A 125,435-nucleotide genomic window follows, 5' to 3' on the forward strand; every position below is an offset into this window, starting at 1 on the left:
GGTCATCGTATGTTTGTATAATCTGTATTGAGTGCTTGTGCAGTGACCTAGTACTTAGGTTAAAAAAAAATAATGATCCTGAATTATGTGGAGTTGGATTATACAATTTCAAACATTTATTTGTTTATTCTGACATGAAGTTTGTCATATTCCAACAAAATTTACAACTGCTCCAGTGCAGAGGAAATATTACAGAAACAGAGTTGTGCTGTACAATCCCATCAATGTGTATCTTATCTTTAAATTAACTATGAAACTTTGATTCAAATCGTGCTTTTTGAAAAGCATTGATCTGTACTGTTAAGATATGTGCCCAAATACCAATTAAAGAAAAGTGGGGTAATTTAGCTCAATGACAAGTAAAAATATCTCTTAGCTTGTACATTCAATGTATTGGGTTCTTTATCTAGCCCCCCACCAAATAAAAACATACTATTTTATGAATTGAGTTTATTAATTAAATATTCCTTAAACACAAGCTTTACAGAAATTTAATAATGGAGGGAGGAAAAAAATTCAATACGTAAAATTTAGTTTAGTGGCTTCCAGAATATTCTCTCTCCCCCCCCCCCCTCTCTCTTACTCCTTTGAAACAGATGGATGTCGAGGCATAAATATATGCAGGAGAAAGGGTATGCCCCATTAATGGGATTTCTGGCTGGCTGCCTAGAGAGATTTTGCAAAACCTATTCTACAAGGTAAAATGCCTCCTCTGGAGGAAGCGGTATGCTCACCAAGAGCGAGCTCCCCCCACCTCACCCCCGCGCCCAGTAATAAATTAACTTTATACTGCATGCTTTATTGCTCTGCCTTGTGTTATGGAAAGCTTCTTTTCATTGTCTCTGCCTTTATGCTGGCTTGCGCTTGCTTCTTTTCTTTAAAGATCTTAGTCTTTGCTCTTACCTCCTCTCTTTACCCCATTTTTTGTTCCTAGAGTAACAATGCCAGGGCACATCCCTTTTTTTGTTATTGTTCTAACACAGTTACTATCAAGTAAAATATTCCTTTCCCTTTTGGATCTTCACAGTTTATATTGGTCGTTTCACTGTGCCATCGCTGGAACCTTTGATTCTTTGAAGCTAATGACCCCAAATACCTACTGCTTCTGAGGATGGGGGCTGCCTTTCTTCCCTTCCCCCTCCTGCAGAAACTGAGACAATCCCCTCTGCACGCCTAGGGCAAAGATTTAGTGCTGTCAAGAGCACAGAGCAGCCCTGCATGCAAGCCTGACAAGGGCGGGCACTCAGCCAAGCTCTGTGCGCTGCAATCCTGCCACTACACCTTCCTAGGCTTGCTCTATATTTGAAGAGGTTGGTGCTAAATTAATTTTCAGGGGACAGAAAGGGAGGGGGAAAGGAGTGTGTTCGAGCACTGAAAACTGCAGCAGACTCGCCCTCTGCTGGTTAAATATATGAATTATCGCAGCCAAAACCAACGGGTACGGACGGAAGAGACAATCCTTTTTAATACAGATAAACAGTGACGGAAACTGTTTTTGTTTGTTTGTTTGTTTGTTTGGCTGGTTTTTGTCTGTTTAGTTACCGTCTTCAGCTCTACCTGAGATTTAATTATAGTCTTATTCTAAACCCTAGCCCCAAGTAATATGCTATCCTGAGTATGTTCATTTACTCTTAAGTCCCATTATTCTAAATCGCTAATCAAAATCTCCCCCAACAAGCTTTTTGTCTAACTGGTCGCTAGGCAACCGGAAAAATAACACACAAGCCAGCCGTTACGTATAGAACACACCTCAGGTGTCTCCTCCTAAGGCAGTAATTTCACGTGAACAAAAAGACAGCTGCTGTTTGTGTTTTCAGGATTAATTAGTTGGAAAATGAGAAAAAGCGGTCCGTTCCCATAATGGTTTCTAGAAACCTGACAGACTGCTTTCTACAAAATGAAGCCCTGGCTGCCATAACTCACAGAGCTTTGCCCCGCCTTTGCAGTCTTACGTGTCTTTCTGGAATAAACCAACACACGGAGGCTAGGTAATGAAATGTATGCCCGCAGCAAGACAGTATTTATAAAACGCTTATATCCCATTGAGACATGCGTGCATGGAGAAGAAAACCAAACCACTAGATATTGCAGTGTATGGTATCAGTTAATGTCAGCTGATCCATCTGTCGGTCTGAATGTTTCAAGTCAAGCGGTTCTTTCCCCCCCTCTACATCTGGCATTGTAAATTGGTCTATCACGCGGCATTTGGAATCGGTTAGGATTGGCCGGTTCCTTTGTCAGGTGAAAATCTCCGCAGCGAGTCATGGGACTCAACTGGGCGGTGTCGCTGTCCGCATCTGGGGTGCTGAACTCTAGGCGTGGCCATGGAGATTTTCTTTTCGTGACAGCTTCCGGTAGGGCGGTGTCGGGGGCGTGTTCTTAAAAAGCGGTTCCATCTGCCACCTGGTGTTTGATTTGGAAAGTGCTGGAAGATGAGGAAAAGCGAGTTAGGAAGTTCAAAAATTATTTTAAGATTACTTTAAAACTCTGAAAACACAAATTGGAGGGGTTTTAGTCCCCAGTAGTCAGTCTTTTGGAGATCTCTTACGTTTTAGAGCCATCTAGTGAATAGTACAATGTAATTTTTTAAAAGAATGATCTCTCACCACCAACCTAAAAAACAACCTGCAAGTATGTTTAAATAAATGTTGCCATACATTTCCTTAACACATCTTGTTATAAAATATGTATTTAAAAGTATCCTCATAGTAATTTAAAAATATGTGCTAAATGCTAAGAAAACTATCTTGATGGTTAAATACGTTAAAAGAAACTTAGCTGAGTGTTCTTCACTGAAGTCAATTTTAGAAAAATTAAAATAGTAATTATATTTGAAAAGTGGTAAAAAGTAATAGATATTCTGGGAGGAAAATGTCATCTCTGAAAGTTAGTTATATTCTTATTTTTGAAATCTGTGTATTTTATACTATCCTACACAAAAGTCAGTGTGAATGGGTGTGTGTGCGCGCACACACACACACACACACCCTCAGGTGAGTGAGGAAACCTCAGGTTGCTTTGTACATAGAGATTACTTAATATGCAGCAATGCACATAAAGGGGCTCTATCTCTTAGAGAGCATTAAGTCAGAATTCCAACTGACAATCAAATATCTATGTCTCTCATGGTAACCTCTTCTTCCAAATTACTTTGGTATTACTCTTTCCATCTTTTCAAACAGTGGCTATTATCTGTATGGTCAGATGTATGGGTTACAGTGTAAAGATAAGTCCTAGAAAACTGAGATCAAAATGAATATCAATTTCAAACAAATTTATCACTCACAAAGTAAAAATTAGACTCATCTAGGCATACTTATCTTTGTCAGCTAACACAGTTATTATTTTATATTATCACAGAGGTTTTACAACTAAGCTTTAATAAAGTTATCAGTTCTGTTTCAAGGGTAAAACACATTTTACTTTCACAAATATTAAGCTTAATCAAAACTCACACACTGAACTTAGAATTAATTGCATTGTCCTCAATTAAAAAGTTTGTTGGAGTATTTTAAGGAAAAGAACTGTTGTTTTAGTCTTTATTTGGGAAAACTGGGAGGTTTCCAAACACAGCTTTCTTGGAAAGCCAGTATAGTTTGTACTAATAGGAAGGCAACACATGAAAAAAGACACCAAAGCCATTGAGTTAAAATCAAGGTGTAATGGAAATCTTCTCTATTAATGGCATTGGTCTATATTACAGCTTCTTATATTACTATGGGGTAAGGAAACATTATATTCACAGGCACATGTGACACAATAAGAGGCATTGTCATATAAAGCAACAGATGGGAGACCAAGGGCAGCTGCAGTAAGTCTGGCTCCCAAAAATATGTCCACAAAATATGCAGCTCCTGCCACAATGGGAAAGATATCCCCCACAAAACATTAAATACATGAAAGAAGACAAAAGAACAATAGAATTCTAATATAGTAGTGAAGTTTAAAACTGCAGGTGTGACCTCAATATTGTTAAGTTCATCTGTTCCTTAAATAGATTTTTAAAAAAGTTTTAAACAGTAATCTATAATCAAAAATCAAAGGGTGTCCTAGACATTAATGTTTATTTAAATTAGCATGATAGCAAATATTATTAAATACTAAAATGGACACAACAACAGAAACAACACATGGGAGAAAAGTCTCCAGTATTGAAGTCAATTTTTTAAAGGTGTTAAAAATAATGACAAAATTCTCAAAACTTTTAGGAACATTTGAATCTATGGTTCTGAGGTATATAAGTGAAAATAAGTTAATACATTTTCCTTAAATATTAGAATAAATTTAACTCTGAACTAATTTCATAAGCAGGGAATAGTGTTTTGCAGAACATATTAAGAGTAGAACAGTGTTTACCTGGTGCTGGAGCTCAGAAAACACCCTAAAGTATGCTACATGCTGGATACTTCAAACTGAAGGAGGAGATTGGAAAACCTTAGGTATACAACCTCTCTGACTTTCCCCTTCCTTTCAGTCTCTACCCTTTTTATTCCTCCAACCAAGTTACAGAAATGAGAATTCTGCTCTCTGAAGTGGGTCATAGAGTCTAGGAATTTCCTTCCCTAGAGCACATGATAAAATCTACATGTATTATTACAGGCTTTCAGTATAAGAAGAAGCCAAAAGAAAACCCTATGTCCTACTAGCAAACAGGGCATAAAGCCTTCATTTAATAAGTGTCAACCTTAGCCTCAGAAGGAGTAACTACTACACAGGCAAAGGAAAATCTGGACAAGGCTTGCTGGGTTCATCTTTTTCTGTTATTACCATTAGATAATATCTTTTTTTTGTCCAGTCACATTTCCAGACATCTGTCCTCTCTCAATAAGCCAAAGCATTAAAAAAATTCCCCTGATCTTGGGACTTGATTTCCGATGGATTCCACGTCATATACATTTGGGGGTGAAAGAATTTGTTAAATTTTCACTTTTTAACCTGTTCTTTGCTATAAGGAGTGTCAGCTATCACCTTATGATAGATGAGGAAAGATGTTGTGCCTTCCTGACCTTAAGTCAATGGCACAAATTACTATGTTTTTCTGTTATACTTAAGGGCTCTTTTTTTTTTTCAAAAATAGCATTGTCTTACTTTGGGGTTATGACTGCTGTAATGAAACACCACCAAAGCAACTTGAGGAGGAAAAATGATTATTTGAATTACATTTTCACATAGTAGTACATCACTGAAGGAAGAAGTCAAGACAGGATCTCAAGCAGGGCTGAAGGCTGGTGACAGGAGGTGATGACAGAGGAATACTGCTTACTGGCTTGCTTTTTATGCTTTCTCAGCTCGTTTTCTTACAGCACTCAGGACCACTAGCTCAAGGTCAGCACTACCAACAATGTGCTGGTCCCTCCTCCATCAATTAGTAATTAAGAAATGTCTCACAGGTTTGCCTACAGTATAACCTTTTGAAGGACACACACACACACACACACACACACACACACACAAATACAGGTGGGAGGGGTCCAAATTTTGTGGAGCACAGTTGGGTCCCCACAGAAATGGGTGCACAGTCCCCAAAGGCTAATGCCACATGCCTGGCTGGTGGGCAGCTCTTGAACTTCCTAGGGCATAGAACTAGCTTGAGACTGCTAGTTCTATGAGATTGCTAGCGAGACCCACCACTGTCTGTGGGTTCTAGGACTGAGCAGACACCACAGTTGGTATCACAAGCAGATCTGATTTCAGGTCACCCAAAAAAGCCATGGAGAGAGCTCCTGGGTTCCTAAGCAGCCACTGCGCACCCATGTGACTCCACATGCCTGGCTATCTGACAATGCTTGAACACCCTAGGTAGGGCACAGAGCTAGTTAGAGAATGAAAAATCCCCAGTGTCTGTGAGTTATGGCACCTAGAAGACACCACAGTAGGAAACACTAGTGGATCTGACTTCAGTTCATCCAGAAAATCCACAGAAAGTTCTGAGGTACAAGGAGGCACTGGGCATACACTCCAACCAGAGACACCACATTGGGAAGAGGTCAGTGTAAGAACATGAGCAACAATCCCCAGGGCCATTTGATACCACCAGAAACTGGCAGGCCACCACCATCACAAGCCCTGGAGATACTATGCTGACACACAAGAGAAGGAATTCAAATCTGAGGTTATGAAAATGATAGAGGCCTTAATGGAGGAAAATAAATCCCTAACGCTAGAATTGAAATATGCAAAGAAAGAATTGAACAAATCACTTGAAGAAACTACATTCAAAGAGGAGAAAGAAATGAATAAAAGGTTTTAAGACCTAAAAATGGAGAGCCAAGCTATGAAGAAACCACAATCTGAGGCAATTTAGGAAACCTGAGAGAAGAGAACAGGATTTACAGACACAAGCATGACCAACAGAAGTCAAGAGATGGAACAAAGAATATCAGAAGATATGACTAAAGAAATGGATACAGCAGTGAGAGAAAATGTTAAATGTTAAAAAGCTCCTGATACAGAATATTCAAGAAACCCAGGACACTATGAAAAGACCAAAGCTAAGGATCATAGGGATAGAAGAAAAAAGAAGACTCCCAACTGCAAGGATCAGAAAATATTTCAATAAAATCATAGAAGAAACTTCCCTAACCTAAAGAAAGAAACATCCATAAATATACAAGAAGTCTACAGAACTCCAAATAGAAAGGACCAGAAAAGAAAATCCTCCTGCCGCATAATAATTGAAACACTAAACACATACAAAAAAGGAAGAATATTAAAAACTGCAAGAAAAAAAAAGACCAAGTCACACATAAAGGCAAACCTACCAGAATTATATCTGACTTCTCAACAGAGACTATGAAAACCAGAAGGGCCTGTACAGAAGCCATGCAGACACTAAGAGACCACAGACGCCAACTCAGACTACTATACCCTGCAAAGCTTTCAATCACCACAGATGGATAAAACAAGATACTCCATGACAAAACCAAGTTCAAACAGTACCTAACCACAAATCCAGCTCTACAGAAGATACTAGAAGGAAAACTCCAACCCAAGGAAGACAACAACTTTATACAGGAAACAAAGGAAATGAATAACCCCACATCCACAAAAACAAAAGAAAGGAAGCACACACGCGCGCGCGCACACACACACACACACACACACACACACACACACTCTACCACTATCAACATCATAATTAAAGGAACCATTAACCACTAGTCATTAATACCACTCAACATGAATGGCCTCAACAACCCAATGAAGAGACATAGGCTAACAGAATGGATGTGAAAACATGACCCATCAATCTGCTGCATACAAGAAACACACTTCAGCAATAAAGATAAACATTGCCTTAGAGTAAAGGGCTGGAAAAAGGTATTCCAAAAAAAACAGACCAAAGAAACAAGCCCAAGTAGCCATTCTAGTATCTAATAAAATAGTCTTTCAACCAAAACTAATCAAAAGAGATGGGGAAGGACACTCCATACTCATCAAAGGAAAATTACACCAAGATTAAGTCTCAGTTCTGAACATCTATGCCCCATATATAGGAGCACCAACAGCATAAAAGAAACATTACTAAAGCTGAAATATCACATTGAACCCCACACTTTAGTAGTGGGACACTTCAACACCCCACTCTTACCAATAGATGGATCATGACAGTGAAAACTAAATGGATAAACAATGAAACTACTAAACATTATGAATCAAATGGACCTAACTGATATATACAAAACTTTTCACCCAAACATGAAAGAATTCACCATCTTCTCAGCACCTCATGGAACCTTCTCCAAAATTGACCATATACTTTGTCACACAGCAAATCCCACAGATACAAAAAGTTTGAAATAATTCCTTGCATCCAATCAGACCACCATGGATTAAAGCTGGATCTCAATAACAACAAAGACAACAGAAAGCCTACAAACTCATGGAAACTGAACAACCCCCTAAACAATGATATCTGGGTAAGGAATGAAATAAAAAAGAAATAAAACATTTTCTAAAATTCAATGAATCCGAAGGCAAAGCATATCCAAACTTATGGGACACAATGAAAGCAGTGCTAAGAGGAAAATTCATAGCACTAATTGCCTTTATAGAGAAATTGGAGAGATCTCCCATTTCCAACTTAACAAAAAACCTGAAAGCTCTAAAACAAAAAGAAGCAGACACACCAAAGAGGAGTAGATGGTTGGAAATCATCAAACTCAGGGCTGAAATCAACAAAATAGAAACAGAACAATTCAAAGAATCAACAAAACCAAGAGCTGTTTTTTGTTTGTTTGTTTTTTAGAAAATCAACAAGATAGAAAAATCCTTAGCCAAACTAACTAAAAGGCAAAAAGAGTTATCAACTCAACAAAATCAGAAATGAAAAGAAAGATATAACAACAGAAAATGAGGAAATCTAAAGAATCATTAGGTCATACTTCAAAAGTGTATATGCCACAAAATTAAAAAAACCTAAACAAAATGGACAATTTTCTTGATAGATACCATCTACCAAAATTGAATCAAGATCAGGCAAACAAATTAAATAGGCCTATATCTCCTAAAGAAATTGAGGCAGTCATCAAAAGTCTCCCAACTCCCCCCAAAAGCAAGCCTGATGGATTCAGTGAAAAATTCTACCAGACCTTCAAAGATGAGCTAATACCAATTTTCTTCACATTATTCCACAAAATAGAAACAGAAGGAACATTACTAAACTCATTCTATGAGGCCACAATCACCTTGATACCTAAAGGACAGAAAGAGTCTACAAAGAAAGAGAATTTCAGACCAATTTCTCTTATGAGCATTGATGCAAAAATACTCAATAAAATGCTCAAAAGCCCAATCTAAGAATACATCAAAAATATCATTTACCATAACCAAGTAGGCTTCATACCAGGCATGCAGGGATTGTTCAATATATGAAAATCCATCAACGTAATTCATCATATAAGTAAACCAAAAGGAAAAAAACCACATGATCATCTCCTTAGATTCTGGAAAAGCATTTGACAAAATCAAATGCCTATTCGTGTTTAATGTCTTGAAGAGAGCAGGAATACAAGGCACATACCTCAACAGAATAAAGGCAATACACAGCAAGCCTGTAGCCAACATCAAACTAAATAGAGAGAAACTTAAATTAATTCCATTGAAATCAGGGACAAGGCAAGGCTGTCCACTCTCTCCATATCTCTTCAATATAGTACTTGAAGTTCTAGCTAGAATGATAAGACAACTAAAGGAGATCAAGTGGATGCAAATATGAAAGGAAGAAGTCAAAATATCACTATTTGCAGATGACATAATAGTATGCACAAATGACCCTAAAAATTGCAGCTGATAAACACCTTCAGCAAAGTGGCTGGACAGAAAATTAACTAAAAAAATCAGTAGCCCTGCTGTATAGAAATGACAAATGGGCTGAGAAAGAAATTAAGGGAACTATACTCTTCACAATAGCCCAAATGATATAAAGTATCTTGATGTACAATCAAGCAAGTGAAAGACTTATATGAAAAAAACTTCAAATCTCTAAATAAAGAAATAGAAGAAGATATCAGAAGATTGAAAGACCTCCCATATTCATGGATCAAGAGAATCAACATAGTAAAAATGTCTATCTTACCCAAGGCAATTTATAGATTCAATGCAATTCCCATCAAAATTCTAAGACAATTCTTTATAGGCCTTGAAAGTTTAATTCTCAACTTCATATGGGAAAACAAAAAACCCAGAATAGCTAAAAACAATCCTATACAATAAAAGATCTTCTGGAAGAATCTCCATCCCAATCTCAAGCTGTACTATAGGGCAACAGTAATAAAAAAAAAAAGGCTTGGTATTGTCATGGAAATAGGCTGGTTGACCAGTGAAACAAAATAGAAGACTCAGAAGTAAACCCACACATCTATGGGCATTTGATTTTTGACAAAGAAGCCAAATCCATATAATGGAAAAACGACAGCATCTTCAAAAAAATGGTGCTGGTCTAACTGGATGACTACATGTAGAAAAATGCAAATAGATTGATATTTATCACCATGCACAAAACTAAAGTCCAAGTGGATTAAAGATCTCAACTTAAAACCAGACACCTTACTTTGTTAGAAGAAAAAATGGGGAAGAGCCTTGAACTCATTGGCACAGGAGATAACTTCCTGAATAGAACACCAATGGCTCAGGCTCTAAGATCAATAATTAATAAATGGGACCTCACGAAACTGAAAAGCTTCTGCATGGCAAAGAAAACAGTCAAGAGAACAAAAACACAGCCTACAGACTGGGAAAAGATCTTTATCAACCATACATCTGAAAAAGGGCTAATATCCAAAATATATAAATAAATAAGGAAATTAAACACCACCAAGCCAAATATCCCAATTAAAAATGGGTACTGAGCTAAACAGAAAATTCTCAATAGAGGAATATTGAATGGCTGAGAAACAGCTGAAGAAATGTTCAACATCCCTAGTCATCAGGGAAATGCAAATCAAAACAGCTCTGAGATTCCATCTTACACCTATAGGAATGGCTAAAATAAAAATTCAAGTGACAGCACATGCTGGAGAGGGTGTGGAGAAAGGGGAAACACTTCTCTGTTGATGGTAGAAGTGCAAACTTTTACAACCACTTTGGAAATCAATCTGGTGCTATCTCAGGAAACAGGGAATAAGCCTACCTCAAGATCCATCCATACCCCTCCTGAGCATATAGCCTAAAGATGGTCCACCATACAACAGGAATATCTGCTCAACTATGTTCATAGTATCCTTGTTTGTAATATCCAGAATCTTGAAAAAACCTAGATGTCCCTCCACTAAAGAACGGATAAAGAAACTATGGTTCATTTACACAATGGAATACCATTCAGCTACCCAAAACAAAGAAATCTTGAAATTTGCAGGCAAATAGATGGAACTAGAGACAATTATCCTGAGTGACATAACTCAAACCTAGAAAGACACACATGGCATATACTCTCATAAGCAGATGTTAGCCACTTAATTTAGGATAACCTCATTACAGTACAGAGACTGATGCACCAACCAAGGTCTATGTAGGATGTAGACCTAGATCATCTGCTCAAATGTAGTAGATAGACAGCACAGTCTTCTTGTGGGTCCCACAATATGGGGAGTAGAGACTACTTCTGGCAAGGACTCAGGTCTCCTACTGTTGATCACTTTCCTCTTGGCAGGATAGTCTTGCCAGGCCACAGAGGAAGAGGTTACAGGTAGTACAGATGGCACTGGATAGGGCTCCCCTTTCTAACACCTAGGGGAGGGAGGGAAAGGGGATGAGGGAAGGTTGGGATCAGGAGGTGATGAGGGAGAGGCCTACAATCAGGATGTAAAGAATCCAAACTACAGAACAAGCAGGTACATGGGAATAGCTCTGAGACTGGCTGAGATATGAATGTCTATGCATAGACAAGTCTTCCTGTTGGTCTCAGATTCCCTGTGACTTATTATTAGATGCCTTTCTTTGTATGGCATGAATGAATATTTGCAGATGTCTTACTTCTGCTCATACAAAAAGCAAAGAACCAGTCTTAACTGTTCTGTGCATCCTGCACACCTCATACAATTATAATTTTAGAACTGTGTAATGCTTGTGAGAAATTATGTTTTCAGAACAAAAGAACTGGGCACTAATGCTAGATCAGACCTGACAGGATTTGTTCCTCTCAGCATGCTAGATGCTGACATTTTGCATCCTTCATGTTCCAGCCCCAGGTGCCTCAGTTGCTGTTACCCATCAGAACAGGACATCTTCCAGGACAGTGTTGTAGAAAATGTCTGATCCCAATTGGTCCAGCATTTCAGACTGTCCCACACAGGACTCCTATTAAGCCTGGAATCCCTCAACATTTAGAAACTGGACCACAAATGCCATCCCTTGTTTGCTTAAAAATTTTCCAAATTTTATATGGGCCCCTTCAAAGGTATTATTTGCTCTAAATCAGCCTGAAGAAACCTTAAGAGAATGTGTCCCATTTTCTCTAAGGGGAGGATGGGTAGGTTTCTTTTTGCTCTCTTGGGCCACAGATGCTTTTTTTCATTGGTAGTTGGTTATAAGTTATTCTTGGTCTTCTACAGAAACAAAACTAGGTTGGACTCAGGGATGTCTCTCTTTTCCTTTATCTTTCTTTCATAGGTAAGAAGATAGGAGCTGTAAAGAAAGAAAGGGGGATATAGAAATATAGAGGAATGTTAGAACAAAAGGTAGATTATTGAACCTACTCCTCAACTCAAGGCCTTAATTGTTACTCACAAATAAGGTTATTTTTGATTAACTGGCATAGAATTTTGTATATTTATGCAAAATAAGTGTAGTTTGATACATTGGTATAGAATTCAAATCTAAGATTGTTCATGACACACACATTCTAATCAAATAGACCTAACAGATATCTACAGAACATTTCACCCAGACACAAAAGAATATACTTTTTTCTCGGCACCTCACAGAATGATCTCCAAAACTGACAATACAGTCAGTCACAAAGCAAGCCTCAACAGATGTTACAAAATTTAAATACCCTTTATATCTTTTCAGACAACCATGCATTTAAGCTGAACTTCAACAATAACAGAAACAACATAAAGCCTACAAACTCATGGAAACTGAACAGTGTTCTACACAGTGACCACTGTGTTACAGAAGAAATAAAGAAATTAAAGACTATGTAGAATTCAATGAAAATGAAGGCACCATATACCCAGGCTTATGGGGCACAATGAAAGTGGTGCTAAGAGGAAAGCTTATAACACTAAGTTTCTTCATAACGCAATTAGAGAAATCTTATACTAGCAATTTAAAAGCATACCTGAAAGCTCTAGAATAAAAAGAAGCAAACACACCAGAGAGGAATAGACAGCATGAAATAATCAAACTTGGGGCTGAAATCAATAAATTAGAAACAAAGAGAACAATGAAAAAATCAACAAAACCAAGAGCTGGTTTGTAGACATAATGTTACTGGAAACCATAGAAAGATTCAAATGCTGATTTCTGTGTCCCCCATCTTGTTGCAAACCTTCCTCTGAGAATCTCCTGTCTAAACTTTGCTCCCCAATTGTTTCCTGATATGTTAATAAAACAGCTTAACAGCCAATTACTGAACACAGGAGAGAAGAGGGCTGGACATCTTGTCATCCAGGAGAAGAGAAAAAGAGGAATGGAAGTTGAGATTCAGCCACATCAGAGGTCTAAGACACATGAGGAAAAAGCATCTGGAGCAGAGAATACCATAAAAATACAAGTTTCTCAGAGATTTATGCTAGGAGGAAGCCAGATTAGCTTAGAGGGTTAAAATGGACTTATATTTCTTAGTTGTTGGACTGTGAAGATTATTAAACAAAAAATATTATAGTGCAGTCTCAATAATTTGAGTGCTAGCCAGATTAAGAGAGAAACGGCAACACATTTTAAAAACTACCACTAATATTGGTTCTTTGAGAAAATCAGCATGATAGACAAACCCTAAGCCAAACTAACCAAAAGGCAGAGAGGCACTATCCAAATTATCAAAATCATAAATGAAAAGAGGGACATAACAACAGACAGAGGAAATCCTAAGACTCTTTAGGTCTTATTTCAAAAGCCTATACTCCACAAAATTGGAAAATGTACATAAAATGGATGATTTTCTTGACAGATACCACTTACCAAAGTTAAATTAAGATAAGGTAAACAATTTAAATAACCCTCTAACCCCCAAGGAAATAGTAGTCATTAATAGTGTCCCAACATAAAAATCCCAGGGTTTAATGAAAAATTCTACCAGACTTTCAAAGAAAAGGTAATACCAATACTCCTCAAACTAGTCCACAAAATAGAAACAGAAAGAACAATGCAAAACTCATTCTATGAGGCTACAATAACCCTGATACCTAACCTACACAAAGACTCAACAAAAATGGAACTCCAAACCAATTTCCCTTATGAACATTGATGCAAAAATACTCAGTAAAGCATTCTCAAACTAAGTCAAATAACATCATCCACCATAATCAAGTAGTCTTCGTTCCAGGAATGCAGGGATGGTTTAATATATGAACATTCATCAATGTAATCTGCCATGTAAATAAAACAGAAAGAAAAAATAACCTGAACAACCATTAGATGCTGAAAAGGCCACTGGCAAAATCCAACACCCCTTCTTGTTAAAAGTCTTAGAGAGATTAGGGGTACAAAGCACATGCCTAAACACAATAAAGGCAATATACAACAAAACAATAGCTGACATCAGATTGCATGAAGGGAAACTTAAAGTAATTCCACTAAAACCAGGGACAAGACAAGGCTGCCCCACTCTCTCCATATTTATTCAATATAGTACTTGAAGTTCTAGATAGAACAGTAAGACAACTAAAGGAGATCAAGGGTATACAAATCAGAAAGAATGAAGTCAAAGTATTTCTATTTGAAGATGATATGATAGTATACATAAGTGACCCCCAAATTTTACTAGAGAACTCCTACAGCTGATAAACACCTTCAGAAAAGTGGATGAATAAAAAATTAACTTAAAAAAATCAGTATCCCTACTTTATACAAATGATGAATGGGATGAGAAAGAAACTAGGGAAACAACACCCTTTATAATTGCCACAAACAATATAAAATTTCCTGGTGTAACTATAACCAAGCAAATGAAAGACCTATATGACAAGATCTTCAAGTCTTTGAAGAAAGAAATTGAAGAAGATATCAGAAGATGGAAAGATCTCCCATGTTCATGGACTGGTAGGATTAAGATAGTAAAAATGGCCATCTTACCAAAAGTAATACAGAAATTCAATACAGTTTCTATCAAAGTTCCAACACAATTCTTTACAGATGTTGAAAGAGAAACTCTCAACTTCATATAGAAAAACAAAAAAACCCAGGATTGCTAAAAGAAACCTGTACAATAAAGGAACTTCTGGAGGGATCACCATGCCTGATTTAAAGTTATACTATAAATCAATAGTAATACTACTCACATGACATAAAATTAGCTTGATCAATGGAATTGAACTCAGGACACAGAAGCAAACCCATACACCTATGGAGACTTGATTTTTGACAAAGAAGCCCAAACTATACAGTGGAAGAAAGAAGGCATCTTCAACAAATGGTGCTGGGCTGACTTGATGTCTGTATGTAGAAGAGTCCAAATAGATTCACATGTATCACTCTGCACACAACTCAAGTCCCAGTGGATCAAAGGCACCAACATAAAACAGAACAAACTAAATCTAATAGAAGATAAAGTGAAGAATAGTTTTGAGTGCATTGGTACAGGAGACAAGTTCCTGAACAGAACACCAACAGCTTAAGCAGTGTAGGAATATTTTTAAACAACTATTTTATTTTGGGTTCCTTATATCTCTTTCTCCCCTTGTCAGCCCAATCCCTTCAAACACCTCAACATCAGGTAGGGGGAAAGGTTATTGGGGATAGGGGTGTAGTTTTCCTTAGCCACTTCCTGCTGTTTAGGTTTGATGTATTCCTTGGGGCAAGTCCAATCCTCATTTCAGGATATCTCCAATTTCTTCTCATCAAACTGCATCAAGAGCAACCAGAATCAGTAGGGGGTAAGCACCAGCAGCCTTCTTCTTTCTTGGGGCCCCCAGTCTCTCTCTGGGTCTGGCTTTTATCTTTACAGAGACCACACCCTCACATGAGGTAGGTCACAGCTGTCAAAGATCATGTACCTTCTTAGGAGGCAAGTATCAGCTGTGGACAAACTGTATCAGCCCTCATATCCCACACCTGGGATTACAACAAAAACATGTTTACATATAGTCCAAAACTTCCACAACAAAGCAGTAAGATCAACAATCAATAAATGGGAGCTCATGAAACTGAAAAGCTTCTGTAGGACAAATTGCAGCCTACAGGATGAGAAAAGATCTTCACCAACCCTGCATCCAACAGAAAGCTGATATCCAAGAACTCAAGAAATTAAACACCAACAAACCAATAACCCAATTAAAAGATGTGGTACAGAAGTAAACAGTGAATTCTTGATGGAGGATTCTTTAGTGGCTGAAAACACTTAAAGAAAGGTTCAGTGTCCTTAGTCATCAGAGGCATGCAAATCAAAACAACGCTGAGATTCCATCTTACACAATCAGAATGGTTAAGATCAAAAACTCAAGTGACAGAACATGCTTCCCAAGGATATGGAGAAAGGGGAGCACTCCTCCATTGTAAACTTTACAACTGCTGTAGAAATCAATCTGGAAACTGGGAAGAGATCTACCTCAAGACCCAGCTATACCATTCCTGGGCATATACCAAAAGATGTTCCATTATACCATAAGGACACTTGCTCAATCATGTTCATTGCAGCTTTATTTGTAATAGCCAGAAACTGGAAACGACCTAGACATCCCTCAACTGAAGAAAGGATAAAGAAAATGTAGTACATTGACTTAGCATTTGTTCCTCTTTTGACAAGTGCTGCTGCCTATGTGCTAGCTCCCAAGACATGGATGACCTTTTATCTTGGAATCAGTTGTGCTCAGTTCTACCAAGGTCCTGGAGCCTGTTACGTTTCTTACTGATTATGTGGACATGAGACAAATCATGGCTTCATCTGGGGGAGAGGGAGTTATATCGCCTCCTTAGCACTAGCATTTTTTTTTAACAGAATCTACTCTCTGTTTTCTGGGCAGTTAAGCAATCAGGGTCCTACAGTGAGAGCTGGGAACCAAAGGATTATTGGTTCAGCCATGGCCATAAGTAGAGTTGTTAACCAGGGGGACCAGGAGAACAAAGACGGGTACCAATTGTTAGAATCATTTTTGTGTTTTGTTGTTATCTTTATTCAAGAAAAGGTTTCTCTGTGTCTGTCTAGCTGGCCTGGAACTCACTCTGTATACCAGGCTGGCCTCAAATTCAGAGATCTGCCTCTGCCACCCGAAGGCATGTGCTACCATTACCTAGCCAATTGTTAGAATCTTGACATCATCTTTTCCTTTTTAAAATGTTATCTCTGACCATGGCTGAACTTTCTCTAATTATCCCTTCTTGTTGGCATAGAGGCAACAAGCTTCTCCAAGTGTCATACAAAGACTTCCTTGTTTTATAAAGAGGAGGTCAAATTCCCTTTGATTTTGAAGAAAAACTGTGACTATGGAGTCTAATTGAGCTTTCAGATGGGAAACAACTTTTCAGATGGCCTAGGTCTATGTCTACCTAAACACTGAGTTCTGAAAAGTTTTTTTAAAGCTTTAAAAAAATTTATTCTTTGTAAAATTCAAGTCATGTACACCAATCCCTCTCATCTCTCCATCCCTTTGTATCTGCCCTATGCCCTTGCAACCTATGCCACAAAAGCAAATAAAAATAAATTTTAAAAATCTCATTGTGGAAGCTGCAGTATGTCACAGCATCTCACATGTCACACAGTATTAACTTTTGTTCAAACATTTTTACTTGCAAGTGCAAGTAAAATGCAATGCAAATGCAGTGAGTTATCGGTTTGATTCAAGGCTTCAGGTTTCCGCTACACCATCAATATTGGATCTTCACTGGGACTCCTCTCAGATATCACATTGCTGCCATGAATCGTGGAGATCCTGCAGCCTCTTCACGCACTCCGGCAGTTCATAGATAAAGTAGATGTTGGGGTAAGCCAACACAGAGCCCTGGATCTGGGCCTTGGTTGTAGCTGAGTTGGTTAGTCAGCCAGTTCTCCTGTGCCCACATCACCAGGGCCAGCTCTTAAGCACTGCCCCAGCTCACTCACCCAATGCTACAGCCAGCAAGGGAAAGTGTCAGCTCTGCTGTGTTCTTCCCTTCAGCTCCTCACATGGTGTTCCTGCTGCCTGGGCAGCACAGGGAGAAATGCTTCAGTCAGTAAGGGGTGGGGCCATCTGTGGGAAGCCCTTGGACATCAACATGATCAAAGTGGCAGCCCAGACCGAAGATGTTTTCATGGCCTTGGTGGTAACATAGGCCAAACACATTGACTCAGACCCTTGCTGCTGCATGACCATAGACCCAGACATAGCCCTCAGTGGCAGTATAAGCTCAGGCAGCAGGCCAGGCTATTCATACCATGCTGTTTCTCACCACTCTCTTGTCTCCAGTTCCACCTCTCTTCACAGTGCTCAAACCATTCGGCTTCTCTTTCCCTCCCATCTCTCCACCACATACTTGTACATTGTAGTGGTTCCCACTAGGTATCTTCTCCCTCCCTGCACGACATCTTAAAATCGTTATCCCCCATAACTAAGGTTGAAGTTCCAATTGTAGTGGAACTTGCGACCTCTGCTCTCACCAACAAGGGAATGAGAGCGGGTGGCTTACAGGGCCCAGGGAAGCCCATAATCTAGACTTAGGTTGGCCTTGACCTTTTAAAAAAATTCTAGATGAACATCTGTGATATAGCATACAGTTGGACACAAAGGATTTGGTCTCCTCCAGTACAAACAATTCATAAGATACTTGGTGGTTAAGTCATTAGTGAGAGCAAGTCAGGTAGTCTCTGGGGCCCATAAATACAAACAGATGCCATTCCTGGGGATAACCTGCTATGCAGAATACAGGAATCTACATGGGGGACTTTCTATGAGGTATCTTGGTAACATTAAGCAGGCATCCTTCTCTTGGAGGTCTCCCAGGGTGAGCTTAGGTTGGTCCCATTTATCAACTTAAGAACTGGAAGTGGTGCTTATTGTTTCATTAGTTTCAATCCACAATTAATATGTGCCTTGGGGCCCAGGCATATCCAGCAGTCCTGACCTGTGTCTGATTAAGAATGCTTAAGGAACTGATACACTCTTTCTAGCATCCTGAACACTGATGGGATGGCTACTGTCACCTCCTTGACCTTCATCCTCAAAATTGCTGATGAAATTCCTTGGAGATTTAGGGCTTACCACTTTAGGGTGTTAGTATTCTGGGGGAGATAAAATGGGACAGTTTGGGCTGATGGACCAGATGAACCTAGGTGCAGATTTCTTTTGGATAATGTCTTAGGGCTACTATTGCTGTGATGAAACACCATGACCAAAGTAAGTTGGGGAGAAAAGTTTATTTGCCGTATCATTCTTCATTGTCGTTTTAAAAGAAAATCTCAAATGTTCTATTTTACCAGTAAAGACTCAGGAGCCAGATGCTGAGATAAAAACCTGCTAGCTCAGCAAGGCAGAGCAAGCACCCATCTGACCTTCCTACTCAGCTCACATCCTGATGGAAAAGGCCCAAAAGGTTCACTAGCTCTGCTGACAGGCCAGGATGAAAAGGCCAAAAAATCCAAGACCAAAGGCTTGCTAACCCAAAATATTCAAAGGCCAAGGAGCTGAGGAGCTCAAGAGCTAGAGCTAAATGTCCCTTCTACTTCTACACATTGCCCTAAATACTGTTCAACTCAAAGTCCCTCCAATTCTTCAATCCCTGTCAGCTGGTTTCTTGCTCCACCTCTTGACCTAGGTTAACTTTATTAAATCCTGTGTACAGAAGCTCTTGGATTAAACGTGTGTGTTAGGGATCAACCACACCAAGCAAAGACAGGTTTTCACAGTTCATAATCTCAGGGATCACAAATGGATCAAATATCCCGCAACAGTTCATCACTAAAGGAAGTCAGGACAGGAACTCAAACAGGACAGGAACCTAGAGGTAGGAACTGATGCAGAGGCCCTGGAGGGATAGTGTTTACTGGCTTGCTTTTCATGGCTTGCTCAGCCTTCTTACTTATATAACCTAAGGCTATCTACCCAGGGGTGGAAACCACATAAAATGCCTCTTCTGACAATTAATCACTAATTATAGGTCTGTCTATAGCCTGACCTTATATGGGTATTTTCTCAGTTGAGGATCCCTCCTCCCCAGTAACTCCAGCTTGCCTTGGTCTGGACCACTGATGACCTTACTCCCCAGATCCTACCACTTAAAAAAAAATAACCCTTGGCAGCCTACAAGTCCCTAACATTTATGGATATGGAAATGCATTGCTTGTGACCACAGGTAACTTGTGAAATATATAATGGATAGTTTTTTGTCAACTTGACACAATATAAAATTATTTGAGGAGGGAACCTTAATTAAGAAATTTTTTTCATCAGATCATAAATTTGGGTCTGTAGAAGGTGAAAAGATTCTGAGAAGAGTTAGGGGAAAGGAAAACCTGATAGAAAAAAGTGAAACTCTGATAGAGAAAAAAGTATATTTGTACTTATAGGAACAGAAAATGACATTTTGAACAGAATACCAATAGCACAGGCATTAAAGACCAGTAATTGTCATTAATAGTGTCAGGGGTTGGCTCTCTCCCATGAGGTGGGTCTGAGGTTGGGCCAGGTATTAGCTGCACATTCCCTTAATCTCTGTTCTGTCTTTATCCCTGCACATCTTGTAGGCAGAGTAAATTTCTTTTGTGGGTGGGTTGATTTTTCCATTCCCTCCACTAGGAATCCTTGTCTAGTTAGAGGGTGGCCTCTTTAGTCTCCATGACCCCTGCTACTAGGTAGAGAGCTCACCCTGTCGTAGGTCTCCAGCTTGTCTCAGAGATGCTCTAGCCCATGGTTTCTCTTCCTTCTGAAAGTCTTCTGTCCTTCTGCTCCTCCTTTCCCCATATTTGATCTCCACCCTTGTTTCTCTCTCTATTCCTAAGTCTAGCTAGCTGTATTCTGAGTGGCTCCACCCAGCTGCAGATCAAAACAGATGCTGAGACTCACAGCCAAACATTGGGTGGAGCAGAGGGAGTTGTGTGGATGAGAAAGGGGAAGGAGAGAAAGGCCCAGAAGGGACAGGAGATCCACAAGAAGACTAACAGAGCCAACTAACGTTGGCCCAGTGGAGTCTGCAGAGACTGAAGCACCAACCAAGGACCATGCACAGACTGGACCTAAACCTCCTGCACAGATGTAGCTGATGGGCAGTGTAGATTCAATATAATTCTTATCAAAATTCCAATCCTACTAAATTACATAAACAGAAATTTTTATTTTCAAGTTTTATGTGGAAGAACAGAAGACCCAGAATAGCCAAAGCAATCTTGATCAGAGAAAACAATGCTGGAGGTAATATAATGTTTGACTTCCTCGTGCTACAAAGTCACAGCAGATCAATGGGAGAGGATGGAAAACCCAGAAATAACGACACAACGACAGTCCCTTGAAGAAAAGACAGCTTCTCGAAATGATGCAGAAAAACTGGGTAAACACATGTAGAAGAGTGAAGCCAGACTCCTATCACTCACTCTGTATAAAACCAAATTCAAACTGGATCATAGACCTGAATGTAAGAGCTAAAATGATGAAACTGCTAGAAAAAAAATAAGCAAAACATGTAAAAATACAGGAATTTCAAATAGCAGTGGAAATAGTTCTCAGGAGTTGACAAATGAGATCGAATGATGCTACATTAAAAATTGCTCACAGTGACTGAAGATACAGCCTATAGAAATAGAGAAAATCTTTGCCAGTTATATACCTGTATTAGTCAGGGTTTGCTAAAGGAAGAGAACTGATAGGCCTAATCTATTTATATTAAAAGGGGTTTACTAGAGTGGCTTACACACTGTAGTCCAGCTAGCCCAACAGTCTGAAAATTAACTGAGACATCCAGCCTGTGGAGTCAACAGTATAATGACTCATGACTGTAATCTCAGTAGTCAAGAGTCTGAGAAGGATCGTGACGAGTTTGAGGCCAGACTGAGTCATAGAGTGAGACCCTGTTTCAAGACAATAGCAGCACATATAGCCGGTGTTAGACTGACATGGTGGTTCCCACCTGCAACCACAGCACTCCAGAGGTAGATTCAGGAGGTGCGCAGTAAACAAAGAAATGAGTTGTGTTATTATAAGTAACAGAAATAAAATGGGTAAATTTTATTAATTTTAGTTTATTGTGGTATCTATCATACATGTAAAAACTGTTGGGTCATATGTAATTTAAATACTTACAAATACCCTTTAGGTCACATCAATAAAATAATTCAGTGATATGTTGAAGCTAAGATTCTTAGAAGTAAACATTATCCTGAACTTGGGTAAATATTGCCTTTAGCACTTATTATTTTTGTTATATACATAACTGTTCCTAGACAATGCAGTGATTGGTTTTATATGCTGGACTAGTTAGTGTTTGTCACCTTGACACAAGCTGGAGTCATCTGGGAAGAGGGATCCCCAACTGAGAAAATGCCTCCATCAAACTGAGAAAATGCCTCCATCAGACTGGCCTGTAGGTAAGTCCATGGGAGAATTGTACTTATTACTAACTGATATGGGAGGAGGCCCCAGCCCACATGTTTTTGATTCGCTCTATGGGAATTAAGGGTTTTCTCTGAAGACACACATTGACTAATTCTACATTTTTCATTTTTGATTATTCAGGATTTAAATTCACAATATATAAAACTACTACAGTCAATAGGAAAATGGAAAGATAACTGAACAAAAACTCCTCTTCCCCAAAGATACCGAGATGACTAGAAATATATTAATCTATAGTCAAGGAAAACAGCGTGACTCCATGGGAGAGTGCTTTTTTTTTGGCATAGGCAAAGTCCCAGAACTGCAAAAAATGAGGCTAATAACCAGAGAAACAAACTTAAGCAGTGAGATATGAACACATACACTTAAACAGTATGATAAAAATTTAGAAGACTAATAATGCAAAGTACTAGAGTTTGAGCACAGTTTGTTCATTCTAAAAATAATGATGATATTTAACCCATATTATGGGATATTATAGGGTAGGAGGAGGCTGAGACTTTTCTTTTTCTTTCTTTCTTTTTTTTGTTTTTGTTTTTGTTTTTCGAGACAGGGTTTTCCTGTGTAGCCTTAGCTGTCCTGGACTCACTTTGTAGACCAGGCTCAGGCTGAGGCTTTTAAGAAGTTCTTTATGTGATAATAGATTATCTCAAAAGTAGATCTACTATAAAGTTCAGGTCTCTTTTATGTGGTGCCTTTCTCACCATATAATCCCCCTAATTGCCAAGGACAGCAGGAAGGCAATACCTTGAATGGATCCTTAATCTTGGACTGGAGTCATGTGACAAAATAAAGCTATTTTTAAAATAAATCACTTCATTATATTGTGTTATTAGCAACAGACAAATATATATATTATATAATGGATATAATTTGAACAACTAGTGGTTACACTGTTGATGACCATAGAAATTTAGCATATATTGATAAATCTTCTTAGCAGTTTGTCATTATAATGTAAAACTAAAAAAAACATGCATTATGACATGTGTCATTTTTGGTAGACACTCTGTCCACCAGATCTGTATCCATACACACAACATGACATGCATAGTTATGCAACAAATTTTAATTGAAAATATAATAAAATGAGCAATTGAATATTGTTAAAAAGTAGTCCTTGACAACTAGGAGCTGGGTTAATATGGATAAGTCATGGTGTTTTCCTGTTGAGCAAAAACAATTTCACAGAACACTTAGACAAGGCAGTCTGTGATGGTGATGGTTCAGGGGAAAGAGTGCAATACAATAAGTCTACACAGAGACAAAAAGAACATTAATCAATATATTCATAAAATGACTAAATGCCTCTCTAGACCGCAAATATTAGCAATGGTGGCTTACTTGCCAATGACAGCATTAGCCTCACTTCTTACATTCCACATAAAATTATTAATTTATTCATTATATAATTAACCTCACTTATGACAGCATCCAATCCAGATCAAAGTCCTACTTGAAATCTCTCCTAAATTGCCCAACACAAAGCTACATATCATGTGTCCTTTATAATAATTTCATACTCACATTCCCCCATGTTTCCAAGGTTGTGCAGTTTTCACTGTTGCAATAAGTTAGTAAACGCAAATTCATTTAGCAACAGCAGGGTTTCTGTTGCCACCAACAGTATGAGATTTCTATAAAATGATAATGGAAATGAGTAAGCATTAACATTCTGATTAATAGTAAAGAAAGTAGAGTCAGAGGACTGCCTAGTATATACTTTATAGTTTTAAGGAGAGGGCATAGGATTTAGGGGTGTACATTTGCATCAGGTGTTAAGGTACCCAATAAAGATGGAAGGGACTGTTAATGATGCCAAGATATCAACATTTTGTATATATTTTTTATTTTTTTAGACAGGCTTTGATGTACTCCAGTATGACCTTGAAATCATTATGTACAGCAGCCAATGGAGGCTTTGTAGTCCTGATCCTCTTGCCCCTACCTCCCAGGAGCTAGAATTACAGTCATGCTCCACCATGCTCAGCTGAATATTTTGTATGCTTTCTGCTGGCGTTCACTTTGTCACCACTAAGAAATATATCCTGAGCTTCTCTTAAACGACATCGATTGTAGTATAGATTCTAGGTTTTGTTTTCTATTTATTATTTTATTTTATTAATTTATTCTTATTACATCTCAGTGGTTATCCCATCCTTTGTATCCTCCCATTCCTCCTCCCTCCCATTTTCCCCTTACTCCCCTCCCCTATGACTGTGACTGAGGGGGACTTTGTCCCCCTTTATATGCTCATAGGGTGTCAAGTCTCTTCTTGGTAGCCTGCTATCCTCCCTCTGAGTGCCACCAGTTCTCCCCATCCAGGGGACATGGTCAAATATATTATTATTAATTGTTTTTTAGATTCTAGGTTTTAAAATGCTAAGCACAAATGGAAAAGTGAATGCTTATGAGAGTCATTAGAAAGCATGTTTAATTTTATATTTCACCATTTCAAAGCTTTTTGTCTTTCTGATTGTTTGTTTGCAGCACTGGGGATTGAACCTGGGGCCTTGTGCATGCTAGGCAAGGCTGTACCACTGAACTCCAACCCTAGAGCTCAGGACTTCAGTCTCATCTGTCTAAAACATTGTAGGAGGATCAGAGGTCATCTCCCTGTTTTGAAATCTAACGTTCTAAGTCAATCTTTGCTTGTTTTGTCCATCATATGAGTCAGGAAACAGAGCAATATGTTGACTAGGTGCATAGATTTTGGGTCAGGCAAAACTACAGTGTATAACAGATATTTCTGTTTTACCAGGTAGGGCAACTGGAGGTATGACAAAATCCTGCCAGTTTCCTTATCTTTAAAGAGAGAAAATTGCCTATCTCATGGGCAAGACTACGTTGGATAATGCACACAAATCACTTACTGCAATGTCAGTTCATAGAACCCATGCCTGTGCAATATTATTGCCTGACCAATAATTATAAGAGACAAGAAGTCGGGTGCTTCCTCTGGACCAAGTACTGGATTTGTGCAAACAAAGACGTGTGTTCCTACAGGACCGCGGGTTCCTGGAGAATATCTGCCTGCTTGCTCACTTTTTCCCATTATTATCTCTCCTTCTGTCCTACCACCTGCCCTTTCCATCTCATTCGCCCTACATATTTCATTTGGGCTTCAGAGGACAGTGTGGGATCCGTTCTCCTTTTTCCTTGGTCTCTAGGTGGACTGTGGAAATGCAGCTTTAATTCCCGCTGTTTGTTCATTGCTGCAGTGGCTTCAGCCAAAAGGTAGTGACCTCAGCATGAGCACATACCCGCACTGGCTTCTCAATTCCCAAGGACTTTTTTCTTGAAAGGGAATTACCAAGGAGTCTACGGTTGCTGTAGCAACAAACTGCCAACCTCTGCTTAACTCTCAGGAATGAGCACATACCTATTAATATGTTCAATGGCCTGGGGAATTAAGTTTCCCAGCGCAGATTTTCTTTCAAGCGCAAAACAGCTTACCTGGCTAGAGGAGCCAGCCTTTGGTGGCGCTGAGATTAGAGGCTAGTAATAGAAGCTGGTGTTTGTGAAACCTGTTGGCAAAAGCGCCAGCCAGCATACCCCCCCACAGAGCTGGCGGCAGCTGAGGGGAGTGCACTGGTGAGGCATCATGGGAGCTGCGCCCAGAAAGCCTTTGCAGAACAGGCAGGTGAGCTCTCTTCTCCTTCTCTGGTGTGTGTCTGTGGGAGGTGCAGCCACCATCCGCTATTCAGTGGCGGAGGAGATGGAGAGCGGCTCCTTTGTGGCTAACGTGGCTAAGGACCTGGGGCTAGAGCTGGGGAAGCTGGCAGAGCGTGGGGCGAGGCTGGTTGCTGAGGGCAACAAGTTGCATTTCCGGCTCCACCGCAAGACAGGAGATTTGTTCGTCAAAGAGAAACTAGATCGCGAGGCGCTCTGTGGCAAAGCTGACCCATGCGTGCTGCACTTTGAAATTGTTCTGGCAGAGCCGCTTCAGTCCTTCCGTGTGGAAGTCAGGGTATTTGATATCAATGACAATGCCCCAGTTTTTCTGAACAAGGAGCCTCTTTTAAAGATTCCAGAGAGCACCCCTTTGGGCTCACGCTTTCCACTGCAAAGCGCCCAAGATCTGGATGTGGGACTTAATGGTCTCCAAAACTACACCCTAAGTGCAAACGCCTATTTCCATCTGCACACCCGCTTCCGAAGCCATGGTCCTAAATATGCGGAACTTGTACTAGATAATCCCCTGGATAGAGAGGCTCAGCCTGAAGTCAACTTGACCATTACAGCGGTGGATGGAGGGTCCCCTCCCAAGTCTGGCACAGCCAACATTCGAGTGGTGGTCCTGGATGTCAATGACCATGTGCCCCAGTTCTCTCGCTTGGTGTACCGAGCTCAGGTGCCAGAGAACAGCGACAATGGCTCTTTGGTGGTAGTGGTGACTGCCACGGACCTGGATGAGGGCACTAACAAGCAGATAACTTACTCTTTAGCTGAAAATCCAGAAGCTGTTCTCCGGACGTTTCTTGTAGACCCCCAAACTGGAGAGGTTCGACTCCGCGGGCCACTAGATTTTGAAACGATAGAAACATATGACATTGACATTCAAGCTACAGATGGAGGAGGCCTCTCTGCCCACAGCAAAGTCTTGGTGGAAGTGGTGGACATAAATGATAATCCTCCGGAAGTGACAATCTCTTCGGTGTCCAGCCCTCTTCCTGAGGACTCTCCTCTCCAGACTGTAGTGGCCCTCTTCACTGTTCGAGACCGGGATGTACGAGTTGGAGGAAAAATCACCTGCTTCCTCAGAGAAGAGGAAGACTTGCCCTTTGTAGTCAAACACACATTCAGGAATTCCTACTCACTGGTCACTGACAGAAGCTTGGATAGGGAGGATGTCTCCCACTATAATATCACCCTCATTGCCATGGACACGGGACCACCCAACCTGTCCACAGAGACTGTGATTGAAGTGTTAATATCTGACATAAACGACAACCCTCCAGTCTTTCAGGAGGATTCCTACCTCTTGACTGTTCGTGAAAACAACAGCCCTGCAGTTTTTATTGGCAAAGTCCATGCTGAGGATCTAGATTTGGGTGAGAACGCCCAAGTGACATATTCCCTGCTGCCTCCAAAGAGCGGAGATCTGTCAGTCTTTGCTTACATATCCATAAATTCAGACAATGGAAAGCTCTATGCACTAAGAACCATGGATTATGAGGCCATTCAAGATTTTCAGTTTGTGGTAAAGGCAACTGATGGGGGTTTTCTGTCACTGAGTAGCCACGTTACTGTCAGAGTGGTTGTCCTGGATGATAATGACAATCGCCCAATGATTTTGTACCCACTGCAGAATGGCACTTTGCCCTGCAATGACCTGGTGCCCAGGTCTGCAGAGGCAGGTTACCTGGTGACCAAAGTGGTGGCTGTTGATGGTGACTCGGGACAGAATTCTTGGCTTTCATACCATCTTCTTAAAGCCACTGACCTTGGGTTATTTTCTGTTCAAAGACAAAATGGGGAAATACGTACATTGAGGCAGATATCTGAGAGAGACCCTATGATGCAGAGACTGGTCATTCTTGTCCAGGATCATGGACAACCAGCTCTCTCCACTACTGCCTCACTCAACATCCTGCTGGTAGATGGCTTTTCGGAGCCTTACTTGCAGTTCCAGGATCCATCCAAGCATTCAAAAAAGGTAAATCCAACCACAAAGTATTTGGTCATTTCTCTGGCTGTGCTTTCTTTCCTTTTTCTTCTGTCTGTCGCTGTGATCTTTATTATACACCTCTACCAGAAGATTAAACACAGAGATAAATTCACAATTCAAGAGCACTTCTATGATGACTGTAATTTTCCTAACAATTTGGTGCAAGGAAGAGGCAATGGTTCCTTATCCCAGCCTTGTCCATATGAAATGTGCTCAGCCACTGGGACCAGTAACAGTGAGTTCCGTTTCCTTAAGCGATTTATGCCCAATTTCCCATTCCCCCATGGCAACGGAGAGGTGAAAGCAGAGGATGACTCTAGTTTGCCTCCAGATTCTAATAGAAATCGGTCTCGGGGTTCAGAGAGCCATTCCCGGATAGGTGATGACTATATGTAACCCTGGCTAGCATCCCTCACGAGAGAAGAGAAACGTGGTGATAGAATCCATCTTCAAAGAACGACCATCTGACTGAAACAGTAGACTGCAACTCTGATGTAAATAGTAGCGCCTAGTTTGCTGAAAATAGGAAACTCAGACTGGGTCTTAGCTTAGTATAAAAGAAATATCTGGATCCCTAGATTACATATGCCGTTGAAGTTAAAGAAATGTTACTGTCTGTAAATTGTGCTTTTCCCTCTCTTGTGTGCTAAGCAAGAAATGAATGAACCATTTTCATGTTTCTCATGGCAGCACACTGGTCCTGGCCTGAGAAATACATAATTACATAGAGAAAGCTGGTTATTTTACCTTTAAATCATTTTCCAATAGAAAGTCATTCATGCGCAGAGAATAGCTCTTGGTTCTGATTAAGAATTGGGTTTGCCTGAGAGTGATGGTGCATTCCTCTAATTCCAGCACTTAGGAGGTAGAGTCAGGTCGATCTCTGTGAGTTCTAGGACAGCCAGGACTACATAATGAAACCCCGTCTCCAAAGGAAAAAAGGAAAGCAGGGCTATAGTTTATTATTCAGAAATTTTTGTATCTTGTACCTGACTAATGGAGATCATCTCTGAATCAACTTGTACACCATAAATTCTAATCATGAAAATGACCAGTGAAAGTGGTGATTCTTACTCATGGTGACAAAAAAGATGAGGATTAAAATAAGAAAAAGATTTAATTTATTTCTATATATAAGAGCAGATATAAAGCTAGAGTTCAGTAAAGATCTATTCTCTGGAAGTGTTAGATATAGCTTCTTTGGGGTCTTAGGCAAATCTCAACTCTCTTTCATAAGTAGATATCCTTGCTTTATCAAAGAGTAGTTTTTGAATATAGGGAGTGAAGGTGGGGTTAGGCCATACATAGAAGGCTTCTGTTGTAGTTAATTAGCTATAGAATACTTACTTTAAATCATTGTGTGTTAAATGCTTTAGGAGTTCTATGCTTTTAAACTATTCTGTGGTTTGTAGAGCAACTGTAAAATAAGGCACCAAAAGAAAGAAGTTAAACGGCCCTAACAGAAAGATACACTTTCCAGTAGTTCTTGATTTGGTGGCAAGCATCCCCACCGGTCTCCCTGAGTGTTCTGAACAAGCACTGTAGCACCATAAATGTTGGAAAGGGTCTATTTTTAATAAATCATCATAAAATGAATTGGAAAACAGGTTAGATCACCTTTAAAACCATTTTAACCCTCAAAAGTCTTTCTAAGTACTCTTATTCTGAAGCCAAAGAAAAACTGACTCTGAAGCATTATTGTAGTTTGTAGACACTAATGATATTACTAATTGTATCATAAAAGTCAGTTTGCTTTAATGAGGTGTAGTTATGTGACCTCCCATTCTAACACATATGTATTAATTTAGACTCACTGAAGTATGCCTAAGTTCCTTTTATACGAGAAACAAAATATTTGTTGGGGGTTTTGTTTGTCTTTGGAGACAGAGTTTCTCTGTATAGCTCTAGATGTTCAGGACTCACTATGTAGACCAGGCTTTCCCCAAACTCACAGATCCACATACCCCAGCCTCAGAAATAGGATTAAAAGTGTGCACCACCAAGCCCTGATGAGGAAAAACATTTGTATCTGGAATTGTAAGAGTAGAGGAATATTTCTCAAAATACTTCTTAATAAGCCATATCCTATTTACTGATATAATCTTCATTCTTAGATTTGTGACTGAAAGTTAGTGATACCATCTGGGTGCTATTTGGTGGGCAGAAATATACTAAACCTTAATGGTACTTTTAAAATGCTTGAGGTAGAGTTGTTATGATTTCTGGGCACCTTTAATATATTATTTAATATTTTGAGGACAGATGAAGCTTTTCATGTAAGGGATGGACTGTATGGACAATGTTCAGCTATCTTATCAGAGCCTAGGTTCCTATTTCTCCAGCAGTCTGTCATTTACCAGAAACCAGCTGACCCTGCCGTGGTTCGGCATTTAGACACCTGTTATGGTTTATTGTGGGGGATGGTCATTCTAGGACCCCCGAGCTACTCCTTTCTGGCTCTAAACTAGCTTTTCCAGTAAGACTACTGGTAAGATATGATTAAAGGCCAGCTGCCTCCGAGCAGCAGTTATGGGAACTTTTTCCTGACTAACCAGATCTTTCACAACTTCCCTTTCTCTCTGGAATTTCTCTCTCTTCTGCAATTATAGCAGCTGTAAAGGTAGACACCTGCTGGAGCATTCCAGAGTTAGGTATCCATAGCAACCCTTGCTTATGCAAATACCCATGCCACTGTGCCTATAAAAACTCTGTGAAATTTTTCAATAAACGGGGTTTGATCAGAATCCAGACTTGCCCCCATTTCTTTGTGTCTTGTGTTCTGTCCCTATAGAGGAGAATTCTCCTCCTGAGCATTAGTTGAACCCCGGCAGGCCGGGTCAAATACAACTAATGAATTATTTTATTAATACTCAATATTTTTCATGAGTTGAGTTATAATACTGTTCATTTCTTGCACAAATCAGAAGATTGTTCAGTATAGTTCCCAATGCTGTTCACATTTATATAAACATGTGAGCAGACACAATACAAAGTAGACCTAGATTTGTCAACTTTGTTCTGCATTAAATGAAATAAAACTTTTTATTCTATATCATGATTATTTCACAAGGTAAATGATAGTTTACTATAAAATGATAAAACAATCTCATAAAAGAAACTATTTTTTGAGTTAAAATATGGCTTAATGAAGAATTTATAAATACTTTTTGATAATGCTTTACACACCATCATAAAATAAAGAACTATTAGTTTGGACCATAAGAAGTCTGGGATTGTTTGGAATTGAGTGACTGGTCCTCCTCAGATAATCTCCCCCTTTTAAAGACTAATGTCCATTAATTGCTCAAATTAACGGGACTTTGTTATATCTCTGCATGTATGTAATGTACTTGGATCATCTTCACTACTCTGTGTTACCCTTTGTCACCCCTCCTCCCCACTTTTCCTTCCACAATCCTATTTATACTCATGTCCTTCCCACCAAATTCCACATGTAAGAGAAAACACATGATAACTCATCTTTGTGGGGCTAGTTTTTTTTATTTAATATGATGGTCCAGTTCTATCTACTTTACTACAAATGACATATTTTTTCCCTCTTGTTGGCTGAATAAAGTTTCACTGTAGATTTATGCCAAATTTTCTTTATCTAATTCATCCTTTGATAGGTATTTAAGGTAATGTTATAAATTGGCTATTGGAAATAGTGAAACAGTAGATGGGTTTGCAGATACTTATTTCCTTATTTATGCTTCATGCCAATGAAAATGTTACTGACTTCTGGTTTAAGACCTGCAGGATTAAATGATGATCTACTCCTTTATTTATTTATTTATTTTTATTTTTTTTCATTTTTTTATTAATTTATTCTTGTTACATCTCAATGTTTATCCCATCCCTTGTATCCTCCCATTCCCCCCCTCCCCCATTTTCCCATTATTCCCCTCCCCTATGACTGTTCCTGAGGGGGATTACGTCCCCCTATATATTCTCATAGGGTATCAAGTCTCTTCTTGGCTACTTGCTGTCCTTCCTCTGAGTGCCACCAGGTCTCCCCCTCCAGGGGACATGGTCAAATGTGAGGCCCAGAGTACGTGAGAAAGTCGTATCACACTCTCCACTCAACTGTGGAGAACATTCTGACCATTGGCTAGATCTGGGAAGGGGTTTAAAGTTTACCTCCTGTATTGTCCTTGGCTGGTGCATTAGTTTGAGCGGGACCCCTGGGCCCAAATCTGCCTATCATAATGTTCTACTTGTAGATTTCTAGGACCCTCTGTATCCTTTTATTTTGCTATTCTCCCATGCGTCTCTCGTTTAGAGTCCCAATAGGATGCCTTCCCCTCTGTCCCAGTTTCCTGGTAAGTGAAGGCTTTGGTGGGACATGCCCCTTGGGCTAGTATGCAGATATAAGTGAGTATATACCATTTGATTCTTTCTGCTTCTGGGTTAACTCACTCATTATGATCATTTCTAGCTCAATCCATTTATCCACAAATTTCGGGAATTCCTTGTTTTTAATAGCTGAGTAGTATTCCATAGTGTATATGTACCACAGTTTCTTTATCCACTCTTCTACTGAGGGACACTTAGGCTGTTTCCATGTTCTGGCTATTATGAATAAGGCTGCTATGAACATGGTTGAGCAAATTTTCTTGTTGTGTGCTGGAGCATCTTCTGGGTATATTCCAAGGAGTGGAATAGCTGGGTCTTGAGGAAGCCCTATTCCCATTTTTCTGAGATAGCACCAGATAGATTTCCAAAGTGGCTGTACTAGTTTGCATTCCTACCAGCAATGAAGGAGTGTTCCTCTCTCCCCACATCCTCGCCAGCATGTGGTGTTGCTTGAGTTTTTGATCTTAGCCATTCTGATGGGTGTAAGATGGAATCTCAGAGTTGTTTTGATTTGCATTTCCCTGATGACTAAGGAGGTTGAGCATTTCTTTAAGTGTTTCTCAGCCATTTGATACTCCTCTGTTGAGAATTCTCTGTTTAGTTCCCAGCCCCATTTCTCAATTGGGTTATTTGGTTTGGTGGTGTTTAATTTCTTGAGTTCTTTATATATTTTGGACATTAGACCTTTGTCAGATGTAGGGTTGGTGAAGATTTTTTCCCAGTCTGTAGGCTGTCGCTTTGTTCTCTTGACAGTGTCTCCTGCCTTACAGAAGCTTCTCAGCCTCATGAGGTCCCATTTATTAATGGTTGACATTAAGGCCTGGGCCGTTGGTGTTCTGTTCAGGAAGTTGTCTCCTGTGCCAATATGTTCCAGGCTCTTTCCCACTTTTTCTTCTAAGTGGCTTAGTGTCTCTGGTTTTATGTTGAGGTCTTTAATCCACTTGGATTTGAGTTTTGTGCAAGGTGACAAATATGGGTCCAGTTTCATTTTTTACACATAGACCTCCAGTTAGACCAGCACCTTCAACTTCTCATGAGAATGCCAGCTGTACGTGGCAAATTAAAATCTAAGAATCTTTCTTTATCAACTCACGTTGTAAGCTATCTATATTTGGACAGAACTTTGTACAACAATTGAGATTAAGTCTAAGTCTCCATCAGAAAGTAAGATAGACAATGTAACTAATTAAAACACTTCCTCTTTACAAACTATTGAGTAATATCAGAAACACTCACATGTATTTTAGCTATAACTCAAAAACTTCAAAGAGTATCATGTGTAAAAAGGCCATGATACATACTTTAGAAACCGAGATTGTCTAGCTGGTGTAGGCCAACTGCTTCTTTTACCTCTTTAATTTAGCATCTATAAATTACACATATAATGGAAGCTTTAAGTCACAGAAAAAAAAATCTCACACAGCATCCCATGCTGTATTTTGTGTCTTTATGTGTCTTTTGTCCCTAATACATGTGGTGGCTCCTTAGATTTGCCTTGTCTTTCAAATCTTGACAGTTTTGAAGGGTTCCAGTTAGGAAGAATCCTCTTCACTTGATATTGTTTTTACTTCTTATGATTAGATTGAGGTTATGCATCATTTGGGAAGAATGCCACAGAAATGGTGCTGTGCACTCTCTAGGGAATTGGGGTATCAGCAAGCACATGATGTAAACATCATAACAGTTGCCATAGTACTTTTACTGTTAGAATACAAGCCCAAAAAATTACTACATTTGTTACTATGCAATGTGCAGAGTTCAGTTGTGTCAAGGAGATGCTGATTTTTATCATGTTAACAAATCTCCATTTAAAACTATTCTTCTTTTCCTTTGTAACTAATACTTAGAGGAGGATAGTTTGGAATTATACACATGTCATACTTCAGCTTCAACTAACTTTAGTGTCCCATGCTGGGTATTTGCAGAGGCAATGTCATGGTATTCCAGTAGCCATTACTTTCTGTTTCTCCAATTCTTTTTGTTCTTGATAAGAAATACTTGTAACTTCTACATAATTATTTTGTTATGGATACTTACTTTAATAACTCATGATAAAATGACATCATTATTTATTTTGTTGTTTAGCAAACCAGTTCAGGTTAACAATGGAATTACTCACATAGAACATTTTTTTTGACAAAAATTAGTATTTTTAACCCTACATATTTGATTCTCTTAATCAAGCATTAATTTCTTTTATGTTGTAAAGACTTATTTGTGAAGAGCAGTTTAACTATAAAGGAAACTACATGGATATTACTTAAAGTTTTAATTATAGGTGTAAAAATAGATATCAAACATAAAAGCTCATATTGTATTATGCATATGTATTTACATATTTATATGCTATATAATATAGATATAAATTGAAATAGATGTATATGCTGGAATGAAATATATACATATATATATATATACACATATATGAATTGGTCAATCTGGTTTTGTGTAATGTTTTTAAAAATAAATAAATAAATAAACTACTTCTTTATGTCTATGTGGGTTTTTTGTTTTTGTTTTTTTCTGTAAGAATGAAATTTGTCTCACTCCTAGACACAACCTTAACTGCATATAACTTTCCATATAAATATTTTTTGTAGAATTCAATATCTTTAAAGCATGTGACTAACTCGTATACTCTTCAATCAAAGGTTTGATTTAATCTCCCAGTCTGTGTATTGCTTTCTAAAAACACCATACAGATATTAGTTATGTTGATATAACATTGAAATAATGTTAAGAAGTGACAAAACAAACATTCCCTTGTCAAGAGGGTAAACATATGCTTCGGCCACATGCTTAGAATGAAATATTAAAAATGTAACGAAGATTCAAGATGGTAGACAGTGATGAAACCCTTGGGTTTCTGAGCTTTAGGGTAGGAAGCTGGCATCAGCTGCTATTAAGATGGTTGCTATTTAAATCAAATGTTCTTTGTGAAAGGTGGAGAATAAAAGTTGTAGTCACCGCTTAGGGTCACAATCTAGAGTGCATCTACCATTGTGATAGGAAGTTGAAAAATGACTGCTAAAAGACTTCTGAAGCTACTCATTAGCATGTTGCATTTACAGACTAGAAAACAAAGACATGGCACTCTGAGGCCAGCAAGCTCAACAAAACCATCTGTACCACTTGCAGTTGAGCAGAAGTCTCAATTATTACTGTAAGACCTAATTCTTGGCCATATCTAGGTAGCCTAAGATATAAATAGAAGTAAGAAGAATAAGGAAAAAATATAGGCTTTCAAAGTATCCTTTAAAGTAAGATAGTTTAATGCAGAGATGAATAAATAGTATTTTGAAACAAAAATTCAGAATAAAATAAAATATATGGGTAAAATACAACAAGTAAAACTTTTCGAAGTGAAACATATTCATTGTAATAAAACTTTAGCACATGTCATACAATTAGGCTGAGACTTACTGAAAAAAAAATTAGTAAAGTGGTACTAACTGAGAAGCTCAACACCACCACAGAACAAGGTAAATTTTGTGGAGGAATAGTCAAAGGATATTACAGATATCTGTTGTTATGTAAAAAGCTACCTAAAAACTTAACACCACAAAATAGCCATTATATTACAGCCATAAACTCAGTATAGGCAAAACAGAAGTTCTATAAACAGGAAATGTAGTAAACAACCGAGGAAAGTTAATATCAAATCTGGCTCTTGTCAATGTGGCAAGTTAGTGTGGGTTATGCAGATTCCTGACTTTGATATTAGTCCAAAAGAACCATGTATGGAACATTATACAACCTATGAAATAATAGCAAACCCCTAAGAAAATCCCAGGAAAGCTGAAGGCTACCTCAGACTGGCATCCCAAGGCTTGGTGGTGGCTGCTGTCTTGGAAGGAGAATTAAAAACAAACTACCTGCCTTTGCTTTTGGACAACGAATATCTGTGTTATGGAAACAAGCGACAAGAGTTTACATTGCAGGTAAAGATATACATTAAATAATTGCTGACTGACCAGACTTGGGTGCTTGTTCCCACTCTTACTTCTCTCAAACTCTACAGCTGGTAGGTTGCAATTTACAGTAAGCCTTCATATGGTGTCTTCCTTGGAAAAGATATATGGGAATTGAAGTCCAAACCAGAAGAGGTGGTGTGTGTGTGTGTGTGTGTGTGTGTGTGTGTGTGTGTGTGTGTGTGTGTTGTGTACATGTACATATCTTCAATAGCCAGAGGAGAGCATTGGATATACTCTATGACTTTCTGCCTTATTCCCTCGAGACGGGGTCTTTCTCTGAACACAGAGCTAGGCTGGCTGCCAGCAAGGTTTGGTGACCCTCTTGTCCCCATCCCTCACAGCACTGAGGTTACAGGAGCACATAGCCATAGCCAGCATTTACCTGCGTGCTCAGATCCAAACTCAGGTCCTCATGTTTGCTTATCAAGTGCTTTTACCTACTGAACTGTTTCTCCAGCCCAAAGAATTTCTTGTTGAAGGAGTTATGAGGAACAATTAACTGGGGTTCTCTTGTACTTGGTTACATCTTTCCATGTTAAAACATATCCCTTTCCCACTTATCAATCATATCTAAACTCCAAAGACAGGTGTCTCTTCCCTATGTGTATTTATCAGAAGGAAGAGCTGATAAAACGGACTCACTGTAACATTAGAAAGTGTGCCTACATAAAAACAATATAATTCTTTTTTGAAGTATCGTAATTCTTGACTGAACAAAGAATAATGAACCTAAGGAAAAAATAAGTTACATAAAATATAAATAGCATATGTGTTTAAGTGGAATATTAGCCTTTTCTTTTTTTAGTAGTTGTGAGGGGTTTTGTTTGTTTTTGCTTTTGTTTGTTTTTGAGACAGGGTTTTTCTGCATAGCACTGGCTGTTCTGGAACTTGTTCTGTAGGCCACATTGGCCTCAACCTCAGAGATCCACCTGCCTCTGCCTCCCAATTGCTGGGGTTAAAGTCATGTGCCATCACCACCCAGCTGACATATTAGCCTTAAGACTATTATTATATAATATAAATGATAATGAGGTGATAGAAAGCACTAAGGAGATACTTAATCAAAAGATTGTTTTGGGGGCTGGAGAGATGGCTGAGTGGTTAACAGCAGTGCCCTGGCTGTTCTTCTAGAGGACCTGGCTTCAATTCCCAGTGCCATATGGCAGCTCACATCTGTCTGTAACTTCAGTTTCAGGGGACTTGACACCCTCACACAGACACACATGCAAGCAAAACGCCAGTGCACATAAAAGTAAAACTAAAAAGAAAAATGAGAAGCACATAAAATTAAAAGTAAAACATAATAAAGAAGAGAAAGTTTGAAAAATAATTTTAAAAAGATTGTTTTAGAAAATCTGTTAGAATTTACAAGGAGAAAAAAGAAGATATATAATAAAATATAAGATATTCAGGGAATAAAATAATGAGAAGAAAAATACAAAAAGTGAAGAGAGGATATGTTAGGGCCTGAAAATCCAAAACAACCCAAGCAGGAACAAGAGTCCAGGAAAGCAAGAGCTGTATTCGAATTAGGCAGCAGAGACTGGCCAGTCAGGCACAACAGCACAGACTCAGGAGCTGGCTGCATCTTTGAATGTTCATCGTAGTAAGTATTTAAGCAGATGACACAAATTTATTGTATTAAGTGTACTACTGATTGACCAGGGCTGCAGAACAGACTCAGGAGCTGAACTGGGACCCTGAGCCAGAATGTCACAGAGTTTTCAACCTTCAAAACCACAAAATCTGTGCCAACTTATCCCACAAATCAGCATTTAGGGAGAGGGGACTTCCTTAGGGACCTGTCTTTGTGGCACACTTATCCTATTCACATTGGCTGTGTCATTCAACTGTGGCACGGTGACTTACCAATCAGGATGTCAGTTACCCTGTACATGTCTCTTTTTGTCAAGCAAGATGTCAGTTGCCTGGGGAAGTTTTAGGAACTTAAACTTTATATTTGATGCCTATTCAAAATGGCTTCAGTTTGGTTCCTTCTCACATAAAAGTCAAGCTGGCAACAGATTTCTCATTAGGGCCACTGCAAAGTACAGAATTGGTTCCTAGAAAAGACTAACAAAAACAGTGAGGCAATTAAACCCAGAACCCAGGAAAGTTCAAAGTTTGCTGGCAAATAGTCAAATTTATAATGTGACTATTTCCAGATGCATAATAGCTCTCCCACCTTTGTTTACAAAAAGAAAAATGGAAGAAAATTGTCTTGAAGTATTAATGACCTGCCTTTTACTGGAGCAGTTCTGAAAGCAGCTTCACTGCCTCAAGGATCTTAGACCCAGGAAAAATACTCCACAGGTGATGCACAGATGATTTAAAAAGTGGGGAAAAAAAAAAACGAATGTGAAGTTGAGTGTTAACAATTTTGCGGTAGTGACCAGAGAAATAAAAATAGAATGCATGACTTTGTAGTCAGAAAAAGAAAATCCTGCCTGCTTAGTAAAAGCCAGGAAGGGAGGTTTAAAGATAACAATTATGGAAAATTAAAAAATATGATTTAAAAAAAAACAGTGATTGATATAAGAAGCTAGAAACAAACCTTGTTTGTCAAGTGTTTTATGAATAAAAATCCAAGGCCAAGAAATATGAAGCCTAAGATAGTCAGATTCTCAACAGTTATAAAGAAAATTCTAATGCAAATGAATGGGGAAACTTATACCCTTTAATTAACCCAATAAAATACAAAATAATAATTTAAATAATAATCAATACTATTTAAAGATAACTATTAAACATAATATAGAACAATAAGGCATAATGATCTTGAAAATACACAATCATAAAATACTTAAGAGAAGAAGCTGGGGATATAGTCCAGTGGTAGAGTACTTACCTAACACAGAAAAGCTCTAGATTTAACCCCCAGCCTGGTCAACACACTACGGCCAACACAATATCTTAAATGGAGAAAAAAATCAAAGCAATCCCATTAAAACTAGGAATGAGACAGAGCTGTCCATTATCGCCACTCCTTTTAAATATAGTGCTTGAAGCACTAGCCCGAACAATAAGACAAAAGAGAAAGTAAAAGGATACAAATAGAAAAAGAAGTCACAGTGTTTCTATTTGCATATAATATGATACTACATATGAAGTCCCAAAAATTCTAAACTTCTGGGAATGACCAACAGTTACATCAAAATAGCAGTCTACAAAATTGACTTACAAAATCACTTAGCCTTTTTATACTCCACCAATAAGCAGGCTGAAAAAGGTCATTGGTACATTCATGTTCCCTATAGCCTCAAAGAAAATAAATACTTAAGAATAAACCTAGCTATTTGGTCATGGTGGCACATGTTTAACCCTAGCACTCTAGGAGGCAGAGGCAGGTGGATCTCTGTGATTTCAAGGCCAACGTGGTCTACAAAGAAAGTCCAGGCAGTCAAAGCTACACAGAAAAACTCTACACAGAAAAAACCTAATAAACAAACAAGCAAACAAACAAATAAAAGATGGACCTAGCCAAGGAGGTGAAAGACAATGAAAATTTAAATCTCTGAACAAAGAGACTGAGGAAGAATTCGTGTCCTCTTTAAAAAAAAAAATAACTCATTTAGAGCCAGGTATAGTGTTGCACAACTTTAATTCTAGAAATCAGGAGACAGAGGCAGGCAGATCTCAAGGCTCACTTGGTCTACAAAGTAAATTTTCAGACAGCCAGGGATACACAGAGAAACTTTACTTAAAAATAAAAAATAAAAACAAAAATGTTAAGCTATTGAGTCCAGCTACTATTGTCCACATATGCGTGGGTCATCTACTAGAACATTGGCTACCTACTAGAAAGCCACATCCTTGAAGAAAATGGACTTTTCACCCCCATTAGTCATCAGTTGGGAATAGCTCCTCAAATAGGAGGTGGGACCTCATAAGGCCCTCCCCATCCATGCTAGAACTTTTTACTGGTCCTATCTTGTGCAGGAAACCGTATTTGCTGTAATGTAGAATCTGCTGTATAATGTGGCACTTAAGGCTCATCATTCACTGTCACCATTGCCTTCTCTTTGAGCAGTTGTGACTCTCCACATTAACTTCTATCACGTTCACAAAAAGCCCTACTGACGAGGGCTGAGACTTGCACTATGCCACGAGTGAAAAGGTAAATATTTGGAAGCCAGTTTGATGTATGTGTATTTAGCAAAAATAAGAGTGGCCTATGAAATCCTGAGCCACAGTTCTTGGCTAGGTTTATAGTACTAGACATGAGTTCCATTAAGTCATCAAGACATGGGTCATTAACTAGACATGAGTTCCATTAAGTCATCAAGACATGGGTCATTAACTAGACATGAGTTCCATTAAGTCATCAAGACATGGGTCATTCAGCCATTGTTTTTGTGTCAGGCCACATGTCAGGGCAGATTTATTGGTTGTCCAGGATTTGTTGTTTTTTCAAGAATTGCAGTTTCGTTTTCTGGGAAACCGAAACTCAGGTGTGGTCAGCTTGAGGCTGAACCTGAAGCTCTCATGGAGTAAGGCTGGCTGATAACTTGTCCTCCTCACCATACTAAACCTTCCTTCACTATGAAAGCTGGCCAGTAGGAGGAAGCTTCTAGGATAGTACCAATTTTGGTTTTCCATATTCTATAACTCTTTTTAGAACTGTTAGTTGTTCCCTATAATAATTGTTATAAGTTGTGGGAAAAAAGCCTTAAGTAGTATACGGTGTGGGAAAGATAAGAACAATGATATTTGAGGACAAAAAGATCATTTTGAAGAAATTCATTAGAATCAACAGTAATATCCAAGCAAATAAAACTATATAAAGTAATACATTCCACAGTAACAAAATCTATGGAGTATAATAAACAAAATACTCACAGAACCATTTTGGAGAAAAATTGCAAGCCTTTTAAGTGAAATAAAACTACTTGAACAAACAGAAAAGTGTTTGCATGGGATGGCTTAACAAAAGAAACCTACAATCCCATTGAATTCTCCAGTCATAAATTCATGAATAAACTCAGTGAGAGATACAGCTAAAACAGAGAAGTAGCAGGAAACTCATTATGTTCTGCACAGAACCAACAATCCTTTAATACCAATAAAGGAGAGAGCAAAGAATAATCAATAACCTAAATAGTTTAGCTTCACAATTAAGCTTAGTTGTTTAGGGGTTATGATGTTTTTAGGTCTAGATGGATGGTTTCAGTTGATAGAGATGAGATACGATAGATATTGAGTTACATCCAGAATTTTAGACTCACCAAGATAGGAAAATGTTTTCTTCAAGGTTACCAAATAAAAACAGCCAAAACACTATGAATGTAACATGAATATAATTCCTGATTGTTCTGTGGTTCTTCTTGCTGTATGTAGTTTATTTTATATATGTGTAATAATATAAAACATAAAAAATTAAAAATATTTAATAAGAAATAAGTTTAAAAAAATCCAATCAAGCAAAACAAAACAAAAATGACCCTAGAATTACAGGAGTTAGTAAACATTTCCCAATAATAAGTTTAACTGTAAATGGATTCCACTAACAAAAAATAGACCCAAATTTCTGTTGTCACTAAAAAGTATACCTTCTTGTTAAAGGCATTCACAAGGAAGGTATAAGAATTGAAAACAATCTATTGAGCAAATGAAAACTAAAAGGAAGCCAGTGTGGCTATTGTGACATCCGGTACAGTAGACTTTCAACCAAACTAGTCAAAAGAGATAAAGAAGGCCACTACATATTAATAAGAACCCAATTCATCATAAAGATATAATTGTAAACCTATGTACCAAATTTGGGGCTTCTAAGTTCATAAAATAAACACTAATATGTATAAAATGTATAAAAGGCCACATAAACCCTAATATAATGGTGATTTCAGTACTTACTTTCATCTTTATAGAGGTTATCCAAGCTAAAAATTAGCAAAGAAACAGAGTTAAACTACTCCACAGACCAAGAGGCAGAGATGTGTGGATCTCTGTGATCTTGATGTTATTTTGGTTTACTAATGAGTTTCAGGAAAGCCAAAGGCTACATAATAAGACCCTGTCTCAAAACAATCAAAATACAGCACAAAAAACGAACAAACAAAACCAAACAATACAGCCAAAATGATAAAAAACTAATCTACTGATGCACTTTAGTGCCCCAGAAAAATGAGAATTGTCTAAACCTGGTCCCCTCTGGGTAAGCCCAGCAGTGGTGACCTCCACTTTGTCCCTTATGTTATCCATTTCCCAGCCCACAGATCTGCCTACATTCCCAGAGCTCTACTGCTATTGGGTACTGCCAAGTGAGATGCCCCCATCTCCAATTCCCCACTCACCAGTCCCCCTAAAGCACTCCCCAAAATGGTAAATTACGCCTGATCCTCTGTGCTGTGCTTTATTTTTCTTTCCCAAAACTCTGCGTGCATTAACAGAGGTCTGCCAACACCAGAGACAATAAGATGGCGAAAGACCAGCATAAGAACACAATCAAGAAGCCTAGCTATCTTACATCCACAAGCTCTGGATATATTAATACAGCTGAAGTACAAGAAAATGACTTTATGTACAATCTTATAAAGATGATAGAGGCCTTTAAAGAGGAAATGAATAAATCCCTTAAAGAAATACAGGAAAATCAGTCAAACAGGTGAAGGAAATTAATAAAATTGTTCAAGACATGTAAATGGAGATAGAAGCAATAAAGAAAACATAAACTGAGGGAATGAGGGAATCCTGGAGAAGACAAAAGAAGGGAAGCATGCACATGTGCGTGTAACACACACACATACACTACCACCACCACCATCAAAATAACAGGAATTAAAAATCATTGGTCAGTATCTCTCAATACCAATGGACTAAATGTCCCCAAAAAAGGCATATGCTAACAGAATGGATTCAAAACAGGATCCATTGTTCTGTGCCATACAATAAACACATCTCAAAAACAAAGATAGACATAACCTCAGAGTAAAGGGCTTGAAAAAGATTTTTCAAGCAAACAAACCCAAGAAGCAAGCTGGAGTAGCCATTCTAGTATCTAATAAAATCAACTTTAAACAAAACTTAATCAAAAAGAGATAGGGAGGTACACTTCATACTCATAAAAGGAAAAATTCACCAAGATGGCATCTCAAGTGTGAATATCTATGCCCAAGATGCAAGGGCACTCACATTCAGAAGAGAAACATTACTTAAGCTTAAACCACACATTTAATAGCAGGAGACTCCAATACCCTACTCTCACTGATGGACAGGTCATGCAGACAGAATCTAAACAGAGAAATAATGAAACTAATTAATGTTATGAATCAAATGGACCTAGCAGATTTCTACACAATATTTCACCCAAACACAAAAGAGTACACCTTCTTCTCAGTACCTCATGGAATCTTCTCCAAAATTGACCATATATTCAGTGACAAAGCAGGCCTCAACAGATACAAGAAAACTGAAATAAACCCTTGTAGCTTATCAGACCACCATCGATTAAAACTGGACTTCAACAACAACAGAAAGCCTACAAACTCATGGACACTGAACAACTCTCTGCTCAATGACCACTGGGTTAGGAAAGAAATAAACAGAAATTAAAGACTTAAAAGAAATAAATTAAAATGAAGACACAACACAACCAAACTTATGGGACACAATGAAACACTGATAGAGGAAAGTTATAGCACCAAATCTCTTCATAAAGAAATAGAGAGATGACCTACTAGCAATAGGACAACATGCCTAAAAGCTCTAGTACAGAAAGAAACAAACACACCCAAAAATAGTAGATGGCAGGAAACAATCAAACTCAGGGCAGAATTCAATAACTTTTTTGTTATTTTTAATTTTATTTTTTAATTTTTTTAAAAATTAATTTATTCTTGTTACATCTCAATGTTTATCCCATCCCTTGTATCCTCCCATTCCTCCCCTCCCCCATTTTCCCATTATTCCCCTCCCCTATGACTGTTCCTGAGGGGGATTACGTCCCCCTGTATATTCTCATAGGGTATCAAGTCTCTTCTTGGCTACTTGCTGTCCTTCCTCTGAGTGCCACCAGGTCTCCCCCTCCAGGGGACATGGTCAAATGTGAGGCACCAGAGTATGTGAGAAAGTCATATCACACTCTCCACTCAACTGTGGAGAATATTCTGACCATTGGCTAGATCTGGGAAGGGGTTTAAAGTTTACCTCCTGTATTGTCCTTGGCTGGTGCATTAGTTTGAGCGGGACCCCTGGGCCCAAATCTGCCTATCATATTGTTCTACTTGTAGATTTCTAGGACCCTCTGTATCCTTTTATTTTGCTATTCTCCCATGCGTCTCTCATTTAGAGTCCCAATAGGATGCCTTCCCCTCTGTCCCAGTTTCCTGGTAAGTGAAGGCTTTGGTGGGACATGTCCCTTGGGCTAGTATGCAGATATAAATGAGTATATACCATTTGATTCTTTGTGCTTCTTGGTTAACTCACTCATTATGATCATTTCTAGCTCAATCCATTTATCCACAAATTTCGGGAATTCCTTGTTTTTAATAGCTGAGTAGTATTCCATAGTGTATATGTACCACAGTTTCTTTATCCACTCTTCTACTGAGGGACACTTAGGCTGTTTCCATGTTCTGGCTATTATGAATAAGGCTGCTATGAACATGGTTGAGCAAATTTTCTTGTTGTGTGCTGGAGCATCTTCTGGGTATATTCCAAGGAGTGGAATAGCTGGGTCTTGAGGAAGCCCTATTCCCATTTTTCTGAGATAGCACCAGATTTTTTAATTTTTAAAAGTAATTTTTTCAGATTACATCTCAATTGTTATGCCCTCACTTGTATCTTTCCATTCTCAGTCCCTACCTCTTTCACCCTGTTCCCCTCCTCTAGGCCTCTGACAGAAAGGGACCTCCTCCCCCACCATATGATCACAGACTATCAGGTCTCATCCTGGTAGCCTGCTTACCCCTCCTCAGAGTGCCACAAGGCCTCCCCCCACCAAGGGAAAGTGGTCAAATAGGGGACACCAGAGTTCATGTCAGAGTCAGTCTCTGCTCTCCACACAACTGTGGAGAATGTGCTGTCCATTGGCTAGATCTGAATAGGAGTTCTAGGTTTACTGCATGCATTGTTCTTAGTTGGTACAATAGTTTGAACAGACCCCTGAGTCCAGATCTGCCAGCCTTGATGGCTTTTTTTAGGTTTCTAGGACCCTATGGATCCTTCTATTTCTCCATTCTTCCATACCTTTCTCACCTGGAGTCCTAATAGGAAGTCCTAGCATCTATACCAGTCTCCTGCTAAGTGAAGACTTTCAGGGGACATCCATGTTGGACTACTGTCTAATTATAAGTGAGCATATACAATGTGTATCTTTTGTGGTTTTGTTTAACTCACTTGGGATGATGATTTCTAGTTCCATACATTTGCCTGCAAAATTTAGGATTTCCTTGTTATTTATAGCTGGGTAGTATTCCATAGTGTAAATGTGCCACAGTGAAATAAATCAATAACTTAGAAACAAAGAGAACAATACAAAGAGTCAATGAAACCAAGAGTTCTTTCTTTGAGAAAATTGACAAGATAAACAAATCCCTATCCAAACTAACTAAAAGACAGAGAGACAATATCCATATTATCAACATCAGACATGAAAGGGGGCATAAAACAGACACTGAGGAAATCCAAAGAATCATTAGGTCTAACTTCAAAAACCTATAGACCACAACATTGGAAAATATAAACAAAATGGACAATTTTCTTGGTAGATAACACTTACCAAAATTAAATCAAAATCAGGTAAACAATTTAAATAGACCTATGAACCCTAAAGAAATAGGAGCAGTCATTAAAAGTCTCCAAACCGAAAAGAAAAGAAAAGCCATGGGCCAGATGGCTTTAATGCAAAAATCTACCAGTCCTTCAAAGAAGAGCTAATATCAACACTCCTCAAACTGTTACACAAAATATACTCAGAAGGATCATTGTCAAACTTGTTCTGTGAGGCCACACTGATCCTTACATCTAAACCACACAAAAACTCAACAAAGAAAGAATTTCAAACCAATTTCCCTTATGAAAATTGATGCAAAAAAATAAAACACTGACAAACCAAATATAAAAACACTGTCCACCATGGCAAAGTAGGCTTCATTCCACAGATGCAAGGATAGTTCAACATAGGAAAATCTATTAAAGTAATCCACCGCATAAATGAACTGAAAGAAAAAACCCTACATTATCATCTTATTGGTTTATGAAAATGCCTTTGACAAAATCCACCACTTCTTCATGATAAAAAGTCTTAGAGATATCAGGGATACAAGACACATACATAAACACAATAATGGCTATATACTGCAAGCCAATAGCCAACATCAAATAAAATGGAGAAAAACTTAGAGCAATTCCACTAAAACTGGGGACAAGGCTGCCCACTCTCTCCATATCTATTCAATACAGAACTTGAAGTTTTAGTTAGAGCAATAAGCCAACTAAAGTATATCAAAGGGATAAAAGTTGTAAAGAAAGAAGTCAAAGTATCACTGTCTGCAGATTATATGTTAGTATACATAAGTGACCCCCAAAATTCTACCAGTGAACTCCTACAGTACTCCTAAGTACCTTCAGAAAATTGGCTTGTTACAAAATTAACTAAAAATATCAGTATCCCTCCTTTATACAAATGATAAACAGGCTGAAGAAGAAATTAGGGAAACAACACCCTTCATAATAGCCAGAAATATTACATAAATATAATATTTATATATTTAAATATAAAATATCTTGAGGTATTTAAAATATAAAATATCTTGGTGTAACACTAACCAAGACCTGTATGACAAGAACTTCAAGTCTTTGAAGAAAGAAATTGAAGAAAATATCAGAATATGGAAAGATCTCCCATGCTCTTAGATCAATAGGATTAACATAGGAAAACTGGCCATCTTACCAAAAGCAATCTACAGATTCAATGCAATTCTCCTCAGAATTTCAACACAATTCTTTACAGACACTGAAAGAGAAAGTATCAAATTCATATGGAAAAACAAAAAGTCCAGGATATCTAAAACAACCTGGTACAATAAAATAACTTCTGGGGTATCACCATCACTGATTTCAAGCTGTACTACAGAGCAATAGTAATAAAACTCACATAGTATTGGTATAAAGACAGACAGCTTGATGAATAGAATTGGATCGAGGACCTAGAATTAAACACACATACCTATGGACCGTTGATTTTTGAAAAAGGAAGCCAAAGTATACAATGGAATAAAGAAATCATCTTCAATAAATGGTGCTGATCTATTGGATGTCTGCATGTGTAAGAATGCAAATAGATTCATATCTATCACTCCACACAAAACTCAAGTCCAAGTGGACCAAATACCTCAACATAAAACTGCATACACTAAATATGCCATTTAGAAAGTGGGGGTGAGCCTTAAATACTATGGCACAGAAGACAACTTCCTGAATAGAACAGCAGCAGCTCACGTGCTAAGATGAACAATTAATAAATGGAACCTTCTGAAACTGAAAAGCTTCTGTAAAGCAAAGGACACTGTCAAAAGGACAAAGCTGTAGCCTACAGAGTGGGAAAATATCTTTATCACTCTTATATCCATCAGATGGCTAATATCCAAAATATATAAAGAACTCAAGAAATTAAACACCAACAAACCAAATAACACACTTTACTTATTTCCCACATTACATCTTGATTGTTATTCCCTCTCTCTTATCTTCCTGTTCCCACACAAAGACTTCATGCACACTAATCTTCAACCCACTGACTTTAAAAAACAAACTTCCAACCAATGCCTAGCCCAACCCATGACCCACCGCGTGGGAGAGTGCCAACTCCTGACATTATTAATAATAGTCTGCTATGCTTACAGAAAGGAGCTTAGCAGAGTTGTCCTCTGAGCTCTACCCAGCAGAGGTTCAAAACAAACACTGAGACTCACAGCCAAACATTGGGTGATGCACAGGGAATCTTGTGGAAAAGTAGGGGGAGGAGAAAAGGACCTGGAAGTGACAGGAGCTCCACAAGAAGACCAGCAGAACCAACTAACCAGGTCTCAGAGGAGCTTTCTGAGACTCAAGCACTAACCAGGACTATTCATGACTGGACCTAGGCCCTCTACACAAATGGAGCCAATAGGCAGCCAAGGCTTCATGTGGGTCCTTTAGAAAGGGGAATGGGGGATGCCTCTGATATGGACTCTGATGCCAACTTTTTGATCACTTTCCCCTGGCAGAACTGCCTTGCCACGCCACAGGGGAAGAGGACACATTCAGTCCTTGTGTGATTTAATGACCTGGGTTGGATGGGAAGGTGATCTCCCCTTTTCTGAGGAATAGCGGAGAGGGGAGGAGGAAAGGGAGGGAGAGTGAGACTAGGAGGAGAGGAGGGAAGAGGCTATGAACAGGATGTAAATTAAATAAAAATCAATCTCTTTCTCTCTTTCTTTCTCTCTCTCTCTCTCTCTCTCTTTCTCTCTCTCTCTGTCTCCTCTCATACACAGGTTTATCAAGCTATGAAAGTGGATATAAAACTGTTTCCCCCCCCCCGTAACTGTATAGAGCTCTATGGAAGTTCAATGAGTTTTATAGTATGTTTAATTTCTGTGCGATATATATATATATATATATATATATTTTTAGTTTGGTTTTTTTTTTTTTTCAACGCTTTTTCATCAAATTTAAAACAAAGCTAGAAAACACTGAAGAAAAAAAAAAAAAAGATCCCATCCTGGGAACTTGCCAGAAACCACAAGGCAAATTTCCACCCGTAAGTTGGTAAATCTCACAATCTTCACAAACTCCATTCCCTTGAAGTTCCGGTTTGATGATTTAAAAACAATCCCGACTCCTTGTGAAACTCGGAACGTAAAAGTCGGTGCATTTCAAAAACAGCTCTGTAGCAGCAATTGCTCTAAAGAATTTCAGTTCAATTAAAAGATCAGTTTAATTTAGGTGTAAACGGGTTGCTTGGTTCGTATGTTCTGTAAAAAGTAAAGTCTCCAACCTGATATAATCGCCGAGAGGACAGGAAGTAGCTGTGGTGAACACTTCCGGGCCGTCAGTAAAATCCGTCCTACCCGGAAAAAGCGGAAGTGAAGCTAGTAGACTGCGGAGGATTCGGGCAGTCCTATTTACAGGAGTGACGTCTCGCTTCAAGTCATGTGATTTTGGAAAAAAAAATTTACCCTCGGAGACACAATCTAGTCGTGCAATGCCCGTGTTGCTGTTTCCAAAATAGCATTCTGCGGAGCTACTTGCGTCTTAGGGTGCTAGAGCCCTAGACACTTGTTTCCAAAATAAAGAAATAAATGATTTCAATAATTAATATTTACTTATATATACATAATAAATACATACAAATATTTCTATAAAAATAATTTTACATCTGTGGAGGCATAAGTACTATTCCCTTGTCTAGAAGAATTATTGACAAATGCAGTTCTTATGTAAAACCTAGAGAGAGGAGGGAGGGGCAGAAGAAAAGAGGGAAGGGAGGGAGGGAGAAAGGAGAGAGAATGGTTTATATATTATGTAAAAAGAGTTCTGTATTTAAAAAACTTACTATAAGTGCATACTGATAACTACTGTTTCTTTTGGGGGAGGTGGTAGTTGGTTTTGTTTGTTTGATTGATTTGTTTTGTTTTGTTTTTGTTTTTTTGAGATAGTTTTTCCTTTGTCCTGGACTCTCTCTGTAGACCATGCTGGCCTTGAACTCACAGTGATCTGCCAGCCTCTGCTCCTGAGTGCTGGGATCAAAGATGTGCACCACCACACCTGGCTTTATTTTGCCCATGCATTCTTATAATTTATTCTGAGAAGTCTTTCCTAACTACTGTGTCTAGATAAAAACCCATTTTCAAAGATTTATTTTATTTATGTTTATGTGCGTGTGCCTGCATGGGTTTATGTATAACACATGGTATAGGTGTCCTTGTAGAGTCTAGAGAGTGCCTTGAATCTCATGAAACCACATTGACCAACAGTTGGGAACTGAGATGTGGGTGCTGGGAAGTGAAACGGGGTTCTCTATATTCTTAATCATTAAGTCATCTCTCCAGCCTCCCAAAGTCATTTTTTACAGTCAAAGATCTTCTGATTATTTACTTGTAGTATTTAGACAAGTTGCTATGACACTTCACCAGTTTGAGGAGGTACTGTTTTTTCTTCGTCATACCAGCTATGGAGGATAGGATACTATTTGGTTTGCTTGTAATCTGTTCTCTCCAGACACTGCCTTAGTTTCTTATGTGGAGTAAGCTCTCAATAAAATTGTCTAACAAATGAATGTTGGCAAATGCTGATATTTCTGTAGGGAGATCAAAGGGCAAGGGCTACAGATTAAAAATGCAGTTGAAAATAATTCAGTGTATGGAGAGAAATATCAATGTGATCTCTGTGACCAAAATTTCTGTAAGTAAAACAAAATTAGCCATTTCTTCTAAAACTTTCTGAGACTGAATGATTGGGATACGAATTAGGAAAATATCACAGAAATTATTTATGCTTTCCTGGGAAAGGCACTATATCAATTGTATATACATACAATTGTATGCACATACATACATAATGTGCCATTTTAGTGGGAAGACCACCTTAAACGCTACTAGTCAATCTGGAATGAAGGGAAAGCAGGAGCTGATAACATGAAAAAAAGTCATGTAAAAACAAAACAAAATAAAACCTGGACCTCAAGGACATCAGAAAGCCCTGGAGACTAAAGAGAAGGTTAGTGTGACTAGAAGCCATTTATTAAGAAGATAAATGGTTAAACACTGAATCTTGAAAGGTAGACAGGGGCCATGGCATGCTAGGTGTGGTATATGCCTGTAATCCCTGAATTCCATAGACAAAGCAGAGAATGGGCTGGAGGCAATCATGAGTGAGATCCTATCTCAAACAAAAATAGAAAAAAGCAAATCAACGAGGAGTCCATGTAGTGACTTCAGCAGGGTGAGTGATGGTGTATTGTTTCGATATTTTTTAGAAGGTGATTCCTACTGGTGTGTGATCAAATGAAAATATTCTGAGTGGGAGCAGGAGAGATATTTCAATGCTTAAGAGCATTTTCTGCTATTACAGAGTTACACTTCCAGCACCTATATTGGAAAGCTTACAACTGGTTGTAACTACACCTCCAAGGGATTTGATGTCTTCTTCTAAGAGCACCTTCACACACACACACACACACACACACACACACACACACACACACATTTAACAAAAAAAACCCACCCTAGATAGGGGTGTTGTGAAGAGATATAAATATAAATGGAATAATTGATAATAACAATTTAGAGTAAGAATATACAAAATGATGCTGAATTGGATGTACATGCAGGGGTAGGGTGTGAAAACATCCAAAGTACATTTACTTGCTTTTTAGACATTGAAGATGGAAACCTCCCTTCTTCTCTCCCTAACTGGTGAGATAGATGAAGTTTTTTTTTTTTTTTTTTTTTAGGATTGTAGAAGACCTCAAAATTGGCCCAAGACACTCCAAGGCCAAGTTCTCAACATAAAGGAGATTTATTTGTCCCATAGGAACAGATGGCAGGGATAAGGGACAAAGACAGAAGATAGAGGAAGAGGGGCAATGGGAAGGAAGCCAGACGAGGGGATAAAAGGGGCCAGGGTGAGAGGTAAGCGGTATTTGTCCCTGGGGCACAAAGGACTGCTTCTGGTTAGAGAGAAGAGAGAGGGTGTAGTAGAGCTCAACTGCTCATCTCATTATGGCTAAGGAGTAAATGGAGAAACAGGAAAGAGCTGGGGCAAGATTATAGCCCCTGAAGACATGCCCTCAGGTGACCTACTAAATCCAGTTAGGGTCTACCAAATAAAATTTGAAGCACCTCCCAAAGAATGCCACCAACGGAGGACCAAGCCTTCCCTATAAGAGCCTATGAGGACATTTCCTCCTCTTGATTTACTCAGACTTTTCATTACTGTGACCAAATACCTGGCCTAACTCACAGAAGGAAGGGATTCTTTTAAGCTCATGGCTTCAGAAACTTTGGTCCATGATCAGCTGGCCCCCTTGTAGTGATCTTGAGGCGAGGCTGGATATCATCATGGGAGCATATGGTAAAATCAATAATGCTTGGCCATTGTTATTCTAGTTTGCTTTTTATTGTGTGAGACAGCAAAACCAGAAAGGTCTTATTTCATTTTACTGCTTGCAATACATCATGAAGGGTTCTCAGAACTGGAACCTGGAGGCAGCAATTGAACCATAGGCCACAGAGGAACTTTGCTTACTGACCTTCTGTCCCTGGTTTTCTCACTTTGCTTTTTTATACTACTCAGGGCCACTTGCCCAGATGTGTCACCACCTACAGCAGGCTAGGTTAACTGTGACCCAATCAATCAAGAAAATGCTTCCATAGAATTGCTTCCAGGACAATAAGATGGAGACATTTTCTCAACTGAGGTTCCTTCTTCCCAACAATCCTAGCTTTTGTCAAAGTGACAAAACAAACCAAGTGAGTATAATGATGGTTTTCATAGTGACAACTCTCTTAAAATTTTTATAGAAAAAGACTATTCTGAGATAAACATACTATCATCACGGCAAAAAAAAGGTCTGGAGTCTCTCCCAGATGCAAATGAAACATAACTACGTCTACGTCTTCATTCTCACCAAATTACCTTCTGCACCCATCTATGTATCTATCTACCTATGTGTGTATAACTATTCAGAGAGAGAGAGAGAGAGAGAGAGAGAGAGAGAGAGAGAGAGAGAGAGAGGGAGGGAGGGAGGGAGAGAAAGAGAGAGGAGAGCACTAGCACTAGACATGAGTATGAGTGTGGGTCCCCCTTCTGCACAAATTAAACTACAGTACATGACAAATGAATAATTGGTCAACAGTCTGCAAAGCTTGTGTTATAAATCTATAATGGTTCACCTTAAGCACATGCATGAACATTTTAATTAACAAATATTCTAGTTATTTTTATTTTATGTGTATAAGTGTTTTGCCTGAATGTATGTCTGTGCAGCATACACATGCGAGACACATGCGAGGAGGGCATCAAACCCCCTGAACTGCAGCTAGAGAGGTTGTGAGCCACCATATGGGTGCTGAGAATCTAACCTCTGTCTTCTGGAAAAACAGCTAGTGGTCTTAACTACTGAGTCATCTATTCAGCACAAGTATGAGATTTCTAATGTAAATGCTTTTTTCAAAACCCTGATTTTATATGTACCATGGGAAAGGAATAACTAAGCACTAGCACTCATTTTCTCCACAGTAATACCATTTATTTTGAAATCTTTCTTGCTTGAATGAACTGTTTATATCAATAGATTCTGAAAGAAAATTTATTGTTTATGTCTTCAACAATTTGTGTAAATGTTACTAGAGGTTCATAAGGTCATTCTTTCTTATATAATTTGATAGAGAGCTGAATAAGCAAAGCTTGTTGAAGGGTGCTAGGAAGAGCTGAAGAAATATTTATATTGAAAGATTGTGGCTATTTAGAATATCACAGTGGAAATATTGCACTGAACACTGGATGCCATCTATAAACACAAAGTTCTATTATTGTTTTTATATATGAAAAAAGAAAAAACTCTCCTTTTACTTCTAGACTTGTGAGTATTACTAAAACTAAAATAAAACCTGACTGTGAGAATTGTGAGACAAAATACAACACAAAAGTTTACAGAGCCTTACATAACAAATTTACCTCTGAATTTTAGGAATTATTTTTGTATTTTCTACTTGTGAGAAATACTAGATTATGTATTTGTCTTCATTACATATTTCCTCTTCCTTCTGTTACCCTCATAACTGTTTCAGCTCAGAGAATCTATTAAAACTAAATGGTCATATGCTTGATTGCATGTATAAGTTCAAATGATCTAGCCATGTAGGTGATTTTTTTTAAAGATTTTGCTCACCTGGATTAACTGTGTATGGTGCTCAGATCAAATGAGTTAAAAAGATTCTTTTAAATTATTACAATAATACAAAGTGAACAATCAGAAAACCCAAAAACTGCCAGCAGAGTAGAAGTAAGCATTTGTTTTCTAAATGTTAAGAAAGGTAACTTGTGATTTGCCATTTTGTACAAAATGGGAGCTTTTTAAAATGTTGTGACACTTTTATATTAATAAGTCACCCATTCCAGTTTTCTGGAAATACAGGGGTTAGGGAAACAAGTTAAACAATGCCATGATAACACAAATATAGGACACAAGACATCATAAAAGACAAATGGTTTGGGCATTTAATTAAAAACTAACGTAAATAAATGGAGGACTATTACACAGTAACATACAATAACCAAAACAATCATAGAACTTGGCTAAGAGAGCATCTGAGACACTACTACAGCACAAGGCTGAGGAAATAAGTGCATCTTTAAATGAAATTCAGCAGTGGCTTTGAATTCTTGCCACAGCTAAAGAAAAATGGAAAAGAATAATGGAAAGAAAACAATATGTTCTAAGAGCTGGATTTTAATATAGGGTTATTATTCATTTTCCCAGGCAGGTAGCATCATGGTTACACCTGGAAACATCTTCCCACTTAGGAGATGCCTGCTGAATGTGTAGAGGTGAAGTATTATGATGTATGTCTTAGGCTTTCCTATTGACGCGATGAAATACTGACCAAAAGTAACTCGGTGAAGAAAGATTTTATTTCACTTAGATTTCTATACCACAGTCCACTATTGAAATAATGGCAGAAACTCAAGTAAGGCAGGCACCTGGAAGCAGGGACTGATGAGGAGACCACGAAGGAGTGCGCCTCCTGGCTCCCTTCCCATGCTTTTCCCTGGGGAATGACTCTGACATAAAACTAACCAGGACAAAGTGTATGTAACCGTCACCAAAAAAGCCAGTTATTTTGTTTGTACTGAAGGTAGAGTTGTGCTTATTGTATATATATCTTTTAGCTTTTTACACATGAGTATTTTCTTAAAGAAAAACATTTTTTTTCTATAATGTTTTAGTTGGTGTGTAGTCACTGGACATGGTAGTGGATTTCTTTCTTTTCTTTCCTTTCTTTCTCATCATTCTCTCTTATCTCTTTCTTTCTTTCTTTCTTTCTTTCCTTCTTTCTTTCTTCCTTTCTTCAGACAGGGTGTACTTGGCTGTTCTGGAACTCGCACCATGGGTCGGGCTGACCTCGACTCACAGAGATCGTTCTACCTCCCAAGCGCTGGACTTAAAGGTGTGCACCACCACTGCCAGGCCCAGTAGTGGGCTTCAGAGAGACAACTTTAATACATGTATATAATGCATTTTGAGAATGTTCTCTTATATCCCCATTCAAATACTTTTCTTCTTCTTCTTCTTCTATTATTATTATTATTATTATTATTATTATTATTATTATTATTATTATTACCTTCTGCTCCTATATTTCCCTAGATTTCTTCTTTTCTGTCATATATATCTGAATGCCTAAGGCAAAGTCTTTATAATTATTGTAATAAACTTTGTTTTTAGAACAATTTTAGGTCTTACAGAAAATCAGATAGTACCCAGAGTTCCGTCTACCCTCTCTCTTCCACCACACTCCCATTATTCATATCTTGCCTTAATGTAGCACATTTGGTAACACTGGTATACAAATGCTGATACATTATTGTTCATTAAAATGCCAAGTTAACCCTTGGATTGACTTTTGTTGTATGAGTTTATTTTTTCCAGAAATGGATAATGTCATGTATCCACCATTATAGTATAATAAAGGAAAATTTCATTGTCCAAAAAAAGTCTGTCTTAGCTCTTTATTCTAATTCTTCTCTTCCCTAGTAACAGAGAACTTTTTAATTTTTTGCTTTTTCCAGAATGTTATATAGTTAAAACAATATTGTCTTTCTTTTTAAAATGTTTCTATTAATTCTTTAAGAATTTCATGCAGTGCATTTTAAAAATCATATTCACCCTTACTCCTCCCCTTACCTCCTCCCTGATCCACTCCATCGCCCCACCTCCCCCAACTTTTCACCCTGTTTTTCATATTCAATAGACCATACATTCCAGTTTGTTCTGCACATACACATCTGGTGTGAGGCATATTTCAGAGGGCCCCTCTTTTTGGGTGAACAATATGCCTTTTGTGGCTCGACAATTCCTTTCTTTCTACTGAACATTTTTAAAAAGATAACTTTTAAGACATGGCAATAACTTTCAACTTACATACTTTGTATTCCGATTTAATAAAACATCTCTTAAAGACTTTAAAAAGATAATGAAGGAGTTCTAAATATTTACTATGCATTTGATATTAGGAATTCAATAACTGATAGATACAGCAATTTAATTGCAGTTATATCTTAACTGTTTAAAAGGAAAATTTTAAAAAAGACACTGACAAGAAGAAAAGTACTGACAATGGAGGTTTTTATGAGACTCAAGGCACATCACATCTCAGGGGATTGTGTGTCTGAAGCAAAGAAGTGTAAGTGAGGACATTTCTGCACCTAGTACGGCAGCCTCCTTAAGTTCCATGGTTTTCTGTTGAGTCTTTTCAGTTGATTAGACGTGATAGTGGTAACCTAACCACAATCCAAATACAGACATGTCCAGGTTCTGAATAAAAACTGGCAACTTCTTAGTTAAAATCTTTCTACGGCAACCTAATCACCTAGTAGTCCTGAAGTTGCTTTTCTCCTCCCAAAACCCTCTTGAATCTGCGAAGAAAAAAAGCGAAGTATCTTGTACACGCCTTACATACCACTATAGAAGCAATAAAAGCCTTTGAAATACATGGTATCCTGTGAGACACATTGAAAATATGCATCAACGGGAGAGTGATTTTTTTAATGCTTGGGAGAAAACAATACTTGATAAGAACGCAGGGTGGCGCTGCAGTCTCAGAAGTAGAAGGAGCCGCCAAGCAGCCCACCTTCCAGAAGCCAGACCGCTAAAGGGAGGAGGGAGCAGAGGAGGCCGTCTAAGGCAGTCCTTCCGGAAAGTCTTAGGCCTGGGGGTTGTGGACTTGTCCCATTGTCTGCAAGATATTTGCAGAGCGAGTCGGTGACAACGTAAACCACAGCTGGGGCGGTTTCCTGGGAGACCAGAAGGCGATGGAGGCTGGAGAGGAAATGGAGCGAGTCGTGAAAAAAAGGCAAGTCCTGCTGTTCTTTGTTTTGCTGGGCATAGCTCAGGCTGGGTCCACAATTAGGCGCTACTCCGTGGAGGAGGAAGCGGAGAACGGCCTTTTTGTGGCAAATTTGTTAAAAGACCTGGGGCTGGAGGTAAAGGAACTCGCTGCGCGGGGACCACGAGTCATTTCCAAAGGGAAAAAATTGAACTTAGAATTCAAGAGGCAAACGGGGGATTTGTTGTTAAGGGAGAAAGTGGACAGGGAGGAGCTTTGCGGACCCGCCGAGCCCTGTGTGGTACCTTTCCAGGTGTTACTGGAAAACCCTTTGCAGATTTTACAGGCTGAGCTACAGATTAGGGACATAAACGATCATTCTCCCGTTTTTCTGGACAAAGAAATCATCTTGAAAATTTCAGAAACTACTGCTTCCGGTACCACTTTCCTAATAGAAAGTGCACAAGACTTAGATGTGGGAAACAACAGTCTCCAAACGTACACAATCAGCCCCAATTTCTATTTTCATCTTAAACTACAAGACCGTCCTGATGGCTCGGTGTTGCCACTGCTGGTTCTAGACAAAGTGCTGGATCGAGAGGAACGATCTGAAATCAGGTTAATCCTCACGGCGCTGGATGGTGGGAGCCCACCCAGGTCTGGCACCGCCCAGGTCCTTATTGAAGTCTTGGACATCAATGACAACGCCCCCTCATTTTCAAAGCCTCGCTATGAGGTTCAGGTCCCGGAGAACAGTCCTGTTGGATCCCTGCTTGCTACTGTCTCTGCTAGGGATTTAGACATTGGAGACCATGGACAAATAGCGTACAGCTTTTCCCAAGCTTCAGAAGACATTCGGAAAACATTTCGAATGAACACAACATCCGGAGAAATCCTTTTAGCAAAGACACTGGATTTCGAATCTACCCAGGCATATACAGTATATGTTCAGGCTACAGATGGTGGGGGACTTTCTGGAAGCACTGTGGTGTTTGTCGAAGTAATGGATTTGAATGACAACCCTCCAGAGCTGACTATGTCCTCACTTACCAATCACATCCCAGAAAACGCCCCGGAAACCGTAGTTGCTGTGTTCAGTGTTGCAGATCCTGACTCTGGAGACAATGGGAAAATGGTTTGCTCCATCCAGGAGGATCTTCCTTTTATTCTAAAACCTTCAGTTGAGAACTTTTACACTGTTATGACAAACACAGCCCTGGACCGAGAGACCAGATCACAGTACAACATCACCATCTCTGTCTCCGACATGGGCACACCCAGGCTCACAACCCAGCACACCATAACAGTGCAGGTATCAGATATCAACGACAACGCCCCGACCTTCACCCAAACCTCCTACACTGTGTTCGTCCAAGAGAACAACAGCCCCGCCCTGCACATAGGCACCATCAGCGCCACAGACTCAGACTCTGGCTCCAACGCCCAAATCACCTATTCGCTGCTGCTGCCCCAGGACCCGCAGCTGGCACTCGCCTCACTGGTTTCCATCAATGCTGACAACGGGCAGCTGTTCGCGCTGAGGGCGCTGGACTATGAGGTCCTGCAGGCCTTCGAGTTCCACGTGGGCGCTACAGATCAAGGTTCGCCCTCCCTCAGCAGCCACACGCTGGTCCGAGTCCTGGTGCTGGACGACAACGACAATGCGCCCTTTGCGCTCTACCCTCTGCAGAACGCCTCTGCTCCCTGCACTGAGCTGCTGCCCAGAGTGGCAGAGCCTGGCTACTTGGTCACTAAGGTGGTGGCTGTAGACCGTGACTCTGGCCAGAACGCCTGGCTGTCTTTCCAGTTGCTCAAAGCCACCGAGCCCGGGCTGTTCAGCGTTTGGGCTCACAATGGTGAGGTGCGCACCACCAGGCTGCTGAGCGAGCGCGATGCAACCAAGCACAGGCTGCTGCTGCTGGTCAAAGACAATGGCGAGCCTCCACGCTCTGCTAGCGTCACACTGCACGTGCTGGTGGTGGATGGCTTCTCGCAACCCTACCTGCCTCTGCCAGAGGTGGCGCCCGACCCTACACAGGATGACGATGTGCTCACACTGTACCTGGTCATTGCCTTGGCATCTGTGTCTTCACTCTTTCTGTTGTCTGTGCTGCTGTTCGTGGGGGTGAGAGTGTGCAGGAGGGACAGAGCGACCTCGATGGGTGGCTGCTCTATACCCGAAGGCCACTTTCCTGGACACCTGGTAGATGTCAGCGGGGCGGGGACCCTGTCCCAGAGCTACCAGTATGAGGTGTGTTTGACTGGAGATGCTGGGACCCCAGATTTTAAATTCCTGAAGCCAGTTATCCCCAACTTCCTTCTTCAGAGTTCAGAAAGAGAGAATGATACAAACCCCAGTTACAGAAATAGTTTTGAATTCAGTTAAGTATTGGTGAGGACATACGGAGTCTAGTCTCAGCTAAAACGTGAAAGGTTTGATTTTACTGCTTTGACAAGTGAAGGTATCTCTTCTTTGAAAGTAACTATCTTATTCTAATTCTTTGCATGTTCCTTGTAGTTCTAAATAAGTAAGGTATGTGGAATAAGGAATTTAAATTTCACATGTATTCCAACTTTGATTAGTCTTGTAATTTTATTTTGACTTATAATGTAAAAGTAAAAATTGGGTTTTCATAAATTTTTTTTTTCAGTGTGCACATTCATGTGTCTGTGTGTCCTCACTATGTAGCTCCGGCTGTTCTGGAACTCATTATGTAGACTGGGCTGGGGTTTTTTGTTTGGTTTTTTTTTTTGTTGTTGTTGTTGTTGGTGGTGGTGGTGGTGGTAGTGGTTTTTTGAGACAGGGTTTCTATGTGTAGCCTTGGCTGTTGCTGTCCTGGACTCGCTTTGTAGACCAGGCTGGCCTTGAACTCACAGTGATCTGCCTGCCTCTGCCTCCTGAGTGCTGGGATTAAAGGCGTGCACTACCATGCCTAGCTGACCGGGCTAGTTTTTAACTCTCAGAGATCCACCTGTCTCTGCCTTCTGAGTGCTGGATTAAATGCATACCGGCTCTCTGCCCTGCAGAAATGAGCTAGAGCATCATTGCTTAAATTTTATGTCACCAGTTCTGGATTATTCTTAAGTGCTGCCTAAAAATATTTTCTCTCATTACCCGAGTTGTAATATTTTGCAGCCCAGACTATTTGTGTTCATTTATTTTCTCATTAATATAACTTTTATCTCGTGAGCTGACACTAAACTCTTTATATGGATGTGAATAACATAGCACTTGTTTCATATTTATCCACACATGTATTTTAAAGTTGCAGCATACAAAACTTATGACTCCTTAAAGATTGTAGAAATCTTTTTTTTTAAATTTTTTTATTAATTTATTCTTGTTACATCTCAATGTTTATCCCATCCCTTGGATTGTAGAAATCTTAATTGTTGGATTTAACAGTGTTCAAATTAATGCAAAACAAATTCAGCCAAAATCATACACTATTCTAAAGGATAGCTAAAGAATACATGAAAAGTGACTTTCAAGGGCATGATAATTAGGTTTTCTTTCAAAATTCTTCAATTCTTTGGCTGAACTCAATACTTTTTTTAAAAAAATTTGAGACAAGGTCTCATTGTAGTCCTGAATTTGTGACAGGTCCTGCTACATTCAGGGTATTGGGATTGTAGGCATTGCACTAGCACTCCTAGTTAATTAACCTACTGGGAACTTTATTATAATTGAACTATATACAGAGCGTATGCTTCCATCTTTTGCCAACTTAGGAAATTTGTATGTAGCCTGGCATTCCATTCCCCAAATTCTCTGGAACTTTAAAGATGGAACTGAACATAAATCCATGAGTAGTGTGGGTGGATCCATTATAATTTTTATTAATTTTCTGGACTGACTTGTTCTAATTTTCTCTCTTTAGTACTGAAGACTTTTCAATGCTTTAAAAGAAAGTTTGTGGTGGGCCAAATGAGATGGCCAGCTATTCTGACAACTGGAGTTTGATCCCAAGACCCACATGATAGAAGTAGAAAATCAACTCCTCAAAATTGTCCTCTGACTTAAACAAACACACAAGCCATTTAAAAAAAAATCTCAGTTTTTGAGTTATGTTTATGGGCAGCTCCCATTTATTTAATGATTCACAGAGTCACCAGAATGTTTTAGGTTCTTAATATTTTTTGACTAACTGATTGAAAGAAGAATTGTGTTAGTTATGACATACTAATAATTAAATATGGCAAGCTACCTAATGAATAAAACTTTTACCAGAACTATTTGAACATTATTAAGTTACCAATCTAGTTTTCAACATATCTTTTTATGTTCTCTCTTAATACTTAATTCACGTCTCCTCTCCTGTCCTCTGACTTAATGAATGCAGAATTTCTGATATTTAATTTTATATTTAAATATGCTTCTGTGTTCCCCAAGTTACTCGCCCAACATTCTTCACTTCTTGCAATTGGATTTTGGGCACATGCAGCACAGAAATTATAATTCTTAAAATTTCAACCTACTATTAATTTTTACATACTTTTATGTATATTTGAATGAGATATGCTATTAAACTTCCAGAATTTGAAATCTCATTTTGAGATCAGGAGTGTCAGAAAAGACTGTCTCAGTAGCAAAAGTTTCTAGCTATCCATTTTATCACATGTGAGATTGTAGTTATGTGACCTCCTGTGACATCAAATGTCTCAATGACCATCAACTATCTTCCTGTTGTTATCAAGTACAATACGACAACATTATAGAAATAGCGTGGCTGTTAGTTTCCATGTCACCAATATTAGGAATAAACCCAATTACAAGCCAGGTCACAACACTCCTGATTCTCATGCGGAGAGCTAGCCCGAACACATATCTTTATTGCCTTTTTTTTTTTTTTTTGTCTGCCTACAACCTAACAATAGCTTCCCTTTGCCCTTGAAATAAAATACAAGTACTTAAAATTTCTCCTGCGTTTTACTTTCCTTGTCTCTGTAGCTTTTGAGACACTAAGATCTGGCACACTGTCCTTTATTGTGTGAATTACTGATACTTTACTCTTGCAGGCTCTTCACATGTCCTGCGTCACCTGATACACTTCTTATGCTTACCAGTCCACAGGAAAGGCAAGACCTTGGGGAGGACTTTCCTAACGACCCCTCATGAAGTTCAGTGCACTCAGCACACTTCCTGTGTCACACATTTCACACTGTTTGAGCATGTTTGAGATTTATACACCCTGCGAGATGTGAAACTGTATAAAATTTATAGATCTGATCTTGTTACCATTATAGGCATAACTTTGACAAATTAAATAACTGTCTATAGTAATACATCAATACAAGTTAAGGTAATATTTACTAAATTTCTGTAAAAGGAGAGGAAACAGTCTTAAGTACTCCACATGAAAATATAGAAGTAATTATGCATGTTCAGCCATCTAATATAAGCTATCATATTTTACCACTTTGACTTTTCATAGTGCTTCTCCAACTATTAATGTAACTCACACATTTTACAAAAATTTGAAAATAAGGAAACCAAAAAAAGAAGGATAATCATGTTATCACTTAAAATCTTTTTAAAACTTGTAGGTAGAAATTAAGGGTGAGGGTAGTAGCTTAGGATGTGTAGTGTGAGCTTGTAATGCAAATCGTGAGGACTTTTACCGGAGACAGATAATCCCATTTAGTGCATTGTGTTTGCCTAGTTTATGTTTAACTTATGTGGCACAAGAAACTCCCTCATTTGGGTCAGGTAGGTTGATAAGGGAAGTAAAGGGCACAAATCAAAACCAGTAAATAAACTAACGTCTTTTCTAAGAATTTAAAACTGCAAATGAACACATGGTGGCGCTGTTGACTAAAAAGGAGAATTAAGACTGAGTTATCTGTACAGAGAGATCCACAAAGCGATCCTATGCGATAAAACCAGGGCTTGTGGACCTGGGCAGATTTTTAAGCAAGAAAATCTGAACCTCTGGAAAACATTAGTTGTTAAGCTGTCTCCAAAAGACTTTGCTTTTCACAGAGAGCTATAAGGCTCCTCTTGGTGACAAGCTCTTGGAGAAACACCGCAGAAATACGATGGAGGCCAAAGAGGAGAGCTTCCTTAAACAAAGGCAAGTCTTGCTTCTCTTTGTTTTTCTAGGTGGGTCTCTGGCTGGATCCGGGTCTAGGCGCTATTCTGTGGCTGAGGAAAAAGAGAGGGGCTGCTTAATAGCCAATTTAGCAAGGGATCTGGGGCTCAGTGTAGAAGAGCTGGCTGAAAGGAGAGCTCAGGCTATTTCCAAAGGGAACATACAGTATTTTCAGCTCAGTCATCAGACTGGAGATTTGCTCTTGGTTGAGAAATTGGACCGGGAGGAGCTGTGCGGTTCCACAGAGCCCTGTGTGCTGCATTTTCAGATACTGCTGCATAACCCTTTGCAGTTTATTACAAATGAAGTTGAGGTCGTAGATGTAAATGACCACGCCCCGGAGTTCTTTGAAAACGCAATGCAACTGAAAGTCCTGGAAAGCTCCCCACCCGGGACAGTCATTTCTTTGGGAAATGCTGTGGACTTGGATGTGGGAAGAAACGGACTCCAGAACTACACAGTCTCTCCCAATTCCCATTTTCATGTTCGCACCCACCGCCGTAGGGATGGAAGGAAGTATCCAGAACTAGTGCTAGACCGAGCTCTGGACCGGGAGGAGCAGCCAGAGCTCAGTTTAACTCTCACAGCCCTGGATGGAGGATCCCCACCTCGGTCTGGCACGGCCCAGGTCCACATCCTGGTCCTAGACATAAACGATAACGCTCCAGAATTTACACAGTCACTCTACGAGGTTCACATTCTAGAGAAAAGCCCCATTGGCTCTGTCATTATCACGCTCTCAGCTTCTGACTTAGATACGGGAACGTTTGGCGCGATATCGTATGTATTTTTTCATGCTTCTGAAGAAATTCTCAAAACATTTGAACTAAATCCTAGTACTGGTGACATACAACTAGTTAAGGGTTTAGATTATGAAACAATTAATACTTACGAGGTTGACATAGAGGCAAAGGATGGAGGAGGCCTTTCAGGAAAATGCACAGTCATAGTTCAGGTGGTTGATGTGAATGACAACCCACCTCAACTGGCTTTATCATCAGTTAACAGTCTTGTCCCTGAGAATTCGGCAGAGACTGTGGTGGCTGTTTTCAGTGTTTCCGATTTAGACTCTGGAGATAACGGAAGAGTGACATGTTCCATCCAGAACGATCTCCCGTTCATCCTAAAACCATCTGTAGAGAATTTTTATACTATAGGGTCTCAAGGAGCGCTGGACAGAGAGAGCAGAGCCGAGTACAACATCACCATCACAATCTCAGACCTGGGCACACCCAGGCTCACAACCCAGCACACCATAACAGTGCAGGTGTCTGACATCAACGACAATGCCCCTGCCTTCACCCAACCCTCCTACACCCTGTTTGTCCGCGAGAACAACAGCCCCGCCCTGCACATAGGCACCATCAGCGCCACAGACTCAGACTCTGGCTCCAATGCCCACATCACCTACTCGCTGCTGCCATCCCACGACCAGCAACTGACCCTAACCTCGCTCATCTCCATCAATGCTGATAATGGGCAACTGTTCGCGCTCAGGGTTCTGGACTATGAGGCCCTGCAGGCCTTCGAGTTCCGCGTGGGCGCCACAGACGGAGGCTCGCCCACGCTCAGCAGCCAGACACTGGTGCACGTGCTGGTCCTGGATGACAATGACAATGAGCCCTTCTTTCTGTACCCGCTGCAGAACGCCTCTGCGCCCTGCACTGAGCTGCTACCTAGGGCGGCGGAGCCTGGCTATCTGGTCACCAAGGTGGTGGCTGTGGACCGTGACTCTGGCCAGAATGCCTGGCTGTCTTTCCAGCTGCTCAAGGCCACGGAGCCGGGGCTGTTCAGTGTGTGGGCTCACAATGGCGAAGTGCGTACCACAAGGCTGCTGAGCGAGCGCGATGCAACCAAGCACAGGCTGCTGCTGCTGGTCAAGGACAATGGCGAGCCCCAGCGCTCTGCCAGCGTCACTCTGCATGTGCTGGTGGTGGATGGCTTCTCCCAGCCCTACCTGCCTCTGCCAGAGGTGGTGCCCGACCCTACACAGGATGAAGATGCGCTCACGCTGTACCTGGTCATTGCCTTGGCTTCTGTGTCTTCTCTCTTCCTCTTGTCTGTGCTGCTGTTCGTCGGGGTGAGGCTGTGCAGGAGAGCCAGGACAACTTCTCTGGGTGTTTGCTCTGTGCCCGGGGGACATATTCCTGGCCACCTGGTGGACGTCAGCGGTATGGGGACCCTGTCCCAGAGCTACCAGTATGAGGTGTGTCTGACTGGAGACTCTAGGACTGGTGATTTCAAATTCCTAAGTCCGGTGATGCCAAACCTGTTTCTGGAAGAAGCTGAGGGAGACGTTAAGGAAAGTCCCCACTTCAGGAATAGCGTTGTAGTCAGCTAAGTATTGTAAATGGTTCATCAACTCAAAGTTCAGGTAAACTTCTTATTGTATTCTTTTAAGAAGTTGTACTAGCTAAATGTTTTCTTTACCAGTAATTCAACCCATGATATCCCAAATAGCTTTAACTTGTTACTTTTTATTAACACTAATTACTTAGGATTTTGTAGTTGTGGTATTATATACACATTTTCTCTATATTTGGGCATCTCTATGTAATTGTGAGATTATTATAACAGTTAATGAAACTAATATGTTCATGATATTCTGGAACTTTTCAATGCACTAAAGAAAAAGTTGAGTGTATTTGTGGAACATAGCTTTACCATATAACTTTGTAGATTTTCAGGCATAGTTTGGAATTCTTTATGAGTCTTTGGCCTTTTTGAGTTAAGCAACTTGAATAGCTGTAAAATTTAGTACACTTCTTTCTCCTAAATTTATGTAAACACACACTTCATTAAAACGTCAGTGCATGGAAGTTGTGCCATGTCCTGTTGTGAACACTGTGCATCCTAAAGATTGTTATGTGCATTTGTCCACAAGCATGTCATAAATACTAAGATTAACCTTCTAAAGTAATTATTATACAATAAAAATTAAGGAGAAATGTCATATGCTTGCTCTCCTCCTCCTCCTCTTCTTTTTCCTCCTCCTCCTCCTCTCCTCCTCCTCCTCCTTCTCCTTCTCCTCCTTCTCCTCCTCCTCCTCCTCCTCCTCCTCCTCCTTCTTCTTCTTCTTCTTCTTCTTCTTCTTCCTTCTCCTTCTTTTGTGAAGCCGGTCTGTTAAATCACTGGTTTAAAAAGTAATGTCAGAAACTGAATTATGAACCAATTTCTTCTAAGTTTATTGAGGACTCTTGAGGGTGTTAACCTTCTCTTTCTCCTTACTTCCTTTACCATTTGGACAGAAGTCCAAGTATAATGAACAGATTGAATTTTCTTGGAGTTTCTTAGTTTTCCATGCCATTCAGAAGAGGAAATTTCTTCTGAATTTTGTCTCTCATCTTTAATGCTGATGGTTGGTCTCAGTTTACTTTGTAATACTTGATAGCAATAGGAAATTTTTTAATCTTTAAAATTATTTTTGATGTTTAATTTCACTGCTGTTCCCCAGTGTAGCCTTCAGTTATAGATTAGTTTAGTTTTATATTAAGGAAAGCTTTGTGTGAAATAGATATGCTTTTGAACATGAATATGCTGAAACAATATTTGTTTGAATAGTGACTGTTTGCTGTAATGTTCAACAAGCCTGGTGAAGTTATTGTGTGATTTCCAAGTAGATTTATTTAGTTCTGACTATAAGATGCCATCGAAATTTTTTGCCAGAAAAAAATTGAGCCATTTAAAAACTTTCTTTATAATCTAATGTTTATTTTAAAATCCAGTATATTATACTCCTAGAGTTTTAGAACATATACATTACTTTTACCTCCAAGAATACAACAAAAAGGGAAGTTAATGATAGTTTGGTTTCTAATTCTTCTTCTTCTTCTTCTTCTTCTTCTTCTTCTTCTTCTTCTTCTTCTTCTTTATTTTTTTTTTGAGACAGGGTTTCTCTGTGTAGCCTTGGCTATCCTGGACTCACTTTGTAGACCAGGCTGGTCTCAAACTCACAGAGATCCACCTGCCTCTGCCTCCGAGTGCTGGGATTAAAGGCCTGTGCTGCCATGCCCGGCTGCTTGACTTATTCTTGAAACAGTTTTTAATCTTGACCCAACTTTAAAAGTACCCCAAGAAAGATATAAAACTCAGAGAAGAATGAAGCACAAATATGGTAAACAAGATTAACAGCTTTCCAATTGTTATCAGCTATATAAACAAAATATATTTGATATGGCAATTAAAATAAACCTAATTATGCTTGAGCATCATGACAAATCAAGTTCACTTTAATTTAGCTACCCAAGTCCATTTTGTATAATAATATAAACAAAAGTGGGGAAATATATGCCAAGGAATACTCCACTCATTTCCCTTTTGTGTATTCAAAATCATGGAACATTCCCGACCAGCTAGGAGCCACCACAAGCTTATGTAATTAAACCAGCAATTTAAATTTCTGTTACTACAGTGTAGTAGTAAACATGACCCAAATATCCTACATATAATATATACCTTAGGGAAAAGGTCATTTTGTTGTTACTGAACAAAAGTGGAGAATAGAGGCTAGGTTTCTTGATAATGGCACATATGCTAACATGTTTCTTTTTTCCCTCAGATGCTTCTATTACATGTGTGTCTCTCGCAATTCACCGCTGTTGTTTTCAGACATGGGATGAGTTTAACATGTGCTGTTCTAGGGCAGAAATTCTACCAAAGGCAGCAAGTTCATATCACTTTAAGATCTGTTCTGCACATTCTCCACAGTTGAGTGGAGAGTGCGATATGACTTTCTCAAGTACTCTGGTGCCTCACATTTGACCATGTCCCCTGGAGGGGGAGACCTGGTGGCACTCAGCAGGTTACCAAAAAGAGAATTGATACCCTATGAGCATATACAGGGGGAGGTAATCCCCCTCAGGAACAGTCGTAGGGGAGGGGCATAAGGGGAAAATGGGAGGGAGGGAAGAATGGGAGGGTACAAGGGATGGGATAACCATTGAGATGTAACAAGAATAAATTAATAATAAGAAAAAATAGCAGACTAAACTAATTACTGGACAGAACAAATGACAACTTCTAATTGAGAAAAATCCGTATTTGAGCTAAACTTAAAATGATATTGTTCCAAAGACTTATAGATGACTATATATTTAAAGACTTTTTACAAATATAGAAACATTACTTATCTTCTAGCAAAGTAGGTAAGAGTAAATAGAGGCAGACAGAGAAAACTAATGAAATTGTGAATAAATTAGATAATGTTATCTATTTTGAATGGGATTTGGTCATGTTCCTACATGCTGGTGGCTATTTTCTTTATCAAATAAACATGTCGTAAGACTCAAACAATTAATAAAAAATCTTTTATAAAAAAGATCTGTTCTGCTTAGCACTATCAAAAGTCACACAATACACATATTTTATGTGTAAGGTTAAAAATTATACGTACATATGTAGAATTAACCTTCTATATTAGATTGTTTATTTGACACCAAAAAAGCAATTATAATTACAGGTTAAAAGCCAGAAATTAAGCCTGGCATAGTGATGCATGCCTTTAATCCCAGCACTTGGGAGGAAGAAGCAGGTGGATCTCTGAGTTCAAGGCCAACTCTGTCTACAAAGAGAGTTCCAGACAGCCAAGGGTACACAGAGTAATCCTGTCTCAGAAAACAAAAATAAAAACACAGAAATTATCTTTCTAAAATAACAGAAAGACCATGATATTATAAGAACTGTATGGGCTAAGATTTCTGAGAAGAAGGATGTAAGATCTCAATTAACAGTCTATTTTGCCCCAGAGAAATTTGCTAAGTCTGAAAACAAGCAACAGGCTCTTGAGAGAGACAAGGTAAAACAGTAAACTTTGACAGACTGGAAGATTCAAGCTTAGATCTGGTTTCCCCATTCATGATATTTAAACTCAAGGCAGACACCAAGAGTAAAGAACCTAGGAAGAAAATTCTTCAAAATCAGAGTGAAGTTTTGCTTGCTGAGAAAATAGAGTTTTGAACCTCCCATGGGAAGGGGATATGGAGAACACAACAAAAGTTCATGACTTGGAATATTGCAGAGTTGGGTAGGCCTGCAAAGAACCTTAACCAAGTATAGTGCCTGCTTGCATTAGGGTGGTATCAAGCTGACACCCTTACCTTGAGTTAGCATACCCTTACCATGAATTAGCATCATGACCCTAGATGGCTTTTATGAATTACACAACATTCTGTAAAAATTTCAAGGCACGCATCAAAGAAAACACACACACACACACACACACACACACACACACACACACACACGCACGCACCTAAATTCTATCAAGAAAAACAAGAATAAAAACATATGGTATAGGTGGGGCATGGTGGCACATGCCAGTGATCCCAGTATTTTGGTAGGCAGAGGCAGGCAGATCTCTGTGAGTTCAAGGCTAGTCTGATCTTCAAAGTGAGTTCAGGACAGCTAGTGCTCCACAGAGAAACCCTGTCTTGAAAAAAAATCATCTAGAAGATCCAGATATTAGAAATTAATGTGCCAAATAGCTTTTTAAACATATGGCTAATGCATTAAAACAATATACAAAATAGACACAAGGAAATTTTATCATCAAATAGAAATATTAAACTGTAGGTTCTGTAGGTGAAAAAGACACATGATATAGAACTAAGTTGTTTAATGCAATAGCTATAAGAAACGCAGGAAAAGTGGATGCAAGATGACTCCAGATAAAACATTCAGATAGAAACACAAAGAAAATATAATTAAGAAAGAAAAGAACATTAGTAACATTTGGGATATAATGAAGTCCTCCAACATGCTTACAACTGTAATCCTAGAATTGAGGAGAGAATTAGAAAGAGATGATGAGAAACAATTACTAAATTGGTAAACTTCATTCACTGTTTAAGAAGCTTAGTGAAACTCAGTCAGAATAAATAAAAGACAAAACAAGCCAGTTGTGTCACAGGAAGGTTGCTTGATTTCAAGTCAAATAGAAAAAAAATCTTAAAGCAACCACATGAATATGATAAAATTATTTTAAAAGAGACACTGCAAAATGGACAGCTGGTTTTAAAGCATAAATCATGAAACTAAAGACAATGTCTTTAAGGTCTTGTAAGTTACTTTAAAAGTAGAATTACCTGAGTAAACCGGAGGTGCAGGTTAGCAGCTTCAAAAATGAAAAAAAAAAAATGACAGAGACAGTTAGCTGCCTCTATAATGTTGGTGCATCATCTTCAGCCTTCTGGCCCAGTATATCTGACAGACATATTTGTGAGGCAGGAACTATGGAGTACTTGCTTACCCTGTTTACAGAGAGATGGGCAATTGACTCTGCTCTGCATTTTTAAGCAGAATTCTGTCTGGGGCAGAAATGAGGACATTTTGCCCAGTGGCTTGTTTGCCACATTTGAAGCCATCTCCACAAGGAGGTTCTTTGATGCTCATTATCTTCTTTGAGGTAGGCTGGGCGTTGCCAGGAGATAACCTGTCTTATTGTCAGAGTATATTTAAAATAATAGAAACATCTTTAAATGCCAGATTCTGTAGGTCTCTGATGTTTTTGAAGACCTTATCTAACTATTTTACTTTATCTATCTATAGAATCATATCTATCTGTTAAACCTAGGATGTATATTCTTGTGATAAAAATAGACTAGTAATTGACATGACCGTGATTTGATCAACTAACAATTAGCTTGTATTACTTAACTATCCTAAACTGCCTGCAATAGCACTTTAAAAGTATTGGAAGTAAACCTTGTATTATAATTGAGTTATATAGGTAGAAATATCTATAATGTGTATGAAGAGTAATTTTAAATTTGAATTCTATACCAATGTATCCAAATTAAACTTATTTTGCATCAATATACAAAAATCTATACTAATGAATTAAAAATAACCTTTTTTGTGAGTAACAATTAAGGCCTTAAGTTGAGGAATAGATTCAATAGTCTACTTTTTGTCCTATCATCCCTGTATATTTCTATATTTCCTTTTCTTTCTTTTCAACCCCTATCTCCAAACCTAAGAAAGAAAGATAAAGGAAAAGAGAGAGATCCCTGAGTCCAACCACGTTTTCTCTCTAAATAAGGCCAATAATAACTTATAACCAACTCCCACTGAAAATAATCATCTGTAGCCCAAAAGAGCAACCAAAAAATGTACCCAGCCCTTCTTAAGGGAAATGGGGCATTGTTCTCTTAAGGTTTCTTCTGGATGATTTGGGGGGAATAATACCTTTGTAGGGGCCCAACTAAAATTGGGGAAATGGTTAAACAAGCCAGGAATAGTATTTGTGGTCCAGTTTCTAAGTGTTGAGAGATTCCAGGCTTAATTGAAGTCCTGTGTGGGACAGTCTGAAATGCTAGGCCAATTGGGATCTGAAGCTGTCCTGTTCTGATGAAGAACAGCAACTGAAGCACTTGGTGCTGGAACATGAAGGATGCAGGATGTCCGTGTCCAGCATGCTGAGAGGGATGAATCCTGTCAGGTCTGATCCAGCATCAGTATCCGGTTCTTTTGTTATGAAAACATATAATTTCTCACACTCATTATACAATCCTAAAATATAAATGTATGAGTATGCAGGATGCATAAAACAACTGTTTATTTGAAATCTTTGATTTGATTGATACATATTGGCGTGAGTATTGATACGTTCCATTTTCATGTGTTATAAGAACAATAATTTATCTTCTGACTTAATGAACGTCTGTTCACTGGAAAGTATAAATAGCATGTTCATTGTTTCAGGACACTCTCCAGGGTTCTTCTGCCTGGTGCCCTGGAACACTGTCCACCAGCCTACACCCTTGGCGTTCTTACAGTGTTATGTATGCATTCTTTACATCCAAAACAAAAAACAAAAACAAGGTTTTTCTTATTCTGAAGATCTACATCATACAATTTTGCTTTTATATCTTTGTGGGGAAGGGACAATTTGTCAGTTCGTGTGGTTTAACTAATCACTATTTCTCTCCAGTTGACTTATTTTTAGTTGCTAACTCCATTGACAATAGTCTCTTCTCACGATGTTTAAAAAAGTAGAATTATATTATCAATGCATACACTCTTCAAAAATGAAGTTTTCCTATGAAGAATTAATCAATCCTGATCAGCACCAAAAGAAATACTTTTTGTGTAATTCATTAGATAGAAAGAAAAGAACCTGCTGCGTGGCAGGCACAGAACCAGACTTGAGAAATAGTCACCTTCTGGATGAACTAGTCAAAAGCTTGGATCTTGCATGGATTCACCTTAGGCAGTTTTAGGGTGGCCACCTGTAACTCCTGTGTCTTCCACCTCCAAGGAAGCTGTTGTCAAACTACATGCTGCAGAAGTCACCAGACACTCTCCCTGCCAAACAAGGGAGCAGGTCAATGGAGAAGTGCCCTGTCAGAGGTCTCCATCAAAGGTGTTGGGAAAAATAAAATGACAGGAAATTCAACTCTCAAACAAAGCCAAGCACTTCTTCAGAGACTAAAGGAGTGTTTTGTAGGAAAGATGTTCTATGGTTCTTTAAATGCAAACCTTGCTGTGTCTCCCTTTATATTCACCCTGAAACCTGACACTACTGTGACTTGTCCTGTTTGTAGGGTCAGCATTCCCAAACATCTTCTTCCTAAGCTCATCACAAGAAAAGAAACTTTGGCACTTCTGCTCACAAAAGGAGCTGCTGTGCCAAATTCTGTAGAACTCACTCACTGACTGTGATTTAAAGGAAAGGCTAAACTAGTATGGATTGTCTATCTGCATAACCAACTTGTTCAGAGGCACCAAGAATTTGTACACATGTGCCATGCCCGACATGATGCTTCACATCCCAAATCAGCTGCTGAGAAAATTCAAAAAATTAAAAGCATCGAGAAGACCATAATGTGCCTCAAAGCAAGTGTCATGGCTTTTACAAAGAAACAAGAAGAAAAAGAAATAGGTAAAATTCACAAGAAGGCATCAGAATGAATTTCAGTTTCTGGTGGACTGGGGCAGGGCAGGGGGGAACCCATGATACAAGAAAACTGGAATAATGTGAAAAGCCGAAGTAATGAAGTAGATGAATCCACAGACAAACTGTTGTTGTGCCTGCATCAATACACATGGGACTAGAAGATGGAAACACTGACGTCCCAGACGTGATCCCCATAACAAACCACTTCCCCCAATCAAAGCTGGACTCTCCTATTCCCGAGCAGTGAGAGCTCTAGAGGCCAGATGGTTCTCTTAGTTGTACTGATACTTTTCCCTTCAGAATCAGATTCATGAATAGTTCCAGTTCTACCATCGAAAGAGATTCAGCAGGGTGTGTGATGCATGTCTTTAATCCCCAGCACTCAACATCAAAGACAGGCAGATTTCTGAGTTTGAGGCTAGCTTGTTATCCATAGTGAGTTCTAGCTAGGACAGCTGGGGCTACAGAGAAAAATCCTGTCTCAAGCAAGCAAGCAAACAAGTAAGCAAGCAGACAAACAAGTCTTTTGAAAGAAGAATAAGCCTGGAACTTATCTCACCAAATGATCAAGACAAGCCAGATGCAGGGGCTCATGCCTGTAATCCCAGCACTCTGGGAGGCAGAGGCAAGTGGGTCTCTGTGAGCTCAAAGCCAGCCTGATCTACAAAGTGAGTCCAGGATACACAAAGCTACACAGAGAAACACTGTCTCAAAAATCAAGCAACAACAACACCACACACACACACACACACACACACACACACACACACACACACACGAACAAAGTGATCAAGGCAGAGGTGTAAACCCAGGGCAGTTAACTAGCTTTGCATAGTGCACATATTACTTACCAAGAATTCTTGCTATTTCAAATTTCTTTAAAGTCTTGTTCCATTTTGCTTCTACTGGAGAACCAACTTCAAAAACAGCTTCTTTGCGCACTATTTATTGTAACAAGCAGCTGAGAACATCCATGCTTTTGTTGTAATTCACATATACTTGTTCTAAGTGTCCACACCAGACCAACAGCATTGAATCTATTATTGATGGTTGTTGGCCAAGTTGAATGTTTGTTGGTTAGACCCTCATATGTTTTCACTTACAGAGTAAGTTTATAGTTTGAAGTCATAAAATTAATATTATAATTTTTTAAAAGTCAGGAGAGTTAGTAGTCGAATTTAAGGCAACAGTCACAATAACTTTGAAACATTTGTATGTTCTTTGCAAGTGGAGCTCCAAAATGGTTACTTTTAGTATTTCTTTTCAGGCATGTCTCTAACACTTTGAACACCAGCTGTTAAAACAAAATTAAAAAGTGAAGTCAATGAATTTAAACAAGGGGAGAATAAACGGAACACAATGAAAAAGGTACATGCAGTAGTGAATAAGGACGCTTGGTGGCGCTGCAGACTAAGCGTATGAATAATGGGCTCTGCAGATGCTCTGGTAGCCATTACTGGCCATCAGAATTTACACTGCTCCTTAAAAGAAGCTGACGTTCAAGATGGATCTAGCGGCGAGATTTCTAGAGAAGGCATAGCTCCAACAGCAAGTCAGTGAGTGAAATTTAGTTCTGTTATTTCATCAAAAGACATGGGTGGATTCTAACAAATTAAAAGATACTGAACCTTCTGGATCCAGTGTGAACAATGGAGACAGCACCAGCAAAACCGCCACAGCAAAGGCAAGTGGTTTTTCTTGCTATATTGTTGCTACTGTGGGAGACTGGCTCTGAGGGAGTTAGATACACCATACCAGAAGAAACCGAGAGTGGCTACTTGCTGGCTAACCTTGCAGAAGATCTGGGGCTCAGGGTTGGAGAACTGACCACTAGAGGGGCACGAATCCATCACAGAGGAAACAAAGAGCTCTTGCAGCTGGATGCTGAGACTGGGAATTTGTTCCTGAAGGAAACACTAGACCGTGAGGTGCTGTGTGGGGAGACAGAACCTTGTGTGCTGCACTTCCAGATCATACTGGAAAACCCTGTGCAGTTCTTCCAAACGGACCTGGAGCTCACAGATATAAATGACCATTCTCCAGAGTTCCCTCACAGGGAAATGCTTTTAACAATCCCTGAGAGTGCCCAGCCAGGGACTGTGTTTTCTCTGAAGGCAGCTCAGGACCCTGACATAGGGAGCAATGCTGTTCAGAACTACTCAGTCAGCCCCAACCTCCATTTCCATGTTGTTACTCACAGTAGAGCAGATGGCAGGAAATATCCTGAGCTGGTGCTGGACAGAGCCCTGGACAGGGAGGAGCAGCCTGGGCTCACTTTAACCCTCACTGCTCTGGATGGGGGGACCCCTGCCAGGTCTGGGACCACTACAGTTCGAATTGAAGTCGTGGACATCAATGATAACGCCCCCCAGTTTATACAGTCCCTATACGAAGTGCAGATTCCTGAGAACAGTCCCCTCAATGCCTTAATTGTCATGGTCTCTGCCAGGGACTTAGATGCTGGGATATATGGGAATGTAGCCTACTCTCTGTTTCAAGGCGGTGGAGCTTCTCAATCATTTGTTATTGACGAAGTCACAGGAGAAATCCATCTGATCAAAGAGTTGGATTTTGAGGTAACTCAATACTACAATGTGGAAATCGCAGCCACAGATGGAGGGGGCCTTTCAGGCAAATGTACTGTGGCCGTACAGGTGTTGGATGTGAATGACAATGCCCCAGAGCTGACCATCTCCATGGTCACAAGCCCCATCCCAGAAAACTTCCCAGAGACTGTAGTTGCTCTTTTCAGTATTTTTGATCTAGATTCAGGGGACAATGGAAAGATGGTGTGTTCTATTCAGAACGAACTTCCATTTCTTTTAAAGTCCACATTTGAGAACTATTTTACTTTAGTGACAGAAGGGCCACTGGACAGAGAGAGCAGAGATGAGTACAACATCACCATCACAGTCAAGGACCTGGGCACACCCAGGCTCACAACCCAGCACACCATAACAGTGCAGGTGTCTGATATCAACGATAATGCCCCCGCCTTCACCCAAACCTCCTACACCCTGTTTGTCCGCGAGAACAACAGCCCCGCCCTGCACATAGGCACCATCAGTGCCACAGACTCAGACTCTGGCTCCAATGCCCACATCACCTACTCGCTCCTGCCACCCCAAGACCCGCAGCTGGCCCTAACCTCGCTCATCTCCATCAATGCTGATAATGGGCAGCTGTTCGCGCTCAGGGCACTAGACTATGAGGCTCTGCAAGCCTTTGACTTCCGCGTGGGCGCCGCAGACCGAGGCTCTCCTGCTCTCAGCAGCCAGGCGCTGGTGCGCGTGCTAGTCTTGGACGATAATGACAACGAGCCCTTTGTGCTGTACCCGCTGCAGAACGCCTCTGTGCCCTGCACAGAGCTGCTACCCAGGGCCGCGGAGCCTGGCTACCTGGTCACCAAGGTGGTGGCTGTGGACAGTGACTCTGGCCAGAATGCCTGGCTGTCGTTCCAGCTGCTCAAGGCTACGGAGCCCGGGCTGTTCAGTGTGTGGGCACACAATGGCGAGGTGCGCACCACCAGATTGCTGAGCGAGCGAGATGCCCCTAAGCACAAGCTGCTGCTAGTGGTCAGGGACAATGGCGAGCCTCCGCGCTCAGCCAGCGTCACTCTGCATGTGCTGTTGGTGGATGGCTTCTCTCAGCCTTACTTGCCTCTGCCAGAGGTCGCTAGCGACCCGACACGGGATGAGGATGCGCTCACGCTGTACCTGGTCATCGCCTTGGCGTCTGTGTCTTCACTCTTCCTCTTGTCTGTGCTGCTGTTTGTCGGGGTGAGGCTGTGCAGGAGGACGAAGGAGGCCTCTTTGGGTGTCTACTCTGTGCCTGAGGGACACTTTTCTGGCCACCTGGTGGACGTCAGCGGCGCGGGGACCCTGTCCCAGAGCTACCAATATGAGGTGTGTCTGACTGGGGACTCTGGGACTGCAGATTTCAAGTTCCTAAAGCCCATAATTCCCAACAGTCTGATTCCAGACAGTTACATGTTGAATAGTTAAAATTACAGAAAACGCTTAAGACACCTAAGAAAAGGATTAAGAGAAAGATAAAATAGTAGTTTCTTGAATGTCGGCATTTTTCTGGTAATCAGTAACATTTCCATAATATTACGTTTTATATTTCTATGTGGCTTTACTTTTTGTGTCATTGATTAGTTTTTCAACTGTCTCCTGTCTTACTAGTGCAATCTTAGTGTATGTTTTCTCCTACTCAGTCTGTTAGTCATGACTGAAACAGTTTTAAAATTTTATTTAATGTAGTGTATTTGGTAAGCAGTGTAGAATCCCCCCAAATTTTCAGAATTTATCTATAGCATTTTCTTTATTTTTTGGGAGGTATGCTAACTGTGCAATGTGGTAGGCTCTTTGTGATGTTTGCTTACATGCAGGTAATCTGCATCCCTAATCTTCAGCCTTCCCCTTTACTTTCATAATGCTCCTAAATATTACCTAGAAATGAAAATGTTCTACTATCTTCTTTGGGTGTGGCTGTTGTTCCATCTACTTTCCTGCAAAGATGTGGTTTCATTTTTCTTTATGGAGTCAAATTACAGGATGTGTGCTGGATGGATAGAGCAGTTGGTGCTTAGCATCCGTGATACCCTGGGATGGGTGCCAGAGTCACATGGCCAGTTTGAGTTCCATCTGGGTTATGTGAGCTTCTGTTTTTCAACAAAACAAAACTGCACTTCGCAGAAGCAGGTTTGCGTTGTCCATTTATTACAGTAATCTTAAACCATTTCCTCTTTAATTAAGTAAAGCGTTAAGTGCAATTTGAAATCCTTTTATGAGCAGCGGGTTTAACCCATCTCTTCATTGACACTTGCTGTTAATATTCTTTTGAGACGGGAGGTGGGTCTCTACTAGCCCTGGCTGTCCTGGAACTCACTGTGTAGACTGAGCTGGCCTCAGACTCACAGAGGTACACATACTTCTGCATCCTGGGTATGGGGATTAAAGGCATACATCGCCACACCAGCAGTAATTAATGTTCAAGGTTTCATTTTTTTCAAGATGGAGTTTCTCTTGTAGTCCTCGCTATCCTGGACTCACTTTGTAGACCAGGTTGACCTCAATCTTGCAGAAATCTGCCTGCCTCTGCCTCCTAAGTGCTGGGATTAAAGGCATGTGCCATGATGGCTGGTTAAAGATTTCATTCTTTATATTGGCAAAAAAAAAAAAAAAAAAAAAAAAGGAGCAATATCGTGGATAAATCCATTGTATTTCTTTTAAGCTTTCAGTCTTCAGGGTTGTTAAAAGCATATTCAAACAACAGGAATAAATTAAACATGTGTCATTTTAAACTATTGAACATTCTTTCTTTTTCATATTATTTGGTGAAGTGTATAGTTAGATGCCACTTTGCTTTGTAAATTCTGAGCTGTTGTAGTAAAAAACCCATGGGATCCTATTTTTAAAAATATTGCAGTAAGGACAAGTTCTTTTAAGCCCCATTGGCTACTAATAACAATTTCCAATATTTATGGTGACTTAGGAGGAATTTTTTTTTTAGCTTTCTGTCAAGGTTCATCCAGACTGCAATTTGACATGATTTAGGATTGCTCAAAATCTTGCCTGGATAATGACTTTTGATCCATATTCTACCTCTGTATTTGTAACTCAAAAATATACAAAAATTGGAATTAGAGAAGTGTCATTAAGAAAGATTAAATTGACTACAATTTAAAATTAAATCTAGAAGGAGCCACAACTTCAAATAATATGGTCATTTTGAATGAAATATGTCTTAGTTTTCTACTGCTGTGATTAAACATCATCACCAAGGCAAGAAGAAAAAGTTGTATAGAGAACTACTGTATCAAGAAGAAAGAGTTCCCTGGAGGCTTACAGTTTCAGAGGGTGACAGTCCATGATCATCATGGCAGGAAATATGGCTGATGGTAGGAAATGCTCCTGAAAGCTTACACCGTGATCCAGGAGCAAGAGGCTAACTGGGAATGGCATGGATGACTGAAACCTCAAAGCTCACTTCCTCCAGTGACACACCAGTTCCAACAAGGTCACCCCTAAGCATTTACACTGTCCTAACAACTGGGGGCCAAGCATTCAAATATATGAAACTATTGGGATCATTCTCATTCAAACAACCACATATTGGGACTGGGACTCTGTTGCACATCACTTTTTTTCTTTAGATGCTCATGGCATCAGGTTTAATTTCCAATATAACAAAAAGGACTTTTCTTTGGGTGGTTACTCTCCTAGTATTTTCTCTAGTTATTAAGATTAACACATTGATCTTTGTGAATCTTGTACAGTTCAGGTTATTAATGGTTTAACATTTCTACTTCTATGTATCTATAGCCACTTATTCTTATTTGTGCCATGTAATACAAATTTCATTTTTACAAATTAGAGATGCATGAACATATATTCATAATTACTCAAAGACATGTTACTGAAAAAAGATGTGCCATATAGACAGTAAACAAAAGAGATTTGAGGAATAGTAAAATCAATTACAAAAATTTACAGATTATTAAAACTGTTAAAGAGAGTCATTATATATAAAAGGGAGACTCTAGTGGGAGAAATATAACAACTAAGCATATACGCACCTAAATATAGTACCTCAAAGTAAATGTTTTAGTTGCTTTTTCTGTTATGGTGATAAAATACCCTGACCATAGCAACTCAGGGGGTAAAAGATTTATTTCAGCTCACAGATCAGGAGTATAGGCAACCATGGCAAGGGATTCCTGGAGCGTGAAGTAACTGGTCACATTGAACTTTCAGTCAGGGAGCAGAGAACAATGCATGCTTGTGTTCAACAAACATTTTCATTTTTATATAGTCCAGGATCCTTGTCAAAGGATTAGGGCTACCCACAGTAGGCAGGCCTTCCTACCCCAGTTACACTGATCAAGAAAGTCCCCTAAAGGCATGCCCAGGGGCACTTGTCCCAGGTGAGGCTAGATCTTCTCAAATTAACTAAAGAGATCATACAAATGAAACAAAATTTGATGCAAACAAATCATATTTAATATTGATTAGTCAACTTGATTGGAGTAAAAATAAAACCACCTACATGATTAATGAGGCAAACCTTTGGAGGTGTCCTGAGATATTTAACTGAGGAGAAAAGACTCACCCTAAATGTGTAGGGGCATGAGTTTGAATGAGTTTATTAACTCCTGGCAGCATGCCAAGCTTCAATTGCTTTATTTCTTAGAATCCTTTAATTCCATCCCCAGGACCTGTCATAATTTACATTGTCACTATCTAGGTTTATTTTGATTTCACACTGTAAGCCTCAGAGTTTTTTATTCAACAATTATACCATTTTCATACCACTATAGAAAAATAGAAGCTGTCCTTAGGAAAAGAAAGCCTGATGTCTTCTTTGGGATAATGTGGTAGAGATTACGTGAAATTTTTTGCATTGCTAAAAATTGTTTCAGAGCAAACTATTATGAAACGAATTCAAAATTAAGGTTTTAGCTTACTTAGATTACGCAACAATACAAAAGTACTGTCAATTCCCACCAGTTGATGATGTGGGAAAACTGAGTCAACTTCCCTTTTTCGTCCTAAATTTCTTCTGGCACATACCAACAATGAAATAACTTTATCAATTATGTGATTTAAAGCAGGCACATCACTTGTAAACATAAAAAGTTCAAGCATTTCTACATGTTCATTTGGAAATTTTCAAAAGGTTTCCGACTTGAAAACATTGTCAATTCCTCAATATGGACGCAGGGTGGCGCTGCAGGCTAAGGTTGTGAACAACCGCTTGAAAGCTTCCTGGTCCTTTGTGTTTGCGAGACAGAATTAAAAACAGGAAAGATCGCCAGGAGTACCGTCTCTAAATGGGTGTTAGGGCGCGGTATGCTAAACAAATAAAGATTAAGGGCAACTGAGTAAGGATTCCTCCAAAGACAGCATCAGAATTCAGCACTGAAGCCATTCAGAGGCTGCTAAACAATTGGATGTAAGCCCTCGGGTGTCCACCATGGAGAGGCAGGAGAGAAATCACCCAAACAGGCAAGTGATTCATTTTCTTTTTATACTGTTTTGGGGTCAGGTTCTAATGGTGCCTACTCGGTACTCTATCCTGGAAGAAACAGAACGTGGCTCCTTTGTAGGCCATCTGGGCAAGGACCTGGGCCTTAGACCTGAGGAGCTGGCTGCCCGGTCAGCAAGGGTGGTGTCTGACTATGAGAGACAGCAATTGATTCTGGATCCTGAGACTGGAGATTTGCTTCTGGGGGAGAAACTAGACCGGGAAGAGCTGTGTGGCTCTGTGGACCCCTGTGTGCTGCATTTCCAGGTGTTCATAGACAAACCAGTGCAATTTTTTCCAGGAGAATTATTGATCCAGGATATAAATGACCACTCACCAGAATTCCCAGATAGGGAAATACTCTTGAAAATACTGGAAAACAGCCAGCCAGGCACATGGTTTTCATTAAAATTAGCCCAGGATTTAGATGTGGGCAGCAACGGGCTTCAACTATACACTGTTAGCCCCAACTCTCATTTTCATGTCCTCACTCAAAATAATAGCAAAGGCGAGAAATACCCTGAGTTGGTTCAGGACAGAGCCCTGGACAGAGAGGAGCAGGCAGAGCTGAGCTTAACCCTCACGGCTCTGGATGGTGGGTCTCCACCGAGGTCAGGGACAGCCATGGTTAGAATCCTGATCATGGACATCAATGACAATGCTCCTGAATTTGTGAACAGCCTCTATAAGGTGCAGGTCCTGGAGAGCAGTCCCCTAGACTCCCCAATCCTGACTGTCTCAGCACGGGATGCAGATGCTGGCAGTTTCGGAAAGATTTCCTATGGCTTGTTCCAAGCCTCAGATGAAATCCAGCAAACTTTCTCACTAAATGAAACTACGGGAGAAATGCGATTGAAAAAGAAATTGGATTTCGAAAAAATTAAATCTTACAATGTTGAAATCGAGGCCATAGATGGAGGCGGCCTTTCTGGGAAGGGCTCGGTGGTGATAGAGGTGGTGGACGTGAATGACAATGCCCCGGAGCTGACCATATCTTCACTGACCAGCTCAGTCCCAGAAAATGCTCCTGAAACTGTGGTTGCTATCATCCGAATACGAGATAGAGATTCCGGAGAGAATGGAAAGATGCTTTGTTCTATTTCAGACCATCTGCCATTCATTCTAAAACTCTCTTACAAGAACATTTACACTCTGGTGACAGAGAGACCTCTAGACAGAGAAAGCAGAGCTGAGTACAACATCACCATCACGGTCACCGACCTGGGCACACCGAGGCTCACAATCCAGCGCAACATAACAGTGCAAGTATCTGACATCAATGACAATACCCCTGCTTTCACCCAAACCTCCTACACCCTGTCTGTCCGGGAGAACAACAGCCCTGCCCTGCACATAGGCACCATCAGAGCCACAGACTCGGACTCTGGCTCAAATGCCCACATCACCTACTCGCTGCTGCCACCCCAAGACCCGCAGCTGGCCCTCGACTCACTTGTGTCCATCAACCCAGACAATGGGCAGCTGTTCGTACTCAGGGCGCTGGACTATGAGGCCCTGCAGGCCTTCGAATTCCGTGTGGACGCTGCAGACCAAGGTTCGCCTGCGCTCAGCAGCCAGGTGCTGGTGCGCGTGCTGGTGCTGGATGATAACGACAATGCACCCTTTGTGCTCTACCCGTTGCAGAATGCCTCTGCACCCTGCACAGAGCTGCTGCCCAGGGCGGCAGAGCCTGGCTACCTGGTCACCAAGGTGGTGGCTGTGGACAGTGACTCCGGCCAGAATGCCTGGCTGTCGTTCCAGCTGCTCAAGGCCACGGAGCCCGGGCTGTTCAGCGTGTGGGCGCACAATGGGGAGGTGCGCACCACCAGGCTGCTGAGTGAGCGCGATGCTCCCAAGCACAGGCTGCTGCTTTTGATCAAGGACAATGGCGAGCCCCAGCGCTCTGCCAGCATCACGCTGTACATTCAAGTGGTGGATGGCTTCTCTCAGCCCTACCTGCCTCTGCCAGAGGTGGCGCGCGACCCCGCGAACGACAATGAGGATGTACTCACGCTGTACCTGGTCATTGCCTTGGCATCTGTGTCTTCACTCTTTTTGTTGTCTGTGTTGCTGTTCGTGGGGGTGAGGCTGTGCAGGAGGGCCAGGGCGGCTTCGTTGGGCGTCTGCTCTGTGCCTGAGGGACACTTTCCAGGCCACCTGGTGGATGTCAGCGGCACTGGGACCCTGTCTCAGAGCTACCAGTATGAGGTGTGTCTGACAGGAGACTCTGGGACTGGTGAGTTCAAATTCCTCAAACCCATGATCCCCAACCTGTTGGTTCAAGACACAGGAAGAGAACTTAAGGAAAATCTCCACTGCAGGGATAGCTTTGTATTCAGCTAAGTATGTAAATCCCATAGTGTTATACAATTGTTTTTTTTTTTCAAGGCATGATTTTGTTTCTATTAAGTTCTCCACTAACCTTACCTCCATATATCCTTAATAACGCTAATAGTTTCTTTTTTATTGGTATGACCAATACTAGGCTTTTATAGTTGTACTAAGCATATTTCATATTTTCTCTGTATATGAATATCTCTTGGTGATTAATACTCCCATAAGAATAATTAACCCAAATAGTACAAAATTTTCTGTTAGTAAATCTCTTAATGGTCTTCTGAGACATTTTACTGCTCTCAAGAAAACTTTCATTCGTGTATATATTTGTGGCACCTGCCCTTTCCATGTAGTTTCATATTTTCAAAGGTAGATTATTTAAAATTACTTATGTTGCCTGGATCTTTCGGTGTGAGTAGAAGGCAGCGTTATATCGTTTTCACTGTCAGTATACATATCCTGAATATCCAAGTCATAAAAGTTAAGTAACTATGAACATACACAGAGGTTGTGACACTTTGTGAGCCTCATGCATGCTAGTGGTTCTCCTTACTTGGCTTTGCATGTTTTATAAATACTATGGTTAAAATTTTGAATTCTTATTTGACAAAAGCTAAAGAGAAAATGTGTGCTTTCTCATGCCATTTACTAAATAAAACCATTAAACCACTTCTTGGACATAGTCTGATTTAATAATTAGTGTCACCGTTGGCGTTATGTCCTGTCTTTCTTTTAGAAATGCCGAATTATTGGAGACATCACACTTATCTTTTTCCCTCTCATACGAAGAAGTCCAAGTATAGTGTAATGCATCTGTGTATGTTTTCCAGAAGCTTCTCCCACCTTTCAAATAAGGAATTGTCTTTTGAGGTTTGCATATTCTGTTTGATTCTGTTTTGTTTATTTGTAGATTTGCTTTTTTTTTTTTTTTCCTTTGTGTTACTTGGTGGCTTTAGGTAGAGTTTATCAGTCAACAGAAACTATTTTGGGTGTTATATCTTTTCATTTTGTTGTTCAGTGTATCCTTCAGTTACAATGATAAATAATGAGATTTTTGTTTGTTTGTTAACTCATTGGAGTAGTAGCATATTTATCGATTTGTAATTACAGTATTCTGTTGTGTTCAATAAGCTTGGAGAGCTGATTGATTTATAACTCATTAAATGTAAGTAGATGAGGCTACATCAAAACTCCTTGAACTGGTGGTAGAAAACAAGCAATTGAAAAGCACTCTTTATATTCTACTATTTTTTTTTAAATCATTACTATCATCCTACTGGAAATGAGGTAGTTTTACTTTACCCAAATTGCCCCACAACCACAAAAGCAAAGGGTCAGTTAAAAGGATAATTACTGGTAAACTAAGTTCTTCTTGAAATGTAGATTTTAGTCATCTGTCAATTTTTTTTAAAGGTAGTGCATGGGCTGGAGAGATGGCTGAGAGGTTCAGAGCACTGCCTGCTCATCCAGAGGTCCTGAGTTCAATTCCCAGCAGCCACATGGTGGCTCACAATCATCTATAGTGAGATCTGGTGCCCTCTTCTGGCCTGCAGGTGTACATAATAAGAGAGGAGATTTGGGGTGTAGGAAAGAAAGGCTAAACAATTAAAAAAAAAAAAAAAAGAGAGAGATAATGACTGACTATTTCTACCAGTGGTGAGTCCTTGAGTGGTCAGGATGTTCAGAGAAACCTGATCAGAGTCTTTAAGAAATAAATCACACTTACACATATCACAGGGAAGTTGCTCAACACAAGGTCCAGGACAGGAAAAGTATTAAAGTAACTGTACAGAATGACGTGTTTCTTCTAAAGGAGCACCAGTAAAGCTAAAAACTGACTTTTAAACCCCAATAACGGAATCAAAGACAATGTCTTTCAATTCCTGGGAAAAAGGTATTCCTAACTGTAAATCTATTAGTAGCACACATAGCCTTCAAAGATGAAGCTCTTGGGCAAAGACTGAGACATGTAACCGAGTCATATTGGCACTGAGAGAAATACTTTTAGTGGGATTAATTAAGCAGAAGGAAAACAATCCCAAAGGGATTTCAGAATTGTGTCAAGAAGGAAAGAGTAACAGGAAAGGCTACAAGAGAATAGTGACCAGGTGTTGACTGGATACAGCGAGGACAGTAGCATCTCAAAACTCATGAAAGCAACAATGCAAAGAAAGAGGGATAGATGGAGAGAGAGAGAGAGAGAGAGAGAGAGAGAGAGAGAGAGAGAGAGAGGGGCATGGTGGCACACCCCTTTAATCCCAGCACTCGGGAGGCAGAGGCTGGTGGATCGCTGTGAGTTCGAGGCTAGCCTGGTCTACAAAGTGAGTCCAGGACAGCCAAGGCTACACAGAGAAACCCTGTCTCAGGGGAAAAAAGAAAAAGAAAAAAAGAGACAAAGCATGAAACCTTTTAAAAATGAAAAGGAGCTGGGCTTGGAGGCACACTCCTTCAATCTCAGCACTAAGGAGGCAGAGGCAGGTGGATTGCAGGTCAGCCTGGTCTATGTAATGAGAAATAGGCCAGCTAGGGATACATAGTGAGACCTGTGTCAAAAAATTGTCTCCATTATCTCATATTCTTATTCATTTTTCTTCTGATCTTTATATTTCATAAGCCATTTTTTTGTATGATGCTTCAGTTTTTCATCTGGGAGCCTCTTAAGATTTTCTCTTTCTTTGAAATATCTTTCTGCTCACAAACTTATGTTTCATATTTCATTATTTCTTACTGTTTCTGTAATCATTTCTTAAGAATATTTGTATGGAAATTAAGTCTAATTTTAGAAAAAAACCAGCAGTTTTTATTTTAATGAGCCTACATTTTAAATTTATTTTTATTTACTTTATTTTGGGGTATTCTCAGGCTATTGTTCATATCCCTTGACTTTACATTTTTGTTTCTCTATACGATGCAAGAAGGTTATCTCTCTATCATCCCAATTTACCCTATCTTTAAACCAACAAAATTGTGCAATTACCTAAGAGTCATGTTTATAAATTTTGTTTCAATGATAATTTATTTTTAAGCAATTAAAGATCTTGTGCGACCTTTATATATTTGCCTTGGGATTAAGTTCCCATCTCTCAATTTTCTCTTGGTTCCCTTGGCTATAAAGCACTGAAATTACCAGGCTTTCATGATGGAGATGTCACATACACATGCACACCTACGTAACAAATATGTAAATTATGTCATTATATACTGCGTCTATTTTCTGGCTGTCAAGCATTTAATTGTGGAGTTACTATTTCTAAACTTGGGTGTTCTCTCCCCCACTTTGCTCATGAGTTTCAGTGCAAGGGGAGCAAATTCATGATGAAAAAAACTTCTTTTCAATAAAATTGTTATATGCAATGGCTGCCTTGACTACCTTTCTTTTCCTCCCTTCCTTCTTTGGTCTAATTAATATTCTTATTAATATATTTCTCTATTTCTCTCCCACTTGTACCAACAATTTAAAGTCAAGAAGTACATAACATAATATTTGTGTGTATGTTGAGTGCAGGTGGAATATTTGGTAAAAATAAAATTTGAATACATTCAGTTGATGAAATCATATGAAATACTGGGCCATGGTTCTCTTTGATAAGGTTATCATGTTTGTTACACACATGCATTTATTTTTGTTTTTGCTAGTCTTTAATAAACTGAATTGCCAAAATTCATAAAGGATAACATTGTTCCATTTGATAATTTATATAAAATGCCCTTATAATCTCAAAAATAAAGAAAATATAAAATCTGATCAATCATATATACTATATAAAGGTATTATAAAGTCCATTTCATATTATAATAATCCATTGTATTATTAAAAGTATTCACATGGCAACTAAAACAAATGTATAATCTTGTAAATGTAGTGAAGATATCAAAAATCATCTGGAAGTCAGGAACTCTGGATAGATTATGACATCCAAACTTCAAAAGGACACTGTAGAAAGAAATGACAAAACAAACTCTTCTGTATACATATATGGACATGCCTTTTCTTTTAAAAAAAGCAATTAAATTCAGAGATGTGTAAGAAGAAAGTATATGATGATATAATAAGTTAATGTGTCTAATGCAAAGCAGTGTATTTAAAATTTGATCACTGCAATGCACCATAGTAAGAGGTAAAAGAGAAAAGCAATGCAACTACTCTCAATGGGTACAAAAAATTTACTCAACAAAATACAGCACATAAAAATGTAAAAAATGTTACCAAATGAATATAGAAGGAAAAACCTGAGTATTCAAAAGTATATAGTAGCCAGACATGGTGGCATATCTTTAATCCCAACACTCAGGAGGCAGAGGCAGGTGGATCCCTGTGAGGTCTAGAAGAGCTCAGGCTACACACAGTCACACCATATCTCATAAATTACCCAAACAAACACAAATATAGTAAATATCACTAAAGAAATATTATTGACAACTTTCTGCTGGAAATCAGCAATGTTTATTCTGCTAATTGCTCTCAGTTTCTGGCTATTATGAATGAAGCTGGATGAACAAATGCCCTTATGGAAGGTGGAGCATCTTTTGGGCATATACCCAGGAGTGGTATAGCTGGGTCTTGAGGTAGAGCTATGCCCAGTTTCCTGAGAAAGCAACTGATTGATTTCCAAAGTTGTACAAATTTGCACTCCCATAAGCAATGGAGAAGTGTTCCCCCTTCTTCACATCCTCACCATCATGTGCTGTCACTTGTTTTTTTTTTTTTTTTTTTTTTTTTTTTTTTTATCTTATCCATTCTGATAGGTGTAAGATGGAATCTCAGAGTCATTTTGATTCTCATTTCCCGGATGACTAAGAATGTTGAGCATTTCTTTAAGTGCTTATTGGCCATTTGGGATTCCTCTGCTGAGGATTCTCTGTTTAGCACTGTACCTAATTTTTGAAACTGTATTATTTTGTTTGTTGGCGTTTAACCCTTTGAGTTCTTCATAAACGTTATATACTAGCTCTTTGTTGGGTGTAGAATTCATAAAGATGTTTTCTAATCTGTACAATGCCATTTTATTTGGTTTGTTCTATTGACAGTGTCTTTTGCCTTACAGATGCTTTTCAGTTTCAAGAGGACTCATTTATTAGTTGTTGATCTTAGAGCCCGAGCTGTTGGTGTTCTGTTCAGGAAGCTGTCTCCTGTGCCAATGAGTTCATGGCTCTTCTCTACTTTCTCTTCTAATCAGTTTAGTGTGTCTGGCTTTATGTTGAGGTGTTTGATCCACTTGGAGTTGAGCTTTGTGCATGGTGATGAATGTGAAACTATTTTCATTTTTCTACATGTAGACATCCTGTTAAACCAGCACCATTTGCTGAAGACGCTTTTCTTTTTCATTGTATAGTTTTGGCTCTTTGGCCAAAAATCAAGTGACTGTAAGCATAAAGACTAATTTCTGTGTCATCAATTCCATTCTATTGATAAACTAGTCTATTTCTTTGCAGTACCATGCAGTTTTTGTTGCTATTGCTCATAGTAGAACTTGAAGTCAGGGATAGAGATACCTCCAGAAGTTCTTTTATTTATAGAAATGTTTTTGTTATTCTCAGTTTTTTGGTTTTCCATATGAAGCTTAGAATTGTTCCCTCAAGGTCTATAAAGAATAGTGTTGGTATTTTGATGAGGACTGCATTGAATCTACAGATTGCTTTTGGTAAATTGGCTATTTTTACTATGTCAATCTTATTGATCCACGAGGATGGGAATTTTACCATCTTCTGACATCTTCTTAAATTTCTTTCTTCAGAGACTTGAAGGTCTTGCCATACTCTCTTTGACTTGCTTAGTTAGAGTTACACCAAGATATTTTATGTTATTTGTGGCCATTGTGAAGGTTATAGTTTCCTTAATTTCTTTCTCAGCCTGTTTGTTGTTTGTATACAGGAGGGCTTACTGATTTTTGTAAAAAAAAAAAATTAATCTTGTATCCATCCACTTTGATGAAGGTGTTTGTCAGCTATAGGAGTTCTCTGGTGGAATTTTTGGGTCGGTTATGCATACTATTATAGCATCTGTGAATAGTGATACTTTGAATTCTTTTCCAATTTGTATCCCACTGATCTCCTTTAGTTGTCCTATTGCTGCTCTATCTGGGACTTCAAGCCCATATTGAGAAAAAGTGAAGAAAGTGGGCAGCCATGTCTTGTTCCTGATTTCAGTGGAATTGCTTTTAAGTTTCTCTCTATTTAATTTGATGTTGGCTATAGGTTTGCTGTATATTGCCTTCCTTGTGTTTTACTGTGTTCTTTCTATCCTTAATCTTTCAAATATTTTTAACATGAAGGGGTGTTGGATTTGTCAAGTGCTTTTTTGGCATCAAGTGAGATGCTCATGTTGGTTTTTTTCTTTCAGTTTGTTTATACGGTGAATTATGTTGGTGGATTTTATTGTATTGAACCACTCTTGCACCCTTGGAATGAATCCTATTGGACTATGTTGGATGATGTAGTTGAAATGTTCTTGGATTCAGTTTGCAAGTATTTTGTTGAGTATTTTTGCATCAATGTTCATAAGAGAAATTGGTCTGAAATTCTCTTTCTTGTTGGATCTTTGCTTGGTTAAGGCATCAGGGAAGCTGTGGCTCCATAGATTGAGTTTGGCAGAGGATCCAAGAAGCCGGCACTGTACTCATCTTGTTTGATTAACAGGAAAACAGTGACTGAGAGTGACCTGAGGACCAAACAGGGAACTACAAAGCACTGGTGCTGATGGTTCCCAGGTGAGAGGGACCCAAACAGTATGACTCATGGGTGGGTCCAGCCTTGGGCCACCTATCTAATCCACAGAAAAGTCCCTGGGTCCCTGCAGGCTGTATTCTGGCTCTAAAGACTAGCCATATGCTTGGCGAGGTGTGCAGCTTCTGACTTTTGAGGCTCAGAGGGAGCTGTGGGCTAAAAAGTCACCAGCATCTGAGGCTTATAGGCCACAGAAACCACACAGCCTGGAACACAAATAGATCTGACCTCAGGTTACCTGGCCAATCCACAGATATTTCCTGGGTCCACGTAGCCACTGATGCAGGCTCCAGGAACTAGACACATGGCAGGTGGGATGCACAGCTTCTGACTTCTGGGACACAGAGGGAGCTGTGGGCTACAGAATCACCAATATCACCCATTGTCCTCTGCCCCCAAGGAGGCCGGCAGGCCCAGTGGAACAGCTTTCTGCCTGGATGTCTTTCCACCTGCTCCCCAGCTGCCTGGCCTAGTTGGGTCACAAGCAGAGAGCCAAAAAGACAGTGAACTCAGCAGAAGTGAGTAGGGCACTGGACTGAAGCCCCACTGTTTATACCTATCCCCAAACTCTCTGACCATCAGAGACCACCAAACTTGCTACCACCAGAGATATCACAGTGGGAAAAAGTCAGTGTAATAACACAAGCAATAATTATCAGGGCCATTTAACACCACCAGAAACCAGCAGTCCCACCAACACAACAAGCCCTGGAGATACTATCACACTCGATGCACAAGAGAAAGATTTCAAATCTGAGTTTATGAAAATGATAGAGGCCTTAAAGGAGGAAATTAAATCCATCAAACTAGAATAGGAATGCATAAAGAAAGAGATGAAAGAATTGAACAAATCAATGAAAGAAATTAGTGAAAGATGGGAAACTACAATCAAACAGGAGAAGGAAATGAATAAAAGGATTCAAGACCTAAAAATGGAGAGAGAGGCAATGAAGAAAACACAGTCAGAGACAATCCTGGAAATGGAAAACTAGAGAAGAGGACAGAAACTACAGACAAAATCATCACCAACAGAATAAAAGAGATGGAAGAGAGAATCTCAGGGGTAGAAGATATCATTGAAAAAATGGATACAACAGTCAAAGAAAATATTAAAACTAAAAAGCTCCTGACACAGAACATCCAAGAAATCTGGGACACAATTAAAAGACCAAACCTAAGAATAACAGGACTAGAAGAAAAAGATGACTCCCAGCTCCAAGGTCCAGAAAATATTTTCAACAAAATCATAGAAGAAAATTTCCCTAACCTAAAGAAAGAAATGCCCATAAATATATAAGAAGCCTAAGAAATCCAAATAGATTGTACCAAAAAAAGAAAATCCTCACACCACATGATAACCGAAACATTAAATGTACAGAACAAAGAAAGAATATTAAAAGCTGTAAGAGAAAAGGTCCAAAATCACATATAAAGGCAAACCTATCAAAATTATGCCTGACTTCTCAACAGAGACTATGAAAGCCAGAAGAGTCTGGAAAGATATCATACAGACACCAAGAGGCCATGGATGACAATCCAGATTATTACATCAGCAAAACTTTAAATCCACATAGATGGAGAAAATAAGATATTCCATGACAAAACCAAGTCTAAACAGTACTTAGCCATGAATCCAGCCCTACAGAAGATACTAGAAGAAAAATTACAAAGCAAGGAGGATAACTTTAATTAGAAAAACAAAGGAAATGGCTAACCCCACATCCTCAAAACCAAAAGAGATAACACACACACACACACTATCACCACTACCATAAAAGTAAATAAACAGGAACCTATAATCACTGGTCATTAATATATCTCATCATCAATGGCCTCAATTCCCAAGTAAAAAGACACTGGCTAACAGAATGGATGTGAAAATAGGACCCACCATTCTACTGCATACAAGAAATGCACCACAGCAATAAAGATAGAGATTACCTGAGAGTAATGGTCTGGAAAAAGTATTCCAAGTAAAATGGACCCAAGAAGCTGACTACAGTAGCCATTCTAGTACCTAATAAAATATACTTTCAACAACCACTAATTAAAAGAGATGGGAAAGGACACTTCATCCTCATCAAAGGGAAAACACACCAAGATGATGTCTCAATTGTGAACATCTATGCCCCAAATGCAGGAGCAGCCACGTTTGTAAAAGAAACATTACTAAAGCCCAAATCACACATCAAAACCTACACATCAATAGTGGGAGACTTCAAAACCCAACTCTCCCCAGTAGACAGATCATCAAGACGGACTCTAAATGAAGAAATAATGAAACTAATTGATGTCATGAATCAAATGGACCTAAGTGATAGCTACAGAACATTTCACCCAAACACAAAAGAATACACACACCTTCGTCTCAGCACCTCACAGAACCTTCTCTAAAATTGACCATATACTCGTTCATAAAGCACACTGCAAGATATACAAGAAGATTGAAATAATCCCTTTCATCTTATCAGACCACCAAGGATTAAAACTGCATCTCAACAACAACAAACACAATAGAAATCTTACAAACTCATGGAAACTGGAAAACTCCCTACTCAATGACCTCTGGGTAAGGGACAAAATAAAAAAGAAATTAAAAACTTCCTAGAATTCAATGAAAACGAAGGCACAACATACCAAAACTTATGGGACACAAGGAAAGTTGTTATAAGAGGAAGGTTTATAGTACCAAGTGACTTTATAAGGAAATTGGACAGATTTCACACTAGCAACTTAACCACACATCTGAACATTCTAGAACACAAAGAAGACACATTCAAGAGGAGTAGATGGCTGAAAATCATCAAATGCAGGGCTACTGAAATAAACAAATTAGAAACAAAGAGAACAAATCAAAGAATCAAAGAAACCAAGAGCAAATTCTTTGAGAAAATCAACAAGATAGACAAACCTTTAGCCAAATTAACTAAAAGGTAGAGAGAAAGTATTCAAATCAACAAAATAAAAAATGAAAAGGGAGATATAACAACAGACACTGAGGAAATTTTAAGAATCATTAGGTCTTACTTCAAAAGTGTATATGCCATAACATTTGAAAATCTAAATGAAATGGACAATTTTCATGATAGCTACTAATTACCAAAATTGAATCAAGATCAGGTAAACAAATTAAACAGTTTCATATCTCCTAAGGAACGAGAGGCAGTCATCAAAGTCTGCCAACCACAAAAATTCCAGGGCCAGATGGATTCAGGACAAAATTCTACCAGAAGAAGAACTAAAACCAATTCTCTTCTAACTTATTCTACAAAATAGAAACAGAAGGAACATTATCAAACTCATTCTACGAGCCCACAGTCATTTTGATACCTAAACCACAGAAAGACTCAACAAAGAAAGAGAATTTTGGATCAATTTCTCTTATGAACGCTGATGCAGAAATAATAAAATACTCACAACCTGAATCTAAGAATACATAAAAAATATCATCCACTGTGACCAAGTAGGCTTCATCCCAGGTATGTGGGGTGGTTCAATATACTGAAATCCATCAACATAATCCATCATATAAACAAACTGAAAGGAAAAAAACAAAGGATCCTCTCCTTAGATGCCGAGAAAACATTTGACAACATCAACACCCATTCATGTTAAAAGTCTTGGAGAGAGTAGGGATACAAGGCGCATACCTAAACATAGTAAAGGAAATATACAGCAAGCCTATAGCCAACATCAAACTAAATGAAGAGAAACTTAAATCAATTCCTCTGAAATCAAGGACAAGACAAGGTTGTCCACTCTTTCCGTATCTCTTCAATATAGTACTTGAATTCCTACTTAGAGCAATGAGACAACTAAAGGAGATCAAGGGCATACACAATGGAAAAGAAGAAGTCAAATTATCAGTATTCATGTAGGATGTGATAGTGTACATAAGTGACCCCATAATTCTACCAAGGAACTCCTATAACCGATAAAAACCTTCAGCAAAATATCAGTAGCTCTCCTGTATACAAATGACAAATGGGCCGAGGAAGAAATTAGGGAAACTACATACTTCACAATAGCCACAAACAACATAAAGCATTTTGGTGTGACTCCAAGCAAGCAAGTGCCAGTCTTGTATAAAAAAGAACTTCAAGCCTCTGAAGAAAGAAATTTAAGAAGAAGATGGAAAGGTCTTTTATGCTTGTGGATTGGAAGAATTAACATAGTAAAAATGGCCATCTTACCAAAAGCTATCTACAGATTCAATGCAATTCTTATCAAAATACCTACACAATTCTTTACAGACCTTGTAAGACCAATTCTCAACTTCATATGGAAAAGCAAAAAAACCCAGAATAGTTAAAACAATTCTGTACAATAAAAGATCTGGATAAATCTCTATCCCAGATCTCAAACTGTACTATAGAGCAACAGTGGTAAAAAAATTCATGGTACTGGCATAGAAAGAGTCTGGTGGATGAATGGAATTAAAACAAAGGCCCAGAAACAAGCCCACACACCTACAAACAATTGATTTGTGACAAAGAATCAAAAAACTACATACTGGAAAACAGATAGCATCTTCAAAATATGGTGCTAGTCTACATGTAGAAAAATGCAAATAGATCCATATTTATCACTATGCACAAAACTAAAGCCCATGTGAATTAAAGACCTCAACATAAAACCAGACACACTAAATCTGCTAGAAGAAAAGGTGGGGAGAAGCCTTGAACTTACTGGCAGAGAAGACAACTTCCTGAACAGAACACCAACAGTTCCAGCTCTAAGGTCAACAATTAATAAATGAATCCTCATAAAATAGAAAAATTTCTGTAAGGCAAAGGGCACTGTCAACAGAACAAAACGACAGCCTACACACTGGAAAAATATCTTCACCCTTCATCTGACAAAGTGCTAATATCCAAAATATTAACCCCAACAAAATAATAATATAATTGAAAATGGAGTACAGAGCTAAACAGACAATTCTCAACAGAGGAATACAAAATGCCTGAGAAACACATAAAGAAATACTCAAGGTCCTTAGTCAATGAGGGAAAGCAAATCAAAATGACTCTGAGATTCCATCTTACCCTTACCTGAATGGCTAAGATCAAAATCTCAAGTGAAAGCACATGCTGGCAAGGATGCTGAGAAAGGGGAACATGCCTTCATTACAGGTGGGAATGCAAACTTGTACAACCACTTTGAAAGTCAATCTGTTGTTTTCTCAGAAAATTGGGAATACTGCTACTTCAAAACCCAGCTATCAAGGACATTTGTTCATTTTCATCTGTTTCAGTTGTGTTAGGATGTCCAGAATTTGTTGCCATATTGCCCTGGTTTTTGCTGATTGTGTTCTTATGCTGGCCTTTAGCCATCTGGCTGTCCCTGGTGTTAGCTGGTTGTTCCTAGAACCTGCTAGATTTCTTGGGCATGCTGGAGGAGCCCTGGATCACCGGATGGGGTCTGAATCTCCTCCAGTAGCCTACAGCTCTGCTCTGCTGGTTGTATTTCAGTTGGACTTATAAGCAGGGAATTAGGGAATGGGTTTCTATTCTGTGTGATCCAGGTGCTGCAGCTAGTAGAGCCATGAACTGTAGGCTGGATCTACACTTCTCTGGAATCCAGAGTCATCCTCAGAATGTTAGGAGTAGCTGGCAGGTCTGATGGTGGTAATGTATGTATCTGGCATCTGGGATCCTTGCCTATCTCAGGGGAAACATGAATGGGCATTGGCTTTTCTGCTGGCCCAGCAGACACTGCACTCCTGGATCTCAGACACCACAAGATGCCACCATCTTGGGACATGAACCCTTTATGCTTCTATTGTCCAGCTGGTCTCACAAAGGGACCTGTAGAACCATGGACCAGAGGCAGGGACCCTGTCCTTGGTATCCAGGAGTTGTGCTCGGGGAGGCAGGAGAAGTCTGGGATCTGGATGCTGGAGCCTTACCTTTCTAGAACTCAGCATTTATGTTCAAGTAAGTGGAAAGCTGCAGGTGATGTGAGCTTAGGACCTTGTTTGACTCTTTGACCTGGGAGTCATCCAAGGGGTCCTGGAGTTTTGTGGCCCTAGATCCTGGGATGCCTCCTCTTATTCAGGAAACAAAAACGTTGGCATTTTGGAGTCAGCAGCCAGGCCACTCGCTTGGTCCACAATCTCTGATCTGCTACTTCTGTTGTTTATCTTTCAAACAATCAATAGAAATTGTAAAATACTAGGCAAAATTTCATCATTTTTCTTTGTGAATTTTGTGTGCTGAATATAACTTTGTATGTATATACAAAGAGAAGGTAATGAAGCAGTCTAAACCCAAAATAAAACTGAGTATTCTGCAATAATAGTGTGATCTAAGGAAGAAAAATTGATGATGTAGATTATATTTAAATTTCCTGCTCTGCAAAAAAGTCTAAAAAGAAAACTGAAAATAAGTCATAGACATGGAGAACGTGCTGGCAACAGATATATTTGATAAAAGACACATGTGCAAAAATATATAGAAACTTTCAAGTCTCAATATTAAGAAAACAATACATAAAAATGTGTTGAGGATCCTAACACATCAAACAAGACTCAGAGATGGTGAGATAGCTATTCTTGTCAGCATGATTATATCTGTAATAAACTAAAACCCCCATATGGGCCACACTTGTGAGGGATTTTTTGTTTCATTTGAACTGGAAAAATCCACTTTTAATCCAGATTGTTTGAGCCGGGAAAACGCACCTCTAATATGCACCGCATTTTCTGCTGGAAGTCATCATAACACAAACTCCCAACTGTGGGTCACGGACACCTTAGGGTTCAAACAACCCTTTTTCAGGGGACACATATCACAGTATCCTGCACAACAGATTATAATTCATAACAGTAGAAAATTACAGTTGTGAAGTAGCAATGAAAATAATTTTATAGTTGGCAACATCATAAGTGGAACTGTGTAAAAGACTCACAGCATTAGGAAGGTTGAAAATCAGTGCTTTATAAGGACACGGAAGAAGGAAGCTCTTCCCTCTTTGTCTATTTTCTCTTGTCTTGCTAGTAAGTCCATTCCTTCACAGGCATTAGAGCATACCGCTTGGGGATTTCAGTGTACCCTGAAGACCAGCCAAAACCATCCAGCCTCATGGACTAAAATACCATTGAATTCTTGAACCTTCCATTCATTGGAAGGCATTTTTGCATGAGCTGAGCTGTATAGCCTGCAAGTTGTTCTGCTATATCCCCTTTCTCTCTATATATAGATATTTATCCTATATGTCCTGTTGCTCTAGAGAACCCTGACTAATATAGAATGCAAATACACACATGGGAAGAGTTTTCACATAATCAAATTCAAATAATGAAGCACCAGTACCCAACCAAAAGGCAGAACAGCCAAACTTCAGGACATTGGCGCCACCAGCTGCTGAGGATTACATGGAACATCAAGAGTCTCCACATGGATCATGGGAATGAAAACAATATGGCCATTTTTGAAGACAGTTTGGCGGCCAAACCATGCACTCTATTATATGTCACCCAGAAATCAGTTTTCATAATATTTATTTAGATTACCTGAAAACCTAAGTCCACTCAAAAACTGGGACAGGGGTGTTTATTGCAAACTTTTATATCACTGTCAGAACCTGACAGTGACCCCGATCCTTCAGTTAGTGAAACTGAGAAAGTCTGATGCAATCATAAAGTGGAATGTTTGTCAATACCGAAACGAAGTGAGCTATCTATCCATGAAAAGGCATTGAGAAAACTTAAACACAGATTCAGCACAGAATACAACCTGAAAACTCTTGCTATGTAACATTTTGAAATGGCCAAAGCATTCAGACAGTAGAAAAATCAATGATTTCCAGAAATGCAGGAAAGGGCGTGAGAGAGATAACAAATAGATTTTGAAAATTTGAGGTCAAAGGAACTACTTTCTTGTGCTCTAAAATAGATATGTGTCACGACAAATTAACCTAAATGTTTATAGTGTAGAGTATATAGAGGGAATGCAAATTAAGGTGATGGACCCAGAGAAAACGTGATTGAAGTTCAGTAAGAAATGTACTGCTCTGGAAGGCATGGCACTGAGGAAGGCTGTGCACAGCTGTGGAAGTTCTTTGTCCCTTTAATAATCTTTCCTCGTTGATTTGAAATTATTTAAAACTCACCTTTTCAGAGAAAAGCTTACCCTGAAAATAATAATACCTACTATAGAGTGACGAGAAGCAATGGGGCACAGTGTTATTTGATATTCAAAGACTAATGGAATCTTAGAGAGGAATTATGATCACCTGACTTGTGACCATGTGACAACTAAGAAAAAATGTGGAATGGATCATATTTTCAGTTCAGAATGCAAAAGCATTTGGGAAGATATGGGCATCAAATGTTGACAAGATTATGGAGCAACTGGAGTTCTCATATATTTCTGGGATAACATCTTCACATTGCTAGGAATAAAACTCAATCTACTGAGCGCACTAGGCAAGTATTCTACAATTGATCTGTACCTCTATCCTCGGCATTTAAACATTTTGAGACAGTGACTCATTAGCTATTCCACACTGGCCTTGAGCTTGTGGTACCCTTTGTGTGTCTTCCCAGAGATAGGACTACAAGGGTGAACAGCCAGGGCATCTCAATACATCATCTGCTTTTGAAAAATATTTCTCAGTATTTTCCAAGGCTAGACGTGTTTCTCACTTTGACATAGAGCAAACAACTCTGATACATACAATATGTGCATATTTTATACATACTAAGTTTGAAAGGTTGTCATAATAAGGCTACAAAAAATTCAAACCTGGGCCTAAGATGTACTAGTGAAAGCTTTTAATCCAAGTACTCAGGAGGCAGAGCCAGGCAGATATTTGTGAGTTTAAGGTCAGCCTGGTCTACAGAGTGAATTCCAGAACAGCCAAAGGTATTTAGAGATATCATGTCTCAAAAACAAAAACAAAACAAACAAACAAAAACCAAACAAATAAAACTCAAACCTGGAAACCCACAATTTTCTTATCTGGAGTCTATGAATGCAAATAATAGCACAACCATATTGAGGCATGATACAAAACAATGGAAACAGCATACCATAGATGATATCACCAAAGTAAATGCTGGTAAATGAAAACACTGTAGCAGAGAAATACTCTACTGGTTCCACTTTATAAAAGTCCTAAGAAAAGAAAAATATCCTATGGCAAGAAAAGTCAGCATAGTGCCTAAGAAGAGACCAGTAACCAGAGAAGGCGTGTGGAACTTTTTTTTTTTTTTTTAATTTAGGTGCACACTATTTCTTTATCTAGACTTTACTTATTGGGCTGTACTGATGATTCTTTATTGTGCTGTGAACTTTAGACTGAGGCCCTACTTCATAAGTATGTTAGACGTCAATAAAAAGTAATTTGGGAATATTAAAATATTTTGTAGATGCTCATTACATTGAATTTATATATTCAAAACGTCTTTCTTTTTAAAATAAAAAATAAAAAACGTATTTCTTTAAGATCAATATGCTATTTTGTTCATTTAAAAAGTTATCTTTCACTTAAAAATTAACTTCCAGTTGCTAAGACCAGAACGCAAAACTGGGGGATACTTTTATATCTTAAAGGGTGTTTAAACACAGCAGGGCTGGAACTGAGAGCAAACTGGACAAAACTATATGCAACACTAGAGTAGTACGCACGGTGGCGCTGCAGTCTAAGGAGTTGTATAACAAGGGGCTCCCAGGATGCCCAGGACGCCATTCCTGCGATTCAGAATCCTGAGTACCCCCTGCAAGAAGGGGACCTTTACATAAAACGTAGGGGAAAGGACGCCTGAAAACAACTCAGTAAGATTTAATTCGAGGATATTTCACCAAACCGTCTGTGCGGATTGAAACAGACAAGATTTAGAGGCCGTGCCCTCCGTACTGAATCTGAACAATGGAGACAGCACCAGCAAAAACGGCAGAGATAAGGCAAGTCATTTTTCTTGCTATATTGTTGCTTTTGTGGGAGGCTGGCTCTGAAGCAATTAGATATTCCATACCAGAAGAAACGGAGAGTGGCTATTTGGTAGCTAACTTCGCAAAAGATCTGGGGCTCAGGGTTGGGGAACTGGCCACTAGAGGGGCACGAATCCATCACAGAGGGAACAAAGAGCTCTTGCAGCTGGAGGCTGAGACAGGGAATTTGCTCTTGAAGGAAAAACCAGATCGCGAAGTCCTGTGCGGAGTGACAGAACCCTGTGTGCTGCACTTCCAGATCATACTGGAAAACCCTGTGCAGTTCTTCCAAACTGACCTGGAGCTCACAGATATAAATGACCATTCTCCGGAGTTCCCTCACAAAGAAATGCTCCTAAAAATTCAAGAAAGTGCCCACCCAGGGACTGTGTTTCCTCTGAAGGCAGCTCAGGACCCTGACATAGGGAGCAATGCTGTTCAAAACTACACAGTCAGCCCCAACCTCCATTTCCACGTTGTTACTCACAGTAGAGCAGATGGCAGGAAATACCCAGAGCTGATGCTGGACAAAGCCCTGGACAGGGAGGAGCAGCCTGAGCTCACTTTAACCCTCACTGCTCTAGATGGGGGGACCCCTGCCAGGTCTGGGACCACCGCAGTTCACATTGAAGTCATGGACATCAATGATAACGCCCCCCAATTTGTACAGTCGCTCTATGAGGTTCAGATCCCTGAGAACAGTCCCCTCGATGCCTTAGTTGTTATGGTCTCTGCCAGGGATTTAGATGCTGGAATGCATGGCCATGTAGCCTACTCTCTGTTTCAAGGTGGTGAAGTATCTCAACCATTTGTAATAGATGAAACCACAGGAGAAATTCGTCTAAACAAAGAATTAGATTTTGAGACAACTCCATATTATAACATGGAGATTATTGCCACAGACAGTGGAGGCCTTTCAGGAAAATGCAGCGTCCTTGTTAAAGTGGTGGACGTGAATGACAATGCTCCTAAACTCACCATATCTTCACTCACTAGTGCCATCCCAGAAAATGCCCCTGAAGCTGTAGTTGCTGTTTACAGTGTTTCTGACCCAGATTCTGGGGACAATGGAAGGATCGTGTGTTCTATTCAGAACGAACTTCCATTTCTTTTGAAGCCCACATTCGAGAATTATTATACTTTAGTGACAGAGGGGCCACTGGACAGAGAGAGCAGAGCCGAGTACAACATCACCATCACAGTCAGCGACCTGGGCACACCCAGGCTCACAACCCAGCACACCATAACAGTGCAGGTGTCTGACATCAATGACAACGCCCCTGCCTTCACCCAACCCTCCTACACCCTGTTTGTCCGGGAGAACAACAGCCCCGCCCTGCACATAGGCACCATCAGCGCCACAGACTCAGACTCAGGCTCAAATGCCCATATCACCTACTCGTTGCTGCCGCCCCATGATCTGCGGCTGCCCCTTGACTCACTTGTCTCCATCAATGCAGACAATGGGCAGCTGTTCGCGCTCAGGGCGCTGGACTATGAGGCCCTGCAAGCCTTCGAGTTCCGCGTGGGCGCCTCAGATCGAGGCTCTCCTGAACTCAGCAGCCAGGTTCTAGTGCGCGTGCTGGTGCTGGATGACAACGACAATGCACCCTTTGTGCTGTACCCATTGCAGAACGCCTCTGCGCCCTGCACAGAGCTGCTGCCAAGGGTTGCTGAGCCTGGCTACCTGGTCACCAAGGTGGTGGCAGTGGACCAAGACTCAGGCCAGAATGCCTGGCTGTCATTCCAGCTGCTCAAGGCCACGGAGCCTGGGCTGTTCAGCATGTGGGCTCACAATGGCGAGGTGCGCACCACCAGGCTGCTGAGCGAGCGCGATGCAACCAAGCACAGGCTGCTGCTGCTGGTCAAGGACAATGGTGAGCCTCCTAGGTCAGCCAGCGTCACTCTGCATGTGCTGGTAGTGGATGGCTTCTCTCAGCCCTACCTGCCTCTGCCAGAGGTGGCGCGCAACCCGGCTCAGGATGATGATGCACTCACGTTGTACCTGGTTATTGCGTTGTCATCGGTGTCTACACTTTTTCTATTGTCTGTGCTACTCTTCGTGGGGGTGCGGCTGTGCAGGAGGGCCAGGGAAGCCTCTCTGGGCGGCTGTTCTGTGCCCGAAGGACACTTTTCTGGCCATCTGGTGAACTTCAGTGGTATGGGGACCCTGTCCCAGAGCTATCAGTATGACGTATGTCTGAATGGAGACTCTGGTACCATCGATTTCAAATTTCTGAACCCAATCAGTCCCTCAACTCTCCTTCAGGACCCTTAGCTAAATTTAAGTGTTAGGAACACCTGGGCTTTGGTAACTGAACCAGAATTCGTTTCTTGGCTATTCACATTTTTCTTTTGTATTCATCAATCTTTCTTTGAGACAATACATTTCTATGATGATTTTATTCATAATTTCTAATGGAATGTCTTTGAGAGGGGGCTGTGATTCCTATTTTATCAAATCAACCTTTATGCATCATTTTCTTTCACGAATTTGAGAGGGGAATAAGTAACCTTGTTGTGTTTCTATTATAACCTTAAATACTTTTCTTGGGAATCATTTATTCCTCTGCATTTATAACCACATTTGGAATTCTACCCACTTCGAATTGTATGGTTCTGAGGCTAAACCTATGTCTTGCTAAGTGGTAAGTGTTTTTCACTTTCGCTTCTGCCTATTAACTGTGCAAAGTACAGCATTCATTGTGACATTTTCGGAGATGTACGTACATCCCCTGATAGCATTCACCTAATCATCTTCTACACTCCCGTTGTTCTCTCCCTCTCAAACTCTTAAATGCCATATTTTGCCTTTATCTGTTTTTTTTTTTTTTTTTTTCTTTTAGAATGTGACTATTTAGCTTAACTGACCTGCAATTTCATTTATGATCCTGAAAATGACAACTTCATTTTTCTTGATGCCTGAGTAGAGCAATTCCATCATGTGTGTCTGTGCTTTCCTCACTCACACTTCTATTATAACGGTAAAGCAGCTTCGTCTACAGCTGATGAAGTGTGAGCATATGTCAGAGTCGTCTGTCATATTTTACATGTTTTGTATACAAACAGAAGCAGCATGTTTAATTTACTATCTTTACTGACCACCACAGTTAGTGTTTGACGACTTCATTTGCTTATATAACCAAAATTGTTACTAAAATGTACCAGACTCGATCTTTCTTGACCTACGCTGTTGTAAGTCACTGAGTTTGCTTTCATTTTGTATGAAGAGATGTTTAATAAGGCATGTGTTCAGATGATAACTTAATTGGTAAATCCTGGATGCAAATAAGGGCACATTAAACTTTCAATAAAATGTAAGGGTGAATGACTTTTCAATGTTTGAGTCTTTTATTATTAATACTTGACATAAATAAGGTGACTTAGGGGAAATATTTTCATTGCTTCCTGTCAATGGGCTCCTTCCTTCCTATTTCAATTGTCATGATGTAGAATTATTTGGAGATGAAAACAGTCCACTCATGGTAGTATTCTATCTACAAGACTGTGATTAAATGGTGTTCAAATATAGGATGTGTAGAGAGAGAGAAAAACACGATCTTTGGGAATGTTTAAAAATTTTAATTCTAGCTTAGTCCTCAGCTGGTAGGACTGTTTTGGAAAGACTGGGAGATGTGGCTGTTGTTCAAAGAAGTATGTCCCTGGGGATGGTCTTTGGGGCTTAATGCATGGCTTTGCCTCTCTCTCTGCCTTCTGCTGTGAATCAGAGGTAAGATCTCAGCTACAGATATAGCACCATACCTGATACCATGGTTCCCACAGTGCTGGTCATGTACTCATCCTTGGAAACTGTAAGCAAGCCCCCAATTAAATGCTTCTGTTTATATAAAAAAAATTTTTAATTCTAAAAGTAACATTTGGAAGCAACCAAAACCACAAAATATGGCTATTTTGAGTGGAAGTTTTAAAAATTCACATGGCAAACCATTATTCCTTGGTTAAAATATTTTGAAACTTGTTTTCACATTTTATTGTCCAGATATTGAATGCTATGTCTAAGAGAAAATCATAAATTTATTAAAAATGAATGTTTTGGGAAACTCTGGGAAGACAAGAATTGAAGATTGGCATGCTCTCCAGCGTCAGTGAGTGCCATTGTATGGTTATAACCACAGTTAAGTTCTTGTGGGAGCAGGAGAACCACTTTAGATGCTGGAAGCACCCCAGTACCAAACATTTTATGTAAACGAGCATTGAAAGAATGAATTTTGAATAATCAGAAAAAAAATCTTTCTGTTCAGCCCACATAACTCTGTGTGAAAATTTTAATCAGATTTCAACTTTTTATACCTATTTTCGTTTTCATGAAAAATATGTAATTCATATAGAACAGTTATTTTTGAGAGACACTATACCATGTGATATCAGGTGAAAGTTGGAAGGGCTATAAGTTGATGATCCATTTACAATTTGAAAACAAAAGATGAAATATTATATATAAGGGTATGTGTGTGTGTGTGTGTGTGTGTGTGTGTGTGTGTGTGTGTGTTTCTCCAAGACCTGGGTCCTAAGGTAAATAAGGTACAAATCACTAAGCTGAATCCCTAGCTCCAGATCCTATTAGTAATTTAATCTGTGGATGGCTTATATTAATATATCATCAAGAAAGAGGACAGAAAATCCCCAAGCCAAAGAGATAACCTGGCCTGAATTTGAAGACAAAGAACAATCAGTCTTGGTTCAAAGTTATTTTTATTTCCTGGCAGTTAGAAATAATTTATCCATTTATTTGAATTGCTTTCCAAAACTACTGCCATTGCTTACTTTTTGAGATAGGTTCTTATTCAGTTCCCCCTGTGTAGCCTAGGCTGGCCTCTACGTGTGCTCCCGAGGTCTGGGACTACAGCTGTACCACCACGTCTGCTTCCCAAGACCTCTTTATATGTGTATGTCACTAAGTGCAGGCATCAGGGGAGATACTGTGTGTATAGCACTAACTGTTGTTACACTTTGGGGGCATTTACAAGCTGCAAGCCTGATGTCAGTAGAAGGGATGACTTTGTCTATCACTTCTCTGGTTGATAAGGTCACTAATGTACAAGCTGATATTACTGATATTTCAGTTTTTGAAGAGGAAATAAAATTAAGCAAAAATTTGAATACCCTTAACTGTTAAATAACTTCACTAAACTCCAAATAATCTGAAAATGCTATTTTTGTTTTATTCATAGTTAAGCTTGTAGCACATAATGTAATGCCTTATTCAAAACAGGTGTTCAGTTTGTGATAATTGAAACATTTAGAAATCAATTAACTTTCTGAGGATTTAAAGATTTATTTCAAACTTATGTACTCATCAAATTTCAAATGAACTATTCATACTCAGAAAAGGAAGCAAGGGTCTAATTTTGTCAGGATAACACCAATCCCTATGGAGCCACTGAAAACTCAGAGAACTGTAAAATGATACATTGATCACTAATTTATTTACATGGGGAGCTTATTCTTGTGTTTGATTCTAGTGATGGGGAGAGATTAAATGCAAGTTTTTTTTCTGTTCATCTAATTAACTCGTAGAAATATCTGTTTAAATTCATTGGTCTTCTTCTTCTTCTTCTTCTTCTTCTTCTTCTTCTTCTTCTTCTTCTTCTTCTTCTTCTTCTTCTTTTTCTTCTTCTTCTTCTTCTTCAAAATTTCCACTCTGCGTATTTTCATAGCAACTTATACTTACCTTACAATTGCCACTTCCTGCTTTTGGTTTCTCTTTTACTTGAGGTCAGTCCCTGTAGATAAGAATCTCTATGTCCTAGGAGAGAGGATAAGCATTTGAACCTGTCTAGTCTTTTCTTCATGGCCTCAGTGATGATGTTTTATTAGTTATTTATCTTTTTTGGTACCTTATACTGTTATGGCTTTAATTGTCCTTTAACAGGGAGGTTGGAGGTCTCAGGGTAATTTGTACTCAGGTTTCAGCAGATTAACAACGTTGGCTCACTTTTCCAACTTTAATACTAAGGGAGGTGCCTAGTGTCTCTGCAACTTTGACACGGCTTTTGTTGGTATCGGTGGGAGGCCCATCCTTTTCTGAAGGGAAATGGAGGAGTGGATGGGGCACAGAGGGGCAGTGGTGGTGGACTCAGAGGAGAGGTGGGAGGGGAAACTTAATCTGTGTGTTAAGAGAGGAAGGAAGGAAAGAAAGAAGGACCAAAAGAGGGAGAGAAAGGAAAGATGTATATAAGAAGGTTGTGTCAACCTTGTCACACATGGGGAGAAGTTCTATTCAAACCATAAACATGTGTTTGATCTAGGCCCAACCTATCTTAGGGTTTATAATTCTGCATTTGCTTTATGAAGCCAATTTTTCAGAAAACATCACCTTCTTCATAGCTGTTAACGGTGTCTTTTAAGGTGCTGAACAGGAGGACCTGTGTGAGACTATTTTTATAAGGTAATTGATGGGTGAAAACTACATGGAGACCCAGATGTGGTGGCACATGCTTTTAAACCCAACATTCAGGAGGAGATACGAGTGGATCTTCATGTGTTAGAAGATTTCCTAGTCTACATAATGAGCTCAGGATATCTAGGGCTACATGAAGAGACCCTGTCGCAAAATAAAACAACAACAACAACAACAGCAACAACACACACACACACACATGGGAAAACTCACAGCCTCATCTTAGGCAAAAAATGTTCAAATTCGGTAATGTTCAGCAACAGTAAGACATAACCCAAAATTCCCATTCTGTTAGAGCAATTGCTATATGTAGGCTCTAGTTAAAACATAAAATTAACTTACTACTTCAAAGGCAGTTCTCTCCTCATTACATTTTAGTTTGCTCTCAGTAATGTGAAATATTTGCTATGTAGCTATTTCACTCAGGCGGTCAGCTGATGACTCTGATCTATAATAGTCTCTGTGCGTTGATGTACTTCAAAAGGTAATTCCCTCTGTAATAATTTGTATGAAAGAATGTAACTTTGCTTTTTAGCACTGTGAGAAATCACTTTTAGAAATATGATTTCCTGTTTTGCTAACCTGATTATTAAAAACTTAAAAGTGTATGTGGGAACACTAGCTCTCTTCTACTTTGTGTTAATGATTAGGAACAGTAGTGGATGACCTTACCAATTACGCTATATAAGACAAATAACAATGTTGGCAAAGAAAAAAATTATATGCACTTTTAATGTGGCATTAATTTGGACAATAAAAACGGTGTCTTGACATTCAAAGGTATTCTGACATAAAACTAGAACTGTATCCATTTCCCAAAGAAGACACAGGGTGGCGCTGCAGGCTAAGGCTATGATTAAAAAGCACTAAAATACCAGGAACCGCTGGCTGCAATATAGAACAAAAGACCCAGGCAAGCGCTTTGCTAGCAGTAAGGAGCTATGGAGGGGTTTGGGCAAGGATATAATGGATAAATGTAAGACTAAGAACAACGTTGTGAAGATTCCTCCGAAGGAGAAAGCCGAATTCAGCGTTTCAAACTATTTGGAGACTGCTAAAGGATTGGATGCAAGCACTCACTGCCCCATCATGGAGAACCCAGAGAGAATTCACCCAAACAGGCAAGTAATGGCTTTTGTTTTAATCCTGGTTTTGGTTCAGGTTTGCAGTGAGTCAACGACTCGGTACTTTGTCTTGGAGGAAACAGAAAGGGGCTCCTTTGTAGCCCATCTGGCCAAGGATCTGGGCCTGGATTCTGGGGAGCTGGCTGCCAGGTCTGCAAGGGTGGTGTCTGATGATTTCAAGCAGCGACTGCTGCTGGATCCTGAGACTGGAGACTTGCTTCTGAGGGAGAAACTAGACCGGGAAGAGCTGTGTGGCTCTGTGGACCCCTGTGTGCTGCATTTCCAGGTGTCTCTTGAAAAGCCAGTACAATATTTTCAAGGAGAACTATTGATCCAGGATATAAATGACCACTCGCCAGAATTCCCAGATAGGGAAATACTCCTGAAAATACTGGAAAACAGCCAGCCAGGCACACGGTTTTCATTAAAATTAGCCCAGGATTTGGATGTGGGCAGCAACGGGCTCAAACTATACACTGTTAGCCCCAACTCTCATTTTCATGTCCTCACTCAAAATAATAGCAAAGGTGAGAAATACCCTGAGTTGGTTCAGGACAGAGCCCTGGACAGAGAGGAGCAGGCAGAGCTGAGCTTAACCCTCACGGCTCTGGATGGTGGGTCTCCACCTAGGTCAGGGACAACCATGGTTAGAATCCTGATCATGGACATCAATGACAATGCTCCTGAATTTGTGAACAGCCTCTATGAGGTGCAGGTCCTGGAGAGCAGTCCCCTAGACACCCCAATCCTGACTGTCTCAGCACGGGATGCAGATGCTGGCAGTTTCGGAAGGGTTTCCTATGGCTTGTTCCAAGCCTCAGATGAAATCCAGCAAACTTTCTCACTAAATGAAACTACGGGAGAAATGCGATTGAAAAAGAAATTGGATTTCGAAAAAATTAAATCTTACAATGTTGAAATCGAGGCCATAGATGGAGGCGGCCTTTCTGGGAAGGGCTCGGTGGTGATAGAGGTGGTGGACGTGAATGACAATGCCCCGGAGCTGACCATATCTTCACTGACCAGCTCTGTCCCAGAAAATGCTCCTGAGACCATAATCAGCATCTTCAGAATTGGAGACAGGGATTCTGGAGAGAATGGAAAGGTGATTTGCTCTATTCCAGAAAACTTACCATTCATTCTAAAATCCACTTTTAAAAATTTCTACACCCTGGTAACAGAGAGCCCACTGGACAGAGAGAGCAGAGCCGAGTACAACATCACCATCTCTGTCACCGACCTGGGCACACCCAGGCTCACAACCCAGCACACCATAACAGTGCAGGTGTCTGACATCAATGACAACGCCCCTGCCTTCACCCAACCCTCCTACACCCTGTTTGTCCGGGAGAACAACAGCCCCGCCCTGCACATAGGCACCATCAGAGCCACAGACTCGGACTCAGGCTCAAATGCCCACATCACCTACTCACTGCTGCCGCCCCAAAACCCACAGCTGGCCCTCGACTCGATGATCTCCATCAATCCAGACAATGGGCAGCTGTTCGCACTCAGGGCACTGGACTATGAGGCCCTGCAGGCCTTTGAGTTCCTCGTGGGCGCTGCAGACCATGGTTTGCCCGCGCTCAGCAGCCAGGCGCTGGTGCGCGTGCTGGTGCTGGATGACAACGACAATGCGCCCTTTGTGCTCTACCCACTGCAGAATGCCTCTGCACCCTGCACAGAGCTGCTGCCCAGGTCTGCAGAGCCCGGATACCTGGTCACAAAGGTAGTGGCAGTGGACCACGACTCTGGCCAGAATTCCTGGCTGTCATTCCAGTTGCTCAAGGCCACGGAGCCCGGACTATTCAGCGTGTGGGCGCACAATGGCGAGGTGCGCACCACCAGGCTGCTGAGTGAGCGAGATGCCCCCAAGCACAGGCTGCTTCTTCTGGTCAAGGACAATGGGGAGCTTCCTAGGTCAACCAGTGTCACCCTGCAAGTGTTGGTGGTGGATGGTTTCTCCCAGCCCTACCTGCCTCTGCCAGAGGTGGCGCTCAATCCCCCTCAGGATGATGAGGATGCACTCACCTTGTACCTGGTCATCGCCTTGGCATCTGTGTCTTCACTCTTCCTCTTCTCTGTCCTGCTCTTCGTGGGCATGAGGCTGTGCAGGAGGGCCAGAGAGGCCTCATTGGCTGTCTGCTCTGTGCCTGAGGGACACTTTCCAGGCCACCTGGTGGATGTCAGCGGCACTGGGACTCTGTCCCAGAGCTACCAGTATGAGGTGTGTCTGACAGGAGACTCTGGGACTGGTGAGTTCAAATTCCTCAAACCCATGATCCCCAACCTGTTGGGTCAGGACGCTGGGAGAGAACTTAAGGAAAATCTCCACTGCAGGGATAGCTTTGTATTCCGCTAAATATTCTAATGATCCAATGAATCTAAGAATGGATATAACTCTTATGTATCTACATAAGTGCGATGTTAACGAGCTTTTTAAAAAAAAACAACTGCCATGTGTGCATGTCTCCAACCGCCCTCATTTTTCCTATTGATATTAAGCATGCTTAGGATGTCATCATATTTTGATGTCATTATATTATATTTGATGTATTTGGTGACTAATATTCTCATAGCTACAAATAACTGAAGTAGCATAAAATTTGTTTTAATGACTTTCTTTTTTAATGGTCATGAGAAAATTTGATTTCCTGTATAATTGTGACACCTTTTTTAACCGTATTCCTTTATCTTTTTAAGGTTAGAATGCATAGTTTGTTGTTTTTTTTTTTTTTTTAATTTGGCATTAGCTTACTTGTTTCTCCCAAATTCATGTCAAGGTGACCTTCACTAGAACACTTTATTGTTATGCCCACTGTAAACTAAGTTAATGCTAGTGCTTGATCTAGCTTGAAGTGTTCCAAAAGTTTAATGAACATTAAAGAGAGCAGATCTTATCATTGGTCATCCCTGTCGTGGAGTACAAATGGTGATGCATCGCTAAGCATGATCTTTTCAAAAGGCAAAATCCACATCTGACTTACGGCCTGACTTCCTCCCACTCATTCAGAAATGACGAGGCGTCAGAGTTGTCCTCTCCTCCTTCACACTGCGGGAGGAGTGAAAGCATAACGTGAAGCCAGATTTCCTACAGCTCGCTCTGCCTTCCAATAGTTACGAGTTCTTTTTATAAATCAACACTAGAGTCTCTTTTGCTATTTTTCTTTCTTCTCTGATGTTTAATGCAATAGTTATTTTTAACAACTTTTCTTTCTTTTCTTTCTTTCTTTGTTTCATTTTGAGACAGGGTTCTAGCCCTGACTGTCCTGGAACTCACTCTGTAGCCCAGACTGACCTCTAACTCACAGAGATCTCTGCCTGTCTCTGCCTTCTGAGTTTTGGGATTAAAGGCATGTGCCGCTGCTATCACCTAGCTCTAACTTAAATTTTTAATTAATTGAAGTTGCCTTTCTAGAAAGTAAGCATTGTTTTGCTCATGACTGAACAGTAGTGTACTTATTGACCTGTAGTTACTTTATGTTATATTCAATGGGCCTAGTAAGCACATGATGTGATTCTACCTAGCTTTGCTTATGTAGACACAGCTGTAAAAGAGTCAGTGAACTCTAGGCAGAAAAGAAACAATTAAAAAGTTTTCTTGGATGGACATGGTGGCATATACCTTTAGTCCTCCAGAACCTGCCAGATCTCTTTAAGTTCAAGGCCAGTCTGGTCTTCAGTAGTGAGCTCCAGGCCATCCAGTGCTGTGCAGTGAGATCGTGTCTCAAAATGTAGCCACAATACTGGAACCTATGTTGCCTTACTCCGCAGAAGCCGGTGTGCAGAGTCAGAAATTGAATATTTAAGTCTCCGTATTTGGAGAGCGCTCTACAAACCACCTTATGTCTCATTTCTAGGTGGCAGATTACGTAGGAGTAAGGCGAAGGTGGAGTGGCCAGGCATTCTAAATTTAGTCTTATCCCTCTGGGCAGGTGGTCAGTCACAGTTTTTTGGGGGGCTGCGATGGCTTTGTTTCTCTAGTTGTCATCACCTGAACTCTTTCCTCACTCTGCGGATAACAGGCCCAGGTGCTTCTTGTGAGCGAGTCCATTTAGGCATGCTGGAGTAAGCCTTATGCTAATCCTCCAGCGGCATCTAGACAGGGAGGCCATGGCAACAAAACAGTTAACCGTGCAAACACACCGAGCTACTCATCATGTGTGAGTACACATAATCCTTCTCAAAACATGGAGTACAAATAGTACCTTCGTGCAGACTGCAGATGAAAGTGTCCTATTAGTCGTCTCTTCTTCCCTGTCACTGGAAGGTTGCATGAACGAGCTGATAAGAGAAAACAATCACAAAAGCAGGTCAAAGGCCAGAAATCATTACTGTCCAGCCACAGAAAAGGTCCTGTATGGTAATAGCTGGATGTGCTTCGGTTTCAGAGAATAAAATCCCTTCGGTATGAGAAATGAGTCCTATTGCTTGTTTTGCTCCCAAAGAAATTTGCTGAGCCCATGCACACAAGAGGTTGGTTGTTCACAGAGACAAAGTGGATCAGCAAACTTTGGCAGATTAAAGCTTCCAGCTGAAGGCCAGTTCCACCTCTCAGGACACTTACTTAGGAAGACATACACAGTTAGAAAACTAAGAACTTGAATGCAGAGGCAGGATCATCTCTGAGAGTTCCAGGCTCCAGAATGGTGTTTTTCTTGTTATGCAAAAATTAGAGTTTGGAGCCTGCAGCAGGGGGGAGATGTCAAGAGTACAAGTTCTCAACTGGAAATTAAGGAGGTTTTTTTTATTGCTTATCAGACCTGAAAATAAGCTCGATTAACCCCAATGGCTGCTTAGATTAGAGTAACTTGATTAGACAGACCTCTACCGGACAAAGCTCAAAAGAATTCCTCTAAAGGGGGAAATAATAGGAGCTTGATCCTAGGTTCAGACTTCATATAAGCATCCAGTCTTCAGTAGAAAGACTCAGCACAAGCACCCACTACTGAATGATAAGAATAAACCAAAAGAAAAAAACACAGCACATATGACTTAGGAGACTCAGATCTTAGGCAGGAAGTATAGTCTTAAAACAAATCAGCCTTAGTTAATTAAATTAATGAGTAGGGTCATTAAATTGGTTCAGTGGGGAAAGTTGCTTGCTACCACCAAGCCTCCAGACAACCTAGGTTTGTTCTCTGGAACTCACAAGGTAGAAGGAGAGAACTGGCTTGTGAAATTGTCTGACTTGTACACACGTGCGCCCGCACGCGCACACACACACACACACACACTGTGACATGGACATGTGTGGACTCTCAATTCTAAAATTGGTAAATAAATGTTAAAGATGCTTTGTGAAATCTATCTAGACTAATTACAGTTGAAGCAGACATTAGGAGATAATAGAAATATGCAATATCAAAATCAAGTAGAAAAGCAAAAGATACGGTACTTTTAAAGAAACATCAGTAAAATGGAACTTTTCAACATGAACCGTGATACCAACAACAAATGAATCTTGTTTTCAACATCTCAAAAGAAAACTTTTAGCACACTGGAATTCTATTACGAAGAAACAGAACCTTAAGAAACTGAAGTTTGCAGACAAAGAATATTAACAAAGGTCACATAAACACTGAAAGAAATATGTTAGGGGAACTTGATAAATGAAATCTTTCCAGAAGAGATTCGATGATTGAAAGAAGAAAGAAAAAATATTGACTAGAAATGAATATTGATTGTCTGCTGATTATGCATCCAACAACAATAGTTTTGTAAAAACAACATTATTTTATGAAATCAAAAATGAAAAAGAAAAGCCTATTTAAAGAGTTCTAATTCTATGTACTATTATGAAAACAGGAAAATTAATTATTACTATTATTAAAACAGTAAAATTAATTATTTTATTACAACATTGTAGATGAAGATGTATTGCCAAATTTCATAGGTTACTTATAAATAATGACTCAAAGACCAATTGAAAGAAAGTTCAAATAAAAGTATTTGAGTAATATAGGAAGAACAAAACATAGGGGACAAATAAAATAGACTCTTAATACAGGTAGGAACACATTAAGTATTATATTGGATATTAAGTAAATTATAATTGAATTAAAATCCTATTATGCAACCTAAATTATCAGACTACATTTAAGAGAAATGTAAATTACATACAGACGAATAAGTATGTATATGAGGAAAGAAAACAGAAAAATATTGAAAGTTTAAAAATGAGGCATACTATTTAGTACAAATTTCATAGAAAATAAAACAATGTAGTTGTAGTCATTGATCCAAGACAAAAATATTTTAGGGAAAATACATTGCTATCAGTAGGTATAAATGTATAATCACACACAGGTGAATATAGCAGAAATATGTTATATTAAGATTCAGTGGTTTCCCAGAACTACAGATATGAAAACATAACAAAATCTCAAAAATGATTTAAACTTAAATAATAGAACTCATGAGTTAAAGATAATCTCAGAACAAAAATTTCTAAAACTCTCAGCATCCATACACAAAAAAATTCAGCATGGGTGTATCTGGAAACATCATTCATAAAAGCCAAAACTTAAAGTAACAGAGATTTCATATATATGTGAAAGGGGTTACAACTCAAAATACAAGGATTCGCTTTCTTTCTTCCTTATTTTACTCTTTCCTTCCTTTCTTTATATTTTCTTCCTTTCCTTTGAGACAGAGACCCACTTTGTAGTTCTAGCTGTCCTGAAACTCACTATGTAGACCAGGCTGGCCTCAAACTCACAGAGATTTATCTTCCTCTGACTCCCAAGTACTGGAATTAAAGGCTTGTACTACAATGCCTGGCTTCACAAGATTATTTCTGTAGGCAAATGCTCCAAACAAACAAACAAACAAACAAAAACATGGAAAATACCTGAACACTAATTTCAAATCAATTCATCACAATGAAAAAAAAAAAAACCCCATGTGAAAATGTGGATAATTTCATTAATCGTCAGAGAAAGATTAAGCCTACAATATAACACCATCACATGCTCAATAAAATGGTTAAAACTGAAATAATAACAGCAAATGTTAACAAGACCATAGAGCAACTAGAATTACCATAATATTGCTTTTTCTTTAAATTTTACAGAGCTGGTAATCAGTCTTGAGTATACAAGGCAGGGGTTTACAAATGAGATATATCTCCATCTTTTGGGGTTTTTTTTCCTTTCTTTTTTCTTTTTCTTTTTTGAGATGTGGAATGTACAGTCTTTGAACTTGCAAACCTCCCTTCTGTGCCTCACCACAGACAGAATTACAGACACATGCCACAGTAAAGTTACTTGCTTTTTAAAAATCTTATAATCTAGGCTAAATCTCAATATATTATCACATTTAAAATTTTATTTATTTATTTATTCCATTCAGACAAAAGTTCCCCTTCCCTCCTCTCCTTCCAGTCTCTTCCCCCCTCCAACCTGCCATCTCCCCACAATCCATCCCTCCTCCGTTTCCTTTCAGGAAAGGGCAGGCCTCCAAGAGATATCAACCGATCATGGCATATCATGTTGTAATGAGACTAGGCACGCCCTCTCATATTAAGGCTGGAAGAGTCAACCCAATAGGAGGAAAAGGGTCCCAAAAGGAGGCAAAAGAGTCAGAGACAGATCATTCTCACACTGTTAGGAGTCCCACAGGAAAATCAAGCTACACATCTGTAACATTTGTGCAGAGAGCCTAGGTCAGACTTATATAGGCTTCCTGAGTGTTGGTTCGGTCTCTGTGAACCAGCTCAGGTTAGTTGATTATTTGGGCCATTTTCTTAACTGCTCAAACTCCTACAATCCTTCCTCCCTCTCTTCAGCAGGATTCCCTGAACCCTGACTAAGGTTGACTGTGGGTCTCTGCATCTGTTTTCATCAGCAACTGGAGACCCCTTCGGCATCTATGAGTATGGCAGAATATTACTGGGAATCATTTCATTGACTCCTCTCTCTTTTTTTGCAGTTGTATTTGGTTCTCTTCTAGGTTTGGGGGCTATCCAGCCTCGGATCCTGGACCTCCCACCAGTGTCAGGGGTGGGTTCCCTCTCATGGCATGGATCTCAAGTCATTGGCCAGTCCCACAGTTTCTGTGCCACCTTTACACCATCACGTCTTGCAGGCAGGACAAATTGTAGGTCAAAGGTTTTGTGGCTGAGTTGGTGTCCCAGTCTCATCACTAAATATCTTGCCTGGTTACAGGACATAGCCAGTGCAGGCTCTGTATCCCCCATTACTTAGAGACTTAGCTAGGGTCACCTCCTAGATTCCTAGGAGTTTCCCTTGCATTAGGTTTCTACTCACCCCTGAAATGCCCACCTGTTCCAGTTGTCTCTCCCAGAACTCTCCCTCCATCCTCCTCCCACCCGATCCCTCCTGTTCCCACACGTCCCACAGTACCCCTCAATGTCTATTCTATTTTCTCTTCCCAGAGAGATTTATGGGTTTTCCCCACTGAGCCCTCCTTGTTACTTAGCTGCTCTGGGTCTGTGGATTATGGCATTATTATCCTTTGCTTTACAGCTAACATCCATTTATAAGTGGGTACATACCGTGTTTGTCTTTCTGGATCGGGGTTACCTCACTGGATAAATTTTGCTAGTTCCCATCCATTTGCCTACAAATTTCACGGTATTATTTTTTTTTAACAGTTGGTACTATTCCATTGTGTAGATGTACCATATTTTCTTTATCCATTCTTCAGTTGAGAGACATCTAGGTTGTTTTCATGGCTATTACAGATAAAGCTGCTACATAGTTGAGCAATTGTACTTGTGATGTGTTATCACGTTTTAATGCACACTAATCCAATTCCTAGAAATAAGTTCAAAATACATACGTATCACAGCAAAATAGCAAATGCAATAATCTTCATAGGATTACTCTTTAACAAGTTAAAAACTGAAAACTCACATAGTTCACCAAATAGAGTAGACAAAATTAATCAAGGCATGTCTCTACAGAGGAGCAATGTAAAACAACAAGAAGAAAACTAGTTAGAAAACTTATCGCACATAACTTCACAAAGTCATGGTTGTATGACAGCCAACTAGCACAAGAGAGGAATACTCTATAAACACATTTCATACAAATTCTAACAAGGAAAGAGTGACATGTAATGATAACAGCTAATATGCTGCTTTTGTAGAAAGAGTTGGTCACCAAATAATGGCCAGAAAGAGAGCATGGTGGAGTTTAGCTTTTAGCTTTTCTTTAGGTTCTGCTTATAGGAATATATTGACCATGGAAAATATTCCCATTGTTTCCCTTTTGAATGTATTTTCTACATCAAAACAAAAATAAATAGTATAAAATTCTATTGTTTCGGAGTAAAGTTAATAACATTCAATTTAATAAATTATAAGCCCATAAAAAAGTTTTTCGTATTTTGCCAATAATTTTATTAAGATTACTATACAATGTAAATATACTATATTGTAAATGTACTTTCACTTAGTTTTAGCTCAGCAGAGGTATGCTTAGCACTGCTGATATTCAGGAGCTAACATAAATAAACTGTAGGATACAGCTACCACTCATAAATAAGTAGGGTTAGAATTTGTGATGACTAAACTATATGCAATCATGAAAATGGACGCCTGGTGGCGCTGTCGGCTAAGAATGAGAATAATGGGCTCTGCAGTTACTCAGGAAGCACAAGACCAGGATATCAGAATGCTGTCTGCTCCCTAGAAGGCGGTATTTAAGTGCGATCTAAGGAAGAAATCTCCAAGAATAATAGCTCCCTAGAAAATGGTGTTTAAGTGTGATCTAAGGAAGAAATCTCCGGGAACAGTGAGGCATTAAGGACGATTGAATTTGAGGATATTCCACCAAACTATCTGTCGATTGAAACCCACTAGAAGAAGCAGCACCCTCTGGACTGCATCTGAACAATGGAGACAGCGCCAGCAAAAACGCTAGACAAAAGGCAAGTCTTTTTTATCACTATACTGTTGCTTTTGTGGGAGTCTGGCTCTGAGGCAGTCAGATATTCCATGCCGGAAGAAAGGGAGAGTGGCTACTTGCTGGCTAACCTTGCAAAAGATCTGGGGCTCAGGGTTGGAGAATTGGCCACTAGTGGGGCACGAATCCATCACAGTGAAAACAAAGAGCTCTTGCAGCTGGATGCTGAGACTGGGAATTTGTTCTTGAAGGAAAAACTAGACCGCGAGGTGCTGTGTGGGGAGCCAGAACCCTGTGTGCTGCACTTCCAGATCATACTGGAAAACCCTGTGCAGTTCTTCCAAACTGACCTGGAGCTCACAGATATAAATGACCATTCTCCAGAGTTCCCTCACAGAGAAATGCTCCTAAAAATCCCTGAGAGTGCCCAGCCAGGGACTGTGTTTCCTCTGAAGGCAGCTCAGGACCCTGACATAGGGAGCAATGCTGTTCAAAACTACACAGTCAGCCCCAACCTCCATTTCCACGTTGTTACTCACAGTAGAGCAGATGGCAGGAAATACCCAGAGCTGGTGCTGGACAGAGCCCTGGACAGGGAGGAGCAGCCTGAGCTCACTTTAACCCTCACTGCTCTGGATGGGGGGACCCCTGCCAGGTCTGGGACCACTACAGTTCGAATTGAAGTCGTGGACATCAATGATAACGCCCCCCAATTTGTACAGTCGCTCTATGAGGTTCAGATCCCTGAGAACAGTCCCCTCAATGCGTTAGTTGTCATGGTCTCTGCCAGGGATTTAGATGCTGGGATACATGGCCATGTAGCTTACTCTCTGTTTCAAGGAGATGGAGCTTCTCAATCATTTGTTATCAACGAAGTCACAGGAGAAATCCGTCTAAACAAAGAATTGGATTTTGAGACAACTCCGTATTATAACATGGAGATCGCTGCCACAGACAGTGGGGGCTTTTCAGGAAAATGCAGCGTCCTTGTTAAAGTGGTGGACGTGAATGACAATGCTCCTAAACTCACCATATCTTCGCTCACTAGTGCCATCCCAGAAAATGCCCCTGAAGCTGTAGTTGCTGTTTTCAGTGTTTCTGACCCAGATTCTGGGGACAATGGAAGGATCGTGTGTTCTATTCAGAACGAACTTCCATTTCTTTTGAAGCCCACATACAAGAACTATTACACTTTAGTGACAGAAGGGCCACTGGACAGAGAGAGCAGAGCCGATTACAACATCACCGTCACAGTCTCCGACCTGGGCACACCCAGGCTCACAACCCAGCACACCATAACAGTGCAGGTGTCAGACATCAATGACAATGCCCCTGCCTTCACTCAACCCTCCTACACCCTGTCTGTCCGTGAGAATAACAGCCCCGCCCTGCACATAGGCACCATCAGAGCCACAGACTCAGACTCTGGCTCAAATGCCCACATCACCTACTCGCTGCTGCTGCCTCATGACCTGCAGCTGGCCTCAATCATCTCCATCAACACTGACAATGGACAGCTGTTCGCACTCAGGGCACTGGACTATGAGGCCCTGCAAGCCTTTGAGTTCTGGGTGGGCGCCACAGACCAAGGCTTTCCTGCTCTCAGCAGTCAGGTGCTGGTGCGTGTGCTGGTCTTGGATGACAATGACAATGCGCCCTTTGTGCTGTACCCGCTGCAGAACTCCTCTGGGCCATACACTGAGCTGCTACCCAGGGCAGCTGAGCCTGGCTACCTGGTCACCAAAGTGGTGGCAGTGGACCGCGACTCTGGCCAGAATGCCTGGCTGTCTTTCCAGTTGCTCAAGGCCACGGAGCCCGGACTATTCAGCGTGTGGGCGCACAATGGCGAGGTGCGCACCACCAGGCTGCTGAGTGAGCGCGATGCAACCAAGCACAGGCTGCTTCTTCTGGTTAAGGACAATGGGGAGCCTTCTAGGTCAGCCAGTGTAACTCTGCATGTGCTGGTGGTGGATGGCTTCTCCCAGCCCTACCTGCCTCTGCCAGAGGTGGCGCGCAACCCCCCTCAGGATGATGAGGATGCACTCACCTTGTACCTGGTCATCGCCTTGGCATCTGTGTCTTCACTCTTCCTCTTCTCTGTCCTGCTCTTCGTGGGCATGAGGCTGTGCAGGAGGGCCAGAGAGGCCTCATTGGCTGTCTGCTCTGTGCCTGAGGGACACTTTCCTGGCCACCTGGTGGATGTCAGCGGCACTGGGACTCTGTCCCAGAGCTACCAGTATGAGGTGTGTTTGACAGGAGACTCTGGGACTGGTGAGTTCAAATTCCTCAAACCCATGATCCCCAACCTGTTGGGTCAGGATGCTGGGAGAGAACTTAAGGAAAATCTCCACTGCAGGGATAGCTTTGTATTCAGTTGACTGTTTCATTTGTTTCAGTGAATTTGTTTTTGGCAAATTTACTTCAATATGGTTCTCTTTAAAAAAAAAAAAAAGAATGATTTTGTCTATGTATTGACACTGTAATCAAAGAATATGCATTCCCTTCATTACTAAAATGTTTTCTTCTTCTTCTTCTTCTTCTTCTTCTTCTTCTTCTTCTTCTTCTTCTTTTTTTTTTTTTTTTTTTTTTTTTTTTTTTTTTTTTTGCTGTCCACTGTACTTAGTAGTTTCAGGTACAATAAATATTAAGAACACAATATCTGTATATTACAACTTATGTTTTACTATAACTCAAGTTTTACTCCACAAAATGTATTTTAGTTTACCTGACTTTGGATTTTTGTTTTGTTGTTGTTTTTTTTTTTTTTTTTTTTTTTTTTTTTGAGACAGGGTCTCTCTATGTAGCTCTGGTTATCCTAGAACTATATATCTGGCTGAGTTCAAACTGGATAGACATCCATCTGTCTCTGTCTTTGTCTGTTTTACCAAATAATTACAACTTTTATATCCAAAGTATTTGAATCTTTTCACTTTATTTTATTGCTATTGCATACTGAATATAGGACCTCTTTTATTCCAACTGTAGTTTTATTGCTTTTTTATGTTAAATATACGGCCCCTTACATGCTATCTGTACCTTTTTCCCTTTCCTGGATTCTTATGTCTCCTAAAAACATCTCTGTCTCAGCTCAGCTTCTCCTGCCTCAACTGTCTTCTCTTATTTTCCCTGTATTCTATCTCTTCTTCTCTCTAGCCCTATTCAATCTTCTTTCTTCCTTCATCAACTGTCTTCTCTACCCTCTGACCCTACTCTTCCCTTCCCCTTCTCCAATCCTACTCCTCTGTCTTCTGGACCCTACTCTCCAACCACCTGGATGCTGCCCCTCTTCTGCCAGCCTCAACTGGCTTCTTATATCCTCTCTTGTCCTCAGAAGTCCAAGAGGCAACTGACTCCTGAAGATCATAGGGTCAAACAGTTCTGATGGCTAAGCATTACCAAGCAGTGAGTCGATTAGCCATTGAGCATCCTTTAAAAAGCCAGGCCAAAAATAAACCATAATACATTCTCCCCCCTTTTTGTTTTAGCTACTAATCATGCAGTTTAAAGCTGTTACTCGATTATTTTCTTTACAATGTTGTTTCCAGGGTCCTCAAGTGTCTGATGTGATCTTTCTGCTTATCTCTCAGGAACATATCCAGAACTGAGCTAAAAAACCTAACAATGATACTTCTCGTTCTTGTATTTTGGGAACTGCTTCTTGAATCTTTTATATTCCTGGACTATTTTTAGAATTTTGTGTTCTGGAGTTCCTCATTGAAGTCTCCTAAGATCTGTGAACCTTTGGCTTGTAGTCCCTACTTGGGCGTTCAGGATGTGGTATTCAGCATAGTCTTAAAGTCCTTTTCATAAGCCTGTTGTTGCTCTGCATTGTGGATGGCTCTGTATCATTCCACTTCTGACACTATTCCCTGGATTTCTTTTTATAACAAATACAGGGAATTTTGTGGGCATGTAGACTCTTCTATATGTTGAGCCTCCAGTTGCTCTTGTACCAGCTGCTCAAGTGGCTGTAATTTTTTCTTTACTTAAGGGTTACTTCTCTACCCACACAGTCTTGTTAGTTACCCATTTTAAGGGCAGGGCTGATGGTATAATTTCATCAGTGGCCCCCTCATAACTTTAGAAACTCAATCCTTTCTGTGTCCTGTTTTGGGACAACCTGCACAGTCTATGGTTGTTCAATACTTTCTCCAGAATCATCTTCCTGTCCACCCCTTACTTTAGGGGTTGTGTCTTGTATTGAGATAATAATAATCTGAGCTCCTGACTGCTCTAATAAATCTCATCCCCATAAATTTATGGGTATGTCATCCACATAAAGCCTTATATTTCCTATCTGATCTTCTGGTCCCATGCATTTAAGCCATCATATACTTTGTTTTATCTAAAATAGCCTTCCAATTTTTAGAAAGAATATAAACTCTTTTAAGTGGGCATTATGAATGCCAAGATTTTAATGAAATAATAGTTACATCGGCTTCTGTATCCACAAAACCTTCTATTTCAATGTAATTCATTTGTAACAGTAACTTTGGCCTCTGATCATTAACAACTGTTTGCCAGAACACACATTTTCCAGTACTTCCAAACCCTCCTCATCTTTCTATTAGAGCTTCTTTGCCTAGTAACAACTGAGCCATCTTATCACCTATGTTAAACTGCATTTCTTTTTATATAAGCCATTATTTTAATTTCTCATTTGAAATCTTTATCTATAATTCCTGGATAAACAAGGAATCCTTGAAAAGTCAAACGGCTCCTTCCCAAGACCAGTCCTACTGACCCTGAGGGCAAAAGTCCATAAAATCCAGTAGATATTTTATAACATTAAATTTTAGGGGATAGTGTAAGATATTTATCTTTGGCCAAGTCTAGAGCAGCACTGCCTGTAGAAGCATGCACCAGGTCTGCAGTAGTTAGTTAAGGTTTTTATGCCTTCCTATTATTTCCTGGCTGACAGGGCTCAATTGGCTCATACTTTTTTCTGTAGGATCTTCAGCTAGGTCCCCACTTCATTTCCTGATGGCAGAAACATTTGCTTTAGATATCTCTCTTGGACCTACACTCATTCATCCAGGGGCTTTCCACATCACCTTCACACTCCTAGAAGTCTAGGCCTTCTTTCTGGTTCATATTTAGAAAAATCATTTCCCTTGGAGATGCCTTGTTCACAATTTTGATTCAGAAGTTCATATTTCCCACAATTAAAGTACCAGACGTTTTGACATCAGAGATCTCTAGATATAGCTTGACCTATTATATTAGCATGGTGTACATAAGAACCAATATAATTTATATTCTTTAGCCATTCATCCATGGGTGCTGCCCATGCCTTTAGTGATCTAATGAATTTTTACGTTCCGTATTCACATTTTCAAATGCTAGGTTCTCTATAAACACTTGTCTTGTCAGAGTCCAATATGGTCTTATTTATGTCTGAGATTAATCTTTGCTAAAAAAAAATCAGTGAAGGCTTCCCTTGAGCCTTGTATAATTTTTGTAAATTATGTGGACTTCTTTCTTGGCTCCTCAAACTTGCCCCATGCTCTTAAAGCTGCTAAATGACCTTGTTCTGTGATTGCATCTTCATATTAAACCCTGTTCTTTGTATATCAGCAAACTGGCCTTCACCTATTAACTGGTCCCTCACTACATTAATTCCTTTTGTTTTATTGCACCAGTACAAATTCCTGGCTTCTTCTCTTCCCCATGGCAACCACTGCAATTGAGGGCCAGGCTCTGTTACCAATCCTCTCCAGTCTTGTGGAATAGTTCTACTTTGAGCAGTCCAATTATCTAGATTTTGTTTCACATAGGGTGAGTGCATCTCATATGATATCATTGGCCCTTTAAAATATCTTAGGCCCATCATTTCTACAGGATGTCATCCTATTGCGTCATAACTTTGTGGATTATCCCCAGTACTAGGCATATGATACATAACTACTGGGAATGCTGTTGGTGATTTTGTGACCCAGGACTTCCTGCACTCAAAAGGTGCTGTGAGTTTAACCCTGCCTCCTGAAAAAGGCTATCTCATCTGACAATCCTGCTTTTTCATTTCTTGATTTGACTGCCCTTTGACACAGTTCTCTTTCTTCTTTCTATCTGGAGGAAACTCCCTCTCTCTGGTTCAGTCACTGGAAATTAACCTATTTGTTCTCCCTTGGTGTTTTTCTTCCATTTTTTTTTATTCCCAGGCTTTTTCTATTTCCACCTGTAGTTTTTCCAGTTGTTTAGTCAGTGTTCAATTTCTTGATTCCCAAATGTCTCTAATTCCACCCACATTTTCCAGTTGTTCAGGCAGTGTTTTATGAACAAAATAGCCCAAAATGAGGAAAAGAAGAAAAACAAACTGCAACTGAGACCCTCATGAGGCTTGTCCCACCAATAGTCTCAGCAAACATCCTGTGGGTTTTTGAAACAAAGTATCCAACACTCTTTTCCTTATGTTTGCTCTACTGTGCTTGACATCAAACCTCCTATTTGCCTTTTAATGTTTCTCCTCCCCTTCAAACTGTTTGTCCCACACTGAACACCAATTGTAGATTCTCTATTTTCTCTAGCTACTTTGTGTGGGTTCTTCATGAGTTCTTCTAATTGTCTCCTAACAATATCATCTCTGGCTCAGCTCAGCTTCTCCTGGCTCAACTGCCTTCTCTTATTTTCCCTGTGTTCTAAGTCTTCTCTTCTCTGTGCCCTACTCAATCTTCTTACTTTGTGCATCAACTGTCTTCTCTAGCCTCTGACTCTACTATTCCCTTCTGTCCCTCCAATCCTACTCCTCTGTCTTCTGGACCCACTCTCCTGCCACCTGGATGCTACCCCTCTTCTGCCAGCCTCAACTGGCTTCTTATGTCCTCTCCTGTCCCCAGAAGTCCAAGAGGTAACCAACACTGAAGACCATAGGGCCAAGCAGTGATACCAGCTAAGTGTTCCCAAAGAGTGAGTTGATTAGCCACTGGGGATCCTTTAAAGGGCAAGGCACAAAAATAAAGCACACTATAGCTAGCCATATTTTTTATTAGTGAGCTTTATTCATAACTGAAATTCCTTCTAGTTATTCTGGGTATATAGGAGTAAAGCAATTGCCATAAAGAACCACTGTATTAAAATATTAAGACACTAGAGTTCTGACCTTTTTCTTTTTGTAAGAACCACATATGATAGAGGTTATCTGCATTATTTGCTCACCATATGCCTAGCACACTGTTCAATAAATAATATTAATTTAAACAATTGTATTTGTAAATATTGAGGAAACAACCATACATATTAGTAATTTGTTATCTCTATCTCTAAATAAAAGTGCTAAGAGACTGGGGGTATTATCAGTGGTGGACCATGCACGCCTGTCAGGCCCAAGGTACATTTCCAAGTATCAAAAAGAAACAAGCAAATGAACAAATAACATAGTCTTGTTAAATCATTGCCTGACACAATCCTGTTAAAAAAATGAATCTGAATAACAGAAGAAGCACTGAAGTCCTCCAAAGAATCAAGACTTTTAATGGTCTCACACTCTCATTTTGCTCATCCTTTTGTTCTACAAATAAAAGTATAAATGTAGCTTTTGTGGGTCTTGTGTTTAGCTCAATTGTCAACTTGAGACCTACAATTTCTGAGCACTCCTATGAAGGATTATCTTGCTTAGGTTAATTGAGGTGAGAAGACCAGGTGTGGAAGACCACCATGAGTGGCACCATTCCCTGGGCTTGGATCCTGGACTGTAGGAAGACGAGAACATAAGCTGAGCACAAGTGTTCATCGCTTTCTTCTTCCTGCCTGGAGATACAGTATAACCAGTTGCTTCATGATTCTGTTTTTCACCTTCTTTCT

General features: G+C 39.8%; 8 protein-coding genes across 8 annotated transcripts; all 8 read left to right on the forward strand.

Moving 5' to 3' along the window:
- Positions 1–25,779: 25,779 nt before the first annotated feature.
- Pcdhb1 (protocadherin beta 1) lies at positions 25,780–28,242 on the forward strand. Its single transcript, XM_051163559.1, has one exon. It carries the CDS (start codon positions 25,780–25,782, stop codon positions 28,240–28,242), a length of 2,463 nt encoding a protein of 820 aa, XP_051019516.1.
- A 28,791-nt stretch (positions 28,243–57,033) lies between these two features.
- On the forward strand, positions 57,034–59,855 carry LOC127204190 (protocadherin beta-2-like). Its single transcript, XM_051163123.1, has one exon. The coding sequence runs from the start codon at positions 57,192–57,194 to the stop codon at positions 59,589–59,591; it is 2,400 nt and encodes a 799-aa protein (XP_051019080.1). The 5' UTR covers positions 57,034–57,191; the 3' UTR covers positions 59,592–59,855.
- A 3,309-nt stretch (positions 59,856–63,164) lies between these two features.
- Pcdhb3 (protocadherin beta 3) lies at positions 63,165–66,234 on the forward strand. The gene has a single exon (XM_051163129.1). It carries the CDS (start codon positions 63,245–63,247, stop codon positions 65,636–65,638), a length of 2,394 nt encoding a protein of 797 aa, XP_051019086.1. The 5' UTR covers positions 63,165–63,244; the 3' UTR covers positions 65,639–66,234.
- A 7,755-nt stretch (positions 66,235–73,989) lies between these two features.
- LOC127204200 (protocadherin beta-6-like) lies at positions 73,990–77,481 on the forward strand. The gene has a single exon (XM_051163135.1). It carries the CDS (start codon positions 74,842–74,844, stop codon positions 77,194–77,196), a length of 2,355 nt encoding a protein of 784 aa, XP_051019092.1. The 5' UTR covers positions 73,990–74,841; the 3' UTR covers positions 77,197–77,481.
- Positions 77,482–80,638: 3,157 nt separating this feature from the next.
- LOC127204192 (protocadherin beta-4-like) lies at positions 80,639–83,930 on the forward strand. The gene has a single exon (XM_051163126.1). The coding sequence runs from the start codon at positions 81,173–81,175 to the stop codon at positions 83,564–83,566; it is 2,394 nt and encodes a 797-aa protein (XP_051019083.1). The 5' UTR covers positions 80,639–81,172; the 3' UTR covers positions 83,567–83,930.
- A 15,906-nt stretch (positions 83,931–99,836) lies between these two features.
- On the forward strand, positions 99,837–102,496 carry LOC127204201 (protocadherin beta-6). The gene has a single exon (XM_051163136.1). The coding sequence runs from the start codon at positions 100,157–100,159 to the stop codon at positions 102,494–102,496; it is 2,340 nt and encodes a 779-aa protein (XP_051019093.1). The 5' UTR covers positions 99,837–100,156.
- A 4,795-nt stretch (positions 102,497–107,291) lies between these two features.
- LOC127204770 (protocadherin beta-4-like) lies at positions 107,292–110,486 on the forward strand. The gene has a single exon (XM_051163989.1). It carries the CDS (start codon positions 107,606–107,608, stop codon positions 110,123–110,125), a length of 2,520 nt encoding a protein of 839 aa, XP_051019946.1. The 5' UTR covers positions 107,292–107,605; the 3' UTR covers positions 110,126–110,486.
- Positions 110,487–117,258: 6,772 nt separating this feature from the next.
- LOC127204198 (protocadherin beta-8-like) lies at positions 117,259–120,049 on the forward strand. Its single transcript, XM_051163133.1, has one exon. It carries the CDS (start codon positions 117,626–117,628, stop codon positions 120,011–120,013), a length of 2,388 nt encoding a protein of 795 aa, XP_051019090.1. The 5' UTR covers positions 117,259–117,625; the 3' UTR covers positions 120,014–120,049.
- The last annotated feature ends 5,386 nt before the right edge of the window (positions 120,050–125,435 follow it).

Source organism: Acomys russatus, chromosome 20 (assembly GCF_903995435.1).
Source record: "Acomys russatus chromosome 20, mAcoRus1.1, whole genome shotgun sequence".
Classification (NCBI taxonomy): Eukaryota; Metazoa; Chordata; class Mammalia; order Rodentia; family Muridae; genus Acomys; species Acomys russatus.

Coding starts and splice junctions, on each gene's coding strand:
- Pcdhb1 (XM_051163559.1), top strand. CDS start 25,780: ATGGGAGCTGCGCCCAGAAAGCCTTTGCAGAACAGGCAGGTGAGCTCT.
- LOC127204198 (XM_051163133.1), top strand. CDS start 117,626: ATGGAGACAGCGCCAGCAAAAACGCTAGACAAAAGGCAAGTCTTTTTT.
- Pcdhb3 (XM_051163129.1), top strand. CDS start 63,245: ATGGAGGCCAAAGAGGAGAGCTTCCTTAAACAAAGGCAAGTCTTGCTT.
- LOC127204201 (XM_051163136.1), top strand. CDS start 100,157: ATGGAGACAGCACCAGCAAAAACGGCAGAGATAAGGCAAGTCATTTTT.
- LOC127204190 (XM_051163123.1), top strand. CDS start 57,192: ATGGAGGCTGGAGAGGAAATGGAGCGAGTCGTGAAAAAAAGGCAAGTC.
- LOC127204770 (XM_051163989.1), top strand. CDS start 107,606: ATGGATAAATGTAAGACTAAGAACAACGTTGTGAAGATTCCTCCGAAG.
- LOC127204200 (XM_051163135.1), top strand. CDS start 74,842: ATGGAGACAGCACCAGCAAAACCGCCACAGCAAAGGCAAGTGGTTTTT.
- LOC127204192 (XM_051163126.1), top strand. CDS start 81,173: ATGGAGAGGCAGGAGAGAAATCACCCAAACAGGCAAGTGATTCATTTT.